Below are 144179 nucleotides of genomic sequence, written 5' to 3' on the forward strand. Positions count from 1 at the left end.
AAATTAAAATGTGCCCATAAATGTAGGAATTACTTAAACCTCCATACTTACCTTATAGGCTCATCTCTATTTCTCATCTTAGGAAATTATCAAGACTTAGTGCTTCAGTGATTACCTTCATCATTGCTGTATCATAGCTCTGTATAGTTAGCCTCACCTCTTATCTAAATTTTAGCCTTACATTTTGATTTGGGGTACCAGGCCCTCAGGGGTTTCCTTGGTGGCTCAGCTAGTAAAGAACCTGCCTGCCAATGTAGGAAATTCAAGTGATGCAGGTTCTATCCCAGGGTCAGCAAGATACCCTGAAGAAAGAAATGGAAACCCACTCCAGTATTCTTGCCTGGAAAACTCCATGGACAGAGAATCTGGTGGGCTACAGTTGGACATGAGTGAGCATGCACGCAAACTCACTCATTTGAAATGCCATGTCCTCAGCTTGACTAGACAGACCTTTGTTGGCAAAGTAATGTCTCTGCTTTTCAATATGGTATCTAAGTTGATCATAACTTTTCTTCCAAGGAGTAAGCTTCTTTTAATTTCATGGCAGCAGTCACCATCTGCAGTGATTTTGGAGCCCAGAAAAATAAAATCTGACACTGTTTCTACTGTTTCCCCATCTATTTCCCATGAAGTGATGGGACCAGATGCCATGATCTTTGTTTTCTGAGTGTTGAGCTTTAAGCCAACTTTTCAACTCTCCTCTTTCACTTTCATCAAGAGGCTTTTTAGTTTCTCTTCACTTTCTGCCATAAGGGTGGTGTCATCTGCATATCTGAGGTTATTGATATTTCTCCCAGCAATATTGATTCCAGCTTGTACTTCTTCCAGGCCAGTGTTTTTCATGATGTACTCTGCATATAAGTTAAATAAGCAGGGCGACAATATACAGCCTTGACACATATGGATGTGAGAGTTGGACTGTGAAGAAAGCTGAGCATCGAAGAATTGATGCTTTTGAACTGTGGTGTTGGAGAAGACTCTTGAGAGTCCCTTGGACTGCAAGGAGATCCAACCAGTCCATTCTGAAGGAGATCAGCCCTGGGTGTTCTTTGGAAGGAATGATGCTAAAGCTGAAACTCCAGTACTTTGGCCACCTCATGTGAAGAATTGACTCATTGGAAAAGACTCTGATGCTGGGAGGGATTAGGGGCAGGAGGAGAAGGAGACGACAAAGGATGAGATGGCTGGATGGCTTCACTGACTCGATGCACGTGAGTCTGAGTGAACTCCGGGAGTTGGTGATGGACCGGGAGGCCTGGCGTGCTGCTATTCATGGTGTTGCAAAGAGTCGGAAACTACTGAGCGACTGAACTGAACTGAACTGAACTGATCCTCAGCTTGAATACATTTTGGTGAGAGACAAAAACCATGTTAAAGGAGATACAGACTCATCCTTGGAAACAGATAAGACTAAAGGTCTTGCAAGACTTAAGTAAGGAAAGGGAACATGAGGTGGTATAACTGAGGGGCTGGGAAGTATGACGGCATCATGGAGGTACTGTAAGAAGAAAGACAACACCAAAAAAGGGAGAAAAAGATGTGTTAATTTAATAGTGGATTGGAAATAAACATCCCTTGGAGGTTGGCCTGGCAACCCACTCCAGTATTTTTGCCTGGAGAATCCCATGGACAGAGGAGCCTAGCAGGCTATGGTCCATAGGGTCACAAAGAGTTGGACGTGACTGAAGCAACTTAGCAAGCACACATGGGAATAAATGTATTAACTAAGCATAAAATTCTATCATTTAAACTTGTCTAATTTTTAAAATATTGTGACATTTTTCATCTTTGGATACCTATCCCTTTCTTCTGTTACTGAAACATCTTAGAGATTATACACTGAGCCTCTAATATCACATTTGCAGCTTACTGTGTCACTCTAAATATGAGGTTTTAAGTTTTCTTTTCAGAAAGAAATTAAGGGGGATGCTTGCAGTATGGGCTTCCCTGGTGGCTCAGATGGTAAAGAATCCACCCATAATGTAGGAGACTTGGGTTTGATCCCTGAGTCAGGAAGATCCCCTGGAGAAGGGAATGGCTACCCCTTCCAGTATACTTGCCTGGAGAATTCCATGGACAGAGGAGCATGGTGGGCTACAGCTCATGGGGTCGCAAAGAGTTGGACATGACTGAATGACTATCACATATATTGCAGGGTGTCTGAGAATAAACTATAATTTTAAAATAATAAGTTTACTATAATAGACTTACTACCTCATTACCTAGCTTTGATTTTACTCCATTTATTCCAAAGCAGCTATTCTATATTCACATCAACACATCCTGGACAGAATTGGCTGTTGCATCCTATCTACTTTGTGACTTGAATAAATGTTCAATACATTTGAGGACATCAATAAAGAATGTCTATAAAATATAATAAGATAAAGTACTTTGTAATCTGGGGAATTATTTTGTGCCATGAAGAAAAAAGGCAGGCAAAGTAATGCTTCCAAGGGAGAGGAATCCAGAAATGCAAGTGTTGGAGAACACAAACAGTGCTTGTGAAAAATGATCTCAGATCTTAGATTGAGTCATTTAAACAGCAAAATTGCCATGGTAAAAAAGGACAGCAGACCACTGAGGCTTTGTAAAAATTGACATTGAGATGACACAAATTTCTTAGCCCTAATTCCAAATTCACAAGCATGGCTGGAAACTATGAGATGGATTGTGGCATACAAATGAGGGGTGCTCGTTTTCTGCAGATAACGTTGGCCCCACTGGTAAATTAATAGGTTGGCTCTGTGGTTTAGTACATTAACCTTCTATTATATTGGATAATACATCTTCACATTCATTGTTGGTAAGAGCTGGAGTTTTAAAAAAAAGAAGCTAAATCCAATCTTCTCTCCCCTCTAACAGATTTATTTTCTGGACATTATTCTGGATAAAAAAGCATTTTGATTATATAATTTACCCTAAAATTTTATCTTCAGAAAAGTTTGAGTTTATGGATTTGGCACATTAATTTATCAGTCAACATACAATATAAAGCATTAGCCAAAAGCATTCTATTAAAAATATTCTTACTTTAGAACAGCTAAAAATTATTGCTTCAAAATTACTGTTGCAAAAGAGTAATATCCACATTTATGGAAACTATTCCTTTAATAAATAATGTTGTACTTTGTAATTTAAGACATAATTCCAAACATAAAAAATAAAAACTTTCACTAATATTGCATAGTATTTTAAAATACTATGCAATCTATAATGTGCAGGTCATAAAAGTGAAAAAGATTAATTTTTAATCTGGGAAAAGAGAATATTGAATCTGTTACTGAACATAAAGTGATGTATCTTTCCTTGCTAAATATAGTTACAATGTTTTCTTGTATTCCTATTCTCCTTTGTGTAGTAGAATCCATTTTTAAGGAGGTCAGAAAAAGATAAATAATATTTTCTAAAATTATTATATACTTAATGTGTCTTTTTCAATTTTAGTTATCTTTTAATATAAAGGTATTTTATGGAAAAATGACTTTGAAAAAAAGATTCTAAATAAATAGGGATACTTCTGCCCTTTTATGAATGTGACTAAACAAACACCAAAGAAATGATGACAGATACATTACTCATGTCTTTTCCTTAGACAGAGATTGTAGAAAAATCTGTTTTGGACCTCAGCTATCAAATATGTAACTGAATTGTCAATTAAATATATTTGTACTTGATACTAAAGTTTAAATAAATGTTTTTCCAAGTGGAATTTAGCTAATTTGTTGTATCAAATTCATCTCCAATTTCTTTGCCTCCTGTTTTACTTTAACCTCCACCCTACCCAAAATTGGTGGAAAGTTTTTTAAAATATAAATCTTTTGTCTATTAGAGCATCAAATCATATTTCTATACTTTTATTAATAAGTGGGATACTGTAGGTCATGACTCACCTCCAACTTCTTACCAGTGTGATTGCATCATTGTCATTATTGATGAAGTGCCAACCAGTGCTCCAAACCCATGGGCACTGGCTATTGCAGTCAGCCACAGTTATCCTGATATCCAGCCATTTTTCTTAAATGTAACAGAAAAAGGGGTCTTGCCCTGTGCTCTTGCCTGGTGTCACTCTTAGGAACTGTGCCAGAAACATCTGCTCTGTTTCTAGAAATTTGAATTCCAAAATTCTGAATTTTCGTTTAGGCCCTTTAATCCTAAAGCTAAGAGTATTTTTGTAAGAAGCCTCAAAAGTTGTGGTTGTCTTCATTCTGCAGCTGTCATTGCCTACTGTAGCATTTTCAGGAAGCATTGCTACAGCCTTGAGCGTACATGCATTCTAAGTGACTTCAGTCCGTGTCTGACTTCGTGACTCCACGGACCATAACCCACCAGGCTCCTCTATCCATGGCATTCTCCAGCAAAGAATACTGGAGTGGGTTGCCATGCCCTCTTCCAAGGGATCTTCCTGACCAGGGCATGGAAACTGCGTCTCCTACATCTCCTGTACTGCAGGCAGATTCTTTACCACTGAGCCACTGGGGAAACCCCAGTCTTCCTTGCAGGAGAAATATGGGCTGAGGATGAATCATAGAGTGCCATAAGCATGAAGATGGGTAAAATCTCCAAGAAAAGCATGTAGGGAAAAAAAAAAAAAAACTCAATAATGAGCAGTAAGGAATTCAAGCATTTTGAAGCAAAAAGAAAAAGAAGAGAAACAGAGAAAAAGGGAGTAGGCACTGAGTTGAGGAAAACCAGGAAAGCATTGTTGGGAAAGTTCAAAGAGGGCAATATTTCAAGAAGGAAGGAGTGGTTGACTCTGGTGAAGATTGCTGAAAGTCTAAGAAATATAAATCAGAAAGTGGTCTATTACAGTAGGTCACTCAGTGTTATTGTGATCTTGATAAAGGCAGTTTCAGAGGAATTATTGGGTAAAAAAATCACTCTGTAGTGGGAGGTTAAGATATGTAAACAACTGTTGTATACAGCTTTTAAGCTTAACTTTGAAGGGGTCCAGAGAAATGGAATGATAGGTGAGGAAAAAGGATGCATTTTTATTTATGATGGAAGATTCTAGGCTGTGTTTATATGCTGATGGGAATGATCTAGTAGAAAGGAGAGAAAACTAAATAAGCTAGAGTCATGAATACTGTGAGAAGAGGGACTGAGGTCCAGAGGAAGAGCTTTCATTTGATGATGGGGGGACAGGGAGCGATCACCCTCAACTGAAATAAGAGGGAAACAAAAGAAGGTAGATTTCAGCACAGTTGGGATTTTAGAGATGGTGGGGAAAACATGAAGCATTTCCTATCAAATGCCTTCTGTTTTCTCAATAAAATATGAAATGAATTCATCAGGTTGTAATGAGTAGAATAGGGGTGAGGAATGTTTGAAGAGAGGAGAGAATGTATAGTCTTTTTAGGGTGTAGGAAAAGTATGCCTTCTATAGAAACATGATAAGATGACTGGATGTTATTGCATGTCACTTTGATCTTTGAGTTTTAAAGTGAAACCAGCCAGCTTTGACAGGGTGGTTTTTTCTAGCAATGTATCACTTCAGTTCAGTCGCTCAGTCATGTCTGACTCTTTGTGACCCCATGGACTGCAGCATGCCAGGCCTCCCTGTCCATCACGAACTCTGGAGCTTACTCAAACTCCTGTCCATAGAGTCGGTAATGCCATCCAACCATCTCATCCTCTGTCGTCCCCTTCTCCTCCTGCCTTCAATCTTTCCCAGCATCAGAGTCTTTTCCAATGAGTCAGTTCTTTGTATCAAGTGGCCAAGGTATTGGAATATCAGCTTCAGCATCAGTCCTTCCAAAGAATATTCCAGACTGATTTCCTTTAGGATTGACTGGTTTGATCTCCTTGCAATGTATAGCAATGTATAACTGCTCCCATGAAGACATACAGAAGGTTGATGGTAGGTTTTTTTCAAAATTGAGGCTTTGCAAGACAAGAACAATCAAAGGAGAGAAATCAGGAAGTAGAGGGTATTTTCAAGGTTATGTTAGAATGAAAAGTCTTAGATTTTAGGCTAAATAGGGGTGAATATGGAATGGGGAAAAGCAGAGACTAGTGAGAAAGCATTGGGAGGATCATGAGGTAAAGGGACAGTTATAGTGAAAGTGCTTGAGCAAATGGGCTAGAAATTGAATTTTTGAAACACAGATTTTGGAAGTTAAGTATCTATTTATGGCGAAGTTCAAGATACAAATGTGAGAACTACTTAGGCAGAATGAAGCAAAAGATAGAGAAGATGAGGCTGAGGAACTGGACCTCTAAACTATTGTTGTATTCATCTCTGTGGATTTTCAAGTCACCAAGAACAATAGCAGATTTTTGGGAATAGTATTAGACAGTGAATGTATTAGGTGCTCAGTTGTGTCTGACTCTGCAACCCATGGACAGTAGCCTGCAAGGCTCCTGCGTCCATGGAATTCTCCAGGCAAAAATATGGGACTAGGTTGCCATTCCCTTCTCCAATTAGACAGTGAGGTGAAAGATAAAATATGTAATGGATAATTAAGTGTGCCCAAGATTATAGTAGGGAAGAAGGGGGTATGGACATAGATAGGGTAGTTGTCACATATTTGGCAAAACTAATACAATTATGTAAAGTTTAAAGATAAAATAAAATTAAAAAAAATAATAATAAATGCAATAAGAATAAACACTAAAAAAAAAAAGAACTCAAGCAGAAATAGTAATGGTAGTAACAGTCTGGAAGTCACTAGAACAACAAAGAGACCATACACTCCAATGTTTTGTCCTTGATCTACATATGAAATAAGAGCAAAAACAATCTTGCCTTAAGAGAACAGCAGGGAAAGACATGCCTCCTCACAAAGCAAAATGTCAGTGAAGGTAGAATGTTTTCCAACATTCAGATTATTTGTTCTCCCTAAAAATGAGAAAGAAACAAGCTCATAATGTAATTGTAATAGAAGTCATTAAAGTGTGTTTTAATGCATTTTAATATGTTTTTATGTGTTTAAAATACTTGTTCAAAGCCTACACTTATTATGATGAAATGGAGGCTGATTGAGTTAAGGAAGATTGGTGTATTAGTCATCTGCTGCTGAGTAACAAATTATTACAAATTCAGTGCCTTAAACTAACATCTCTTTGGCTCACAATTTTATAGATTAGTGGCATGGAATCACTAGGTTTTCCAGAGGGGTTGAGTTTTCATCTGGAGGCCCTGATAAATAATGTACCTAAAGCCAATCCTGGTTATTGGCCAAATTCAGTTCCTCATTATTTGGGACTAAAGTTTCTATTTCTTTACTGTCTGTCAACTAGAGATTGCTCTAAAATTCTAGACCAACTGCATTCTTTGGCACACAGCCCCATACATTTTCAAGCCAGAAATGAAATGTCAAATCCTTCTTAAGTTTAAACTTTCTAACTTCCTCTTCTGTTTCCAACAAGGGAAAATTCAGCTTTTAAAGTGCTCATGTAATCAGGTTAGGCCCATTTAAATAATCTATCTTAATGTTAACTGTGCCATATAACATAACCTAATCACCAGAGACAGTTCTTCAAGGATTAAGGCAGGAAATCTGGGGGATCATCTTAGAACTCTTGGTAAGCAGTAAGAAAGAACATTATGAAGGGCATCTATCCCAGAATACTTCCACTTCCCCAATTATTTCATAAGCTCAGAACAGTCAGCAAAATAACACATTTGAAAAGTCACCTTTGAATTCCTTAGGACAAAATGCTTAGTAATTTTTATTAAGACATGCAAATATATTCTGAAAGAACTCATCTTCTTTTCAATTAAATGGTTAAATTTTAGTTGGGCTTTAAGGATTGGCTTAAAAGGGCTAATGGCTTAAATGCTGAATGCTGTGGTCTTACATGACTTGATACTTCCAGAAAGGAGCTTGCTAGTAAAATGGATGTTTTGATATCTTAGGTAAGAAGTATAATGAAATAAAGTAGTTACTCCAGGTTATGAAGCCAGACAAATTGACTTTGCATCCCAGATTTCCACTAAGTGTATGATCACGGTCAAGGAAACTCTGCTTCAGTTTCCTCATCTAGAAGTAGTGGTAAATGACCACAACACTGATGGTTGTGGAATTGAAGATAATATCTTAAAAATATCTGGAACAGTATAGGTGCTTAATAATGTAAATAATGAGTAAGTCTGTGAATGAGAAAATAATGCTATTAATCCAGATTTCTGATATATACACCTCAGCTTCTTTTTGTGTAAAATGAAGAGACTGAGCTGAGGAATCTATATGCTGTGCTTAATCACTCAGTCACGTCCGACTCTTTGCAACCCCATGGACTGTAGCCTGCCAGGCTCCTCTGTCCATGGGATTCTCCAGGCAAGAATACTGGAGAGGTTTGTCATTTCCTTCTCCAGGGTATCTTCCCAACCAAGGGACTGAACTCAGGTCTCACTCATTGCAAGTGGATTCTGTACTATCTGAGCCACCAGGGAAGCCCTGAAGCATCTATTATGCTTCTTTAATCTTTATTATCTAAATGCTGTAGCATTTAGAACTGTGTTCATCAATATAGAGTGCACAGAACTTTAGAAGACACGATGACTTCCTAGAGAACTCTAAAATTTAAAGAATATGATAAGGCTCAGTTTCATCAAAATGAATTATAAGATATTATGCTGGTCAGAAGATGCACAGTAATAATAGAGTAAGAGTAGTAAGAATAAATATATAGCAATTGAAAGAGGCACCTGTACCCCAATGTTCATCGCAGCACTGTTTATAATAGCCAGGACATGGAAGCAACCTAGATGTCCATCAGCAGATGAATGGATAAGAAAGCTGTGGTACATATACACAATGGAGTATTACTCAGCCATTAAAAAGAATACATTTGAATCAGTTCTAATGAGGTGGATGAAACTGGAGCCTATTATACAGAGTGAAGTAAGCAAGAAAGAAAAACACCAATATAGTATACTAATGCATATATATGGAGTTTAGAAAGATGGTAACGACAGCCATGTATGTGAGACAGCAAAAGAGACACTGATGTATAGAACAGTCTTTGGGACTCTGTGGGAGAGGGAGGGGGGGGAATGATTTGGGAGAATGGCATTGAAACATGTATAATATCATATAAGAAATGAATTGTCACTCCAGGTTCGATGCAGGATACAGGAAGCTTGGGGCTGGTGCACTGGGATGACCCAGAGGGATGGTATGGGGAGAGAGGTGAGAGGGGGGTTCAGGATGGGGAACACATGTATACCCATGGGAGATGCATGTTGATGTATGGCAAAACCAATACAATATTGTAAAGTAAAAAAAAATTAATTAATTAAAAAATAATAAATATAAATAAAGTATTTTTATAAAAAATAATAAATGTATAGCAATCTTAGTCTAATTATATAGATGCTAGAACAAAGAAGTCTAAAGTTCTACATAAATATACACAAAGAGTTTGTAAAGAAGCCAACATATAAATTTATTTGTGGAAGCAGGAATAAAGAGAGAAATAGTAAACATATCAACAAAGATGAAATAATCAGCTTTGGTCCAGAAAACAATTTGAGCAAAGTGAATCCTAATCTTAGCTTGGTGGTAGAAATGAGAAAAGTGCACATAAAAGATTGTGGTTTGTTCATTTCTTTCAAATGTACAAGGAGATTCTTCAAAAGTGCAGCTGGAAGAGAATGTCAGGAATTTGATTTTTTCCAGTCAAAGTTGAGAATTTGGCAAGATGGTAGGTTTGTGTTAGACCATAAGTAGAATATGTCACTTAAGAGAGATAGCCAGATCGACTTGGTAAAATTGAGTACCATCTGCAAGGAAATGGAATCTAAAACTAGAAAATGATTTCAGTCACAAAGAAGTAGAAGCTGTGATTATTCATTATTCAATATGGACAAGACCTTCAGGAAGACAAGAGTCAGTTATATTGAAGTTGGAAAGTGTATTGGCTTTTTTCATTCATCTTATTGAATGTTTTAATATATTAATGTACAGGTATTTGGAGAGTCTGCATACTGGCTGGATGAGTGGGCTCTGGAGACTCTAAGCCTTAGTGTAAAACACTTAAATTCTTGGAATCTCAGTTTCCGTATCTGTAAGATAAAAACAGAAATAATACGTATTTCATAGGGCCATGAGAAAAGTTAAGGAGATGAAACAGGAAGTACTTAGAAGAATACTTCGGCTCCAAGATCCCTGCTACCTTCTGTTTGTATCGTTAGCCATGCGGTCATGATGTAGTTTGCAAGCTGAATGAATTTGAGGGGCATTCTGAGAGTTTTCACATTTATTTCAGAAACACTCCTTTACCTGAGACTCTTAGAAATGAGTGAAATGAGTTTTAGAGTAACCAAGTCCCATACCTACCATCACAGACGATTTAGAGGTGAGCCAGGGTTCCTGCAAGTACAGTTGGTGGCCAAGAGTGGGGAGAACTAGAGTAAGAGAAAGATGAACAGGGATTCCTAGGGCAGATACATAACAGAATAATAAGTAGGAAAAAATTAGCTGATCAGATCAAGGGCTAAACAGAAAGACAAGAAGGTCAATCAGCATTATTCTTAAAAAATGTGTTACTGCATCGGAAAACAGAAATGAAATACTCACTGAAAGAAAAAGCAGAAGTAGATAAACAAAAAGTGAAAACTTGCTTCCTTCTTCAACTTTTATTTTCACCTTTGAACTCGATCTCAATAAATGCATTATGTAGGTTTGCAAATATGACTCTTCTCTCAAAAGATTTCTTTAATGCAAAATTTCACCAATATTTTATGTAAGTTCCTCCTGCAAACAAAGACTGTTGTTCTTTAGTCGCTCTGTCGTGTCCAACTCTGTGACCCCGTGGACTGCAGCATGCCAAGCTTCCCTGGAGCTGTCCTGGAGCTTGCTTAAACTCATGTCCATTGAGTCGGTGATGCCATCCAACCATCTCATCCTCTGCTCTCCCCTTCTCCTCCTGCCTTCAATCTTTCCCAGCATCAGGGTCTTTTATAATGCATCAGCTCTTCACATCAGGGGGCCAAATTATTGGAGCTTCAGCTTCAGCATCAGTCCTTTCAAAGAATATTCAGGGTTGATTTCCTTTAGGATTGACCGGTTTGATCACCCTGCAGTCCAAGGAACTCTCAAGATCTTCTCCAACACCATAGTTCAAAAGCATCAATTCTTTAGTGCTCAGCTTTCTTTTAGGTTCAACTCTTACATTCATACATGACTATTGGAAAAACCATAGCTTTGACTAGATGGACCTTTGTCAGCAAAGTAATGTCTCTGCTTTTTAATATGCTGTCTAGGTTTGTCACAGCTTTTCTTCCAACAAGCAAGCATCTTTTAATTTCATGGCTGCAGTCACCATCTTCAGTGATTTTGGAGCCCAAGAAAATAAAGTCTCTCACTGTTTCCATTGTTTCCCCATTTATTTGCCATGAAGTGATGGGACCAGATGTCATGATCTTCACAGTCTGAATGCTGAGTTTTAAACCAGCTCTTTCACTCTCCTGTTTCACCTTAATCGAGAGGCTCTTTAGTTCCTCTTGCTTTCAGCCATAAGGATCGTGTCATCTGCATATCTGAGGTTATTGATATTTCTCCCAGCAATCTTGATTCCAGCTTGTGCTTCTTCCAGCCCAGTGTTGTGTATGATGTACTCTGCATAGAAGTAAAACAAGCAGTATGACAATATATAGCCTTGATGTACTCATTTTCCAATTTGGAACCAGTCCATTGATCCATGTCTGATTCTAACTGTTGCTTCTTGACCTGCATACAGATTTCTCAGGAGGCAAGTACAGTGGTTTGATATTCTCATCTCTTTAAGAATTGCCTGCAGTTTGTTGTGATCCACACAGTCAAAGGCTTTGGCATAGTTGGTGAAGCAGAAGTAGATGTTTTTCTGGAATTCTTTTGCTTTTTCTATGATCCAGTGGATGTTGGCAATTTAATCTCTGGTTCCTTTGCCTTTTCTAAGTCCAGCTTGAACATCTGGAATTTTGTGGTTCACATACTGTTGAAGCCTATCTTGGAGAATTTTGAGCATTCATTTGTTAGCGTGTGAGATGAATGCAATTGTGCGACAGTTTGAACATTCTTTGGCATTGCTTTTCTTTGGGGTTGGAATGAAAACTGACCTTTTCCAGTCTTGTAGCCACTGCTGAGTTTTCCAAATTTTCTGGCATATTGAGTACAGCAATTTCACAGCATTATCTTTTAGGATTTGAAATAGCTCAGGTGGAATCCCATCACCTCCACTAGCTTTATTCATATAGATGCTTCCTAAGGCCCACTTGACTTTGCATTCCAGGATGTCTGGCTCTAGGTGAGTGATCACACCATCATAGTTATCTAGGTCATTAAGATCTTTTTTGTGTAGTTCTTCTGTGTATTCTTGCCACCTCTTCTTAATATCTTCTGCTTCTATTAGATCCATACCATTTCTTTCCTTCATTGTGCCCATCTTTGAATGAAATATTCCCTTGGTATCTCTAATTTTCTTGAAGATAAATAGTAAAGAAAATAAGAAACAAAATACCACACAGAATTTAGACTCACTACTGTTTTAACTTAGATCACATTCCAAGTTTTTTTTTTTAACCCAGTTGAATTTCTGGTTATATGGAAAATACACATTTCTCATTTGTAGACATCCTCATTTTTACTTACTTATCCTAAATTTCCTGTTGAAATTCAATCAGATTGGCTGTTATTTTCCTGGAAATAATAATAGTCTGTGCAAGATATATGAGTTATTGCTACAAGCCCTAATCAAATGTTTCCCTGGACCTAATTAATAACAAGCCAGGCAAGGAGTATCCATATATACTTGGCTTGGTGTTGGCATAACTTAGTGAGAGATCACATGAAGAGCTGACTCTTCTAAACATTCGTTGAAATAACATATTGATTCTTTTTTAAAGTAACTTGGTAAAGAAAAGGAAATTGTTCATGATTATTCAGTCTCTAGTTGAAAATAACATAAAATAGCCTCAATAGGTCAAAACAAATTTTAATTTACACTATTTGATAAATAACCTTGTAATAATTTTGAATGATACAATTGACTTTGCAGACCTAAGAAGCCAATTCCTTTGAAGAGCAGTTTAAATTATTGAAGACATTTTTATCCTTTCTCTACTTGGATATTGATTCATTTCTATATAACAGGGGGAGAAAGAAAATTGTAATTATAGTAGCGCTGTTTGTTCTATTATAAGCAGAGGACTACCAACATTTCTATTATTAACCCCTATTGTCACTGGTTTATGATCTCAGCGGTAAACTTGGCATGGATGATACCTCCTTAGGAGTATGTTTTTTTCATCGCATTTCATAAGCCATTTGTCTATTTATGAATTATACAATTGCCAGAAATGATGTGCACTCGAATAGGCTTTTGATTTCCAATCATTCTGAATAAAGGTTTCTGTTTTAAAATGAAAGCACTGGCTTCAAAATATTCTAGATTCCTTGTGGCATTTTCGGCTTGCCCTTTTAATTCCCCAATCTGTCTAAGGCTAAATTTTAATATAAATTAATAAAACCTGGTCTCAAGCAATTGGCTCACTTCGCTCGCGGTAACAATTGGCACAGATTGCTAGGTGGAAAAGTCAGCTGCGATGATTGGTATCAATTGCCAGGCTGACTGAAATAATGCTGTTAGCTTTGTGACGGTTCACTTAGCCCATCAGGTGAAGGCAGAGTCAGGGAGAATTCACACACATTTTGAAACTTCTGATTCACATGTGGACCAACTAACACAGGACTTCCCATAGATAAAAGTGTTTCATCATTAAGAAAATTATGAACCTTATAACACATATATAAAGATATGTATATAATGTAAAGAGATGTTAATTATATATTATATATACATTATATATAATATGTGTGTATAGTGTACTCTTGCCTGGAAAATCCCACGGGTGGAGGAGCCTGGTAGGCTGCAGTCCATGGGGTCGCTAAGAGTCGGACACGACTGAGCAACTTCCCTTTCACTTTTCACTTTCATGCATTGGAGAAGGAAATGGCAACCCGCTCCAGTGTTCTTGCCTGGAGAATCCTAGGGACAGGGGAGCCTGGTGGGCTGCCGTCTATGGGGTCGCATAGAGTCAGACATGACTGAAGTGACTTAGCAGCAGCAGTATAGTGTATAGATAAAGAAAAATAAATGCCATGATTCCATCACCAGTTAAAAGTAAATGTAACCAAAATCTTTATATTCCCTAGAAACCTCTCCATATGGAATCTCCCCCCTTCCTCCAAGAGGCACATGCTCAATCGCCTTAGACTCTCTGCGACCCGCTGGACCGGTCTCCTGCATTTCCTGCATTGGCAGTCAGAGTCTTTACCACTGAGCCACTTGGGAAGCCCTCCAAGAGGTAAACAGTAGCTAATTTAAAAAAAAATAATTGCCTTACTTTTCCTCATATATTCATCTGTAAATAACCTTTGCTATTTTCTTATATCAGATGTTTAAAAAACTGGAATGATGCTGAGTTTATTTTTTAATCATTCTTATAAATTTCATTCAGTTATATATTTGAGGGATTCATTCAGTTTTTTACAAGTAATATTAGCTCATTTTCAGTGCTTATGGCATCCTATTTTTTAGGACTTTGAGTTGGCTCCAGTTTTTTCTGCTGCTGCTGCCTCTAAGTCGCTTCAGTCATGTCTGACTCTGTGCGACCCCATAGATGGCAGCCCACCAGGCTCCTCCGTCCATGGGATTCTCCAGGCAAGAGTACCGGAGTGGGGTGCCATTGCCTTCTCCTCAAGTTTTTTCTACACATGTTTATTTCACTAGTATATTCCCAGAGCCCTGTTAGGAGCTAAACATTATTTAAGATAATTGTATGAATATGAAAATTCACACCAGTTTGGCAATAGATACTTGAAAATAATCTTTGTCTGAATTACCTTACCCTAATAATATTAGTTGGGGTAGTGGTGACCTCCTAGGCAGTGGGCTTCTGTATTACAAAACCTAACAGATTTGCAATACAAATTAAGGCATTAATATTCTTGTTATAAAGATTTTTTTTTAATCAAGACAAATATCTCTAGCATATGTCATGTGTGCGTGTAGCTTCTCTCTAATTTTTGTGCTGGCTAGGGGATCATGCCAATATTGCCTGATAGTTTTCCTTGAGAAACTCAATTGTAGCCTCCATGCCCACAGATTGTTCCTAGAGGCAGGGCTACCATGGAAATGCTTATTTGTAGCCAGGTTCCACTAAGGATTCAGTTTTGGTTTTTAATCTTCCTCTTCCACTGCTGCTGCTTGCTCCTTCATTTAAGCCCCAACTCATGTTGTCTGTCTTGTCTGAACAATCCCCCTGTCTCATCATCTCTCTGGTCTGGTCATCACTGAATCCTGTTTAAACAACAACTCCCATTCCAGTCCTGATCTGTATTTCTCTCCTGCACGAATACCTTTTGCATTTTGTCATAAGTATTGCCCTATATACAGTGCTGTCCTCTAAGTGTTTCTACTTAGTAATCACTTTGATATTTATTGTCTTATTTGTAAAGTGCTTTCCCTTGTGTATGTTTTTATTCATCAATAAAATGAGAGCTATTGATGGCTTGGTGCCATTGCTGTTGTTTCTCTTGTATTTACGGCATGGCTTTGTGAGTACTAGGGACTTCCCTGGTGGTTCAGAGGGTAAAGCATCTGCCTACAATGCAGGAGACCTGGGTTCAATCCCTGGGTCGGGAAGATCCCCTGGAGAAGGAAATGGCAACCCACTTCAGTACTCTTGCCTGAAAAATCCCATGGACAGAGAAGCCTGGTAGGCTATTTGCGAGTACTATTACTATTTTTGGCTTCTCAGGATTCCTGAATATTTTTCTTCTCCTTGGTCTTCCCCCCACTCTATATTTCAGAACTTCTTTGATGCCTAGATTTTGGGTCTTTAAAATGTCACTGACTCATTCATTCATTCATTTAACAAGCAAGCCCTGCATTCCTAATATGGATCAAGGACTATGCTAGACACTGAGTAGACAGAACAAAGGAAAACATGGCCCTTGCTCTCAAGCAGTTCCTAATAGGAGTAAAGGAGTCACAAAAAGATTATTACAATCCAGTATGCAATTGCAGTGGCAAAGAAGCACTGGGCAGTATAGGAGCTTATGAAATTGATATGCATTTATTGGGCAGGGGAAATACATCTCAGAAGGTTTCATGGATAAAAGTATTACAGAATGAAGGGATATCAGGCAAGTGAAGGAGTAGAGGTGACCTCCTAAGCAGTAGGCATAGCAATACGTGGTAAACACTGGAAGAGATTAGCTACTATTATGAATGCAACAAGAGCAAAGACATGCACACAAAACATCTCTGATGTCTGTGGTAGGAACTATAGGAAACAGCTAGACAACACAGGACAGAGAGGCTGAAACAATGAGGCTAGAAACAAAGGCAGTGGCAAGGTCTCAGAAGGTCAGTATGTTATGGAAAGGAGCGGAGGCTTTTTCTTAAAGGTGACAAAACACTGAAAAATTTAAGGTGGAAATTGAAAAGATCTTACTACTGTTCTAGACAGACTAAACATCCAACAGGGCTTCCCTGGTGGCTCAGCTGGTAAAGAATTCACCTGCAATGGGAGAGACGTGGGTTCGATCCCTGGGTCGGGAAGATCCCCTGGAGGAGGGCATGGCAACCCACTCCAGTATTCTTGCCTGGAGAATCTCATTGACAGAGGAGCCTGGTGGGTTACCATCCCTGGGGTCTCAAAGAGTCAGACACGACTGAGCAACTAAGCACAGCACAGGGCAGACATGATGAAGAAGACTTGCTGCTGTCCTCTGGGAGAGAATAGGGAACTCTGAATCAAGGGAGGATGAGAATGGATGAAGTTCTACAGCATTCTGTGTCTTTTCTTGCTTATTTTTCTTCACAGTACTTCTCTCCACTGAACAGCTGGCACACCTATTTGTCTATTTCGTCTTCTCCTACTAGAATGCAAGCTCTGTGAAAATAGACACAATGTCTATTTTGATCACTGCTCCAAACCCATTACCTGGGACAGTGCCTGGTGGGTCCAATGAATGAATCATGTAAGAGGTGAAAACTGGGTGTGATGGGGATGATTTCCAGGTTTCTACCTTGAAAAGCTCTGACAGGGCTGACTCTAGCTGAGAGACTATAAAAGATAAAGCACATTTAGGAAGGAATATGGTAAGTCGAGTCACAAAATCAGTATTTTGTGAGCCTGATTAGGTGAATAATTTTCTAATCGCATGAGGTAATTGAAATGTTACTGTCATAAGATGATATTTGAGTGAGACCAACATGTCAAAGAAGCTAGTGATTATTTTTCTGTTTTTATTTTTAAACAACCAGGAAGCACCAAAAAGAAACAGTTATTTTGAGACCTATTTAATCATTCCTAATGACAGTGTAGCTCCTCCTCCACAAATAGGTTACTCATTTGTTTCATTCATTCATTTATTACTTTTTTATGCTTGCTATGAACATGGCTCTCGTGTAGTATAAAAAGGAGAGCATTCTGACTCATCTTCACTAGGAAATTACATGACCCTGAATGCCAAGATCAGCTGCCAAGGTGAATGTGCTTAAGGCAGCCTTCTGATCTTCAAGAGTCTAAGACTGTCTGGTTGATGGAAATCAACTTACTGACTCCATGCGTCAAGAAAATTACCTAAAGGAAAATTATTAATAAAATATACAACAAACATTAAAAATCATTTCAATTATCATTTTAAATCTTTATCCCCAATATGGCATCTTGCAATCGAACTTGATTACTGTGATACATGATGAATACTTTAATCCACTTTCATATGATTCTCACAAGACAAGACCAAAAGTTTGCATGAGTTTCTCTTTTTCAAGATTTAAGTTAAATTGATATGTTTAAGAGTAGTACTGGGGAAAAAAATTGTGTTACCTCATTACTAACAGGTATGGATCAGTGGATAAAGAACCTGCCTTCAATGAAGAAGACGCAGGAGATATGGGTTCAATTCCTGGGTCAGGAAGATCCCTCGGAAGAGAGCACTGCAACCCATTCTAATATTCTTGCCTAAAGAATCCCACGGACAGAGGAGCCTGGGGGGTTACAGTCCATAGGTAGCAAAAAGTCGTTCATGACTGAAGCAACTGAACACACACACATACCAAACTTTACCTAAAGATAGTCAATTTGATTTAATAGAGCCTAAAGATGTTCTGGTAGTCATGTATGGATGTGAGAGTTGGATCATAAAGAAAGCTGAGTGCTGAAGAATTGATGCTTTTGGACTGTGATGTTGGAGAAGACCCTTGAGAATCCTTTGGACTGCAAGGAGATCAAACCAGTCCATCCTAAAGGAAATCAGTCCTGAATACTCGTTGGAAGAACTGATACTGAAGCTGAAACTCCGATACTTTGGCCACCGTATGCGAAGAACTGACTCATTGGAAAAATTGATGCTGGGAAAAATTGAAGGCAGGAGGAAAAGGCGATGACAGAGGATGAGATGGTTGGATGGCATTACCGACTCAACAGACAGGAGTTTGAGTAAGCTCCAGAAGTTGGTGATGGACAGGGAAGCCTGGCATGCTTCAGTCCATGGGGTTGCAAATAGTCAGACCGAACTGAGTGACTGAACTGAACTGACTGAAAGAGGAGGGCCTGGCAACCCACTCCAGCATTCTTGCTTGGAGAATCCCCATGGGCAGAGAAGCCTGGTGGGCTACAGTCCATGGGGTTGCAAAGACGACTGATCAAGCTCAAAGATGTTACACACTATAAAGTCTTTAATAATTTGATAAAATATAAAGATGTATCCAAAAATCTCAACAGGTGCTTTATTTCTGTTAAAAAAAAAAATGGACTGTGTAGTTTAAACCACAGATAGCAGGAGAAAAAAAAAGTTATAGTAACTTTAGTTTCTTTTCAACACACTTTTTGACAGCTTTGCTTCAGTTGAGGTTCCTGAATATATCTTTTGTGCCTCTTGCCTTTTATTTGGTATTTTAAAGTGCACCTGGGAATTTGCATAAATATTTGCAAAAAATGGTAAGGTTCAGAAGAATAAACATTTATGTTACACATAAAAATTTACTTAGAAAGGCATTGCCCCCACTCCCACATAACACATAGTGGAGAAAAAAAATGTTAGTATACATTCCCTTGAAGTGTTGTTATATGTTATTAAGAGCAATTCTATCTAAGTTCATATGTCAGAGCTTCAGCCACTTAATTCAGGGGTCTAAAATAAGCTTCCACTACCATACTACTCTGGCTCCCTTATTAAAATCTTAGTAGAAGCCCAAATTGTTTACACCAAAATTAAGCATTTTTTTTTTCACTGATTTTCAAGTGTTACCTATTGTCATCTTAAACTTACTTTAGTTCAGAAAGATAAAGATGAGTTCAGGGTTTAGCTTCCTCCATTTTCCAACGCTTCATCAAAATGATAGCAAGAACTTCACAGAAGAATATGCCCAGAAAAAAAGAGAAATGGGGTAGGAGCCTTTGTTAGGAGAAGTGCCGGCAAGTTTACTCTAGAAAAATCCAGTGTATGAGAACAACTTATTAAATAAAAGAAGCTGGAGGAATCTGAAGTCTAGAATATGCAAAAAATTTGTCTTGTCCCATCACCTGGAAATACATCTTTCCAACAGGATCACAGAAGATCCACAGTATTCCTCAGCAAGTAATGGAAATCGTGAATGGGTAGTGGGCAGAAGGCAGTGATTCATTGAAAGACTAGTTTCAGAGCATCTGCTCTGGTCAGCTCCCTATCCTTTCTTCCACCTCCTTTGACCCAAACCAACTGGCTGCCCTGTGTATACCCCCAGGCAGGAACTGGACAACTGTTTTCTAAAGAAATTCAACCATCTGTCTGGGAAAAGCTGGTACTTATGATGAGGGTGTTAGAACCCAGAGAAGAAACTCATTCTAGCATTAAAAGGACTTTCTCTGTGTCAGCACTCCCTAAACATAGGCTTATGAAGTGACATTGTTTGTTCACACACAGAGCTCCCAGGTGGCCACTTCCCTTTAGAGAACAGCCTGGTGAAAACAGAGCTACATATATAGTAGAGAAGAGAGTGTAAACCATTTACCTTTATGAATTAGCCTATGTCTCCATTCTATATAGGACAGATAACTAAAAGTCACTGAACAGAAGTCCCTAACAAAAAAGAGAGCTAAGATGAACAAAATTTGAGGAAAATCAACGTTGTAAAAACGTAAGTTCAAAATAAATAGAGTGATTAATCCCAAAGATAACAGATAATTTAGGAAAGATATTTTCAAGCTCTAATTAATATATGCAGAGAGATTCCAGATACTATAGCCATAAAACAAGAAGAGAATATTATTTAAAAAAAAATCAACATCAGAAACAATATAAGATCTTGGGAAATGAAAACATGTTTGACCATATAATAAGCTCAATAAAGAGTTTGAATACAAAGTTGAAGGAATTTACCAGAATTTACCAGTAATTAGAGCTAAATAGTTGAGGGTAAATATAACACAAAAATTGAATCGCTGCATAAAGTAAAATATTAAGCTAACTGAAATTTTAGGGAAAAATAAAGACAATGAGAGGCAAAAATGTTATAAAAGCAATGATAGAAGAGTTAGCATCAAGAAATCTCACAGTCTCTCTGAATGTTAGTTTCTTCCTCTATAAAATGTAAAGAGTGATACTTTTCACACAGTTCTATGGTTGAGTTTTAAATGAAATGTGTATAACAATATCTACTACAATGGCTGCTTAATAAATGCTAGCTCATTTATATTAATAAATGAACATAATCTAAGTCTCATTTGTCTCATTGGTGAAAATGGAGACAATAATTCCTCTTAAGGTTGCTGTTAGAATTAAGTGATGTCTCTATCATCTGTCTAAAACACACTTGACATAAATCAGATTCTTAGGAGAAAGTAGTATTCTTCCCTCTATCCCTACATCTATCTCCAAAACTTTAGTTTTTTTTTTTGCTTCTCCATGGTAGAACATTTGAATCTCAGTATGTGCTGTAAAAGCAAACATGTCCATTTAATAGTAGAATGAGTCTTAGTTGTTTCATTAAACAAGGGAAAAACCCAAATGAACTTTTGGCAATATATAACCTAAAGGAAAGGGCTTCCCGGTTGAAGCCACTGGTAAAGAACCCATCTGCCAATGCAAGAGATGTAAGTGATGCGAATTTGATCTGTGAGTCCAGAAGATTCCCTGGAAAAAGGCATGACCACCCACTCCAGTATTCTTGCCTGGAGAATCTCGTGGACAGAAGAGCCTGGCGGTCTCCTGTCCACAGGGTTGCAAAGAGTCAGACACAATTGAAGCAACTTAGCACAGCACAACCTAAAGGAAATGACTCCCTTTGAATCTCAAGTATTTTTGCTGTTAAATGGGGATAACAACACCTGGCTTTATTTATATAACAGAGTTCTGCCTGTCAAGTCAGCTTCCTTTATAAGCAATGACACCTGCTGGGAAGAAAGCAGCTTATCCCTTGGATGTGGAGAAAGAGAGAGTTGCAGCTGACACTGCAGAAGTTAAGGCAGGGTGATCTTGAGGTGGATGGCAAGGGGGAAGAGTGGGAGAACAAGTGCATCAAGAAATGGCATAGGCTTTATCCATCTGCCAGTCAATGAATGAGAAAACAAACCATTCAGCAGCAGACATCAATGCTCAAGAAAGGAAATGGGCCGTTTGAAGCTGCTAAAAATGGAACATGTTCCTCCATCTGATCCCTCAGAGATGTCTATTACCAGTGTTTTGGGCACACTCTTTCTCTTACATAGATCCCTCTCTGATCCCACAAGACTTCTCCACTGAAGGCCATTGCTGCCTGGGAGCTCTGTGGGGTTGTCTAACTCTCCCAGTAATTGATTTGGAAAGACTTATGGTACTTATAACTCTCTAACTTGTTTTACTGCTATGTTTGGAAGATTTTTCTCAAATATTTGTACTTAAAGATGCTTATCAGATCAAAATCTCTAAAAGACAAAGTCCATACCTGATTTATCTTTGCATTCCTTTTAGTCCTTAGCACCATGTCTTTAAGTAGTATGTGGTTGAAGGCAGTTGATTAAAATTATGAGTGAAAGGACAAATACAATGAAACATGTAGCGTTAATAAAGATATATTTTTAAAGGAGAGAAGAAGGATGAATAAAACCTAGGATTGCTAGTATAAAACTTTAATTTAAAAAATTCTGAATGGGTCTTATTGAAAGAGTCAAAGGATATCAACAGCTATAATCCAAAATGCTAACATGCAGAAAAAGGAGTATAAAACAAGCACTTCATGATAGACTGAAAAGAAATCTTGAGATATTGACACATCTCATCAAAGGTGAGGGTGTTCATTATATGTTCATAAAGAAAAGGCTTTTGATTGGCCAACTGCAATTTTTATTTTAGGTATGATCAACAGACACACCAATCTTAATATATTTAAATAAAAATAATCTGAAATCACAGGGTCATAGTATAAGCAAAAACAGAGTGGGATCCGTGTTTTCAGACATACATCTGTGAAGAGCCTTTCCCCAAATAAGGTCACATTCCCAAGTCCCAAGAAGTAGAATGCAGATGTATCCTCTGAGGAATGCCCCTGGTTAGACTCATTGCACATTCCAGGTACCATTTCCTGGCATACTGTACTATTCCCTAGCTTTTGTTGTTACTGCTATTATTATTTTTTTCAACATTATTTTTAAGTCTAAGTTTTTGTATATTTCACACCTGAGGAGTGGACAGGACCTACTGTTAATCATCTCTTTTCTTACTTTTTCTCCAAAAATGAGATCTTTTGCCTTTTCCTTCCTTCCTCTACTCTTTCCCCACTTTATGTTCCATTCAGGCCCTTTACATAGGGAATAATTTGAAAAGTAAGATATTTGTAGGCAGCGATCATGTTAAATGTTTTTTCTGGATCTCAAGTGGCAGGGGTTAGGACAATGTTAAGGACCCTGCAGAGGCTTAAGAAAATACTTGGCTGACATGTTGATTGACTGATAAGCCCATTTCAATCCTTTAAGTCTGATAGACCAGCTTTCTCAGGGTCAAAAGACCACAGTCTACTTCTAGCTTTTCACTAACTGGTTTGGGTGACTTGAACCTAATCACTTAACCTAGAAAATGCACCTTTCTTTAAAAAAAAAAAAAAAAAAACCCAAGAACTCAATGACTTCTGGATTTGGACTTACAAATCACCACCTCACAGACTTGTTTTAAGGATCAAGTAAGATGATTTAAATGCTTAGAAAAGAATAATCATAATATAAATATTAGGCTGTACCATAATGAATGTAGCACATGAAGAAGTCATCAATGTAAACAGTGCAGTGAGGTATGACATGTATTCTTTTAACAAATGATTTCTAAATCTCTTGTCTTAATATACAAATTCAGTGATATCAAGAGTAGTCTTGCTAAAGGGAAAGATCACTGTTGTCATCTAACTTTCAAAGGTTAAGAATAAGGAAGATGCCATACTTTCCTCTCTAACATCTAATTAGAGACTGCTGATTATAGCTGGCTTGGCAATTATTTCACCATTCCCCCCATTTTTTTAAGATAGAGAGGAATCACAGACATAAGATAAGCTAGGTTTAAAATAGATTTATGGATATACCAATTCCAACAAATTCTCCCTTTTATTCCAAACATCCCATGGAGTTTTCCATTAGTGACAGGTAACTGGCATAGCGCTACTCCTTGTGGTTATAAAAGTCATCATAGGCAGAGTAATATTTAACAACTTCCTTCCTCACTAAGAACAGAACAGGGAAACAATAGCTTAAGTAAATGTACAGGCCGAGATTCTTGGTAAAAAGTAACAGCAATGATCTCTGGCTGATTTAAGCAGTTAAGAAATTTCTTGGGGAAAAAAAAGGAAGTTTTCTATCAATGGAAAGGCTGAAGAACCGGAAGTCAGAGAGAAGAGAAAGAAAGGAACAGTCAGTGGTAGAGCCAAACCATACCACAAAAATGGCACCACGAGGACACAGCTGCTCCAGTTGCTGCCCAGGAACACACAGTGTGCTCTGCCAGCATCACTGGCTACCACACTAACCAACCGCTCACCAGGGGATATTTCCACTGCTGCTTCTAGGAAAAGGATATTACTGCTGCCACTACTACCAACCCCTATCGCTAGATCAAATTCTCATCTCTTCTTTGCTTCTTTCAGTCCCTAATTCTTGACTCAAAATCTGCAGCAGAGGCATCATCCTGGTTGCATTTGTGTTGCAAACCTGAGCCCTCACTACAGAGGAGGCCGGAAAAATGAGGATGGACACCGGCAGCTGGTATAGTGGAAGGTGAGCAAGTGATTCTGGTGCAAAACAGGAAGCATGGAAGTCATTAGAAAAGCACAAAGGAGGAGGGGACTTTGGAGGGGAAAACTTCATGTCAAAGTGAGGATTGGGGTAGATGTATTAGAAGACCTGTTATTCGAGCTTCATGGGATCTATTTCAATAGATGGAGGGGGGAAGAGAGCATCCCACAGTGGTGGAGACTGGAACACAGGTGTAGGGCAATAGAAAAGAGGACTGATAATTGATTTTGTGCTTCCATCCTGTGCAGCCTCTCATAGCTGAGTTGGTAAATCATCTGCCTGCAATACAGGAGACCTGGGTTCGATTCCTGGGTTGGGAAGATCCCCTGGAGAAGGAATTGGCAACCCACTCCAGTATTCTTGCCTGGAGAATCCCATGGACAGAGGAGCCTGACAGGTCCACGGGATCGCAAGAGTCAGACATGACTTAGCGACTAAACCACCACCCTGTGCAGCTAGCTCCTGTTATTTATCTCTGTCACTTTTAAGAAATATGGGAAATACATCCTTAGAAAACGAATCCTGAGATGTCCAGGGTCTTCTGGTGCCAATCTATTTCAAACATTATTTATCAAATTTCTTAGGCGTTGCTTATTCTGACATTGAAGAAGGGAGTCACTTTAGTTAATGTGTCTGGATGCCTCCTCTTGGGCCCATTCATTCAAAGATGAAGTATGGGCACCTTCCCCATGTGGACATACTACTGTAAATCACTTTGTAAGATAATGCATTTAGCTGTATAACACATCACTTGGTATTGTTATTAACTCTGTGTGTTTAAATATTCTGTCTCTCTGATTAGACTGAGAGTTGTTAAGGGCAAGTCTCCATGTTATACAGATTTTTTAATTTGCCAGCTTCACATAGTCCTACTTATCCTTGTCAATCCTTGTCAATTCCTAAGAAATAGCACAGCAATAAAACTCTCCCTTAGGGTATGGAACTGAGGTTATTTATCAAATTTGACTGTCTCATATTCCTTAAGGTCAATAAAGAGGCTATATGACCCTGGGAAAATTATTTAGTTTCACTGTGCCTCAGTGTTATCATCTGTAATATGGGTAAAAGAATACTATTTATCAGAGGGAGCAATTATGAAAGTCAAGTGACACAGAACCAAATTAGTTCAGTGCCTGGATACAGTAAATGCTCAATAACTGTTTGTGATTAATATCAATACCATTATTATTGATTTCATTGCACGTGACCATCTGAATTTTTCCCATCCTTGCCTGTGCCTACATTCGTGCTAAGTCGCTTCAGTCATATCCAACTGTTTGCAACCCTATGAACTATAGCCCATCAGGCTCCTCCAATCATGGGATTATCCAGGGAAGAATAATGGAATGACTTGCCGTGCCCTCCTCCACGGGATCTTCCCAACCCTGGAATCAAACCTGTGTTTCTTAAGTCTCCTGCACTGGCAAGTGGGTTCTTTACCTCTAGTGCTACCCGGGAACCCCACCTGCTGCTGCTGCTAAGTCGCTTCAGTCATGTCCAACTCTGTGCAACCCCATAGACGGCAGCCCACCAGACTCCTCTGTCCCTGGGATTTTCCAGGCAAGAATACTGGAGTGGATTGCCATTTCCTTCTCCAAACCCACCTATAATTATCACTATTTTCAATGAATAGAAACAATACTGGGGCCTGGGTTTGTGAGGCATATTCCAGAAAGTTCTAAAGAGCTTTTTTACTAGCACCCCCTTAGACATCAGCAGGTAGATGGATCCAGTCTGGCCTTTGGCCATTGCCAAAGCTACAGGCATGGCATGTATCAGAGAATCCCAGAGAAGTAAGTCCTCTAAAGAGAGACTACAGTGCATTTCTCCAGGGATTAGCAGCTTCATGACACAAATCATGTGAGACTGGGTCAAGTCACCTTGAAACTGGGTTAAAAATCACTGAACTGCAGATGTGTCCATGGAGTAGCATCCACAAAGGTCAGCATCAGAATGACTTAATAAAGAGCATCCGAGGCCTCACGAGCACTCTCTGGTTACCACAGTGTAGGAATACTGTGCCTCCCCTGAACCTAGCAGCTTATGGGGGAAAGGATGGTAGGACATTGTTGTCCAGTGGTCCTCAACCTCCTGGATCTACTGTTTGATGCTCTGAGGTGGAGCTGATGTAATAATAATAGAAATAAAATGTACAATAAATGTAATGCACTTGAATAATCCCCAAACCACTCCCCATCCCAGCCCCAATTCATGGAAGAATAGTCTTCCACAAAAGCAGCCCCTGGTGCCAAAAATGTTGGGGACCACTCATGCAGAGCATCTCTAGGATCTTCCCATGTTGTTTGCAGGGCCTGCCTTCTTTTCACCCCTGCACTCTGAACTCGGTGCTTGCGGGAGTATGTCCGACAAATCTCTCTCCAGGGCTATAATGATATCTTGTGCCTTCAGCAAAGATTTGTTGAGTAAATGTGTTAATAAACAAACAAAAAAGATAGTGTTTATTCACTGGGATATAAAATGCTCATTTACGGTCTTGCATGATGAAGCCTGTAAGCATATGGTACCTGCCACGTTTGCCTGCAGGTAAAACAGAAGCAGGTAATTCTGGTCTTGCCATTTTGCCCTTCTCTCCGTCTGCTCTTTTATATCTCAGGGGTGTAAAGCTTTGTTCTCTACACTAGTTTTCCCTGTTAAAATGTTAGTTGTTGTTAGGTGAATTATATTTCCATATGGCTTGCAATTGCAATTATCTTTTTAAAAAAAATCTGGCTATTGATTGTGAAAACTGGTAAACATCTTTTACTATTGAAAAAAAAAAAAAGATACAGTTGACATACCCTTAAAATCCACCGTTTTTAAAGTAAAAAAAGAAGTTAACTGTTAATAGTGCCAGTTTATCAAATATTGGGGGTACGCAGACCAGATTTTCATACTGAAGAAAAAAGATTTAAACCTTAATATTTTCAGGAGATTTTTCTCTCTTCGCAGACACTAGGCATTGAAATGAGCACTGGAATTAGGAGAAATAAGTGAGATTACCATGGATTAAAAAAAAAACTTATTTATAATTTATTTTTGTCTGTGCTGGGTCTTCACTGCTGTGTGGAGGCTCCCCCCAGTTGTTGTAAGCGGGGCTACTCTCTAGTTGGGGTGCACGGGCCTCTCACTGTGGTGGCCTCTCTTGTTGGGGAGCATGGGCTCCAGGGCTCAAAGGATTCAGTAGTTGTGGCTCATGGGTTTCAGAGCAGGGGCCCAGCAGCCATGGTGCATGGGCTCAGTTGCCCCTCAGCAGGTGGCATTTTCCCAGGCACTGAACCCATGTCCCCCACACTAGCAGGTGGATTCCTAACCACTGGACCACTAGGGAGGCCTTACCGTGGAGTCTTCATGTATTTCTTTAGGGCTTGAATTTGGGGCACTTTTGTACCAGTTAGGGTATTTTCATCCTCAAGCCATAAACTGACTGAAATAGCTGGAACAAGAGAATGCATTATCTCATGTGTACTAAGATGCTTCAGTTGTGTCCAACTCTTTGGGACCCCATGGACTGTAGCCCACCAGGCTCCTCTGTCCAGGGGATTCTGCAGGTAAGAATACAGGAGTGGGTTGCGATGCCCTCCTCCAGGGAATCCTTCTGACCTGGGATTGAACCCACATTTCTTACGTCTCCTACACTGGCAGGCAGGTTCTTTACCACGAGCACCACCTGGGAAGCCCATGCATTATCTCATATGAAGAGTACATCCAAAGTTGGGCTGATGGTTGAACCAGTAGCTTGAGGATGTCACCCAAGAGCAGGTATTTTCCATCTCTGCTCCCTGCTGTCTTTGGTTTTGCTTTTATCGTTAGGCAGAGGAATGATACAGGGATAAGATACACTTATGCATAAATCCCGTGGAAGAAGAGAGACATCCCCTGGCCTTCTTTTCCTGAAGTGACTCTTCTCATATATTCCTTTGTGGAGTCTCCCTCCATCTCACCAGAATATGCTCACATTCTCATTTGTAAGCCAGTGTTAGCATGAGGCATGTGTGTGTGATAAATCGCTTCAGTCATGTCCAACTCTTTGCAACCCCATGAACTGTGGCCCACCAGGCTCTTCTGTCCATGGAATTTTCATGGAATACTGGGAGTGGGTTGCCATGCCCTCCTCCCGGGGATCTTCCCAGACTAGGGATCAAACCTCCGTCTCTTATGTATCCTGCATTGGAAGGCAGGTTCTTTACCACTAGTGCCACGTGGGAAGCCCAGTAGCAGAATAGCTAACCCTAAAACCTATGAGGCCTGCCTCTGCTCTGAGAGCTGGAGACATGGGACTTTGGAAGAGAGGAGTAAGAACTTGAAAAAAATATCAGATTCTTTTTTACGAAGGAGGAAGAATGAAAGGTAATCTGGAGACAACTGAGAGAGTTTTCTATATACTTTATATGATCTTCTTATTCAGAAGAAAGCAACAATGATATTTTAAAATAAATACCGGGAGAAAAAATTCTGGGAGATTTGATTCCCAAAAATGAGAGACAAATTTTGTAAAATAGCACAGGGGGAGAAATAGTTAGGCGGTAGAATGAATATTTATCTAGACTGGGAAGGTGGCCCAAGGAAAAGAAGAAAAACAAAAAGTCATATATTCCTTCATCCTCCTGAGTCAGGCTTAACATGTAACCATGGTGATCGTTCCATTTGAACCTACTGTCCACTGTAAAACATCCTGCGAAAGGCTGTGGAGTTTGATTGAGCTAAGATTCACGGTAGAAGATGGAGGAGCACATTGCCGTAAGCCTTGGGTACTATAAAGTGACTGAAGAGCAAGATGTTACAGGTCTGTAGTCAGGTGGTTCATTATGTTTAGTTTCTGGAAACAGTTTTTCATTGAGAAAGTCTAACCCTTAAAAAAAAAAAAAAAACTACACCAGACATAAACTAAGTAATTTTTTTCCTACAGCAAGTCATATGTTTTTCACCTAGACAAAATAAGCACCATAGGGCACATGTATCAAAGAAAAGGGAAATCCAAAAGAATTACATTTTTAAACAGCCTTAATCCTATTTGGTCAGGAGCAAAGTTTCCTAAAAACGAAAGTGCTCGCTTCTGGTGCCTATCATCAAATTACTACAGAATATTCTACCGTGCCTTGACTTCTCCTGTAAGTAGAATCCAAGGATGATGAAGTCTTAGTGGAGATGGTATCTAGGAACTTTAAAAACACCACCAACAGAAGAGTTGCCAAGTTGCTAAGAGAGTAAATCACAGTAGTTCTCCTCACACACACACACACACAAAATGTTTTTAACTGTGTATGGTGATGTGTGTTCACTAGATTTATTATGGTGATCATTTTTCAATGCATATAAATGCTGAATTATTATATTTATACCTAAAATGTATATAATGTTATATTTCAGTTATATTTCAATTAAAAAATTACAAAGCAAAACAAAACACACAAAAACCTAGTGTGGGTGTATTTTCCTTCAGCAAATGTTTTTATAAACCAAAGAAAAGCAAGAAACCAGAGAATATTCCTTGGTGAGAAGACATCAATAGATTCTAGAGAAATATAGCCTACACATTTAGGTGAAATTTAGTGTGATTGACAAGAAAAGAAAAAGCAGGACATAACAACTGATTATATCATGAGTGTACGCCTCCTACCATCTTGTTGTAGTTTCTTATTTATGTCTTCAGTGTGGATATCTTTCTTGATAGGTTCTTGTCTTTTTTTATCCATGGTTGTTCAGCAGTTAAGTTGTGATTTTGCTGTGCTTATGAGAGAAGCTTAAAGTCCTTCTACTCTGCCATCTTGTCCAAATTCCAGACATAGCAACTGAAAGAGTAAAGTTAGATTCAGCAGGAAGAGGTGGAGAGGCTGCATTATGGAAATAACTTAGGGAGAGAGGGAGAGAAAGAATTATGACAACTAGAGTATTCAGCTTGTTTCCTCAGATGTGTTTTGCTCACATTTTTCATCTTTCTCAGACATCATGCCTACAAAAGAACAAGACCAGTGAGCAAATATTTTGGATGACTACACTATGTAATACAAAATAAGGAATGACTTGAGAAAGATACATTTAGTATTAATTAGAACCACAGTCCATAGGGTCACAAATAGTTGGACATGACTGAAGCGACTTAACATGCACAACATAAGTTAGAATGTTCTATAAGAAAGGGAAAGAATAATGCTATCTGTGGTGTCTTTAAAGGCTTCAGAAAGGAGTTAATAAATGAACTGAATTTTGAAAATGGGTAGGACATTGACAGTTGATTATGTGGATACAGAGCACTGCAAGCAAGAGGAAGGGGTATTTCAGAAACAGGAAGCATTCTATAGGGGCTATGCCTTAGAGTATTAGATCTACAGCAGGACATTCACATAAGAAGGATGGGTAATAAAGTAGGGTGGGATTAAATGACAAGGAGCTATGACAAATTCATTTTTGTCACAAGATTAGTCATTGAAGGTTTTTAAGTAGGAAAATAATAAAATTACGTAAGATCAGTAAAATAGTCTTATTGTCAGTGTGGAAGGCAGAAAAAACAACCATTGGGAGACTGTTGAAATACTCATAATCTCTGGTAAGGAGAACATGAACAAAAGCAGAATTGGCAGGATAGAGATGCAGAGAAAGAATAAAGGATATGGAAGACGTGTGAATAGGACTTGCTCACTTGACAGGAAAGAAAGAAAGCGAGAAGAATTGATGATGACTCAAATATTTGGAGTCTGAGCAATGAGAATATATTGTTTCTGGTTTTGGATGATGGCTTTGCTTAGAGATGGATTAGATTGTGCAGCATGTGCTTAAAAACTTGAGTCTGAATTTTTAGAAACATGGATGTGCAAGGGACTTGAATCAAAGTTATATTTAGAATCGAAAGAGTGTGTAGTCCAAAGAAGAACAGGAACTAAATCATAAGGCTAAAGGGAAGCAAACAGAGGCAGGTGATAGGGAAGCTACCTCTTCAGATATGTATTTTTTAATAATGTTTTCCATACCCTTCTCAGCAAAACTTCAGTTTTGAAATTTTGAAATGTCAGTCAGTTAAATGTTGTACTTTGAAGCTCTTCCAGGGCACTGTGAATATTAGTTGACCTCACAGGTATTCACCAATGAATCACAAGAAGTGCTTTGTACACCACAGTGGTGCTCTATTATTCGATGTTGTGTTCAAGAAAACTGCAAACTCTATGTAGACTATGTGAGTCTAAAGGCTGTAAGGAATGTAAGTTGTAAGGAATAAGGCTGTTGATCTAAGTAGAAAAACATTTTTCTCTAGGTGATGAATACCAGATTCTAAAACAGAAATCAGCCCTAATATACTCATGTACTTATTGATGTGCTGCTTGAGGATGGGAAATATTTGTTGAAAAAATTTACCAAGTATTTTCTGACACAGTCATAAATACAAATTTCATGGTAATTAACAAGGAGGTGGAACATGAATAAACCCACCAAAATAATTCAGGCCTCTATTCTTAGCCAATACTTCCTTTTTTCCTGCTTTCCCAACTCTCTCTCTCTCTCTCTTTCTCTCAAATGCAGTGAAGCTAGGTGAAGGCATGGGCCATGCAGGTACTGAGTCTGGGAGTCAAGAGCTAAGGCCTGTCCTATAGGCTAGACTTGGAGACCCAAGACAGTGCACTTCACACATGCATCTGTCTGTGTGAAATGAAGAGACTGATCTCAGTGTGCATCTGATTTTGCCCCTCCTCTTCATAATAAAAACACATTAGTCAGAATTGCCTGCCATCTTCCTAAGGAGAAATTTCAGTAGAGTTTATTATGCTTTGCTTTATCCAGAAATAACCTCAGATATGCAGGTGACACCACACTTATGGCAGAAAGTGAAGAGGAACTAAAAAGCCTCTTGATGAAAGTGAAAGAGGAGAGTGAAAAAGTTGGCTTAAAGCTCAACATTCAGAAAATGAAGATCATGGCATCTGGTCCCGTCACTTTATGGGAAATAGACGGGGAAACAGTGGAAACAGTGTCAGACTTTATTTTTGGGGGCTCCAAAATCACTGCACATGGTGACTGCAGCCATGAAATTAAAAGATGCTTACTCCTTGGATGGAAAGTTATGACCAACCTAGATAGCATATTCAAAAGCAGAGACATTACTTTGCCAACAAAAGTCCGTCTAGTCAAGGCTATGGTTTTTCCAGTGGTCATGTATGGATGTGAGAGTTGGACTATGAAGAAAGCTGAGCGCTGAAGAACTGATGCTTTTGAACTGTGGTGTTGGAGAACACTCCTGAAGAGTCCCTTGGACTGCAAGGAGATCCAACCAGTCCATTATAAAGGAGATCGGTCCTGGGTGTTCTTTGGAAGGAATGATGCTAAAGCTGAAAGTCCAGTACTTTGGCCAACTTATGCGAAGAGTTGACTCATTGGAAAAGACTCTGATGCTGGGAGGAATTGGGGGCAAGAGGAGAAGGGGACGACAGAGGATGAGACGCCTGGATGGTGTCACGGACTCAATGGACGTGAGTTTGAGTGAACTCCAGGAGTTGGTGATGGACAGGGAGGCCTGGCATGCTGCAATTCATGGGGTCGCAAAGAGTTGGATACGACTAAGTGACTGAACTGAACTGAACTTATCCAGAAATATTCTCTAACATCTTCATAGTCTCTGAAGAACTCCTTCCCAGAAGAATGAGAAGCCTGCAAGAGAAAGAACTCAGTTTCTCTTAGGACATCTTCTCAGTAGAATCCTCTCCAGCTCTTTGTTTTCCAACTCTTTGGCTCTTCCTTATGTCTCCATGGTGTATGGCAAGACACAATGCTGTCACACTTAATCATCCTGCGATACTCCCAGCCAAGACCACCAAGCACGCTCACTTATCTGCCTGCCCCACAGATCCCAATCAGACCTAATCATATCCCTGGCTAGGCTAACCCACCATGTGCCTCCACCACTGTTCACCATGGCATCTGAGACTTAAATCCTCCACTAGCTTTCACTCAGCTGGCTCATGGAAATAGTTGCCTATCTTTTTTGCTTAATCAGTAGGGTTTTACTCCAGTGAATGTTACTTCAGCCAAACCAGACTTCCCTAGTTTAAAGACTAGAAGAGTTCCAGAAGCATTTTCATGGTTTTTCCTTTCTTATTTCTGAAGGACTCACAGAAGCTAATAGTTAGAGTAGTAATGAATTTGGGCATAGCATTAAACATTGAACTTATTCTTTTACTACATTATCCCAGTTCTCAAAATCATGAAGTTAGCAGTCATTCTAGAGGCATCTCTTCCCCATTTCTAATCAACTTGCTAAAGATATTTTGAAGGGAAAAGATCCAAAATACTGGGTCAAGTAAATATGAAACCATCATGCAGAAATCATTAGCAAATAGTCTATAAGCCTTGCATTTTGTGTCACTTTTTCTTAATTGCTCTTTTGCTTGGCTTTCTTTCCCCAGCAGTGATAATTTGTTCTTATGGAATGTTTTTCATTCTTAGAAATTGTGTTATTTCATAGTAATTATTTGAACACAAGCTTGAAAATCTCTGAAGGTCTTATTGTGTCAAATTAGTCTCACTCAGTCTTTTTGTGAATGATGTAGTTATCTACCTTAATATTTCAATGTTTTAATTATGATTAAAAATATAGAATAAAAGGAGATCATTTGTAAAGAGCTACACAGATGACTGCCTGAGTGATATTTTTCTCTGCTTTTACTTGTTTGCCACTGTTGAGAATCTTGGCGAAATGAAGACTTCAGGAGGCAGATGATATTGCAAAAAGCAAAAGGAGGTTTTATCCAGATAAACATTGGATAAATTGTTACTAAGTAATCAGGAATTAGCTTTGCAAGAACTTTGGTATTCACATTAATGCTGTGAATAAAGAAATAGTTCCCATATTTAACACATGTATTCTTTAAAATCTCTTTTCAGATTATAATGATTTCTTTTTAAGAAAATGATGTTTATATAATACTCAAGTTTTATACAGATATTTTCTTCAGTCTAGAGAATATCTCACTCAAGACTTCAAACTTGTATCTAAATAAGAGGAAATACCTCAAAAACTATGTGCAAATAAAGATTTGTACAGATGGAAGAAAAGTGACAAGTGTAACTTAAAAACCTGTTTTAGAAAAAACAGAAAGATGATCTTCTCCAGTGTAAATCAGTCCATTACACAGAAGTCATTGGGTTTCTGTGCATCATGGTGAGTTTTGTCCAACAAGTTGTAGAGAACAAATTTGGATATCCAGACCCACGATACTCTCCTGCTTGGGTAAATGACTCCTTTCCTATGAGCTCAACTTCGATCTACACTCAGTTACATGAAGTCCTCATGGGTGATATGTGAATTTGCAGGCTGAAAGCTGTAGGAACAAAAAGGAGAAAGATTTGCAAAGGATTATTTTTTTAAGAGAAAAGTGTTCATGTACAAAGCTTAAGCTAGGCTGGACTCCAGGTTTTCCTATCACTGAAGACCTAAGACTATAAGAGTGTGACGTGTGTGTGTGTGTGCTGTCACGCCCGACTCTTTGAGACCCTGTGGACTATAGCCCACCAGGCTCTTCTGTCCGTGTGACTTTTCAGGCAAGAATACTGGAGAGGGTTCCCGTTTCCTCCTCCAGGGGATCTTCCCAACCCAGGGAAAGAACCCACCTCTCCTGCGTTGCAGGTGGTTTCTTCACCTGCTGAGCCTTCGGGGAAGCCCAAGATCATGACAGTGTATAAGAAAAAAATCTAATCCAATAACAAGTAATAATTAGCACTGGAGAGAACCATTAAAAAAAAAATCTCTCAGGTGTAAAGTATTGGGGAGTGAGGCGGACTGGGAAGGGGGACAAACAAACCAGAAACAAAACTACAGAGATCTTTGTTCATTGTGTGGAGAATTTCTCACTGGGCTTCTCTGGTACTGCTCTGATGGTAAAGAATCCACTCGCAATGCCAGAGACCGGGGTTTGACTAAACAACTAACACTAACACTTTTGGGTCACAGATATTTTAAAATTTTCTTTATACTCTTGTGTGTTGTCCAACTGTTCTCCTTCAGGTAATTTGGACTCCAACATCTAAAGTTTTGCTTCATCTGAAAGAGAATCTCATCATCTTAATTAGTTGGTAGAGCAGTTACAGTCTCAATGTGCATGTGTGTGTGTGTGTCTGTGTGTACATCAAACTGGTAAAGTCAAATTCTAGAAAGACTACTAGATTTGTGTGATTTGTTTGAACAGGAAGCCACAGACATCCAACCCCTCTCCCAGTTTTTCCTAATTAGTCCATTTGTAAGAACTGTGTATATTCCTGAAACAAAAAATGCAGGAGATTTTAAAGCTTATATCTTGCAGATAGAGCTTTCTATGAAAACCATTTTTCATATCTTCATCTGTCTCTTAACTAATTATCTAAATGGAAATAACAATGAAGATATCATTTGTATCTATATTTTTATCTTCCCCAATGTCTGTACAGCTTAGATAATATAAAAGAAATTATATTAAACAAGTTCTTTGAAATGTAAATACTATATATACCAGAATTGTACTGCCCTACTATTGTAGACTTCACAAAGGAATTTATACAATTAATGTCATTACAACTGTGATTTATTTCATATCATCCAACTCTGTGCCCTATACATATATAGAAGGCCATGAATCAGTTTGCCCTGATATTAACACTGATACATCAAAAGAACACAAACTGCCCTCAAGCTGGGGTGATTTTGGAGACTATTTGACTTTCTAGTAATGTTTCATTGAAAAAAAAAATGAGCGAGGATTTGGAATTATATTGGATAATTTTGCCAACGTGTTGCTAGAAAGGATTAACCAAAGTAGTATAATGTCTGAATTGAGTCTATAGAGTGGTTTCATTTGAGAGAACAAGGCTTCTGTGCTGGAAGGTGATGAAGTACCACATAGGTGGCATACATACTCCCTGGAAAACACTAGAAATCAACTGAGCACCTGTTTTAAGGGGGAGATTTTTTTTGCCGTTAAATTGTTTTCTAAGCCTGGGAACTCCTCTTTTTGGACCTAACTTTTATTTAGTCTGATGTTTTCACATACTAAGCTCCAAGAAACATTTTCAAGTATTTTTTTGTGTGTTCTGTGGCTGCAAAAAAAAGTGAGGCAGCTGATACAATTTCACCAAAGTTCATTTTGATCACAAGTTTCTTATTTGCTGGATAAAGAGTGAATGACGACATATCATTTAGGTGAATTGGTATTTATAACATACATAATTGTGCTTTCAAGATAAAATAAAGTGATATTTTAGCAGATGCATGTCAGATACACTTAGATTAAACTTCACGGAGGACCAACACCTACGCTAAACATTTAAGTATTTTTGTTCAAAAAACAAACATCTAGAGAGGTCATATTATGCATGTTGCAAATTAAATATAAAATTGGGATTCTTCGTACCATGAGTAAGTGTGGAATATTAGAGTATTTGTACCCAAAATGCATGATATTAAAAAGCTAAGACTTTGTTATGATAGAGATTGGTAAAGGGAAACGGTATTTTATTAATAATTTTATTTTGCTCCCTCTAACTACTTGAAGTTTACTTCCTAATAGTATTAACCTCAGAAATGTAACAAAACGGTCAATATCCTCTACTTAGGAGCCCTGTTTAAAATAGCTAATAAGCAATCTGAAACATACAACACCCTGGAGTTAGATGTTTTGCTCTAACAAGCTGCAGAATTTGAAAGCTGGCAATATCCAGGTGTGAACCTCTACGAAAACTGATCTGATGCAATTAAACTGTATTGACTACTATATACAGTTTTTGAGATGTCTCATTATTTTCCACTTTTTTTCTTTTTCAGCAAAAAGAAGGATCATGTTTTTGAGAAGCATTTGAATTTCCTCCCCAGCTGCATTTCTGTTTTATGCTTTTATTAGGCATTCCAGCATGCTCTCAGCGGTCTTTGTGTGTGTACGTGTGTGTGTGCACATGCACTCATGCACATGTGTGTGCAAGGATGACTTTTCCAACATTATGTTTTTAAATCTGACAAGGTCATATAAGCTGGTAAAAAAAAAAAAAGCAAAGGGTCATCAAAAGGGGAAAAATAACAGAACTACAGTGAAATGGCTCTCTGTCGGCCTTGGTATTGATTCAGAGTGTGTCAAAAGGGTCTTTTGTCATGCCCCTACCACAGCATACTAATTTGCTAGATCAAGTCTGTCAGAATATCGACTGGAAGTAAAGAACTACAGTGGCAGCTTTTGTGTTTCCTACAGCAGGGAGCCTGTGTGTGAAACAGGATTATCAGGGGGTCATGAAGAGAGTCAAAGGATGTCCATCACTTCCCTTCTGGTAATGTAATGGGGCGGGCGCCTGGGTGTGATTAAGATGTAGGAGACGGGAGGCATAGCGGTGAACAAATCAGAAACACACACATGCAAATCAGGTTGGCTGCTGTTAACCACATATTTTTAATGAAAAATTCAATAGCCGACCCAACACATATCTAAACAGCTGCATTCAGCTAACCTATCAAATGGCCTATTCAACATCTTTTCTTGAAAAGCAAATATACAAAACATGGAAATGCTTATCAGGTCTGCATTTTTCTTTAAATATCACTTTGCAATCTACAAGTGTTTCTTCGGCATTCTGTGTGCTCCTGGCACAACTATCAGACTATTAAATATCAATTTGGATTTTTTTTGTAAAATAATATATAGTATTTACCATGTCACAGCTCAGCCTTACCATCATCGTTGGTATTATAGAGTTTTGGCTTGTTTCTTTTCACTGGCTTTGTTGCATTAGCAAAATAGGTTCCTTGAGTGGAAAAAGATGTATGACGGAAAATTCATAGTTTTGTAAAAATACTGATGCTCAGGAAGATGCTTTGCAATTATAATAGTATTATAAATGTATTGATACTTTGCATAGGACATAGATAAAACATCATTTTATCTATGTAAAGAATTTTCATATTAGAAGTTAAGGTTTTCTTCTGTCATCTTTATTTCTATTTCCTTAGCACTCAGCATTGGCTATTTATTTTTTTTACTCATTCAAGAAATTCTGTTTTAAGTTTCCACTCTCTGCCAGATGCAGGCTACATTGCTAGAGCTACGGAAAAGAGTAAAGCAAGTACTCTGGCTTGAAAGCTAAGCGATACTATGGAGGCATAAAGTATTTATATTTGTAATGCTGCTGATGTCTGTATCACAGTGTAGACTAACATCATTAAAAGAGCCAGTATGCCACTGAATAGTTTTTGGAAGTTTGTTGATTGGCCCTGCCTTAAATAAGCTTGTAGAGATGAAGCATGGAGTCGAAAGGTTTCTAGACTGTGTTTCCAGCTAGTCCAGCTCACATTATGATAGAGGAATAAGGCCTATTGGTTACAAAGACTTTTCTCCCACCCAAAACACCTGAATGCAAGGGCCACACACCTGAAGATCTCTGGTTCCTATCTTAACATTACCATTGTGGTCGCCACTTAACGGGAGTCCTTGTTATCTGAAACAACCTGTTATTTGCCTTGCTAACGCCTGCTGAGAAAAGCTGCTGTCTCAGCTCACCTTAACGAACCCTGTGGATATGACTATGGAGAAGAGATGTTTATCTAGTCAGTACTGGATAATGCAGGAAGAGAGACATGATCTTATGTGCCTTCAGAGAGTAGTTATTTTTTTGTTTGTTTGTTTTGCTTTGTTTTTCACCTCTTAATCCATCTCATCTTGGTTTTCTACCAAGTCATTCATTCTGAGCTTTCTCTGCTAGAATGTGTTCCCTCTTAATGTCAGTCTTGCAAAGGTGGAAGTCATGGATTTCTTTCCTTGTCTCTGTCTCAACCCTATCTCCATACAATCTTCTTCATGGCTTTGAGTTAAAGCCCTTTATAAATGCAGTACATCCAATTGCACATCTCTGGTCCAGGGCCCTTGCTTCACACCTCATTGGGACCTTGACCTCTTGGATCCGAAACTCATTTCTCTCCCATCGTTCCTCATCTCAATAAATGTATCACCAAATATTCTGTTGTAAAAACAAACAAAAATTTAAAGAGGGAAGGGAGATGCCTGCTTAATTCTTAATTCTTTGAATTTCCTCACCCTTACCAGGCAGAAGCAATCCATCAACAGATGCTGAAGGGCCTACTTACCTCTAAGGTGGATCTTCAACCTGTCTATTTTCCTCTAACTCCATTACCACGACTCTAGTTGAAAAACCAACTCTCATCTGTGTTATTACAACAGCCTCCGATCTGGTTTCCCAGTATTCACTCTTGCCCCTCTACAATTCATTTTTCAATTATCTTTTCAAAATATAAATCTAAAAACCTTTTGGATCTAATATCATTTTGCTACCACCAATCTATTTGGCTCCCTCAGTGAGATTTTTACCTCTAGGTTTTCCACCATTGTAAACTCAGATTTGACCTACCCAATATGGTACTTTGTAGCAATCAAATTTCTTATATAGTTTTCTCCGATTATTTTATAGGCTAAATTCACAATTGTAGATCCTAATAATAGTAATAATAAGGCATTGAACTCTTACTATGTGTTGGGGATAGTTGTAAGTGCTTTTCATGCATGAAATCACTTTATCAAAGAGTCGTATTATTTTTTTCTGCTTTGAGGACACTAGGTCATAGAGAAGATAAATAATAAGCTTTGAGGTCAGAAAACTGGTAGATGATTTGTGATGAATATGTATGATAATTTTGTACCACACAAAATAGATTATTAATTAATACAGAATAAAATTGCAATAGAAGTAAGGGTAATTCAAAGCTTTATTTGAATTTATTTGATTATTATTATATAAAATAAAATATATTATATTATATATTATATACAACATATTATTATATATTATTATTATTGAATTTATTTATTTTATTATTCAAAGAACTTTCCGTTCATAGACATTCTTCAGGTGTTCCCCAAAGAAAAACTGTTAAAAAGAAAAAAAAATCAGTCAGATGAAAGATGTTTCACCAACATCTTTCTATTTAGTTCACAAAACATTTTTACTTTCTTATCTAAGAATTCTTAAAATACTTCAAGAGTATTATTCAGTTTAGTTTTGAAGTCTTCCACCAGTCTCTGAACTTGCTATTTTTTTAAAAAAATTATATTTTATCATACTCAATTCTGTCTTAACTATAGAAATAATGAAAAATGAATTAAAAATTGAAATAATCATTTGAAACTAGGATAGATGTGTATAAAAATAGGCAGAATAGCTTTGAAATTCCCCCTGGCAAAATTGAAACTGGGGACCTTTGAGGCAAACAACCTCTAGGTTCAGCTAGGATATAAAGGGAAATGGATGAATATTATAAGACCAAGAGAAGAGAGTAATTTTCATGATTCTTTGCAACTCTAGAGGAAGAAATGCAACTCAGTCTTGTGGCATGAGTCAGGCTCTGCCAGCTCAGACACCTGTGACTCCTGCCTTCCATGGCGTAGCCACTTCCAGCAAATTAGAAGAGTCATAGTGACTATACCTGTGGAGAAAAAATTTATACACACAAATGTAAGAGAAAGTTAAAATTGTTGGGAAAATAAGATAATATATGATGCTCTATTAAATAAAACTCACTCGGTGTCTGTAAAATATGATCAATTTAGACCAAATAGCATTAGTCAGCATTAGACTGGTTTCATGTCATTTATGGCTTACTCCTTGGAAGGAAAGTTATGACCAACCTAGACAGTATATTGAAAAGCAGAGCTATTACCTTGCCAACAAAGGTCCATCTAGTCAAGGCTATAGTTTTTCCAGTGGTCACGTATGGATGTGAGAGTTGGACTGTGAAGAAGGCTGAACACTGAAGAATTGATGCTTTTGAACTGTGGTGTTGGAGAAGACTCTTGAGAGTCCCTTGGATTCCAAGGAGATCCAACCAGTCCATCCTAAAGGAGACCAGTTCGCTGGAAGGATTGATGCTGAGGATGAAACTCCAATACTTTGGCCACCTCATGCAAAGTGTTGACTCATTGGAAAAGACCCTGATGCTGGGAGGGATTGGGGGCAGGAGGAGAAGGGGACGACAGAGGATGAGATGGCTGGATGGCATCACCGACTCGATGGACATGAGTTTGAGTGAACTCTGGGAGTTGGTGATGGACAGGGAGACCTGTCATGCTGCAATTCATGGGGTCGCAAAGAGTCGGACACAACTGAGCAACTGAACTGAACTGAACTGAACAGATGGCTTCCCTGGTGGTTCACATGGTGAAGAATCTGCCTGCAATTCAGGAGACCTGGGTTTAGTCTCTGGATCGGGAAGATCCCCTGAAAGAGAGAATGGCTACCCACTCTAGTATTTTTCCCTACAGAATCCCATGGATGGAAGAGCCTGGCAGGCTACAGTCCATGGCATCACAAAGAGTCAGACATAACTGAGTGACTAAGAAACACACATGTCATTTATAACCAGTATTTCAAGGTGAGCTAAAGTCCAAAGAGGTGTTTCCTTTGAAGTTCTTTTTTTATAATTTTTTTTTCTATAGCACTGAATAAGATTTGAAGGAAATTTCTTATACATGTCTATGCTTCATGACTTCCTATGATCATGAATCCTAACTATATTGGAATGTTCACAAAAATATGATCCATGATTTCTCAATGAGAACAGTTTCTAAAAGTTAACTACCAATTTAAAAGGCCCTCTGAGCAGATTTGTGATTATCATTAACATTTTTACTTATTAATTTTTAAATATGAAGTTCCTTTGGTCATGCCACATTCCTAAACTGGGTTTCCAAATGTTCATCCATGTTCCCAGGAGTTAATGGAAAATATTAGTGGAGAGAAGGAAAATTCAGGCACACACTGAACTTCCATTTGTGAGAGCAAGTTAGGTCCCCAGAATCCAATCCCTTTTGAAAGGAGATCAAAGCCACACAACTCGACACGTGTTTGTGATATCTAATTTATATCAGGACTGGATGAATCCAGATGCTCATTGGGTCCAACATCTTGAACTATTTCCCAAATGTTAGAGACTTAATAAAATCTAAACTCCACCTGGCACCTTTAGGTTAATTTTAAAGCAATCATTATTCCCCAGGAAACTGAAAACATGTGTTTCTGATTTGTTCACACTTAAGTCATCAAAATATTATTTTGCAAAGTGATTTGATATCCAAGAAACCTGTTGGATGCTTTTTTCCTAGAAAATAAGAAATTTGGTTTTGCCTAAGGAATTTGGGTAATTCTTCTGTTCTAATACATTTCCAGGGTCATCATGAGGCAGATAGATGCTTTAAATGACACCTAACCAGTAGCCTGGCTCGTGGCAGGCTGGGTAGCCTTCTGCATCAAACTACCACCACCACTGCTACCACACACACACACACACACACACACATACACACACACTCACAGTCACACCCCCAGACTCCTCAGATCAAGAAACCCAAATATTCCATCTTCCTCAGTATGCAGTGTCATCCATAAGGGAAGATCTCCAAGTGCTAGTGGAGAGACACGAGCTTAGCTACAGTCTGCATTTATCCACTTAGTAGCTCTGAGCTTTTTGAGAAGACTTTTAACCTCTTGGGTCTTGTCTAGCTCATCTGCAAAATTCTGGTGAGAAATACTATCACTTAGTGCAGGAATTAGGCTAAAGACTTTCCCAGCAACTTTTTTTCCTAGAAAACATTTATTAAAAAACTCAGACTGCTCTAAAGCACAATTCCAGATGTGGTAGGATGCAACAGAAGTGACAGTGGATATGCCTGTTTTTAATTAAAATAAGACTATCAAAACAGAGAAAAACTTATTTTTAAGAACTTCCAGTAAATCAACCAGAAAACTGACAGAGCATTTACAGTACAGATTCCAAGGGATTCTGAGTCCTAAAATATTATTGGATAATAGTCTCCCTAACCTTGGGTCCATCCTTTCCCTGATCCTTCTGTAGTCTATTTTCCAGACAGAAACCTATTTAAAAAAAAAAAAGAAATCGCATTATGTTACTCCCATATGTAAATATCTCAATGGCTTCTTATTATACCCAGAAAAAATTGATGTTTTTAACCACCACCTAGAGGAAGATCCTACTAGATCAGGGTCCTGGCCACCTGCCCAACCTCTTCTCATGCCACTGTGTCCTCTGCACTTGATGCATGAGCTTCCTGGTCCCAAACACACTTAGGGTCTTTGTTTTTGCTTCTCCTTTTGTCTGCAATATGCTCCTTCAGCTAGCCATGACCCCACCACTAACTCCTTCCTTTCATTCAATTCTATGCTCAAATTATACCTACCCCAGCGGGGAACTCCCTAACTTTCATATGTTAGAGAGCATCTCAAGGTACTACCTATTTGCTTATTCTATTTTTACTTTTCTTCAAACATTTCTGACCCTTTCCATGATTTTCTATCTCTTTGATAGTTTATAGTATGTTTTTCTTTTATCCCAAGTACCACAAACAATGCCAGATGGTTACGAAATATTTGTTGAATAAAAAAATAAAAAGGTTCACTTTATTTTTTTTATTTTATTTTATTTTTAAACTTTACAAATAGTATTAATTCATTTTAAAAATCCATGTTAACAAATCACTTCTAGTAAATTCTATCAGTTTATACATCCTTCCCCTTCTATTTGTCATGAAGTGATGATACCAAATGCCATGATCTTAATTTTCTGAATGTTGAGTTTTAAGCCAGTTTTTTTCACTCTCCTCTTTCACTTTTTCATAGAAGGGGAAAAAAGTGGAAACAGTGACTGGAAATAGTGACAGATTTTCTTTTCTTGGGCTCCAAAATCACTACAGACGGTGACTGCAGCCATGAAATTTAAAAAATGCTTGCTTCTTGGAAGGAAAATTATGACAAACCTAGACAGCATATTAAAAAGCAGACACATCACTTTGGGGACAAATGTCCATATAGTCAAAGCTATGGTTTTTCCAGTAGTCAGTACAGATGTGAGAGTTGGACCATAAAGAAGGCTGAGTGCTGAAGAATTGTTCCTTTTGAATTGTGGTGGTAGGCAAGACTCTTGAGAGTCCCTTGGACTGCAAGGAGATCAAAGCAGTCAATCCTATTGGAAATCAACCCTGAATATTCATTGGAAGGACTGCTGCTGAAGCTGAAGCTCCAGTACACTGGCCACCTGATGGGAAGTGCTGACTCAGAGGAAAAGACCTCTGTGTTGGGAATGATTGAGAGCAGGAGAAGAGGGCAACAGAGGATGAAATTGTTGGATAGCATCACCAACTCAATGGACATGGGTTTCAGCAAAATCTGGGAGATACTGAACGACAGGGATATCTGGCATACTGCATCCATAGGATCACAAAGAGTTGGACATGGCTTAGCATCAGAACAACAAGAACAACATACATCCTTCATTGGCACAGATAATAATCATTTTTACTGTACCCTCAGCAATACTAGGTTATTAATATATGTATAATATGACAAGAAGATTTGTATATAATTTTTGATAGAAAGCAAGTGTTCATGTTTGTCTAAATGAGTATCTTTTGGACATTACTCCTTTTATTCGACCTATTCTCATGTCATCAACCCAATTTTACATAGGGGTGTACATCTTCTAAGAATTAATTTGTAGTAACTTTTTTACAAAAGAAATTGTGATTACATATTTGACTATTTAACTGTCATATATATTGCATTATTTTTCATTTATTTGTGGATACACAAATATGCTGTTTTAAAATTTATTTGTTGACATTTAGCAATTTCATTCTTGTGACCCTTCCTTTTTTAGTAGATGAATGTTCTTCTCATTCTGTATAGCTTCATTCAAAGGCAAATATTTTAAAGCAACATATTTTTTTCTAGTTTGATTTTGCAGCAGAATAATAATAGATAATTCTGAGTACCAGAAATGACAATGGTAGATAGTTATGCAGTGACTTAAGAGTAAATTTTTCTAAAATAATGGGTTTTTCTCAAAGGCTATTTTAACAAAGAAGAGTGTATTTTTCAAGCCTTGCAATATATTCTACTCCAGAGATTCTGAAAATGTTTCTACCTTTCTAGCTCAATCATCTTTAGATTACAGGAGATTATTTTGACATTCTTAAATTTATATTTAATGTTTACATGCATTCACCTTCTTTTACAAAGGATTAACAACTCAGTGTAGGATCTATTTAGTTCATATTTTATATAGGTATTATAGCTTCAGATAATACATTTATGTTAATATTAATTCCTTTTATTTTTCCTAAATTTAGTTTGGTAATTTTCTACTATCTTTTACATTCTAAGGTTTCCTTTTTCTATGTGTTTAGTCACTTATGCAGTGGACATTTATGGGAAAATCTGCCACACGCAAAGCACTGTGCCAAGCCCTCTGTGTGTGAGTTTAGTTGCTCAGTCATGTCCGACTCTTTTGTGACCCCATGGACTGTGGTCCGGCAGGTTCCTCTGTCTATGGGATTTTTCAGGCAAGAATACTGGAGTGGGATGCCATTTCCTTCTCAGGGGATCCTGACCCAGGGATCTAAGTTGTCTCCTGTGTCTCCTGCATTGTAAGCAGAGTCTTTACCCACTGAGCCATCAGGGAAGCCCTGCTGGGCACACTAGAGGATTCGAAAAGGAACTGGATGCTGCTTTTATCCACACAAAGTTTACAGTAGGTATTATTTTTTTTCATCCTGACAACATTATGAGATAGGTACCATTATTATCTCCATTCCACAGATGAGAAAATGAAAGCACAGAAAGATTAAGCAATTTTCCCAAGTTTCCTCAGCTACTAAGTGGTGGAGCTAGAATTCATATCCAGGGAAGCTGGCTTCAAAGACCACATCTTTTATAATTATACTAAAACTGCCTCAATGGTGGTGGATAATAAGTGAAGAAAGCATCAAAAACTGGGAGAATAAGAAATTCATTCAAAAGTACTATTTAGGAAAGTTTAAAGGGGAGGAAGAGATTAAAGCATAGATACCAGTTCAAAGGCTTTTCAAGTAGTAGGGGGGAAAGGTCATAAAGACCTCAACTTAGATCATGGCCAAAGAAAGAACTGAGAGCAGCTTAGAAACTGTTTAAAGAGTGAAATTGATGTTAGCAAACTGCTGGATGTGGGAGCATGGGAAAGGATAGAGTCAAAATGACAATAAGTTTTTTTAAGTGATAGAAAAAGATGAATTTTCTTTACCAAAAAGAAGAACCCAGATGGAAGTGAAGAAAGAAGAATTATGCTTTGTGGAAGCTTGATGTCCATCTCAACTGAAAATGTCACAAGTCATTTGAAAATGTAGGACGAGGACTATGGAAATCACAAGATGGGCTATAAAGGTTTGGGAGTACTCCTCAAAGCCTTGAAAGCTCAAGCCTTGAGTTGAATGCTCTTGCCAATGGATAAAATATAAAAGGAAAAACAAAATCATCAAAGAAGTACATGGACTTGTGCATTTAGAGGAAGGTTAAATGAGTTAAAGAGGCTCATTTGAAAGGTATTGAGAAAACTGTCAAGAAAACCAAGGGAAGAAATGAAAGATCAGCAGGAATGCTTGAAATGCAGTCAAAAGCTTGCACAGTGCTAAGGAATTGTCATTTTATTTAATGACTACATTGAGCTTTTAGCAAGTGTTTATGGAACAGTTCTAGCAGAATAATGCAGATAAAAGCTATATGGTGAAGGATAGAGGGCAGTGTGGTAGTTAAAGGAAGTAGCAACACAGAAGGCAACCTAGACTCAAGGAGGGAACATGAGAGAATAATAAATGGAGAGCATGGCAAGGTCATGATGTGGCTTTAATGATGGGGAGCTTGAAGAACTATAGGAGGGGGAGAGGAAAAATAGAATAGAATGGTCTGAATATGGGGATAATAATCACCTCTAATGAGCACTTGGCTTTCACAGGTGGCACAGTGGTAAAAAATCTACCTGCCAAAGCAGAAGACACAAGAGATGCAAGCTCAATCCCTGAGTTGGGAAGGTCCCCTGGATTAGGAAATGGCAACCTGCTCCAATATTCTTGTCTGGAAAACCCCATGGTCAGAGGAGCCTGGTGGGCTGCAGTCAATAGAGTCGCAAAGAGTTGGACACAGCTTATTGACTGAGAACACACAATGAGCACTTACTATGTCCCAGATATTTCTGTGATATGCCTGGATTTTCCCTTTTCCATGACAACATTAATAGGTTCCATGAAGCATAAGAGAACACAGAGGCACCATGAATTTTTAGGTAAGTTGGCCAGAGTCACATGGACAGTAAGGTACAGGGTTACAGTGACTCCATAGCCAGAGCTCCTACCTGCCATGAATCCCTCTCCTTAGGGCCAGTGGGAAGTCCAGGCAAGAACCAGGAGATGTGCCCTGGAAGAAAGGTCACCAAAATATTAACATTGAGTGCTCCTAGGTAATAGCATATAGACACACAGGGGAGAAAGAAGGCAGCCTTTCAATATTGCTGTTATTTTTATTTTACACAATGATCAGAGTTATAAACAACATCAAGAATAAAAGTGACAACCTGAATTTAAATGATGAGGTTTTTGTTTTAGTTCAAACTCTATCCCATCAATTATATAAATAAACTTAATTATGAAAGTAACAGCAAAAAATTTAAACCATAATACTAAGATATAGACTGAAAAATGTAAAATATTTTGGCACCTCCAGTTTGACTTCTAAAAAGTAATTCCTGAAAATAATTTTTATGTGTTGTATAGAAATGCATTATAAGTGATATATGTGTATGTTTGTACATATCTCCTACACTGATTTTAAAAAGTAAACAAAACTACAAATATTTTGGACAGTGATATTTTCCACATCACCACTTACTTTTCTGAGCAGCTTCATCCTAGTTTCTGTATGACAGTAATATATTTAATGAATGCCTTACTACTGTACATTTACTTTTTGATATTTTTTACATATTACCTTTGCAAACCATGACAATGAACTCTTCACAAACTTTTTTTGTTATTATAAACCATGACAATGAAATCAATGCTATATATTTTTGTGTAAAACTCCTAGACTAATAATTACATTTTAAATTTGTATGAAAGTGAAAATCACTCAATTGTATTCAACTCTTTGTGATCCCATGGACTATAGAGTCCATGGAATTCTCCAGGCCAGAATACTGGAGTGGGTAGCCTTTCCCTTCTCCAGGGGATCTTCCCAACCCAGGGATCGAACCCAGGTCCCAATTATTGCAGGCGGATTCTTTACCAGCTAAGCCACAAGGGAAGCCCAAGAATACTGGATTGGGTAGCCTATCACTTCTTCAGTGAATCTCCTCACCCAGGAATCGAACTGGGGTATCCTGCATTGAAGGCAGATTCTTTACCAACTGATCTATCAGGGAAATTTGTATAGAGAGTACCAAATTCCTATTCACAGAGGTTGCTCCATTTTCACCATGAAACGGCCTGTTGAACCATCCCTTATTGAATTTGTGTTGCCAAATTTTTTAAGTTTTGATGATCTGCTTTGCATAAACTTTGCATCATTTTACTTTGTGCTTATATTTGTTGTTGTTCTCCAGTCTCTCAGTCATGTCCCACTCTTTATGACCACATGGACTGCAGCATGCCAGGCTTCCCTGTCCTTCACCATCTCCCAGAGCACTCTCAGACTCATGTCCATTGAGTCAGTGATGCCATCCAATCATCTCATCCTCTGTCTTCCCCTTCTCCTCGTGGCTTCAACCCTTCCCAGAATCAGGGATTTTTCCAATGAGTCGACTCTTCACATCAGGTGCCCAAAGTATTGGAGTTCCAACTTCAGCATCAGTCCTTCCAATGAATTTTCAGGATTGATTTCCTTTAGAATTGACTGGTTTGATCTCCTCACAGTCCGAGGGACTCTCAAGAGTCTTCTCCAACACCACAATTCAAAAATATCAGTTCTTTGGTGCTCAGTCTTCTTTATGGTCCAACTCTCACATTCATACATGATTACTGGAAAAACCATAGCTTTGACTAGATGGACCTTTGTTGGCAAAGTAATGTCTGCTTTTTAATACACCCTCTAGGTTGGTCATAACTATTCTTCCAAGGAGCAAGCACCTTTTATTTCATGGCTGCAGTGACCATCTGATTTTGGATCCCAAGAAAATAAAATCTATCACTGTTTCCATTGTTTCCCCATCTATTTGTCATGAAGTGATGGGACTGGATGCCCTGATCTTTGTTTTCTGAATGTTGAGCTTTAAGCCAACTTTTTCACTCTCCTCTTTCACTTTCATCAAAAGGCTCTTCAGTTCCTGTTTGCTTTCTGCCATAAAGGTGATGTCATTTGCATATTTGAGGTTATTGATATTTCTCCCGGCAATCTTGTTTCCAGCTTGTGCTTCATCAGCCCAGCATTTCACATGATGTGCTCTGCATATAAGTTAAATAAGCAAGGTGACAATATACAGCCTTGACATATTCCTTTCTCAATTTGGAACCAGTCTGTTGTTCCATGTCTAGTTCTAACTGTTGCTCCTTGACCTGCAAACAGATTTCTCAGGAGGCAGGTAAGGTGGTCTGGTATTCCCATCTCTTGAAGACTTTTCCAGTTTGTTGTGATCCACACTAGCAAAGGCTTAATGTAGTCAAGAAGAAGAGAAGTCGTCTATGGGATCACACAGAGTTGGACACGACTGAAGTGACTTAGCAGCAGCAATGTAGTCAATGAAGCAGAAGTAGATGTTTTTCTGGATTCTCTTGCTTTTTCTATGATAGTAATCGATCTCTGGTTCCTTTGCCTTTTCTAAATCCAGCTTGTACATCAGGAAGTTCTCGGTTCACATATTCTTGAAACCCAGCTTGGAGAATTTTGAGCATGACCTTGCCATCATGTGAGATGAGTGCAATCACGTGGTAGTTTCAACATTCTTTGGTATTGCCCTTGTTTGGCATTGGAATGAATTCTTACCTTTTCCAGGCCTGTCGCCACTGCTGAGTTTTCCAAATTTGCTGGCACACTGAGTGCAGCACTTTAATCTTTTAGGATCTGAAATAGTTCAGCTAGAATTCTATCACCTCCACCAGCTTTGTTTGTAGTGATGCTTTCTAAGGCCCACTTGACTTCACACTCCAGTATGTCTGGCTCTAGGTGAGTGATCACACCATCATGTACTTATATGGAATTTAAGGAAGAAATGATACAAGTGAATTTATATAATAAAAAAGAAACAGATCTACAGCTATAGAAAACAAACGTGTGGTTACCAAAGGGAAAGGATGGAAGGGGTAATTTAGGAGTTTGAGATTAACAGATACACAACACTATGTATAAATAGATAACCAACAAGGACCTACAGTATAGCACAGAGAACTCTACTCAATTTTTTGTAAGAACCTTAAGAGCTTGTCTGGTGGCTCAGACAGTAAAGAATCTACCTGCAATGCAGGAGACCTGGATTCTATCCCCAGTTTGGGAAGATGCCCTGGAGGAAGGCATGGTGACCCACTCCAGTATGCTTGCCTGGAGAATCCCCATGGAAAGAGGAGCCTGGTGGGCTACAGTTCATGGGGTTGCAAAGAGCCAAACCTAACTGAGTGGCTGAGCAAAGCACATAAGGGAAAAGAATCTGAAAAAAAAATTGTATATATAACTGAGTCATTTTGCTGTACACCTGAAACTAACACAACATTGTAAATCAGCTACACTTCAATACAAATAAATAAAGCTTTAAAAATACAACTATGGGAATAGTTGAACATTTTTCATTCCTTTCCAGGAGTTATTGGGCGTCTCAGGTGGAGCTAGAGGTAAAAAACCCACCTGCCAATGCAGGAGACATAAGAAACGGAGGCTCAGTCCCTGGGTTGGAAGAATCCCATGGAGGAGGAAATAGCAAACCACTCCAGTATTCTTGCCTGGAGAATTCCCATGGACAGGGAAGCCTGGGAGGCTACAGTCCATAAGGTTGCAAAGAGTCAGACATGACTGAAGCAACCACACACAGAGGAGCTATTGAATTTTATTTTTAATTTTAGCACCAAAGGTATAAATATACTGGACAAAAAAAGAGAGAGGGAGAATAATTTTTATGAGTTAAAAAAATCTGATATAAAAGAGTGGCAGAAGAAATGACAGATGTCAATGAACACAAGCATATTGAGGTAGAAATAGAGGGACTAGCTTCAGCAAAGAAAAGCATTTATTTTTCTGAGATGAGAGGAAGGCATGAGAAAGCTGGACAAAATAAAAAGGTGGTTGTCAAGTGCCAAAGTACCAAAATTGAGTTAAGTTTAGAAAGGGGATTTTCTTTTTTCCTGACTCTTAACTTTCATGGCAAACATTCTCATATAACTTTAAAACTATTTTATAGAGTCAAATTCTTCTTACCCATTTCCTTTTCATTCCCTTAAAGACTGGGCCATATATCTGAGTTGAATCTTTGTCTATCTGAAAAATAAAGATACCTCTTCTCTGTTAATGAATTTTTAGACACTAAAGGGTATGGATGCCTATGTGAACATGTGTTTGGAATGGAATGGAAATTTCTGCTTAAACATTAGCCCTTTTAATTAATTTTTTTCCCAGATATTGCAAAAGCCTGTGGGGCATGTAGTCAATGGACTGTTCTGAGAATGATTGCACTGTCATGTCTGTTTTGTAATTTGATAACCTTTATTCTCATATGAGGAGTGAAAATATTTCTAGCAACGTATCATATCCTTAACTCAAGAAACATGGGTACAGTATGCTGCTGCTGCTAAGTCACTTCAGTCGTGTTCAACTCTGTGCGACCCCATAGACAGCAGCCCACCAGGCTCCCCCATCCCTGGGATTCTCCAGGCAAGAACACTGGAGTGGGTTGCCATTTCCTTCTCCAATGCATGAAAGTGAAGAGTGAAAGTGAAGTTGCTCAGTTGTGTCTGACTCTTAGCGACCCCATGGACTGCAGCCTACCAGTACAGTTTACCTCTATTTTTGTACTGCAGACTCCAGACTTACCATGCTCCGTCCACTCTGCAGATCACTGGGAATTCAGCAGGGAATGAATTCAGCACAAGTCGACTCTCTTGTGCTGTGTCCTCTGCTTAGTTGCAGTCATATCTGACTCTTTGGGACCCCTCGGACTGTAGCCCACCAGGCTCCTCTGTCCATGGGGATTCTCCAGGCAAGAATGCTGGTGTGGGTTGTCATGCTTTCCTCCAGCGGATCTTTCCAACCCAGGGATTGAATCCAGGTCTCCCATATCCCAAGGGAGGATTCTTTACCATCTGAGCCACCAGGGAAGCCCATGGACAGAAGCAAGTGAATGCTTACTTAACACTGTGAATTGTAAGATGAGATGTTTATAAGAACACATAGAATGGGTGATTCTCCCAGTATCAGGAAAAGGAAAAGTTTCCTATAGAATTTGTAGTTGAACTACAGCTAAAGGATAATAAACCATTTGCTTTTTAAGCACTAAAAACCCCATTCTCTTCTAATGTAAATCATAGACTGTGATAGCTACAACAAACTTACTCTTGTACCAGGTACAAGATCTGAAGTTCATTACTGGTCACAAGATCTGTAAATTTTCTCTGAGATTCTTCAAAATACTGAAACTGAAAAAGGGGGTAGGGAATGTATAGAAAATCTGTTCAATGTAAATGTTATATTCTTCCTATCTACATTATGTTTCATCAGTAATTTGTATTAATCTCATCAGCTTCATTTCTGAAATTCTAAATTCAAGTGTCATGTAATATCACTGATGAATACGGATTGTGTTATTGTTTTTGTTTTTATTGTGTAAGCTCATTTATCTTGTCACATGGTAGGTAACATTAGAAGATATAATCTATTTTCATGTTCCCTCCCCCAGCCATTCTTAAGATTTACTTTGAATCACAGACATCTCCCTGATAAAGGAATACGTATTATCACTCCATGTTTGTAATAACTTGCAGAGTGTGCATTTGATCAAAGCCATTTTTTAAATACCAGGCCTCAAAGTCAAGTTTGAAAGGGAAAATTTTAGTGATAATATAACCATTACAAAAATGCACAGAAAACAGTAAATCTGGTTAATGAGGATGCAATTGAAGATAATGACCTTTATTTTTAGTGATCACGGAAATAGCTGATGGATACATCCTTGTGGAAAATACCAGAACAAGGGAAGGGTGTCTACAGGCACCACACATTTTGTTTATGGTTTCTTTTGCTCTGCAAAAACTTAAAGTTTGATTAGGTCCCATTTGTTTATTTTTGCTTTTATTTCTATTGCCTCAGGTGATTGACCTAAGAAAGCATTGCTGTGATTTACTCCACACAGAATTACCAGGATCCATGTAGGGTGGTGAATTACTATTATGGCACAGTTCTTAGCCTACCATGTGCTCTGTTGATTTGCGCACTTGTCTTTTAATCACCTCGAGGGCAGTGTTTATGTCTCACGCATTATTGCAGTCTTTCTAGCGCATACCTTAGTGGCTTTCATGAATTAGATATAGAATAAAAAGTCACTGATTTGAAATGAGGTGACTAACATGTTTACATGGGGTCCACAGTGTCCCTATCTTTTCACCAAATTTTTCAATGTAACCAATATTTTTGTGATAAAACTCTGTTATATCTAGATGAAGGAATCACTAGAAACCAAAAATAAAGAGAAGAATCTTTTAGTAATTCAGTAACTGAAATAACTCAGAAGGAAACCTTTAGAAAAAATAGAGTTCTAAATTTTTCTGAACTGTAAAGAAGAAAAGTGCTGATTTCCTAAGCACTGTCTTGGCAAATCCTTGTTCTTCGAAGACTCCATTAAGTTTGCAGAACAGGAATTGGGCAGAAGAGGTTTTGCCACAGAACCACAGCCTGCAAGGGTTTCTTCACCATTAGCAGGGGATCTGCTGGCGCTGCTTTGCTCTAGTGTTCAAATCTCCAATGACTTGACTCCTGTTTGTGTAATTCTTTTTCCTCTGAGTCACTGAACTTTGTCCAGTTGCCATAAGTAGGAAGTTTGTACACTGATACTTCTGATCTATGGAGGAAAAAAAAAAAAATAGGTTCTCGCTTTGAGATAATCCAAACATGTCATACAGCTAGCACAGATCAAAGAGTGGGTTGAGTGCCCATGTTAATGCAAACTTTGGCTCCCAGCACATCGCACTGATAATAGTTTGGAAGCAGCTGTTCTCACTTTTCAGATTGGAGAATCTCTCAACTCACAGAAACTGGTTTCCACCTATTTTATTCAGGCCAATGACACTGCCATTCCCTTAATTTCTAAACCCTACTTATTAGAGGAAATGAAATAGCAAGCACAAATTTGAAACCTCACTTTCTCATGCATCCATAACCTACATCATAAAATGGAAACAGTGAGGCTAGCCTATGCTTCCTAGAGTCAATGTATTCACATACTATTAGAATTCATAGAGCTACAAGATGATCTAGTTATCTTAGTCCAGTCTCACAAACTTCCATTTAAAGAATATAGTATTAAGTAGCTCTCAAAGATCATACAAATAATGTATCCTGAATCCCAGTATAGTATTCTCTGTAGTATAATATACTATCTCTTTATTTCAAGAATTCAGAAATAGTTTGATTAAATTACATTCTCAAAATATAATTCCATATAGTAAAAGTTATTAGTAAAATAGTCCTAAATATTAGGGGCAAACATAATGATTAATATATGATTTTTACACAATGAACTTAATTTTACTATAACATTATATCTCAGATTATAATAAACTGTTTCTGATATACTAATACCATATTTCATTGAAGCTGATGCTATAAATGTAAAGATACACTGTTGCTTTACTTATCACTAAGGAAAATCTGCTTATTAAACTATGCCTTTCAATTTCAGAGGCATATTTTTTATTTTTTTTAATATGTTATTAATATTTTTATTTTTTATTAATTTATTTTTTATTGAAGATAAATGCTTTATAGAATTTTGCTGTTTTCTGTCAGAGGTTTTAATGTTAAAAAAAGTTTATCTTAAAATCAATTTATTGTATTTTATATGTATTATATATGTGTATATAAATTCATAAACTATTCTATCTTTGAAATAGAACAATTGGTAAAAGAATAGTCAATGAAAATTTTAAAAAGTGGTAGAGTTCTGGGCAGATTTGTAATATGTACATATTAATTTTATTGCTTTACCAGTCAGAAGTGAAAGAACTTAATTCTTAGGGTCATACAATTAGTTTTAAAGTTCTGCATTTGAATATGTGCTTAACTAGTCACTCATATCAGAAAATGCACAAGGCAGAGATTTAAAAAGCAGAGATTTAGAACCATCTGGTAATAGGAAAAACAAAATAAAAGCCACCTTTGTCAACATTTTGGTCAAGGTATTTACAGGATAATAATATAGAATAAAAAGCACAAATTAGAACCTATGGGCTATATAGCCAACATTGTCCTTAGAGTAAATTCATGATCTTAAAACTGTAAGAGAAAAAAATGAAGATAACAGTTAAGTATTCAATAAATAGCAAGAAAAGATAAAAACTGAGAGAATTAACAGAAATAAAACCAAGATCAATTAATATGCAAAAAAGGAACCCAATAGCCAGTTGTTGGCATGAAAATAGAATGTAATAGATAAACTTATAGCTACCTTATACAAGAAACATGAGGAAACTATAAAGCTAAAAGTATTGACCAGGAAGATAGCAAGTTAAAAACTAGATGTATAAAAAACAAACTAAAATTGAAAGCAAGGAAACTAACTGACAGAAGTAAAATAAGAATATACAGAATATATAAATTTTATTCTTTGCAAGATGAATGATTTTCTATGAAAATATAAATGAAAAAGTAACAACAAATTAAGTAAATCAATTAATACAGAAGAAAACCACAGTCACACTCACATCACCAAAAACGCATGCCTCAATTTCACACATCAATTCTTTCAAACCTACAAACAACATCTTGGTGACCTGAACAGTTTTAGATCACACATAGAAAGGGAAAATTTCAAGTCTTCCAAAGTCAGTGCTAAAACCTGAGTACAGCAAAGAAAAACTATAGGACATTGGTAAATTCTATTCGTGGATATTGTTGCTAAAATCCTAAATATAATATTGGATGTATAAAAATAGTGAAAGATAATAAAGTTGTGTCCATCCCAGGAGCACAAAGGCAGTTTGATCATAGAAATTCTGTTAATAAGTCAAAGGCGAAAAAGAAAATGATCATCCTAGCAATAGATGATCTTTGCTTGTTACTCTTCTGTATCTAGTTAGGTTCAGGGGTTGGGGAATTCCGGGAAGAGAATAGGAGGAAACAGCAGAGTAGGGTAGTCATTGAACTTTCTCAAACATTGCAACTTCTCCCAAAGCAGCCCTCTCTATCTATAGCTCCTTTGTTGTTGTTATTCATTTGCTGTCATATCCAACTCTTTGGGACCCCATGGAGTGCAGCATGCCAGGCTTCCCTGTCCTTCACTATCCCTGAGTCAAACTCACGTCCATTGAGTCAGTGATGCCATCCAACCATCTCATTCTCTGTCATACCCTTCTCTTCTTACCTTCAATCTTTCCCAACATTACGGTCTTTTCCAATGAGTCAGTTCTTTGCATCAGGTAGCCAAAGTATTAAGTTTCAGCTTCAGCACCAATCCTTCCAATGAATATTCAGGATTGATTTCCTTTAGGACTGACTGGTTTGATCTCCTTGCAGTCCAAGGGACTCTCAAGAGTCTTCTCCACCACCGTTCAAAAGCATGAATTCATCGGTGGTCAAACTTCTTTATAGTCCAACTCTCACATCTGTACGTGACATCTGGAAAACCATAGCTTTGACTATGTGAACCTTTGTCAGCAAAGTGATGCCTCTGCTTTTTAATATACTGTCTACCTTGTAGCTCAGTCAGTAAAGAATCTGCCTGCAGTGCAGGAGACCCGGGTTCAATCCCTGGGTTAGGAAGATCCCTTGGAAAAGCAAATGGCAACCCAGTCTGGTATCCTTGCCTGGAAATTCTCATAGAGGATCCTGGTGGGCTGCAGTCCATGGGGTTACAAAGAGTCGAGCACAACTGAGCAATTAACACTTCACTTACTTAGGTTTGTCATAGCTTTTCTTCCCAAGGAGCAAGCGTCTTAATTTCATGGCTGCAGTCAACATTTGCAGTGATTTTGAAGCCCCCCAAAATGAAATATGACACTGTTTCTACTTTATCCCCATCTATTTGCAATGAAGTGATGAGACCAGATGCCATGATCTTATTTTTTTGAATGTTGAGCTTTAAGCCAGCTTTTTTACTGCTCCTCTTTCACCTTCATAAAGAGGCCCTTTAGTTCCTCTTTACTTTATGCCATTAGAGTGGTATCATCATTACCAATAATTGATGTCTATATATAAATTATTGGTAATATCATTACCAATAATTGATGCCATATATAAAAAGGACAAACCTAGATCCACATATAAAGATTAATGCAAAATGAATTGCAAGTGTAAATTTAAAAACTAAACCTTATACAATAAAACAGGAAAAATAATATTTGTGACTTTGATTAGGCAAATATTTCTTACCTAGAACTGATCTGTAAACAAATGGACACCCTGGACTTCATTAAAATTAAGAAAAACAGACTGAGAAAATATTTTCAGAGCATATATTTGATAAAGATTTATATTTATATACATAGTGAGCTCACAAAACTCAATAAGAAAATATCCTAATAAACATATGCCAAAGATTTGGGTTGACATTTTACCAAAGTTAAGCAGAACGCAAAGAAGCACATGAAAACTGCTCGATGCCATTGGTCATTCGGGAAATGCACACTGCAACCACAATGAGATGCTTCTACACACCTGTTCTAATGGCAATTTTTTTTTAAACAAAAGGTACCAGGTAAGGGTGAGGATGTAGACAGCTGGAACTGTCATCCTTTGCTGATATAACAGCTAGCACAACCTCACCAGATAATTGTCTGCCAGTAACCTGCCAAAATTAAACATCCACTGATCACACTAACTACTTGCCTCATTCCTAGGAGTTTAATCATGATAAATGAAAGCATATGTCCATGTAAAAGTGTGTACACAAATAATCAGTGTAACTTTGTTATAGCTAGTAAGTTGGAAAGCTCAAATGCCCATCTGTAGGTAAAAGGATAAACCAATTGTTCTATATCCACACAATGGAATACTGTTCAACAATAAAAGAGGAGTAAGTTCTTGATACACACTACCACATGAATGGATTGCAATATAATTGAGAAAAAAAAGCCAGCCAAAAAGTATATACTGATGATTATATTTCTACAAAATTCTAGAAAATACAAACCAATCTAAAGTGATAGAAATTGGGTTAGCGACTGTCTGGGGTGGTGTGGGTGGGACTGGGCAGTGGGAGTAACCAAAAAAGACAACGAGAAACTGTTCAGAGTGATGAATAGATCCACCATATTGATTAGGGTGATGATTTAAAAATTATATACATATCTCAGCTTACTGAGTTGAACACTTTAAATATGTACAGTTTATGGTATGCCCATCATTCATCAATAAATGTTAAAATGATTTCATATGAGTCAAATATGTAAACAAAAAAATCATAAAATCACTAAGTGCAATTATGAAGAAATTTCTGTATATTTTTAGACTGTGAAAGCAAGCCCAGAATTCATAAAGCAAAAAAATATATAAACTTAATCACATAGATAATTTCAATTTCCTTTATAGCAAAACATCAAACCAAGTAAAAATATAAGTTGCAAATTAAAACAATGTTCCCGATACATATGGCAAAGACAAAATCCATTAATACCTTCTGACTCATTTTGAATCAACAAGAAAAAGAAAAACAATCCAAAGAAATGAGGCCAATCACAGGGAAATAGCAAGATTCATTGACATTACGTTATACATATCTTTTACTCCACTCAGCTGCTCTATGAATCAACACTATCATCCCCATTTACAGATGGGATACAGGCTCGGAGAAGTATCCACTCAAGACCACCCTGTATATAAGGAACAGAATGGGATTTGAACTAGATCTCTCAGGACCAAAAGGCTTGACTTTCCCTCCTGCCCCCAGAGCTTTCTGCCTTGTGGAGCCATTTTGCATCATCCCTCATCTTTGATCGCTCAGTGCTTCCGACAATGAAGTAAACCTTTATTGGCAAAGGGCAGGACAGACACTGGGAGGAAGAGGCCCCAGATAAGGGAGAGAATGGTAGGGGTGGCCTAGTCACTTGAGAAGAGCCTGTTGTCCAGGGCCACGGAGAGTGCCACCCCAGTACTCTGTGTCTTTGCAAAGTGATGGGAATAGGGTGGCCACGTGTCTGCTTCATCTGGACAGTTCCAGTCCACACCTGCGGTCCTGGGGTAATTATTAACAGTTGATTTTTTCACGCTCAAAGTGTCTCTGTTTGGATGATCAATTATATGGTCATTTCGAGGCTGGGAGCAGTGCAAAAGAGTGTGAGGGGTGGACAGAGTCCAAAACTGGAAGTGTTGGGGGAGAGAAGAGCTTTCTGCTTATGAGCTTTGTGTCTGTGGATTTTGAGAGAACTGAGTGGGATTCTCAGGCAGGACTGGGAGCATGAAGGGAGAGACGGGCTGTCACCAGAAGGCCATGTGGGTCTCCTCAGAGCTGGCAGAATGCACCATTTCTCTGAAGGGGCAACCAGCATGGAGTCCAAGGACAGATGGGAATCAATAGCCTGGGTTCAAGTCACAGCCTCTGCGACCTTGGGCTACTTACTAAATGCACAGAGGCTGAGTTTCCTCCTGTGGGAGTGTGGCTAATGAGGGTACCTTCTTCACTAGGTTGTTATGAAGACCAGAATGAGTCAATATTTGTAAAGGGCTCAAAGCAGTGCCTGGCACAGGGTCGGTACTCTCTGAGCAAATTTGTCAAATAAAATAAAATGTAGTCACTGCTCTGGTTGTAAGTGGGAGCAAATCACACATACAGAGTAAGACATCCAGGCATCTGAATGACCAGCAGGTGCGAGGGTGACTGCAGTGGAAAGGCTGCTTCCTCCTCTGGGGTCACTTCACCACGCTCATGATTTGGAGAGACAAAAGCTATGAAAGGTGTGTCAAGTTCGTGGGACGAGAATACACTATTATATATAAAATATATAACTAATAAGAATCTACTGTATAGCACAGGGAACTCTACTTAATGCTCTATGCATGCATGCCAAGTCGCTTCAGTAGTGTCTGACTCTTTGTGACCCCATGGACTGTCTCCTGCCAAGCTCCTCTGTCCATGGGGATTCTCCAGGCAAGAATACTGGAGTGGATTGCCATGCCCCCTCCAACTTAAGGCTCTATGGTGACCTAGATGGGAAGAGAATCTAAAAAAAATGTGGATATATGTATAATTGATTCATTTTGCTGTACAGCAGAAACTAACACATAGTAAAGCAATTATACTCCAGTAAAAAATTAATTTAAAAAACATAAGGAAAAATGTACATTCTTTCTTATATTTAAAGGAACATACTCTAAATAAGCTATGGTTTATCTCTTATCCTTTTGACAAAATAGTGAAGCATTCTAATATCCAGTGTTGGCAAAAGGGTACTGTAGTGATGAGGGAATGTGACTATATACACATAATGCATATTTGGCACCACCAGTTTATACTGGAAATGTATATGACTTTGATCCAGAATTTCTGTTTCAGGAACTTATTCAAGATAAACCAGAGCAAGAGAAAGATATTCCTACAAGGATATTATAGCATTGCTAGCAACAATATTAAAATGTTTAAAGCTATATATTCATTCATGTGTGCTTAGTTTCTCAATTATGTTCAACTCTTTGTGACTCCATGGACTGTAGCCCACCAGGGTCCTCGGTCCATGGAATTCTCTAGGCAAGAATACTGGAATGGGTAGCCATTCCCTTCTCCAGGGGATCTTCCTGACCCAGGGATCAAAACCGTATCTCCCGCAGCTCCTGCATTGGCAGGTGGGTTCTTTACCACTGAACCACCTAGTAAGCCACATAGATTCATTCATATTATTGCAAAAATTATGCCACAGCTGTGTGATGGAAAACTAAGTAGCTGAAAGAAAGTTACATCATTTCTGGTGCCAACCTGGGAAAGTTTCAAACACATATTGTTGAACAAAACAAAAGCCAAGTTGCAGAAGAATATGAGTAATGGAATCCCTGTTTGGGCTACCCAGGTGGCATAGTAGTGAAGAATACACCTGCCAATGCAAGAGATGTGGGTTCAATCCCTGGGTTGGGAAGATCCCCTGGAGAATGAAATGGTAACCCACTCCAGTATTCTTGCCTGGGATAGAAAGAGGAGCCTGGTGGACTATAGTCCATGGGCTGGCAAAGAGTTGGACATGACTAAGCACACATTAGCATGCACAAAGTGCAGTTTTATATGCACTATGCATAATATTTTATATTCACTATGCACAATATTTTATATGCATTATGCACAATATTTAATATAAAATATTAAAGTATTTTACATAAATATAGAAATTATTAATAATTATTACCTCTACAAATAATAATTATTACCTCTAAGACATAGGACTTAGTGCTTAGATGCTGGCAAGAATCATATGTATGTATATATGTGTATTTTTTTTACTGTTAAACATTTATATATATATTATATATTTTATAATATTGTATATTTTACTGTTTTTTAAATTTTACTGGTAAATATTTTTAACCATATACAGGCATTTTTTTAAATTAAAACATTGGTTAAATGCATTAGTAAAGTAGGGCTGTGGAGTCATTCTTTTTTTGTGGGCCTTCTGTGCACTTATTGTGTGAATCACAGCTCTCAGTTTGGGGCGTTAATATGTGCTTTTGTATTGTAGTTATGCAGCTAACATTATCTTGGTCTTGCACCTAGAGGTACTCACTAATTGTTTGTATATTGCATGTGTAAAGAAAAATAAAGGAATGAAGCCAAAATAGCCTGTAAAAACATTCCTGCCCTTTTCTTTAGGGTTTTAATTCCTGCACTAATATTAGAGGACCAAGGAAATGTAGTTTTTTTTTTTTTCTCTCCCTTTTCAATGAGTCATTTTTAAAACGAAGTGAAACATTATCCCTAATTATAACAGCAATCTGCTCCTCTGAGGTTTTTAAGCCCCCGTTTGAACATCAAATTGGATTCTTCCAATGACTGTATTCCTTTATCCAGCCCTCTGATTTTTATTTCAAGGCCATCAAATCACTAGGTAATTGAGTCCATTTTTAAATCCATCATCTCCCGTCACTCTTTTTCAATGCTTGCCTCTGAGACTTATAACATCTGTGGAAGTCTTTCCATTACTTTGTATATTCAGTTTTGAACTATTTGCCCACTGAAACAAACCTCACCCACCGTGTTTAAATTTTCCTTTTACATCTTGAAGCTCAGCCTTATCTCCTGCCTTGCCCTTTAACCATTGAATAGATATACGTAAGTGATACAGGTATAGGTATTGATATAGATATGGGTACACTTACATGTGGATTTTGGTCTAAAGGGTGATTTGCCTTATGGACTCCCTATACTAATGCGTCCAATTCCTTGCAAAGTAGTAAATGGCCGCACCAAATACGCATTTCTTTATGGCAGTGGGACCCCGTAGGCAGTGTACCCTTGGTGTTGATGGGAAAAACCATGAGGCTCAGAGAAAAGGCTACTCGGATTACTCCACTGTCACAAAAGCCCCCAAATAAAACATCCTGATGGTGGGAATGTGTTTCAGTCCATGCTTATTCATTTTGCTTCACATTTATCCCATTGCAATATTTTCCCCTTCACTTCAGTAACTAAAATCATGTCTGATTCTTTGTGACCTCATGGATTGCCAGGCTCCTCTGTCCACGGCATTCTGCAGGCAAGAATACTGGAGCTGGTTGCCATGCCCTTCTCCAGGGGATTTTCCGGACACAGGGATCTAACCTGTGTCTCTTATGTCTCCTGCATTGGCAGGCAGATTCTTAACCACTGTCACCGCCTGGGAAGCCTGTAATCAACTTGAGTTCTTATGACATGGTTGGTCCTCATTCCTCGAGAGTTTGGATCGCTGCTCTCAGTTTAGAGGTAGAGTTTCATAGATGTGCACTCCAGAGACTGTGAACTTTTACATTATCTCACTGATATATACAGACAAGATTTAGCAATTAACAGTAATAAGTTTTTCCTCCTATTGATCTATATATTTTACATTAACATAGTGTTATTTAGTGCTCAAAATCATTTATACTCATATGTTCATTACATAATTTCATTTGTACCCACTTGATCATCACAACAATTCTTCTATTAAGGTAAAGTGAAGTCGCTCAGTCATGTCCAACTCTTTGTGACCCCATGGACTGTAGCCTGCCAGGCTTCTCTATCCATGGAATTTTCCAGGCATGAATACTGGAGTGGGTTGCCATTTCCTTCTCCAGGGGCTCTTCCCGACCCAGGGATTGAACCCGGGTCTCCCACATTGCAGGGAGACGCTTTACCATCTGAGCCACAAGGTAAGTCAGGTGTAATTGTTCCTTTTTTGGAGCAATAGAAGTCATTAATTAGCCAAGTGACTAGTTAAAGGTCTTGTGGCTTTAAAGGGCACAACACATACTAAAATTCAGATGATCTGACTTTATATAATACATGAGTTCATTCATATTAATAATCCAAATGATTAAAAAATTTCCTACAAATATAAGATTTACTTTTATAGAATGTAGGCTTTTAGAGAGTTAGAAGTATTGTTTGCTCTGAATGTGTTTTTGTAATATCAGCTAGCTCATACGTGATCATAAACAGGAAATAGGAAATGATGTCAGTGTGATGTAGACACTGTTAGTTCATACAGAGTATTGCATTTATCTCTGTAAATCAGGTACTTTAAGCTTTATTTATATTTCCATGTAAGCTACATTCCTCCTTTTAAGGTAAAATAAATCTTATATTTACTCGAATCCTTTTTTAATAGGAAATTTAACATGTCTGTTTAACCGTGCTAGTATTTTTATTAGAACTGTTACTGGTGTATTATGCTATAGTTACAAGCTTAATAGTATCCAAGTGATTGATGATGGTTTAGTCTAAGGTGATGCAAGGAGAGGAAAGGATGAATGAATGCAGATGTATTGTTAACACCACTCAATGGGACTTGATGATGGGTTAAATAGATGGGGCTAAGACTGAAGTGCAGAGGTCATCAAAGATGATGTCCACTTTTCAAAGAAGCCATCCAAAATGCAGATTAAAGTTGTGTGGAAGTTTTGATAGTGGCATATAATTTAGGGCAAGGGAGTAGGCAGCTAAGAGGACGAGGACATAGAGAGGGAAAACTCAAGCAAGTGGAGGTACTAAAGTCAAGGAGAATGAAGATGGGGTAGAGACAGACAAGAAGGCTGAGTCAGGAGCTTTAAGTCTGTAGTTGTCTCATGTTGGAAAAGGAGCCAAAATCTCCTAACCTGATTGAAGGTCTCTAGGAGTCAGCCAGCTGGGACTATTTAGGAGACACATAGATCTTGTTTTTCCCTTTTCTTGGCATGGAGTTATATTACCAAAGCTTTAAAACTGTAAATGTACTATCAACATGTGAGTACTTGGAACCGTTGCTATGATTGAAAAGGTTTGTTCCAGACTCTCCTCTAATTTGGGGGACAGTGGAGCTCCAACTTGGAATCAGGTGTCTGACCTCAATAACACCAACACAGCAAAGGATTTCCTTAGAGAGGTTTCACATTTATTTTTCCATTGGTCCATAGGCCAGTTGTGACATGATTTTTTTCTAATAGCTACTGATACTATATAGTATATCCTTAGTTCCATAATGGAAATAGGCTTCTAATCTCTGCCTTCCTGAAATATCTATTCCATCACTTGAGCATACACAGCCTTGTGTTGTTCTCCAGATGTTTTACGTAGAAGGAACTAGTCTGATCTGGGCAGAGAGAAGTGTTCTACCCCTGGGTCTCCCACAGCACTTGTTCCTGCTTTGTTATATCACTTGTCACATTGTATCATATTCATCTCATCTTTCTACATGTAAATCTCTCTCCGGGCTGTTAGCTTGTCAGTGCGATGGTCTAGTTCTTGTTTGCTTGTTTCCCTAGTCTGCAGAGTGCCTATCATATAATAACTTCTCAATAAATGTTTGAGGAAGAGAGATAGGCAGGGAGGGACTATGTCCTGCTTTTCAGTATATCTCTCAAAACAGCAAACACAGTGTTATTCATTTACTTAAAGCTAGACAACCAGAGACAATGGTAAGCAAAGACCGGCCCAACCTCTGCTCCCATAAAACTTATTATGTTGTGTCAGTTTTATTATGTGTTTAAAAATAGGTTTCATTCACTCAAGTGCTTAGTAAATACAAATTAATTGATTTAGATACCATCACCTAAAGTTGTCTGAAAAAGTCCCATCCTTTCTTTATCACGTAATTCCATTTGACCTTGTTTGCATATGGGGATCTTCAGAACCTCCACTTCATTTGTTGTAGGTAGAGCCACTAGGCCTTCGCTGATGCCCACATGTGTGCTCCTGTAGTTCAGTACCGCCTCTTGACAGTGACAGGGGTAAGAGTGAACATATATATAATTTGTTGCCATTTACATGGTGCTCACAGAAATACCACTGCATTTCATGCTCATAGAAAGTGTGTAAAGTAAGGAGGACAGGGACTACTGTTTCTCTAATATCACAGATGAGGAAGCTAAAGCAGAGAGAATGAATAAATGATGTGCTGTTTTAAAAAAAATGTACTTTTTTTCTTTGTTCTATAAAACTGTAAGGCATTGCCTAGATTCACTTAGAGCCTGAACCCAAGACTTCTTTCTGTGTAATAGTACTTTTCATCTCAATATGTGGCTTATATATAATATACAATAATTAGTGCTTATTTCTAGAAACTGTTTAGAGAGCACATAAGTGCCAAGCACTATGCTAGTTACTTAACATATATCATCAATCACTTATATCTACCCTATAAGGAAGATCTTTTCTGTAGGAAAGAAAATCTTTTTAAAAAATGAAAATTGAACAATAAAGGATTAATTTACGTGTGGTCTCACCACTGCAATGATGTACTTACTTCTAGACCTTACACCTTCAGTTGCTGATGTGCTGCAAATATGAGCTGTAATGTTATATTCTCTTCATTCGTGATATTCATTGTGCTTCAATGTATGTATCACACCATAGTGGTTCTGCTGAGTGTGCCCTGTGACAGAAAACAGCATTATTCACAAATGCATATGGCTGTGTATTGAACTTGACTCCTCAGCCCTCTGGCAGAGAGCACCTTTTAACCCTGTGTAGCCTTTTGCTGCCAGCAGAGCTTAGCCAGGACCACACCGGGTACCAAACACATTGCCCTAACTTTGAATCTTGGGATGGTCAATGTCTTATTTCAGTTTCTTCTTTCCCATAAGCCTCAACTAATCCCACTCCCACACTGCAGTTCTGGAAATTAAAGTGATAAGCAGTATTACTAAACTGCAGAAACTACAAAAATAAAATATGTCTTCACACCCTTTCGGAAGAACAAGGGCAACTTACATTAAACCTACATTTACATAACTGATGGAGGTGAATTAAGTGGCTCTTAACAGAACAGAAACTAGCCCTAGTTAACTTTATGGATCTTGGTGGACTCTTCAAATCATGTTATGATTTTAAAACATATTATACTAGATAATCATTACCCCCATTGTATATTAAAATCGCCCAAGACCCTGCCTCTTACTCCACTTATCCAGGAGTTGCTATCTGTTCACACCCTTCACATCTTCCAGAGTTGAGGGCATGGCCTCAGTCAAAACCCTGGAGGCTCAGACAGTAAGGAAATGCCTGCAATGCCAGAGACCCAGGTTCAATCCTTAGGTCAGGAAGATCCCCTGGAGTGGGTTCTGAATGGCAACCTACTCCAATATTCATGCCTGGAGAATTCCATGGACAGAGTAGCCTGGTGGGCTATAGTCCTTGGGGTCACAAGGAGTCTGACATGACTGAGCGACTAACACTTTCAGTCAAAACTGATATGGGAATATTGAGTTTCACCAGACTAATATAGCTGAAATAACACGCTGATGCTGGGAGGAAATCTAATTTTTTTCATAACCATTTCTCCATTTTTGCTAAAGCAAGCCATATATATGTCCTTGATTTGCACACACCCTTGACATTTTGCAATATCTGTGTGTGTGTATATAGGTGTTTTTTTTTTTTTTTTAATCCATCAGAAGGGTTTTCGTTTTGAAAGTCTAAGTGAACAGCTGCTGTCAGCTGAGACATATTTAACTTTCTGACAGGTACAAGGATTCTGATCCCCAGAGACCAGCACTTTTCTTTTCAAAGCCATCTCCTATCTTTGTGACTCTCTGGGAGAAACAGGCAATATTCATGCATTTGTTATGGATAAAGTAACCTAGAAGCATCTACTCATTTGCTTCTTAATAGAGTGGGGATAAGCTGGTAATGAATGAAATCTGCTTCTCTGTCTTCAGAACTAAAGAATCTCAGTAAGGGATCTGAGAGGTATCCCACCTATCCCTTACAAAGAAGAGATAAAGGACTTAATAAGTAGTCATAAGAGAAAAATACATTTCTTCTCTTTCTTTATTTGCCATATAAAGGATATTTTCTTTTTTTTTTCTAATTTTATTTTTAAACTTTACATAATTGTATTAGTTTTCTTTTAAACAACTGTTAAAAATAATTTTAAAGTATGTGCCCATTCTTAATCCCTAAAAGAAAATAAAGTAATAGAAAATTAACTGTTCAATTTATGGGCTTTCCAGGTGGCTCAGTGGTAAAGAATCCACCTGCTAATGCAAAAGATGTGGGTTCCATCCCTGGGTCAGAAAGTAACCTGGAGAAGGAAATGGCAACTCACTCCAGTATTATTGCCTGGGAAATCACATGAACAGAGGAGCCTGGTGGGCTATGTAGGGTCCATGGGGTCACAAAAGAATCAGACATGACAACAACTAACCAACAACAATTCAGTTTATGGAAGATATTACAGCATAGCCTCATGAACGCAATCCATATCTTTTCAATATTATTTAAAACAGCAGTATGACATGTTACAGTATTTGAGTTAGTAAGCCTTTTCTTAATTACAGTGCTTTTGCAGATAGAAGAATTCTGTTTAAAATTAAACTTCTTGGTATTGTGCTTCTTCTGTGATCTTAACATCCCTAATAATAAAGAAAACTAGCTTGGTTGCTTCTATAAGTTTTGGAGGACAAAAATAAATTTTTATTTTTAGTAACTACACTATATTGTGATATTTAATTTCATTTTTTTAAGTTCAAAATTCAACTGGAAATCTGGTAGACTTGTAATTACCTAGATAAATTGATTTTGATAATATTCTTCCTAATGCATGAAGGAAATATTTAAATAAAATATTAGTATATTTTGAGGCTTAAATAATATTCCTGACCCTCTTTCCTTAGGGCATGAGTTTTGGAGTTTTCCTCTTGGTCTTCAAGGGAAGTTCATGGTATGAGATTCCACTCATATCAACTTGCTCCTGCCCTCAAGGCTTAAATCAATTAGATTAATTCAACTATAGACACAATAAATTCATCAAAAATTTTAATATCCACATGCTCCACAAAGAAATAATGTATTAAATAGTCTTATTTAAAAGTGACAGTTTAGTTGAATGTTGCACTTTTAATTTGTGGGACACCTTTACATTAATTCTCAGTTAATAAATTAAAGTAGAATTTTTTAATGGGTAATATTTAAGTTAATTAAGCTACAAGCAAAATCAATTCACAAAAAAGAATTATTACTGATATAATTTTTTATGATTTTTCTCTAAAATAAATACTGTGATATGCCATACCATTACTGAAGAGTGAAAAGTGTTAGTCACTGTCATGTCCAACTCTTTGCCACCCCATGGACTATTGCCTTCCAAGATCTTCTGTCCATGGAATTCTCCAGGCAAGAATGCTGGAGTGGGTAGCCATTCAGTTCTCCAGGGGATCTTTCCAACCAAGGAATCAAACTTGGGTCTCCGTCATTGCAGGCAGATTCTTTACCATCTGAGTCACCATAGATACATGTAAAACTGTATTGATCTCTATATAGATATAGATTGTTTATAATTGCTTCCAGGTCATTTGTAGTTGCTTTTATGTTTTTACCTAATTTTTATTCTGTCTATTCTAACATTTTGGTAACTGGGATACAGTTTTTGTTATTCTATACTTTTGTTATACTCTATGTTTTCTATACTCTTTTTCTTAAGGTATACAAAATTAATTTAAACAGTTAAACCTAGAAGCAAAATTAATCAATTGTATCTAGTATGAGCTTAATAAAAATGGAATTTTTAAAATAATGAATGCTTACATCTCTTTCTTCCTTCCTCAATATCTATATGTTAATATTCCCATCTCTCCATTTCTTGGTTGATGTATAATCATATTAGACTTTTAATTTACTAGGCTAGTAATTTTAATAGATGTTATATTGTTTATTAGTCACAATATTATATGTGCTACACAAGCAAAGATACAGTAATGCTTTTTAAAATATGACTAATGCGTACTAAGCACACAGAAGTATATGAATCATCAACCACACAATCATTTTTAATAATAATCATAATCTGTGAGCATATAAAAAGGCAGCAGAATTGTTAAATTTACAGTTAATCCTCTGTACTTGAGAAAGTAAAAATAGAGAAGGAAAGAGAGAGAGGGGGAAATAGAGTGAGAAGGACAGACGGGGTAACATTTATGCACCCATAAATGCATATAAATTGTTTAAAATAATACATACCAGAAAAATGTGATAAACTTTCTCTGTAAGTTATTATATACTAAAATTTCATTATTTTGATGAAATACACTATGTTAATTCTAATAATATAATCCTAAGTAACACGAGTATATGAACCATACTTGTCAAAGTAAATGAACAAAATATTATATTGATGTAGGGCCCTTGAACTCCTTTATGGCATGGGTTTTCTTTACATTATAGTTTTAAAACTTAAGTAATTTACATAGTTCCCTAGTGTGAATTAACAAGTAGCTCTCAATCAATGTTTCACATTTTCTTCAGCAAGACCATGGAGGAAAGAAAGTGCCTGTTTTTCTTCTTGGGGTATAAAATTATTGTATAGTGTAACTCCATGCTTCGCTATGAAGAACATACTTTTATAATGTGTACTCTACCACCACTGTGGAAGTTTTTAAAGTGTATTTAACAAGAAAAAGCAAAACTACAAGCAGAATAATTTAATAACCATGAGCCACAGATTAGTATTTTCTAATACATAAATCCTAAATCTTTCCTTGGAGGCTATTTCATATTCTCCTCAGTCAGTTACTGATGTAGTCAAGTGAACAAACTGAAGTCATTTCAATGGGCTGCCTGAAGTTCCCTTTTCTTCTCACCAGAAAACAATGCTCATTTCCCAGAAGTTTTCATCCTCACATTTGACAAATCTAAAATCTGTTCTTTTTCTTTGAAGGTTCATTCTTTCACAATATAAGTAAGACTTGCCTAATGATTTCAGTAAATAAAAGCAAGAGAATGAAGAACAGAATCCATAAAGAGTCAAGAATCCATAAAGGCAATCTCTCTACATACAAAAGAAAGCATACAAGTTTTAAAAAGAAGCAGTCATTTCAAAGACAAGAGGGTCATGGGTGTCATTATTTACTGGAAAAGCCAAATATGTATCAATGTAGCATTTCATTGGTTCCTAGGACTAGAGAGAATTTGAGGATACACTGAGAGAGTAATCAGTAAAATATGTGAGAGTAGGAGGGCGGACACCTGTTGCCATAGATTTAAAAAGTCATGTCTTCAAAGACGCCCTACAAAGAACAAACATAAAAATACTTATCTATTGCTCTATTCTCAAAGCCATGGGAGAGAAGCTAGAACTAACAGGAATGATGATCCTGAACTAATTGGATTTTAAATCAAGATCAAAATGCAGTATGCATTATCCAGAAATGGAACAGTCTAATTTAGTAATTACGGGATTCACTGCAGTTGACTCCATCACAGCGTTCACTGTCTCGGGCATCAGGTCCACCCCCGCTTCCCCTGGGATAGCATAGCCTTCTCGTTTTTTGCTGTTAGGAAACTTCCATCAATGCTCTGTTTCAATTTCTCATTCTCTCTTATCTCCTTTGTATGATTCCCTTTGCTGAGTAGAGTTTCCAATCAATAGAATAAAATGGTATCCGTAAATACAATTTAGAAATTATTACACGTATCCTTGTTTCTGGTAAATTCTACTTTGAGCCTGGGAACTTTAACCCTTTTACTCTTTCCCACAAATCAAATCACAGTAAAAAATAAAGTAAAAGGAAAAGAATTCATAATTCATCACAATATGTGTAGAGAAATAGACAGAATAGAGGTAAACTACCTCTGAACTTCCAATATTAAATGGCGCTAATGATCTCACTATAATGTATGGAAGTGGAATTTATTGTTGCTACATTTTGAATAACACAGCATAAGAGATACTGTTTTTTAACATTTCAAACCTAGTAGTTTTAGGCAAATGTAGTATCATGTGTACCAATGGCAAAAAAATTAAGATTAGAAAGAAAAAGAAAATTAATATATTAGCTATATGTTTAGATTTCAATTCCATACTATCTGTATTCTTAGAGGATGTTACTTTAGAAGATGGTGTAGCAAAATGTTAGAGAACAAACAGGCTTTGGAGGTAACCAGAGTTCAGGTCTACCGACTAGCTCTGTGACCTCAGGTCACTCTGCCTCGTTTTTCTCTTCCGCACAAATGAGACTGATAATAAGACCTACCTCATAGGGCTTCAGTAAGATAAAGAATGGGAAGATTTTAGGATGGTGTTTGGTTCATGATGCATGTTCCATCCATGTTAATCGTATGGTTATATTTCTGAATATCCATGCAAATCTTCAAAACTGTATGACTTCACAGACAATGAAATAATAATCATTTTCTCTTTGGCCACAACAGTAGGGGGAACAGAAGTAAAAGAATATTTTGCAGTTTAAGCCAGCACAGATCTTCATCAACTTACAAGGGGGTTACATGCTGATAAACTTGTGTCGGTTGAAAACATCATAAGTTGAAAATGCACTTAATACACCTAATCTAGCAAACAACATGGGCTTCCCAGGCGGTTCGGTGGTAAATAATCTGCCTGCAATACAGGAGACACGAATTCAGTCTCTGAGTTGGGAAGATCCTCTGGAGAAGGAAATGGCAATCTACTCCAATATTCCTGCCTGGGAAATCCCACGGACAGAGGAGCCTGGCAGGCTACAGTGCACGGGGTCGCAAAAGAGTCAGACATGCCTGAGAAAATAAATAACAGCAGCCAAACAACATAACTTTGCCCAGTCTACCTTCAAGACGCTCAGATTTACACTGGCTACAGGAGGGCAAAATCCTTTAATACACAGCCTGTTTTAGAGTGTTCAATACTGTGTAATTTATTGAACATGAATGGTCCCCGACTTACAATTTTTTGATTTTGTGATGGTGCAAAAGCAATACACATTCTGTAGAAAGCATAGTGTGAATTTTGAATTTTTCCCAGCCTAGGGTTATATAATACAGTACTGTCCCACAAGGCTAGCCAAGGGCGGCTCCCAGTCAGCCACAGCCCAGCCAGTTGTAAACAACTGATGCACTTACAACTGTTCTGTACCCAGACAGCCATTTCTTTTTTTTCTTTTCCTTTTAGTACAGTATTCAATAAGTTACATGAGATATTCAGTGCTTTATTATCAAATAGGCTTTTTGTTAGATGGTTTTGCCCAACTGTAAGTTAGTGTAAATGTTCTGAGCACGTTTAAGGTAGGTGAGGCTAAACTAGGTTAGGTGCATTAAATGTATTTTCAACTTGGTGTATTTTCAAACTTAAAATGGGTTTGTATGGTTTATAGGGAGATAACTCCCTTGTAAATCGAGGAAGATATGAATATCACTCCTGGAGGGAAAGTCAGTTTTTCAAGGCAGAATTTCCAGGTTGCTAGGATGAACTGGGCGAGAAGGCAATGGCAACCCACTCCAGTACTCTTGCCTGGAAAATTCCATGGACGGAGGAGCCTGGTAGGCTGCAGTCCATGTGGTCGCTAGGAGTCCGACACAACTGAGCGACTTCACTTTCACTTTTCACTTTCATGCACTGGAGAAGGAAATGGCAACCCACTCCAGTGTTCTTCCCTGGAGAATCCCAGGGACGGGGAAGCCTGGTGGGCTGCTGTCTATAGGGTCGCACAGAGTCAGAAGCAACTGAAGTGACACAGCAGAAGCAGGATGAACTAGAGATTCCATTGTCAATTTACTAGAGTTCATTGTTTTGAATAGTAAAGATTAAAAGTGACTAAGTTTTTTAGACTTTATCTAAAGCAGGAAATAAGAATTTAATTTCTATTGAGATACTGCTTATAACCCCATTCAGTATCTTCACAACATAGTAGCAAACTACATGAAAGAAAAATTGTAATGAGAAAGTTGCTTAGTGTGCATAACTAGGACATACAGGATTTCATTTTTAATGTTTTAAACATAGAAGGTCTGAGGTATACACCTCTACAATAGAAAGTGACACCTACCGCTGAGAGCAGCAGCTTGAACTTTTGGTAAGAACTTCTCTTACCGAATTTAGTTTTTACTGCTTTCATTCATTACCAGCATCTTCCCATTCAGGTATTTCTTCTTTCTTAAAGGATATGTTAATACATCCAATCAGCCTGACAAGCATTGCTGGCTTGCAATCTTTTGCAGATGATTTTCGTACTTTTTCAATGATCAGTTTGTTGTTAGTTTTATAAATTAACTCTAAAAGGGATTTTCCCCACTTTCAGTGTCTGTAGGCTCCTCTATGCTTGGTCCAATGTACACATTGGGCCCTGGAGCCAGACTATACATTTACAACCTGATTCTAGCACAGCCACCGACTAGCTGTGTTGCCGTGCTCACGGTTTGGTGTACTTACCTATGGGACTTCCCCGGTGGCTCAGTGGTGAAGAATCTGCCTGCCAAGGCAGGAGCTGCAGATTTGATCCCTGGGTGGGAAAGATCCCCTGAAGGAGGAAATGGCAATCCATTCCAGTATTCTTGCCTGGAAAATCCCATGGACAGAGAAACTTGGAGGGGTACAGTCCGTGGGGTCAAAAGAGTCAGACATGCCTTAGCAACTAAACAGCAACATACTTACCTGTATTATTACATGTTATATATCCATATGATCTAGGTATGTCACAATGCTCAGGGTACTTATCAGCTCTATGTTTACCTTATTTATACTTACCATCTGTGTTTCCACAACTATAAAATGGGATAATAATATCCACCTCATGGTGTTACAGTAAAGGATTGATGAGGTACATATAAAAAGTGCAATATAATTTATGAATGGTGCATAAGAAGTGTACCATGAATAATATACTATTCATCATTATTCATTTTATTATAACATCATCATTGTACTATTTTATTATTGTTCTTATTATTATCTCTAGAATTCTTGTGAGAAGCCTATCAGTCCAGCTGTATGTTGTTAAAAATCAGCTTTCCACTGTGGACATTTTCAGAACTCAGTACCTCTGGGAAGTAAAGAGTAACACCTGCCTTCTAAGAAAAGATCTTTACCATATCACAATAAGCTCATCCTTTCATATCTATTAAGCAGCCTATAATGTGCCTAGACTCTTATAAGCACCAGGATGCAGCAGCTCCAAGAACTACCATATAGATTTCAGCCCTTCAATGACAATTTCTTAGGTCATTATTGTCATAATTAAGTACAAGGAAATGCCTAATCTTTCAAAGTAAAAACCATGAAATATCATATGTAATAAAAGTAGTACTATTTTTCTAGATTAGCTTCACAGTACTTCCTTGATAATGTAGTTTAATTTCTACATGATTTCAGTATAATATTTATAGGATCTGGAATATTTTCACCATGCCTTAATGCTTCAGAGACAAATAAGTTACTTGCCTTAGAAATCGTTCTCTTTGTTTACATAGCTTGACAATTTCCTCAGTCTGTATATGCTTTTCCTACTGGTTCCAAGAGTTAAATTTCAGGAAAGTGGAAGTATCATATTGGAGTTTATCATGTTTATAGCTTTCTGTTCTCCCAGGAAAAAAAACAAGAAATCCATTTTGCTGACCTTCAAGACATGGTGCTCTGCCATGCTGAAAAACAAAGTGTTTATAAAACAAGAGCTAAATTTAGATTTAGGAGACATGAGTTTCTACCCATAAGGGAGTACAGGCTTTTGAATTAACCTTCTGCCATAAACAACTAGAAAACTGGACAAAATATAGGCAATAAATACTCTCATACTTTCAACAACAGACAGCACAACACTGATCTCTAAGAGAAAGGAAACAAAAAAGTGAGATCTACAGTTATCCAAGCTTTCTGACTGGAAAAAATTTCGAAACTATAGCATGATGAGGGGGTCTCAGAGTCTGGAGGCCTCCCTGAGTGAAGAAGCAGCTAGAATTGGCAGGAGGGAATTAGGTGGCAAAAGTTTCAGCAAAAATATGCAGAGGCATCTTCAATCTTGAAGATCAACCTGTTTATTGAAAGAATGAAATCCCAAGAAGGCAAGAACAGCTTCTAAGGAAAAAAAAATTTCTGGAGAGCTAGACCAGTGATTAGTTTTCAGAGTCCACACATGGCCAGGAATTGTGAAACTCCTACTAGCCAGAGTAGACTTCTCTACCCTGAACTTCTCTTCTCTACTCTGAAAATACTCAGAACATTCAATAGAGGCCATTTAAGGGTCATACCTTAAAAGTGGGGATAAATTGGCACTATAAAAAAGAAAAGCAACTCTAAAGCTATTTTAAAAGAACTTGAAAATAAGCCTCAAAAGGATAAAATTCATTCGTGAGTGAGTAATCATTGTTGTTGCTTGATTGGTAAGTCAGGTCTGACTCTTTGTGACCCCATTAACTGCCGTATGCCAAGCTTCCCTGTCCTTCCCTATCTCCTGGAGTTTGCTCAAACTCATGTCCATTGTCAGTGATGCTAGCCAACCATCTCATTCTCTGTCACCCTCTTCTCATCTTGCTCCCAATCTTTCCAAGCATCAGGATCTGTTCCAATGAGTCAACTCTTCATACTGTCTGCCAGAATAAAATATAATGCTCCTTATTGGAATACAACAAAACCCAGCACAAAACAACATAAAAGCCCCCATCCACTAAAGTTACTTTAAGCATAAAATTACTTCAAGAGGTAAATATGGAGTCATTAATGCTTTTACCAAATGCCTGTACTCTTCTTGAGCACACGTCAAATGCATACTTCCCATTGTACCTTAAAGTTTGGTCATGCTCAGGTCTCTTTCCTAATACAGTGACTATGATGTTCTAGGTTGTGAAAATTCTACCCAGTTTGAACTTCAGTAAAAACATGGAGCAGAGTTTAGAGCCAGTTTTCATGGGACATGCCCCTTGAGTAAGAAATAAAGTTTTTTTCTTAAGTCTCTTAAGACTTAACAGTGGTTGTTAACCTCAGTATAATTCAGCCTATCTTTATTGGCAGAAATGAAATAACTTAAGAAAAAAGAACAATTATACAATTTCTAAACTGCATTTATGTCAAAACAACTCATCCCACCTTCCCCATCCCCCTTATGTGTCCACACATTTGTTCTCTATGACTGTGCACTGGAACTAGGCTCATCTGTACTAGTTTTCTAGATTCCATGTATGTGCATTAATATATATTTGACTTTTTCTTTCTGGTTTACTTCACTCCTTATGAAAGACTCTAGGTCCATCCAGATCTTTACAAATGACCCAACTCCATTCCTCTTTATGGCTGAGTATATATTGTATACTCGATGTATATATGCACCACATTTACTTTATCCATTCATCTGTTAATGGACGCTTAGGTTATTTCCATGACCTGGCTATTGTAAGTGGCATTGCACATAAATAACTACCACTTGCAAAATCAAGGGCTAGTGGGAATCAGCTGTATAGTGCAGGAAGCTCAGCTTCATGTTCTGTGATGACCTAGATGAGTGAGAGAGAGGCTGGAAGAAGAAGTCCCAGAGGGAGGGGATATATGCATACATAGAGCAGATTCACTTCATTGTATAGCAGAAACTAGCACACCATAAAGCCATTATACTCCAACACAAAAATTCTCAACTGTAGGAAAATGATCATTTATGATTTATATCAGCTTCTTCCAGGTCTGTTCCAGAATGTTCAGGAAACTTGGAGTTAAATGAAGTTTACTATTAAGTGGGTTCCTTATAGTCAATACTTCCCCAGATTCTTTGTTTACTTTCAAACTCCCCAATTAAAATCCATGTGATAAATAGTGTTTCCAAATGTAATTTCCCCGAAGTCTCCTTTTTCCCAAAAGTGTCTCTAGCACTAGTGCTCTGAGGAACATCATTTTGGAAATGCTAAAGTAGTCCAATGCGCTCGTTCTTTAAGTAAAGTGAAACCTCTAGATTCAGGTTCATAGATGATGTATAAATGGCACACATAGAACCCAAATTTCTTACTTCTCCACTTTGTGCTTTCTGCTACACACTGCATTTTTCCTCATGAGGTAACTTTTCATAAAGAGATCACAATTGTAAATATTTAAGAATGTTAAATCACTCTCGAGCTTAGATTTGCCGTCTTTCTTAGAAAAGATGTAGAAAAATAGAGAATAACTATTTTTTGTAATATGTACTTTGTGAGAGTTAATCTGCATTGGTAGAGGTAAAGAATCAAATGAAATTCAGATAAGTCGCATTGACAGTTGAGTTCATATAAGATTATTTAAAAGCTGAAGGCTTCTTTTAAATGCTGTATACAAATTTCCCCTAAACTCCTTCAAGTATGGCATAAATGACACATTCTCAGAAAGACTTCTTTGAATTTCCCAGATGAAATGGCATATTTCCACCCCCTCTACCTGCTTGGGAAACTCTCGATCCTTTCTTCCTTTTTTATCTTCTTTCATAAACTTATGATCTTCTGACACACTACATATTTTTCCGCGTTTGTTTTCTTATTGACTATTACCTTCCCCAGTGGAACATGAGCTCCTTGAGGTCAGGGGTAGTTATCCTGTTCTCTAAGGTATTCCCCAGCACCGGCAGGTGTGTTCAGCATATTGTCATCACTCAGTAAATATTGGTTGAATTTCTGGATAAATTTTTATTTCTCTCATATAGTTCATATAAATTTGGGTATAATTGTGTTTTTTCGTCTCCATTAGCTTCTTTGTATTTTACTTTTTTTAAGTTGATCTTTATTGGAGTAGAGTTGCTTTACAAGGTTGTGTTGATTTCCACTGTACAGTAAAATGAATCAGCCATATATATACATGTATCCCCTCCCTTTTGGACTTCCTTCCTGTCAGGTCACCAAAGTGTATTAAGTAGAGTTTCCTGTGCTATACAAATATGTTCTCATTGGTCCTCACAAGTACATCAAGAATACATCTACAAATAGGGCAATTCTTGGGTATAAACGTTCAAAGGGGCACAGCTCTTTGATATTACTAGTGAAGCATTTCATAAAGTGATAGGTAGGTTCAGCTTGCTAAATTTAACCAAATTCAAAGTATTCAGAGAAGATGCAATAAAAATTGACTATTAAACAAAGTTTTCCAGAGCATAAGCTTGGAAAAGATACAAAGTAAGTAAAAATTACCTCTAAGCTCTCTCTTCAGTAAAATATTTCCAGTGTCCTCCTCCCCACTCCTGGTTGCCCAAATATCTTTATTTCTGAAAAATCACAATTATTTGGAAATACTCCAGTTTCTAGCACATTCCAATACTCCAATCTTCTCTATATTTTATTTGATTGGTTTTGGTCCTGGCCCTTTTTATACTTCTTTTCTTGTAACTAGAACTAGAAAGTCTCATCACCCTGATCCTGTAGGCTGTGGGATTATGACCTCACTTTCCTCTAGTAAACTAGTGAGGATGTATTTATGGAGAAGGAGTGATATCATTACCCTTAAAACCACTTCAGTGGGGGAGAACATATGCCAAAGCAAGGCTTTTCTCCAACTCTAATTCAATTCAATGCTTAGGAAAGGTTGGAAAAGAAGAAAGGAATAGAGGAAGGTGACTTCATTAGAAGATTGGGAAAAGTACCTCTGCCTAAGATCATTTTATATCCCTAAGTCTGCTTTCTATTCAAATGGAAAGCTGATGATCCAAAAGCAGCTGGTCAGGAAATATTTCCTGTTTGAAGTCAACTCAAAAAGTCATTGTTTACCCTCACTGGTTGTAACACATTTTCAGTAACAATCTCTCTAGGTCCAAGGAGTTATTGCTCAGTCACTTAGTTGTGTCTGACTCTTTGACCCTCAGTCCCCATGGACTGCAGCACACCAGGCTTCCCTGTCCTTCACCATCTCCCAGAGCTTGCTCAAACTCACGTCCATCAAGCTGGTGATGCCATCCAACCATTTTGTCCTCTGTCATCCCCTTCTCCTGCATTCAATCTTTCCCAGCATCAGGGTCTGTTCTAATGAGTCAGCTCTTTGCATAGGGTGGCCAAAGTATTGGAGCTTCAGCTTCAACATTAGTCCAGCCAATGAATATTCAGGATTGATTTCCTTTAGGATTGACCGATTTGATCTCCTTGCAGTCCAAGAGACTCTCAAGAATCTTCTCCAACACCACAGTTTGAAAGCAAAAATTCTTCAGCGTTCAGCCTCCTTTATGGTCCAACTCTCACATCTATACATGACTACTGGAAAAACCATAGCTTTGACTAAACAGGGAGCAGTACACATACTAAATATAGATCTTGGGAATTTGAAAATGAAAGAAAAACAGAAGACAAGGTGTAGCACCTTCAGAATCTGCATTTCTCCAGTGGATTCCATCACTATGTGAGCTAACTACTGGAAATGTAGCTGTGGTGAGATGTCAAAAAGTCATGATTTCCCTGCTGAATGCCTTTTTAAGATTTTCTCTTCTCTAGAGAACCTCTTGTCTTGAATTAGAGGAATTCTTTATTTGATATAAAAGTGTTTCCACTATCAAACTTGATGAGGTTTAATTAATTCATTTGGCTGACTGCACTCTTCTCAAGAAGATCATTTCCTTTTTGAATGCAAGCAGCAACCAAAAAGATGACACATTTTGTCTTATTTCTACACCCAAATGTAAATAATTATGATAACCTCTTACTATGTGGGAGGAGGCTGTCTAGTGTGATCATTAAATTACAGCTCCTGTATTGTGTTCTCTTTGGTTAATGTTCATCCTAATTCGATAGACTAAATTGTATGTGAGGCAGAAAATTCCTATTTGTACTTATAAAATATAGTTTAGCAAATTGCTCTATGACACCATTCATTTTATTTCATGAACATTTATAGTGGAAAATGAATACAGTTCTTTTTATTAGTTGTGTTGAGTTTGTCCTTTTAAAGAAACCAAAACCTTTAAATAGGTTTATAAAACCTATTAAAACTACAACCAAGGGAAATAGTAAGAGTTAGTTCACCCACTTCATTATGAAGAAATTGATACATAAATGTTGATCACTTCCTTCAACATCACACATTATATTAAGGACAGAATCAGAGGCAGAAATGTGTGTGTACTCAGTTGTGTCTGACTCTTTGCAACCCCTTGGACTGTAACCTGCCAGGCTCCTCTGTCCATGGGATTCTCCAGGCAAGAATACTGGAGTGCCTTCTCCAAGAGACAGAAATGGCCGCCTGCAATTCCTTGACCTCCATTTGCTGGATTACGCCAGATACAGCTACAATTCTTCCAAATGATAGTTTTTTGAGCCAGAAAGACTCTGAGACATGTATAGTTTTTCAATGCCCTTCCCCCCATTTTCCCTCAACGTCTTCTCAGTCCTTGGTTAGTACATGCCTTTCCCAGCCCTTCAGTGAACAGGACAGTTGTTAGCATCCCACACGGCGACGAGCACATTCCAACAATGCTCTAATCCTGGGAACCGTGATTCACACTTTATTGCCTCCTTACTGGGTTGCTTTTATGACTGCTTTTATTGCCCGGGTCTATTTAGTCAGAAGGTGTCATTTTGAAAATATAAACCAAAAGATGAGCAAGCCATTGAGAAAAAATAGAATGTATTCTTCCTTGGAATAAGTTTAATAAACTGTTCATTTCAGAATAGTACCACTCTTCCAAGTGTATTTCTCTGGATGCCTCTCCAGGAAACAAAGATGTGTAAATAGAAGCAGAGACCATCAGAGCTAGAAGGAATCTTAGAATTAACCTGTCAAAGACATTCACAGTACAGGTGCGATACCAAGGCAGGTGCAAAAGTGATTTTTCCAAAGTCAGATGGCCAGTTCAGTGTAAAGAAAAGCCAGCAAACATGTTGGAGAGGGTGTAGAGAAAATGGCACCCTCCTATACCGTTGGCGGGAATGTGAACTGGTACAACCACTATGGAGAACAGTATGGAGGTTCCGAAAAATCTAATAATAGAGCTACCATATGACATAGTAATCTCACTCCTGGGCAAATACCCGGAAAAAAAAAACACATAATTCAAAAAGACACATATGTATCCCAGTGTTCCTTGCAGCACTATTTACTATAGCCAAGACATGGAAGCGAACTAAATGTCCATCAATATAGTAATAAAGAAGATGTGGTATATAGGCACAATAAAATATTATTCAGTCATAAAAAAAAATAACGCCATTTGCAGCAACATGGATGGGCCTACAGATTGTCATACTGAGTGAAGTAAGTTGGACAGAGGAAGACAGTTATCATGATATCTCTTATATGTGGAATCTAAAAAAACTGGTGCAAATGAACTTACTTACAAAACAGAAATAGAGTCACAGATGTAGAAAACAATCTTATGGTTACCACGGGGTAAAGAGGGATAAATTGGTAGACAGGGATTGACATATAATACACACTACCCTCTCCAGTATTCATGGGCTTCCCTGGTGGCTCAGAGGGTAAAAAATCCATCAGCAATGCAGGAGACCTGGGCTTGATCCCTGGGCTGGGAAGATCCCCTGGAGGAAGGCATGGCAACCCACTGCAGTATTCTTGCCTGGAGAATCCCCATGGACAGAGGAGCCTGGTGGGCTACAGTCCACGGGGTCTCAAAGAGTCAGACGTGACTGAGCGACTAATTGCAGTGCATATATAAAATAAATACCTAGTACTGTATAGCACAGGGAACCCTACTCAATATGCTGTGATGGCCTATATGGGAAAAGAATCTAAAAAAGTGGATATCTATATATACATACAACTGATTCACTTTGTTGTACACCTGAAACTGACACAACACTGTAAATCAACTACACTCCAACACTTTTAAAAAAAAAAAGAGAGAGAAAAGCCAGTTTTTCCTCCTCTCACCCTCTCCATCCATCCCTACTTTGCCCATAATTCTATGTCTTTCAGAACAGGTTCTCAGTAAATCCTTAGTGGCTGATAACAAACCCATTTACCCTTTGTACTACACTGATCAGGGTGGCGTGGGGACAGCGCAGGGGACTTCTGAGGAAAGAAAAGTTATTTGTACTTGAAAAGAGGTTTGTTAGGCTTGACTCCTGGAAAGCTGGAAAAAGCCACAAGAGCTCATGAAAATTAGGAGGTGTTTGTTCTGTTTTCTTAGATGCTATGGTAAGTATCTCACAGGAGATAAGAATCTTGGTTAATAGTAATCATTCTATCTATACATCATGAAGTATTTATGAAATATATGATTTAAGCACTATATTCCAGAAAAGTGAGATGTGCCAAGTAAATCCGTGCTTGAAATGCATGGTTTTATTTTAGTATTTTCATTCACCATCATGGACCCAGGCTTCTTGTCTAGAATGTGTGAAAACCTCGCAGCATGGTTGGAAGAATCAAAGATAAAATTGAGATTATGTAAATTAAGTAACTGTCAAGCTGTAATTGCTATATAATATGTTTTTATTTTTTAAAATCTTTTAACTTAAAAATAAATGTATATTTATAAAAGTGCAAATTGTGGAATATATAAGGCAAATTATATATAAGGCAAAACCCTGAATATTATTTTATGTGCTCCTTGTTGAGACTCCTTACTTGGGTCTGGACTACCTTAGGAAGTGAATTTGTCCATGACACTTCTAAGAGAGACCTCACAATATTGTAAACAACTCATCTTCCTGTCAGAAATTTACCTCTGAAATTGTCATATCACACCTATCTCTCATGTCCTATTAAACTTACTGAAAATGAATTTTTTCTTTAGTTAAATATGATCATTTTTGTTCATTGACCTTGACTTTTTTAATTTCATGATGCTTACTGCAGGAATTACTGACATGTAGTTTTCAGACTGGAGAAGGAAATGGCAACCCACTCCAGTGTTCTTGCCTGGAGAATCCCAGGGATGGTGGAGCCTGGTGGGCTGCTGTCAATGGGGTCTCACAGAGTCGGACACGACTGAAATGACTTAGCAGCAGCAGCAGCAGTTTTCAGTCTATCGTGTATTTCCACTTAAGTCAGCCAGTTACCCAATCTAATAACTAGAACATAAGCTTCAAAAAGAACATTGTGGAATTTTTAATAACATACATATTTTTAAATCACTGAGTTAAAAATTAGTGACAATAAAAGACAGATTCTTTCATTTTTCTACTAGAAAACTGCTTTTATAATTACTTGCTATTGAATTTTAAGTCAATATTGTAAAAGTAAATTTATGTCCCATTTTCATCAATTTAAGTTATTTCAATGGAAAGGTAATGGCAACCCACTCCAGTATTCTTACCTGGAAAATTCCATGGACAGAGGAGCCTGGGGCCTGGCAGGCTACAGTCCATGGGTCTCAAAGAGTCGGACACGACTGAGCAACTAACACACACACACGCAAGTGTTTCAAACTTGATGAAAATTTAATATTTTTGGTTTTTCAGTTCAGTTCAGTCGCTCAGTCATGTCTGACTCTTTGCGACCCCATGAACCACAGCATGCCAGGTCTCCCTATCCATTTCCAACTCCCAAAGTTTACTCAAACTCATGTCCATTGAGTTGGTGATGCCATCCAACCATCTCATCCTCTGTCGTCCCCTTCTCCTCCTGCCTTCAATCTTTCCTAGCATCAGGGTCTTTTCAAATGAGTCAGCCCTTCGCATCAGATGACCAAACTACTGGAGTTTCAGCTTCAACATCAATCCTTCCAATGAACACCCAGGACTAACCTCCTTTAGGATGGACTGGTTGGATGTCCTTGCAGTCCAAGGGACTCACAAGAGTCTTCTCCAACACCACGGTTCAAAGTATCAATTCTTCGGTGCTCAGTTTCTTTATAGTCCAACTTGACATCCATACATGACCACTGAAAAACCATAGCCTTGACAAGATAGACCTTTGTTGGCAAAGTAATGTCTCTGATTTTGAATATGCTATCTAGGTTGGTCATAACTTTCCTTCCAGGGAGTAACAAACCCATTTTGACTATGCCAAAGCCTTTGTGTGGATCACAATAAACTGTGGAAAATTCTGAAAGAGATGGGAATACCAGACCACCTGATCTGCCTCTTGAGAAATTTGTATGCAGGTCAGGAAGCAACAGGTAGAACTGGACATGGAACAACAGACTGGTTCCAAATAGGAAAAGGAGTACATCAAGGCTGTATATTGTCACCCTGCTTATTTAACTTATATGCAGAGTACATCATGAGAAATGCTGGACTGGAAGAAACACAAGCTGGAATCAAGATTGCCGGGAGAAATATCAATAACCTCAGATATGCAGATGACACCACCCTTATGGCAGAAAGTGAAGAGGAACTCAAAAGCCTCTTGATGAAAGTGAAAGTGGAGATTGAAAAAGTTGGCTTAAAGCTCAACATTCAGAAAACGAAGATCATGGCATCCGGTCCCACCACTTCATGGGAAATAGATGGGGAAACAGTGGAAACAGTGTCAGACTTTATTTTTTGGGGCCCCAAAATCACTGCAGATGGTGACTGCAGCCATGAAATTAAAAGATGTTTACTCCTTGGAAGAAAAGTTATGACCAACCTAGATAGCATATTGAAAAGCAGAGACATTACTTTGCCAACAAAGGTTCGTCTAGTCAAGGCTGTGGTTTTTCCTGTGGTCATGTATGGATGTGAGAGTTGGACTGATGCTTTTGAACTGTGGTGTTGGAGAAGACTCTTGAGAGTCCCCTGGACTGCAAGGAGATCCAACCAGTCCATTCTGAAGGAGATCAGCCCTGGGATTTCTTTGGAAGGAATGATGCTAAAGCTGAAACTCCAGTACTCTGGCCAACTCATGCGAAGAGTTGACTCATTGGAAAAGACTCTGATGCTGGAAGGGATTGGGGGCAAGAGGAGAGGGGGATGACAGAGGATGAGATGGCTGGATGGCATCACCGACTCGATGGGCGTGAGTCTGAGTGAACTCTGGGAGCTGGTGATGGACAGGGAGGCCTGGCGTGCTGCGATTCATGGGGTCACCAAGAGTCGGACACGACTGAGCGACTGATCTGATCTGATCTAGGTTGGTCATAACTTTCCTTCCAGGGAGTAAGCATCTTACCATCTGCAGTGATTTTGGAGCCCAAGAAAATAAAGTCAGCCAGTCTTTCCACTGTTTCCCCACCTATTTGCCATGAAGTAATGGGACCAGATACCATGATCTTAGTTTTCTGACTGTTGAGCTTTAAGCCAACTTTCTCACTCTCCTCTTTCACTTTCATCAAGAGGCTCTTTAGTTCTTCTTCACTTTCTGCCATAAGGGTGGTGTCATCTGCATATCTGAGGTTATTGATATTTCTCCCAGCAATCTTGATTCCAGCTTATGCTTCCTCCAGCCCAGCATTTCTCATGATGTACTCTGCATATAAGTTAAATAAGCAGGGTGACAATACACTGCTTTGATGTACTCCTTTTCCTATTTGGAACCAGTCTGTTGTTCCAGGTCCAGTTCTAACTGTTGCTTTCTGACTTGCATACAGGTTTCTCAAGAGGCAGGTCAGGTGGTCTGGTATTCCCATCTCTTTCAGAATTTTCCACAGTTTATTGTGATCCACACAAAGGCTTTGGCATAGTCAATAAAGCAGAAATAGATGTTTTTTTCTGGAACTCTCTTGCTTTTTCGATGATCCAGCACATATTTGCAATTTGATCTCTGGTTCTTCTGCCTTTTCTAAAACCATCTGGAAGTTCACGGTTCACATATTGCTGAAGCCTGGCTTGGAGAATTTTGAGCATTACTTTACTAGCATGTGAGATGAATGCAATTGTGGTTTTTAGTTTTTAAAAATACATAGTTTTAACTTTAAATTTAATATAAAATGTCTTATATTCAAAATTATTTTCTGATTTTAAATATTGTCCATTAAGCCCATTTACCAGATTATAGATGTCACATAAAGAGTATGTATATAGTGTATATATATTTAATATTTTATGCTGAATTAAAAAAAGTTTCATATATTGCATATATATATGTAATACATAGCACATTTATATTAGCATATACATAAACTTAATACACATTTATGAACACACTTGTAGAGAACCCTCACAGGACAATCTCTGAAGCCACAGAATGGATTACAGAACACAGCATGCAAGGTTCTCAGATAAAATGTTAGTGAAGTCAGTGTTCAACCTACAATTGTTATTCGATCAGATTTTATTACCAAAAATGCATTAAACAATAATGTATATGAAATACATAATATTTTTAGCTCTTGTTTGTTCAGTTTGGGATTCTTAAGGACTTTGTTTATTCCATTTCATTTGATTCAACAATAGGTATCTGGTTCCTATTACCTAGGGCAAATCCCAATATAGCTCATGACTAACCAACTCATGGAAATTTATTTGAGTGTTTTTATTACATCTGTTTTACATGCATGCATACACACATACACACACTGGCTTTTTACTCTTTAATTTTGCAGCTGTGTCTCTTTACACCTGCTCGAGCTCTGCTTGGTTTGGGTATTTGCTCTCTTCCAATCTTTCTCTGATGTTTCTGCCTCTCACACCCCGGATGCCATGCTCTGCTTTCAGAACAGTTCTCTGAACTGTAACTGAGTGGGAATTGATTGGGAATACATCTGTAGCTTGGCACACAATGGGAAGCACTGCCCACCAAGTCATCAGTATATGCTCCCACACAGCACGCCCCTCATAAGACCACTCTAAGATTCCCTATTAGAAACATCCATGAAAATGCACACTTAGAAGTCGGGACTCTTCCTCCCCGTATTTTATGTATTTTATTTATTTTTCTTTACCTCTCCTTGTCCTGAGAACAAGCCTCATAGAAAATACATCTGAGATATAAGCAAAAAGACTAGAAAAATTAAACCAAGCTCTATCATCACTAGTTGATGTGCCTATAAAAATTTCGAGCAATTACTCTGTTAATGACTTCACTGAGGGTAAGCTTCCCAGACACTCTGGTCAGAGGATCACAATGGCTGCAGCTGCGTGAGGCTGGGTGGTTTCAACTTTCAGGCAACTCTTTGAACATTTTTATTTCAGTTTATATCTCCTGAGTTTTCATATGAATAAATTCTAAGATTCAAAGCAAACCTCAGGACACTGCGAGTTAGGAATGATTCCATCTGAACCAGAAATCTCCCAGAATGAGAGTAGAAGGTGACCCGGGTTCATGGAGAGACATTCAGACCTCTCAAAGCCATTTAATGAAACTAAGCTTCATATTGAATGATGTTTTTTTTAGAAAAAGTGGTGAATTTTGTCTCACTTAGGGTTTCACTGGTATGGTTGTGCACAGTTGTAACTATGACTATGGATTCTATTCAGGGAATATGTTTACTCTTCACCAATTTTGATCATATCCACCTTAGGATTGAATTTAAGGGAATGAAAAGCCATCATGTTAAAAATCTTGGGAGCAAAATCTATATGTGTTAAGAAAAAGCAGTCTGGTGGCCTTTGCCACAAATAAATTCTAGGGAAATCATGCTCAAAAACTGAAAACAAGTCATGTAGGCTGGATTTGTATTTCTGCCCATGAAATATTAGAAATCACAAATAGAAACTGAGCTCTAAATTTCCTCACAATTTTAGTTCCTATTTATTTAGATACATAAAGAAACAAGATGAAAGGTCAAATTATAAGTGTATTACTAGCAGCCTCTTAATAGGATTATAAAAGTTAAATTTGAAGGAAAGAAAGAGAAAGTTTTACTATTTAAACATAGTGACCTGGGCTTTGTATTGTGGTTGTTGCTTTATTGGTGTTGGTGTCACTGATTTCCAAAGTCCATATTTGAAGCCTGGACGTGTAACCTAAGTCTTTCAAAAGTCAGCATTTATCCAAGGGCTTCATAAGAGAAGATTTTATGAATCTTGTTTTGTTCTAAGTCTCCGAATATTTTAATTTCTTCATGTTCTATCAAATAATAAGTAGGTTAGCAAATAACCACTATGATCAATTAGTTTAGCTCTATGCAATAAGAACAATTATTAAAATATGAAATGGAAATTTATCTCATTTAAAATTTGAAATGATTTTAAGAAAAAGATTATTGAATCCCACACAAGTCTTTCCAAAGTACATTTGTTCTTGAATTTTGAAATGCATGATTTAGTTTCAAATATAACACTGCGGCATTAAATAAAGAATATGGAATCACTAAATTAAAAATGATCGCTGATGCTTAAGCACTCTAGAAAGTCATGACTAAGGGGGAAAATCTGAGTATTTTAGAGGATATTTATAGTCAATCTTACAAAACCCTATATCAACTGAGAGAATTTGATAGAACTAAACATTTTGCCTTTGGACATAAACACGTTTTGAAAATTTTAAGTAGCTTATATGGAGGACAAACAGATTGATTTGGATTTGTGTAGGGATTATGTTTGCAGTAAGACTAAACAGTACACTGAAGGATGAAGGTAATTCATAAGGAAACACTTTAGAATATAAATACTATATCCAGTTTTAAAACATGCATAATGCACTGTACTTGTGATTCCGTGATAATCACATTCACTTGCAGCTCTGATTCTTTCTTCACCTCCCATTCTCCTAATCACAGTACCATAGAATGAGAAGAACACAGCCTAACCCCTTCACTTCACAGACGAGAAAATAGAGCTAAAATAAAATTTAAAATACAATAGGGCAATCCAGTGGGAAAATTCACTAAGCAGTTAAGAATAATATGCTTAACATGGAGACCCTGATTTCTGTCATTCTCCTTTGTGATAAAAGTAACAATGCCATGCTGGAGATAAATCTGAAAGGACACCCTGAAAAGTACAAAGACAAGGAAATAAATAAGGAATTGTACATAGAAAGGCAATGCAAAACATGTTCAACTGGTTTCTGCTTGCATTAATTTAGATTAGTACAAAATTAAAGAGCAACAAGTTTGGTGTGAGGAAACAGACATTCCAGCCCTGGTTCTATCCATCATATATCTTAATGATTGACTAATTTGTGATCTCTTGGTCTCTGTTTCCTTACCTCTGAAGTGGGACATGTTAAGACCTACCTGCCCATGTTACAGGGCCTTTGCAGAGATCCATTGAGACAATGGATTTGAAAGGCTTTGTAAATTCCAAAGCACTACAAAATGATTGTGCTATTAGTGCTGGTGCCACTTATAAATCTGTATTACTTTAAGTCAGACTTCTTGCCAAATGACACCAAATTGAGATTCTGGAGGACAGCCAGTTGATAAACATTGAAACTAAGGTATGCTTTCAATAAGTCACACCTGTAGCCATTTCTCACTGTTCAGCTGACAACTGGGGCCTGCTGCACATTAGTTGGCAAGGTTCACTTCTTCAAAACCCTTTCCGGAACGATGTAAGGCTATCAATGCCACCGTGCATCCTCAGCATGAATACCCATCCTCTACCTACCTCTCTGTTTTTAGAAGCTCTTTGCTTTCTTATTTATATATTATTTTTTTAATTGCATCTTAGCCTTGCAACCTGGCACTACTCTGCTCTCTGCTTTTCAAACAAAACAATCACAATATAAAAGAGTAAAGGCAACAAATTCTACACCAAAAGAGCTACCAAGGTTGGTGTAAAGACTAAAGTCTGCAAAAAAAAAAAAAAAAGGCAGATAACCAATGCCTGTCAGAATGACAGCGAGGAGACACTAATATAACCGGACTCTTGGCTAACAAAGGAGTTAAAAATGAAACAGCGCCAGCTTAAAATCAATATGAAATTCTATAGGCAGGCTTTACAAAGAAATCAAGGCAAGCATAATATGATCTTGGTAGCTCACTCTCAGGAAAAAACGATCACTCCATCGTGTAGCTCTCACTAAATGCAAAAGCCAAGTTCTTCTGAAAGCCCCCCTAAAATGGAATTACTGCAATCAGGCACTGTGGTCAGGAGGGCATGGGTGAGATTGATGAGGTTATCAAGAGACAAATAAGGAGTGAGCCTATACAAATTGCTGGGCAGAAAAGAAAAACATGTTCACATAGCATATCATTCACAGTTTTCTTTCGAAGGATAGAATTGGTTTCTACTTATTTCTATCAATGGGCTTCCGAATATGGAGGTTCAATTAAACAAGAGCAGGAAGGGGCACACCATCCCACTAAGAACATCTCCCATCAGCCTGGGTCTGTTTTTTGAGTGATGGTTGCAAGCTGCTCCTCCTTGCTGACTTTAGGCCACTCCTATGGCTTCTCACAGCTCTGCTGGGCTGTTCTGAATATAAAAAAGCAAAGAAAGAAAATATCCACTTCACTTGGCTGCATGCAGGTGTTTTTTTTTTTTTTAAGCCTTGAAGTAAATCAGAGACATCAAGAAGCAAAAGAATTGACATTTTGGAAAGTTTTTATCAGTTTCCTTGTTGTAGACACTTTTTGAATGGTTGCAACTGATCCTTTGGACAAAGCCTTTCAAGCAGAGATTTTACTACTAGGAAAAGCCTCCCAAAGTACTCCAACTTCGATTCCTCTTTTCATAGTGAGGGAATTGAGGACCCCTGAAGCTGTGTACCTGATTTTAAAAAGTTAACACTAGAATCCAGCCAGGAACCCATCTCTCCTAATTTGATTAACTCTCAGCCCAAAGTTTTCCTCTCTTGCCTCTTGTAGAGAGTTAGCATATTTCTAGACTCACCAAGGCAAGAAACAATGACCACAAAGGCTTCAGGTAATTAAAACATCTCTAGATGATATTTATAGACATGATTGTCCAGAACCATATTTCTTTACCAGTAAAACTTGTGAAATGACAGCAAAAAAATTTTAAGGGAGAAAGTAGAAAGTTTCCCATGTTACAGTTCAGCTCCAGTTAGAAATGATTTTAAATTTATTTCAGAGGAGGCCCAAGTTTTATTTTATTATTAAAAACATAAGCTCTTTTCAAACTTTGACATGTTATAAAATATTCTTTGCAAATGAACTTGGGATTCCAAGACTAGACTGCCAATTATATCCCCTTCATATATGTTTATCAACCCTGACATCAAGAGGACCTAGAGAAGTAACTTTAGTTGAAGCCTGAGTTAAGAATGAAGGGAGGTAGGAGAGAGGCTTGGGGATACGTGTATATGTATAGCAGATTCACTTCACTATACAACAGAAACTAACACAGCATTGTAAGCAATTATACGCCAATAATAAAAAAGGTTAAAAAAAAAAAAAGAGTGTATTTCTTCCTTTTGGATACTTACCAGAGAGGAATGGCATCACAAGAGAAATACTGAAAGTCAAACGTCATAACCCATTGCTTTGATAAGCCAGTCAGGATCAGTATTCCTGGAAACCCTTGACTTCTGGGAAACGGGAGAAAAAAGTAGTCAATGCAATTTTTTGTCTCTGTTCTTACAGTAGAAGAGCATCTTTCTTCTAAGTCCCTTTCTATGGCAGCTGAGGCCTCCTTGAAAAACAGGATGGGGAAATCTGTTGTGAAGAGGAGAGAATGTGTATATGGTGAAAACACATTAGCTCGCAGTGAAAATGAAAACCGGGAGAAAGTAATCAGCAACGTACTGAATAAGATATTTCCCAAATTGGATATTGCGGATTCATTATAGAGGGCTTGCTATGCCCTTTCTTACTTTATTTCATTTCCACTGCTTTAAAACCTCATTTTCACCCATTCCACAATTTTCGGGTATGACATCTCTACTCCTTTGGAAGTAACATATATTTTAATACATTAATGGAGTAAAATAAAAAATCAAATTAACTTAAACTGGAAAGCAAACAATAACCATTTTTACACATTTTCTAGAACTGAAGAACACATTTATCTTAAGTCTTTATTCTAAAAGCTGTTTATATCATAGTTAATATTTGTGATATATGACTTGAGAGAGACAAGTGTGTTTTTTTTTAATTGCAGCTTCATTTTTTCCTGTAAAGATAATTTTGATAAGTGATCTTCTTTGAAAGTTGGGAACATAGGGGAAGATTAATCTAGCCCAGTAGAAGAACTAAAGTGGCAAAAATTGATTAAGGCATTAAAATATCTACAGTATGTCTAGAAAATATGAGCTGTCTCTAAATGGTCCCAGTAAATCACAGAACAAACTTGAAGGAAGCAGTTAAGAAGAGCTTCCCTGAGTAATAGAAAAGTTTTCAGGGTAAAGTATTTTGAAAGTGTCATTTTATTTTTATATGCTGTGTAATCAGAAAGAAATATTTATGTAGCTACAGCCCAATCATTTCTCTCTAGCTTTTCAGGAAAAAATACCAAATTCACAAGGAATATTTATTATATAGATAATCATTTAGATATTGTATATATATACATATATATATGACAAATATATTTTATATTCTGTGCAGTTCAGTTCAGTCACTCGGTCGTGTCCGGCTCTTTGCGACCCCATGAACTGCAGCACACCAGGCCTCCCTGTCCATCACCAGCTCCCAGAGTTCACTCGGACTCACATCCATTAAGTCAGTGATGCCATCCAGCCATCTCATCCTCTGTTGTCCCCTTCTCCTCTTGCCCCCAATCCCTCCCAGCATCAGAGTCTTTTCCAATGAGTCAACTCTTCGCATGAGGTGGCCAAAGTACTGGAGTTTCAGCTTTAGCCTCAGTCCTTCCAAAGAACACCCAGGGCTGATCTCCTTTAGAATGGACTGGTTGGATCTCCTTGCAGTCCAAGGGACTGTCAGGAGTCTTCTCCAACACCACAGTTCAAAAGCATCAATTCTTCAGTGCTCAGCTTTCTTCACAGTCCAACTCTCACATCCACACATGACCACTGGAAAAACAATAGCCTTGACTAGATGGACATTTGTTGGCAAAGGAATGTCTCTGCTTTTGAATATGCTATCTAGGTTGGTCATAACTTTTCTTCCAAGGAGTAAGCATCTTTTAATTTCATGGCTGCAGTCACCATCTGCAGTGATTTTGGAGCCCCCAAAAATAAAGTCTGACACTGTTTCCACTGTTTCCCCACTTATTTCCCATGAAGTGATGGGACCAGATGCCATGATCTTCATTTTCTGAATGTTGAGCTTTAAGCCAACTTTCTCACTCTCCTCTTTCACTTTCATCAAGAGGCCTTTTAGTTCCTCTTCACTTTCTGCCATAAGGGTGGTGTCATCTGCATATCTGAGGTGATTGATATTTCTCCCGGCAATCTTGATTCCAGCTTGTGTTTCTTCCAGCCCAGCGTTTCTCATGATGTACTCTGTGTATATGTTAAATAAGCAGGGAGACAATATACAGCCTTGACATACTCCTTTTCCTATTGGAACCAGTCTGTTGTTCCATGTCCAGTTCTAACTGTTGCTTCCTGACCTGCACATAGGTTTCTCAAGAGGCAGGTCAGGTGGTCTGGTATTCCCATCTCTTTCAGAATTTTCCACAGTTTATTGTGATCCACACAGTCAAAGGCTTTGGCATAGTCAATAAAGCAGAAGTAGATGTTTTTCTGGAACTCTCTTGCTTTTTCCATGATCCAGCGGATGTTGGCAATTTGATCTCTGGTTCCTCTGCCTTTTCTAAAACCAGCTTGAACATCTGCAAGTTCACAGTTCGCATATTGCTGAAGCCTGACTTGAAGAATTTTGGGCATTACTTTACTAGCACGTGAGATATTTTATATTACTTGTGGTCAATTATTCGATGTTGTGTGATATAAGGAATCCAAAATCCACTGCCCACATTGGGTGCTTGTCCAACCCCCCAGCCTGCTTGAGACTTCCTGAATTTTTTATTTCTCCTCTAGAATTTAGAAATATATTCTGAATTATCTTACTGGTAAACAATGTTACTTAGGGAAGAATGACAGCTGAAAAACCTTGTAGGGATGGGCAAAGCAACTAGAATACCTTTCTGTATTTGCACATTTACCAAATTCATTTGATACAAAAGAAACAAATGAAACTTGTTTTTAGAGGTGGGAAATGTTTGAAACACAATTTTTCCCCCCATGAGGCAAAGGGGCAATGTATGACCTCACAGTGGCAGTCCAGAGAGAAAGCAAAAAAGTTGTGAGCATTTGGGAAATTTCAAAGTAGGTCAAAGCAGCCTAAAAATAGCATTGAAATCAGAGTTTTCTCACTCAAACTGGGTTCACGGTGGCTTTCTCAAATCTTTTGATTTAACTCTTCCTTGGGCTCATATAAATGGTCTCACTTATTGCTCACAAAAGCAATTCTAAACATCTTGGCTCTCCTCAATCTTCAATACACCCATCCTCTCACTCTAAACAGATAAGTTAATTATTTATTTTCCTTAGAAAAACAAAAACCATCGCAGTGGATTCTCCCTTTAGACTCAGGACAGCCCCCCTTCCAGAGCCTCCCTTGTTTGTTTGTAATGATGGGAGACACGACCTGTTAGTTACCACCTAGCTCTTCCTCATGGTGAAACTCTCCCCTCTTTTTCCACCGCCTGCAATACCATACTTGGGAAAATTTTTTTCTATTACTCAATCCTGATGTTCTTTTTGTTTCCACCATTTTACCCTCTCCTTTCTTTGCTCGACTTTTAAAATAGTTGTCTCTACTGTCTCTACCTTCTGTCCAATTTTTTCATTGTGGTTCTGACATCTCCTATACCCACTCATTAGTCCAAGAAAACAAAATATCTTTGATCCACTGGCCAGTTTTATTGAATATTAATAACTACCTTTTGTATACATGAACTTCTTCATAAAATGAATATGCTAGAATTTCCTGATTAAGTTTGATCTGTAACACTGATATTCCCAAGTCTAAACATTTAGCTGGAATAAGAAGCTCAGAGATTTTGTTAGGCTGAAATGAAATGAAGTTTTTCTTTAATACCATGAGTAATCTTGCATTATGGTGCTAAGAATTCAGAGCACTCTCCTCCAACTGTCTTCTGAAAGAAGTTTGCCACCTAACCACTGATCTAGGCAAGTCCAAACACACCTATGAATATTCCATTTTTTCGTAGCTGAGATAGAAAGTTGGTCTTCTCACCCCATGCCATCAGCTGCCAAGAAGCCAGAAATACTATGATAAAAGTAGGCCAAATCCAGTGTTCTGTGATAACCTAGATGGATGGGATGGGGTGGGAGGAGAGAGAGGGAGGATCAAGAGAAAGGAGGTGTATGTATGAAAACTGTGAATGTGTTAGTTGCTCAGTCATGTCCGACTCTGCAACCCCATGGACTGTAGCCCACCAGGCTCCTCTGTCCATGGAATTCTCCAGGCAAGAATACTAGAGTGGGGCCATTCCCTTCTTCAGGGTATCTTCCTGACCCAAAGATATAACTCTGGGTCTCCTACACTGAAGGTGGATTTTTACCATCTGAACCACCAAGGAACCCCCATATATATGTATACCTATGGCTGATTCATGTTGATATATGGCAGAAATCAACACAGTATAGTAAAGCAATTATTCTCTAATTAAAAATATATTTTTTAAGTATTCAGAGTATACTCTCAAACAGACTCAGTTTTATGAAACCTCTGTGTTGTGTTGTTTTGTGTCTGCCACGGGGTGTCCTCTGGGCCAGATGTGGCACAGTTAAATGCAATTATCATCTCATGAAATGCAGATGCAGATAAAACGTCTTTAGTGCTGCAACATTTTACCTAACTTTTTGTATGTTTCTGACTGTGCATTGTTTTCCAAAGCTGTTCCTACCTCACCATGAGGCTTTATGGATTGTTATGTATTATAAATGTTCTTTATGAGACAGACTACTGTGTTTCTTCTCATTTATTAAGAGTTAAGTAGAAAAATAAACTAATTTTAATTTCTAAAAAAAAACGATGTATCACACATACAATTTATACACACACATGTGTGTAAATTTTCTACACAATTTATTTTTTTAATGAATCCAAAAAAAAAAAAAACTTCAGTGAGAAGTCCTGGGATTCAAAAATTATTTACCACAGCAATGAAATTTGGGGGCTTTAATTGCCAAAGAATAATTTTAGTAAGAAGGCAAATTTTACTAAATGACTGAGTGACTTATTTCTCCTGAATCCATAGCCATTTGACAATCTCTATATGCTCTCAAGATGAAAGAATGATCCCTGACTAGAATTAGGGAGGCACATGATGGCCTATATATACACGGCTTCCCTTGTGACTCATCTGATAAAGAAACCAACTGCAATGCGGGAGACCTGGGTTCGATCCCACGGTTGGGAATATCCCCTGGAGAAGGGAATGGCTACCCACTCCAGTATTCTGGCCTGGAGAATTCCATGGACCTTGTAGTCCATGGGGTTGTAAAGAGTCGGACACGACTGAACGACTTTCACTTCACTTCATATGTATATATATATATATATAAAGATGCCTCCCCCCCAAAAAAAACTTTTGCTTCTTGAACTATTTAAATTCTCTTCTGAGTGATGGATTTTTAGGTTAACAAAAAGGAAATTTGTATTCCCAGCTGCATACATAAGGGCTCACTGGATTCAGTGTCAAACTCTTTATCAACTTTCTTCTCATTAGCTAGCTGTTCTGAGCTCTCAGTCTCATCTCCTGTGTGGACCACAGGCAAGCTTCAGGGACAACTAATTTACTGATCAGAATCCTTTAAAAAATAATTATAATATTTATTTGACTGCATCAGAGGCACACGATGCACAGGCTTAATTGCTCTGTGGTATGTGGGACCTTAGTTCCCTAACCAGGGATTGAATCCAAGTGCCTTACATTGCAAGACAAACTCCTAACCACTGGACCACAGAGAAGCCCAGTCTTCTCTTTTAGCTCACTGAGAAAATGTGTGCGTGTGTGTGTGTGTGTGTGCGTGTGTGTGTAGGTGTGTGTATGTGTATGTATGTGTGTGCGTATGTGCTGTCATTTCAATCATATCCAACTCTTTGTGACTCTATGGACTGTGCCAGCCAGGCCCCTCTGTCCATGGGATTCTCTGGGCAAGAATACTGGAGTGGGTCACCATGCCTTCCTCTAGGGAATCTTCCCAGCCCAGGGATCAAATCTGCTTCTCTCCAGCATTGGAAGGTGGGTTCTTTTCCACTAGCACCACCTGGAAAGCTTCACTGAGAAAATAACTCAGATCATTTGCAATATTTATTTCTTTATCAATCTTTGTTTCTTTTTCTAAATCTACAGATGAGCCAAAATATTGATAAAATTCCCATTCTATTAATTTTCTTGAAAAATTTGTATCATAATACCAGGTTTGTAATTAAAATAGAAGTTGGTTATCATCCATATGTCAAATTCTCTCAAATTACCTAATCCGAATGTTCATTATTATCCTTATACTTGAACTTTTCTGTGAATAATATCACATCTCTTAATAATTAGGTACAAACATTCCTATCATAACAAATGTAAAGATAAATATTCTCTCTGTCCTGATAATAGTATAGAGGTGTATATTTCATGGTCTACTTCCATTACTTCAGAATCTTATTAAGAAGTTAGTTCACTTGGCTATTTATAGTTAAAAATAAATTTTCAGTATCAATGATGCCAAAATTGAGCTAACTTTATCTTCTTCCAATTTACATCTTTTATGAGAGCCACCATTATCATCATCACCTTATTTTTGTTTTTCATGACAGTCTGTCCAGAACACACTTATTTTGGTATTTTGACTATGTCTACATTTCCGGTTTGAGTCATTTTTACCAAATTGATTCATGACTAGCTCAGTAAAAATAGCCAAAGCAGATGTGTTTTCAAAACCAGTTAAGAGCACACATCTTATTTTAGATATTGCGTATTTTAAAATCTGTTGTGAGATCAATTATTTTGTTATATTTCTTAATTATCCTAAAGATAGAGAGGCTAAACTTCTAATAGCATATTCTATAAAAATAAAATATTTTATAAAATCATCAGTTCTAAACTCTCAACTGGCCCTCATTTTTTTATAAGAGAACACCTAATGATCCTCCATTGTCATATAACTCCAGTAAGGATGTAAGAGGAAGTAGCCAAAGCCACTTTATTGGTTGTACTCTGAATCAATCACCTTTACAAAAATGACCTAATTATTTTATTACATGTACTGTTTCATCTATTGTTTTATGATATGAGCTCTAACTTAAATGTCTTGACTTTTTAAATAGTATTTTCTGTATCTCTTCAAAGACCTTTTAGACCAAAGGATATAACTAAATCACATATAAATTATACTCTTACAGACGTATTGAAAAATATATCACAAGCCAGTTCTAGAAGTTTACAGTTCTTTGAAAATAACTGAATACCTGATTTAGGAGTAGATATTTCTATAATAAATGTGAAGGATATATATTTGCTTTCATAGATAATGCACATATCTGCAGAACATATACATGCTGTTCATTAGTGAACACTAAAATTTACCATGGCAAGTTCTAATTTGCTTGATTATAATACAAATTCTTTATTTCCATGAGCTAATTTGATGTTATCATAAGTGCATTTTAATGTTGGCACACTGCAGGAAAAAAATAAGTTTTGTTGAAGATAAAATTGAAGGAATGTACATTGTGAAAGCAATACATCTGAGAAACCTTTAAAACACATTGGACAAGCCTACCAATGTCTCATGGAAATATTTTCTTTCTCTTTCTGGTATATTTTGTTTATTTTCCAAGCAGGTGTTCTATTACCCTTGTGGGGGATGGGTCTTGGATGGAACCCCATCAGAGGCCAAAAGAATCAGCTGCATCACAATCAATTCTTGGAAAAAGATGTTTTTTTTTTTTTTTTTTTTCTCTTCTAAAAGACCATCTGGGAGCCTAAGAGAAAATATTTAACTGGAGCTTTATATTTCCTATTAAATGTGTACCCCATGTGGACGCAGGCAGAGGGTGTTGCCTCATAGGAAGTGCTACTGTTACAGTTGGTCATTTCTCTACCCTTTTTCTGAGATGGCTCTAGAAGTGAATGGTCATATGTCACCATATGTAGAGTGTATCATATGTCATCAAAACAACTGCAAGTCCTGGTTGATGAAAGAAAAATACTTAATTTGGGTGCTGAGTCCTTTTCATCTTTTTTTTTTTGAGTTTGGACTGGCCTACACTGAACCCTACCCCTTGTGGCATAAGACTTTTGACTATACTTTTGTAAGAAGTTATTTGGGTTTGGCCTTTCTCACAGCCAAGGTCTCTCCCTTTTTGGGAATCTCTGCAAACAACTAATTTTATTGAAAAACACATTAGGACAAAATGTGTGGAAAAAAATTTAAAGACACCGATTTGTAATTTTTTGATGTTCAATTGATAAGTCAAACACCAATTTTGACTTATCAGGTTTGATGATAAAAATGAACGATGTATCTGAATCTCCTATTTTCTTCCTATTCCCTATCACTCTCCCAAAGTGAATGTAAGAGATCATCTGTTTTAGAATGTGTAGTTCATTATTTAGTTGAATAATGAGGAAGCCTTATAAAGAGGATTTTTGGTTTATTTGGTTTTTGGTTAGTTGTTTTGTTTGGGGGTTTTTTGTTTTGTTTTGTTTTCTGCTTCTGCCACTGAACTGCCTACACTGTAAACAATTTTAGCACAGAGGTTGAAAAAAATACACTAAAGCCTGAAGAGTGAAAATTGCCCAGATGCCTTACGAAACGTTTAGTCTGGTAATGACAAGAAGACACAAACCAATTGTTTATTTTTTCCTGCCTCCAGCAATATTTTTAGCTTACCACATATCTTTTTTCATATGGATGTGATTTTTCCCCAATGAAAAATATATGCTAAGAAGAAGAATGTCTGCAATTAACTAAAATAAAAGAGCAAACTCCAGCATGTGCTTCATGGTGCCATAAAGGCAAAAGAGCTCTTTGTGAAGAGACATTGCTCCAGGAAAATTCCTTTCTCTAACTGTGATGCATTTGCTTCTATTCTGCATCATGAACCTCCTGAAAATAGAAACTTTATGTTTAATTGATTTATTTGTAATGAATCTGGCTCGGGGTAAAGACTCTTTGAAGCTGATTGATTACTGCAACAAGCTTAAGATTTCATACCACAACAAACCTTTTTGTACTAATAAACAGTGGGACAATAAAGCTCTGGGGCATGGTGTTTCCCTTCACATTAAAGTGAGGATTTGCAACTTAAGTATGTGAGGGACATAGTTTATGTGCTCCCAAGAAGCAGACATAATGAACTATTTCTTTTAATGGCAGATTATCCCTGTTTCTATTTCCTGGAGTGAAGACCTCGCAAATTGATGTATCTGTCCTCTGAGGTTTTCAGAGAGGCATTATGGCATTTTAAAATATTAATATGAGAGTACATTTAGCTGAAAGTAGCTAGTCTAGGAGTCTCATGTGGCTGCAATGCAGGTCACCAGAGACCTCCTGTCTCTCAAGGCAAATGATTTACTCTAAGTGTGTCATTAAGATACACTTTTTGGGAATTTATGATGGTGCTTTTTCACCAAGTTATACCTTTTCCATAAAAATTTAAGTATTTCATGCTATTTTCCCTCACTCTTATTCCTTAAAACCTGGTCAGTGTCACGGGCAAATTGTAAGTGCCACCTCCTTCACGGCCACTGTGGGTTTGGGCTGAACACTGATTAACCGGGACTGGATGTCACATCTTATTACAACTTTGCAGAGCAGAAGACTATCCTAGGAGATCTGAAAAGAACAGCAATTATTCCTCCAATAAGGGAAGTGGGAAGGAGGTGGAAAGAAATCCAGATTTGATGCTTGAGTTGAATGATGGAAAAATAAGAATCCAATATATGGATGCCAAAGAAAGTCTTTAGGAAACTTCCTGTGACTATTAATTGTTAGAATAATCTCCAAATACTTTTAAAGTTCCCTTTATAATAACAGGTCACTTGGATCAGCCCCAGGCTTTTCAGATTTTAAGAAATCTGCAGGAAACTAAGCAGCGTATGTGGGGTAGAAAGAGAAAGACACTCACTCCCAGGTTCTCCTACATTGTTTATGAGTCCCAGTGACCATTAGATATTAAGGCTTTCCAACCTGATTGATACCAGAAAGTAAACTTTTCTCCGTCGTGGTCAGACAGGTTGGGGCTGTGTAATTTTTAATTATGGTTGTAATTATATAATTTCTAATTATGTCTCTATAATTTAGTCACTCCTTAAGTAATCTTTTTAGTTATCAAAATGATTCAAGCAAATATGATACTCTTTATTGTGTGTGTCTGTGAGAGGCTATCCGCAAGCATACCTCATTTTCTGCCCTCAATTCGATTCTAAAGTTGCTTCAGCATAAAGATCCCCTCATCTTGTTCTCCCAGGCATTGTGCTATTGTCATGACAGGCTAGAACAGAAGTGTCTGCGGTGCATTCGTCTTTGTCTGATCATGGAGTTTAATTTTAAGATTTCTACCTGTAAAGATATGATTTGATTTAAAGACTAGACCCAAAAGGAGAAATCTTTTTAAAATTGTAATGACGACTTCAACTTACAAAGTCTTAATTTTCTTTTCTGACAAGGGACAAGCCATTTCATTAATTTATTTAAATGAGAAATCCACCGTCAATTGGAATGAAACTCATATAACATCACAGCAGTACATATGAAACTCCTTAAGTGTGACTCTGCAGGGCTCCCTGTGAAGAGATGATCATTTTACTAATAAAAACTATCAACAGTGAAGGAACTAGTAAAAGCAGCCAAACATTACTCTTCAGGCGACATTTCTTTAAAGTAGTCTGCCTTGGTTCTATCAGCAGTGTCTCTCCTGTTTTCAAAGGAGTATTGCAAAATCCCTTGTGAAGGGAGATTATGACTACTGTATATGCATTCTGAAAATGTATTTCAGCTTATCTTCAAATTGATGCAAGATCATGGAAATGATGAATGAAAAAGAAAATAATCTTGCTAAATAACTAAACAAGCAGCAGTTGACTCTTTCTATTGGATATATACAAGTGTCAAGAAAAAAATACAAAAAAAAAGTTGAGGGATGCTGTTGTATTAAATGGCAATAACCATGAATTTTTACAGGAATTGGCTTTTTCTTATAACATGAAGTTTGTATTTTTTAAAATAGGATTGTTACATATAAGCTCACTCTGGATAGAATATTCAAAGGATTCCTATTAAAATTTTACTTAAGACTAGTACAATCTTAGAAAAACAAAGATTTATATTCCACAGTCTAAACCAGTGAGACCCAATCACAGCCTTGTTTGCAAAGAGCTGTTCACATCTACTTCGCTAACCAAATTTTATTACTTTCTGTCTAGACCAGATTCACCTAATACTTTATTGATAAAAACATTTTGTATTTAGATATTAATTCCCTTTTAGAGAACTTATAAAGCTTCGCAGACATTACCTCATTCAAACGTTCACAGTAACTTTATGAGGCAGAGAGGTGACAAGATTATAAATGTTAATGATGATAATAATACCAATATTTATAAAGCAACCTTTTCTTCATGAAGTTCAGAGAATTTCTGTTGTATATATGACTTTATTCCTAACGAAACCAGAATGAATATTGTATATACTAAAAGCAAGAATTATTGAGTCTAAAGAAGATGTGATTTTCTTCATATGTGCTACTTTCTAAATATGGCAGGGTGTTAGGAAACACACTGAGCCTATGGAATTGACAATATTAATATTTGGTTTGATTTATTTTGATAATACTTGTAGGCATCTCTAGGAATATGTCCTTATTTTTTGCACTCCTGGCAATAATTATGTCCTTACTGATACCTCTTTGCCTGAGTGAGCCTGCTTCCCTGGGTGCCTATGATTCTCCTGACCCAGAACTTTACGTTATTGGAGTCAGAGGACTTGGGAGTGAGGTCCTGCTAGGTGTCACCTGAGGTTTTACCTTAGTGAAATCACAGAACTTTCCTTACCCTGTTTGCAAACATTAAAATGGGAACTACATATTTGCCTTAGTTCCTAGGAAGGTTGTTTTGGGCATCAACCAGACAGTATATGAGAAAGCAAGTTGTGCATTTTAAAACACTTTTCCAGTGATAGTTACATATATATATATAACTTTGTAATATTATCCAATACAAAAAAAGTCTTGCTTCTGCAGGTAATAAACCTGTAATTAATTTCACTTCTATCATTTCTATCATCACTGTTGCTAGATTGAATTGGACTCATTGGAAATAAATAATAAATAAACCTTTAACAATATTTTCATATTAAGATATAGCAATAATAACCTATTGAAAGACCTCAATAGATTATTCCAAGAAGCAACTAGTACAAAACACAAAAAAGAAATCTGTATTTGTAACTGCAGTTGTTATTTTAGTAGTAATTACATTAATTTGTTTGACTTAAATCTTTCTTAAAACACAATAAATGTTTTTCCACAGTGAAGAAAATCATATCAAAACTTGTCTGGTTTTGTATTTCATAACCAAAGTTAACTTAGTCAAAGTTCACTAATGAGAAGGGCAAAGTTCAGGAAATTTAGGAATATTGGTTGTGTATTGCTCAATGCTCATCATTATGATAGAAAATTAAAGATAGCAAAAAAAATGGTTTGTTAAAATTAGTTTTCCCTTATTTCCTTAGGAAACTCTATGAGAACCTAATGTAAATCAAATGCAACTGAAAAAAAAAGTCTAAGTAAAAGTACCTTTCATAATTTATTTTGTCCAAATTTTTGAAACATGCAACTAAATGCAATATTTTGAAGTCGCTAAAAATGTCCTTTCCATTATATTTTCCCATGTTTTTCTAATAGGATATAGGAAATAGTTTGAAATCTCTGATTGCAGTGCAGTGTTTTAAATCAGAAGTAGACACTGTGATGTTATTAATTGGGTTGGGAAGATCCCTTGGAGGAAGGCATAGCAACCCACTCCAGTATTATTTCCTGGAGAATCCCCTGAATAGAGGAGCCTGGCAGGCTGCAGTCCATACAGTCCACAGGGACACGACTGAGCGACTACGCACAGCATATAGTTAATTCTCCTGTTTTTCTTCTTCTGTTGTAAATGCAATAAACCTTAAACTTATGGTTTTTAATAAACTACATTTGGTCACTGGGTGGATGAGTCATCTAATCTTTCCCTACAGTTTCCTTTTGCAAAATAAAAAATAATGATCTCAAGGGTAGTTTCACTTATGTCTATGTCATTCAGTTATGAATAGAATTACACTTTATAAAATCTAATAGACTATCCAAATATAAACAGTGTATGCATACAAAGAACTATGAAATCATTTTAAATAATATGTTTTTAGAACTAATGAAAATCAGTGTTTCCTAATTCACTTTCAATCACCTACATATAAAATGTTTGCTTAATTACATTTTTTTGGTATTTCAAAGAACAGTTGCTTAATCACTGTAAAAATTATTAAATTGCCTAGTTTTTTGTAGGTAATCTATATATTATTAATTAGTATATCTTATCAGGGTTTTAAAAGCAGTGAATTAGGAGAATCTCAATATTGAATCAAAAAGGTGAAGTGTTACAATTGCAGAAAGGGTGAAAATTTCTGTCTTGACTTTTACTTTAGCATATTAATTTTTCAGTAATACGGTTTGTGGAAAATTAGTCCATAAATAGAATTCTAGTGTTCTTTATAATGAGTCTGTACCCATTAAGCCAAACTTTGCCTGCACAGCTCCTACTGGGGGATTTAGAGATTGTATTGTTTATATTTGAAAGCTAAATCTATTACCTGTTCTCTTGACCAAGAATCTACATGATTCATATCCCTTTTAGAGAGCCACCTAAAAGTAAAACAACAAAAAAAAAAGCAATTATAATCATTATTGGTAAATGGGTCCTGATGAATTATACCTGAACTTCCTGGTATTAAATTGTTAAACAAGAATGATTTAAGATAATTCCCAATCAAATGAGAAAAATGGTGGGTTCAACTGATGAATTTCTTACCAGACTGCCACACCTAATAGCTTCTCTGGATGCAGATCACATTTGAGTCATTTTTTTTTTTTCATATTGGACAGAGATTTCAGGTAAAAAAAGGGTTAGTAGTCTCTGTGTAGTTCTGTGCCAGTTAAATCAATGTTATCCAAAAGGGAATACTGGCCATGACAATCTGTCATCTTTGCTTTAAAAAGAACAGCAAAGACAAATGTGCAAGTGGACAAAAATACCTTCTTCATTCATAAGAAAGGGATGGGGGTGGGGCAAAGCAGGCACAGATCAAAGTGGAGTTGACATCTAGAGCTTATTAATAAATCTTATAACTTTGCAAAGAGAAATATTTCCTCACAAGAACTCCAGACACTAATTCAAGAATCATTACATGATAGATAAAGACCCTTGGAAGTACCAAGTGGCCAGAGAATAAATATAGAAGGAAGGGTGACAATACCTAAGCCACGTATTCATGAGAAATTCTAAAATACCATTGGAAAAAGAGATCTTGTGTTACTAATTCTCCAATATCTACCCTTGGGCAAGTTGACTTGAGAGCACTCTAACTAGGTCACATTTTACTATTTATTTTAACAAATGGATAGGATTGCATTAGCATGGGACAAGTATAAATATTGATTTGAGAACCTAGAGCATACAATAAAACAGCAACCTTTCTAACCCTTTTAAAGAACTCCAGTCATAAATAAAGTTCTTCTCCACTGTATTTTTTTTCAGAAAAACAACTGATACATAATTCATCCATAAAGTATCTTCATCATTATCTTTACTGATCACTACCCAAATGTTCTAGTCATTATAGCATATAGATTGCATTTGTCTCCCCTTCTGAAAGGGTATGTTTTACCATATACGGCAGCCTTGTTTTATTTATGGCACAATCTATAAGGGCAACTTTTAATAGTTCCACATGAGCTGAGTGCTAAAAGACAGAGATGACAAATGTTAGTATTATTCTAACCATGATAAAAATAAAATCAATAATTGTGCTTTTGGAATCAGGAAAAATAACATTGAACTATTCCAGGTCATGTCTTGTTCATTTATCTCCTGCATTTCTGTACCAAAAAATAATCAAGCTGAGAATATTAATGTTCTACAACTATAAATAATTATGAAATTTTTTGATTAAGTAATCTTTATATAAGTGAATAAAATCCATCACAGTATTTGTAGTGGCCACACTGCAAACACATATGAGTATTGAACTATCTTAGGCACTTGCTTTGAGGGCCTACTATGTACCAGACATTCAGCAAGGTCCAGAAGCCTTAAGAGAAATAAGATATGATCTCTACTCTCTAGGAACATACAGTCTCATTCCTGGACATGATGCTTAAACAAATATTTACACTACTACTCTGATAGGTAACCTATGATCCTCCCTGACTTGTTTCTCTCTTACAAGCCACATCCAATTAATCAACAAACTCTGTTATCTCTACCTTCAAAATGTATTCATCCATTCACCATTAAAGTGGTGACTTTAAATTCTACCATCTTGATTCAAACCACTGTCAAGTCTTACCTGTATTATTGTAATAGTCTGTGTGGTAAGGCATATCTAATATCAGGTTGTATGCGTACGTGCTAAGTCATTTCAATTGTGTCTGACTCTTTGCAACCCTATGGATGGTAGCCAACCAGGCTCCTCCATGGGGATTCTCCAAGCAAGAATATTGAAGTGGGTTGCCATGCCCTCCTCCAGGGGATTTTCCCAGTCCAAGGATTGAACTCACATCTCCTGCATTGGCAGGCAGATTCTTTACCACTGAGCCATCTGAGAAGCCCTTAATCCTTAAAAGTGTCACTAATCTCTACCATTCTCCCTGGGATGTGATATTATTTTTGATGTACTATATTGGCTAGAGGAGAGGTATGTTTGTATGTAAGTGAAAGAAATAACAGCTATGGTAAAAGACACAGGAAAAATAAATTTTTATTATTTTGTTACTATTATAAGGTACTCACACTATCCATGAAATAGCATAATGTAAGTTGAAAGTGGACTGGGATTAGTTTTAAATGAATATTGGAAACCTAAGGCAAACACTTAAAAAAGTTTTAATATATATATAACTATATTCAAAGAAAAGAGAGAAAATGGAGTTATTTGAACTGCTCAATTAAAACCACAAAAGGTATTTTTAAAAAGTGGAAGACACAATGGAAACAAAGAATGAGCGCCAAATAGAAAGCAGTAATGAATTTGGTAGATATTAATTCAACTATCTCAGTAATCACTTTGAATGTCAGTAGCCTAGATTCACTAATTAAGAGACAGAGATGGTGAAAGTGGATCTAAAAAAACATGACCCATCTATATATTGTCTACAAGAAGTCTACTTTAAATATAAAGATACAGATAGATTAAACTCAGTGAATGGAGAAAAATATACCATACAAACATTAACTGAAAGAAAGCAGAAGTAGCTATATTGATTTCAGAAGGAGCGGATTTCAAAGTAAGGAGAATTATCAGGAACACAGGGCATTATATAATGATAAAATGTCAAGTCTTCAAGAAGATAAACAATTCTTATTGTGCGTCTGTGTGCCAAACAATAGAGCATCAAACTACATGAGATAAAAACTAATAGAACTGCAAGGAGGAATAGATGAATCCTCTTCATCTCTTCAATACCCTTCTGTCAAAAATGGACCGATCCAATGGGCAGAAAATCTGTACAGACAGAGCTGAACTCAACAAAACCATCCATCAACTGGATATAATGATATAATGATAGACTGCTTCATCCAACAGCAGCAGGATATGCGTTCTTCATGAGCTCCCATGGAATATTCAACAAGACAGACTACATTCTGGTTCATAAAATACACCCTAACATATTGAAAAAAAAAGAAATAAATAAATCATACAGGGTCTTCCTCCCCCATTTGCAAAGAATGTTTACAACAGTTCTAACGCCTTATGTAGGTGTCCCTCTTCAGTAACTGCCCTAGGCTCTTACTCCCAAAAGCGTGCCCTTCCCAGAGGACAGCTCTCATCCAATGACTGGTTGAGGTGAGGATGCCAGCAGGGGACATCACTGAAGGGCCACGCAAACTCCTTAGCTCCCTTTGTGATTGTATGAGACTTCGGTGGCTAGCCCATTGCAGTTCAGCCCTTCCCCATGACCAATGATTCTTTCTTCTCTTTCTTGTAGGTGTTCACAAGACTGCTCCTTTGTAGTCTTCTGGCAGGACAAACCTCTGTCTCAGATTGTTTACTCGGGAACCCAACCTAAGACATTCATTCAGTCAATAAAATACTATAGAGTCAAGGAAAGTGATGCTCTACTTCATATTAACTGACAAAGATAGTCATGACCTACTGATTCCTAAAAAAAGCAGTGGACAATGAGTCATTAATTTACCTCTATATAAAATGTAAATGTGTGTGTTCATGGATTTAAAATACAAGGACATACTCACATATAGCCGTATTCACAGAGAGATATCTAGAGAGATGTTAGCCTGAATGTTATATAGTGTTGTTCTCATAATAGCAACTACTGGGCTAATTTTGTTCATTGCTCTAGTGAAGCGCCAACTCAGTAGAACTGACCATAATGCCTTGGGTATAATCAGCGCTCAATAGATATTTATTGAATCAAAAGTACAATTAATTAATTAACATCAAGAAAACAGAATTTCAGATCAAGACTACAGAATTTCAGGGTTACTTTGTCTTCATATTTCCCAGAATTGTTTCAAGTTGTTGCAGTGATTATGTAACAAAAAATCCATAAACATTAAAAAAAAAAAAATATATATATATATATAGGAGGGGGAAACGTACCAGAGGGCAACCCAATCCAGTATTCTTTCCTGGAAACTTCCATAAACAGAGGATCCTGGAAGGCTAGAGACCATAGGGTCACAGAGTCAGACATGACTGTGTGAATAAGCCTACATGTATATACATGCTAAGTTCCTTCAGTCGTGTCCGACTCTTTGGGATCCCATGGACCATAGCCCACCAGGCTCCTCTGTCCATGGGATTCTCCAAGCAAGAATACTAGAGTGTGTTGCCATGCCCTCCTCCAGGGGATCTTCCCAACTCAGGGATTGAGCCCACATCTCTTGCATCTACCATAATGGCAGGCAGGTTCTTTACCACTAACATTACCTCAGAAACATCAGATCAGATCAGATCAGTCGCTCAGTCGTGTCCGACTCTTTGCGACCCCATGAATCGCAGCATGCCAGGCCTCCCTGTCCATCACCAACTCCCAGAGTTCACTCAGACTCATGTCCATCGAGTCAGTGATGCCATCCAGCCATCTCATCCTCTGTGGTCCCCTTCTCCTCCTGCCCCCAATCCCTCCCAGCATCAGAGTCTTTTCCAATGAGTCAACTCTTCACATGAGGTGGCCAAAGTATTGGAGTTTCAGCTTTAGCATCATTCCTTCCAAAGAAATCCCAGGGCTGATCTCCTTCACAATGGACTGGTTGGATCTCCTTGCAGTCCAAGGGATTCTCAAGAGTCTTCTCCAACACCACAGTTCAAAAGCATCAATTCTTCAGCGCTCAGCCTTTTTCACAGTCCAACTCTCACATCCCTACATAACCACAGGAAAAACCATAGCCTTGACTAGATGAACCTTTGTTGGCAAAGTAATGTCTCTGCTTTTGAATATGCTATCTATGTTGGCCATAACTTTTCTTCCAAGGAGTAAGCGTCTTTTAATTTCATGGCTGCAGTCACCATCTGTAGTGATTTTGGAACCCAGAAAAATAAAGTCTGACACTGTTTCCACTGTTTCCCCATCTATTTCCCATATATATATATATATATATATATATATATATATATATATATAAGTATGTATATATACACATACATATTTCAGTTCAAACAGTTTAGCCCTCCTAATCAAAAAGAAATTGCCTTGAGGAAGAAGAGAATGACAAAGGATCATTTACTGACAAAGCTTTTTATTATTAAATGATCAGTTGAAGCCACATACTGTCATATTCAATATTCGTCCAATGATGAAAGAAGATAGTCAAAGTATATGTGAAGAATCAGATATTTTGGAGAATATGTTACATTTTATAATGGAAAATGACATCAGTTATTTTCCTCTAACTCAGGAATTTATCTCTTCTGCAATAGACCTTCATAATACTCTACCTCCCCATCTCTACCTCCTGCTGGAACAGGTAGTGGTCGATGCTTAAAGGAGAGCAATCTGCTGTCAGTAACTTGGGGTCAAATTTTATTATCAGAGGCATTTTAATCATTTTATGGCTGCATATTGTTGTATTCACAATGGGCCTAGTGTTCCCTATAAAGCAATGCATTTTAATAAGATTGTGTTTCTTGGGAATGCTTACCCTTCACATCTCAATGGGAGCTTGCATTGAGAACTTTATGATACAGTTATTTACATAATAAAAAATAATGAAATGAGGAGGAATAGTCAAGGCAATATGAAAAGGGTGTCGACAATTTACCATTTTGAAGGAGTTCTTTTGTAATGATATAAAAATAGCTGGGGAAAAAAGCTGTTACAAGATTATAAATAATCTTGGTACTCTGAACAGAAATAGAAACTGAATCATCATGAAATAACTTCAAAACCATTAAAAAAAGATTCCCAACCTTCCAGTCTCCCTATAAAGAGATCATTGCAAAAATTATCTAATAAGAAAATGATTTGAATTTCAGCTCAAGCCACATTCTGCATTATTTAGGCAAGTTTATTTTCATTAGGCGTGTCCTTCACTGGCTTTCATTGCACTGACCTGATCCCTGGGCTGGTGCTTCTCTGAGGGCCAGGTCATCTGGCAAGTAGCCATTATGCTCAACACAATAAAGGACATTTATGGAAAACCTCCGTGTCTTGGTTGTCCTATTTTCCAGTAAAGATAAGAAACATCTATAATTTACCCTTAATAATGACCTTGAATCTATTTTCCATTGCTTTAGTCAAAGTCTCTAGACTTTGATTCATACAAATTAACCCAATCAAAATTCAGCAGGATAATACTTATGAAAAGCCGACTCTGATCTGTCACTTTGTGAATCGAGAAGGGCAACTAACTTGTTCAACCTTAGAAATCTTTTAAATTCAATATCTCACATGTATCCTTTTCTCTTTCTCTCTCTTCTAAAAACAGAGGTGTCTCTCTTCTTTCAAATGTTAATTCCTTTTCCCAGATCTAGATCTTCTGGGTCCCTTTTACAACTCCATCTGTCAATTACCCCTTTGTCTCCCGTATCTTCTAATTCCCCTTCTCTGTAGTTCCTTGCCTCAGTTCAGTTCAGGTGCTCATTTGTCTCCGACTCTTTGTGACCCCATGAATCGCAGCACGCCAGGCCTCCCTGTCCATCACCAACTCCCGGAGTTCACCCAGACTCACATCCATTGAGTCAGTGATGCCATCCAGCCATCTCATCCTCTGTCGTCTCCTTCTCCTCCTGCCCCCAGTCCCTCCTAGCATCAGAGTCTTTTCCAATGAGTCAACTCTTCACATGAGGTGGCCAAAGTACTGGAGTTTCAGCTTTAGCATCAGTCCTTCCAAAGAAATCCCAGGGCTGATCTCCTTCACAATGGACTGGTTGGATCTCCTTGCAGTCCAAGGGACTCTCAAGAGTCTTCTCCAACACCACAGTTCAAAAGCATCAATTATTCGGCACTCAGCTTTCTTCACAGTCCAACTCTCACATCCATACATGACCACTGGAAAAACCATAGCTTTAACTAAACGGACCTTTGTTGGCAAAGTAATGTCTCTGCTTTTCAACATGCTATCTAGGTTGGTCATATCTTTTCTTCCAAGGAGTAAGCGTGTTTTAATTTCATGGCTGCAGTCACCATCTGCAGTGTTCCTTGCCTAGTCGTGCTTAAATCTCCTCCATCTTTGGCAGCAAAAAATTCACTAAACTGTTTCATCTCTAATACTTAACCTGCTTCCCTTCCCAGGACACCAATTATACTCACTCTTTCCGATCTTTCAATTCCCATTCACTTCTCAGGCCACCAGGGTTGTTATTTTATCTCCATTGTGACATTAAATCTGTTAGTAAAATATTTGCATTCCTTAGCATATAGCTTGAGCTTCCCAGGTGGCACCTGTGGTAAAGAACCTACCTGCCAATACAGGAGACATAAGGGATACAGGTTCAATCCCTGGTTCCGGAAGATCACCTGGAAGAGGGCATGGCAACCTGCTCCAGTATTCTTCCCTAGAGGATCCCATGAACAGAGGAGGCTGGTGGACTACAGTCTACTCTCACGAGGAGTCAGACACAGCTAAAGCAACTGAGCATATAGTTTGCCTAACTTTTTTACTATTATTCATGGCTATTCTATACAGCTATTTCAATGGATGCACCTTTTCTTAGATTATCTCACACTCTAGAGAAAGAGAACTGGATTCTTAAACTTTCTTATGGGAACCAATATGAGGTTGATTGTAAAAGATTCATGAACTGAGATGCCAGACCAATTCTGCTGTTGGTGTATAAGCAGGTAAGAGTTTCTCCTCTTGAGTTCACTTTCCTGCACCTCTTGTCAACATTAGATCTTTCAGAGCCAGAGAATTAATATCAGGATTTGGGCATGAGGGTCAGAGGCACCCTCCTTGCTAGGATCTAGCCTAGAATTTATTTCTTTAAGAATATTTTATTTTATTTTAAGTTGTGGTAAAAATCACATAATATAAAATATACCATCTCAACCATTCTCAAATGTATAGTTCAGTAGTGTTACCTGTATTCACATTGTTATACAATGGATCAGGCTTCCCTGGTGGCTCAGCTGGTAAAGAATCAGCCTGTAATGCAGGAGACCTGGGTTTGATCCTTGAGTTGGGAAGATCCCCTGGAGAAGGGAACAGCTATCCACTGCAGTATTCTGGACTGGAGAATTCCAAGGACTGTACAGTCCATGGGGTGGCAGAGTCACACACGACTGAGTGACTTTCACTTTCATACAATGATGTCCAGAACTTTTTCATCTCACAAACTAAATTCTATACCTACTGAACAGCAACTCTTATTTTTGACTTCCTTCAGTCCCCAGAAACCACCATTCTAGTTTCTGTTTCTCGGATTTTTTACTACTTTAGATTCTCATACAAGTGGAATCACATAGCATTTGTCTTTTTGTGACAGGCTTATTTCACTTAGCACAAAGTCCTCAAGTTTCATCCATATGATAGGATGGGATAGGATTTCCTTCTTCATTCGACACTGAGTAGTATGTCTTTATCTGAACATTCATCCATTTATGTTCTTGTTGTTTTCACCTCCTGCTCATTGTAAATAATGCTGAAATGAGCATAGGTGTTCTATCTAGCCTAATTCTTGATCCCTAATGGATAGTTTCTGTCTTTCAAGTGGTCCAATCAATTACCCCAAATGGAACTGGGCTTGAGGATTTAATCATAAAAATATTAATTCATCTGGAATTGTTTTTCTGTCTCCCCAGCACCACTATCACTAACCCACTTTGTGGGGGAAGGACTGAGATTTACAGGATAATGAAGGAAATCAGTCTACTTGCTTATAGAGATATGATAATATGCAGCATCCAACTTTATCTTGCCTTACTTGTTTCCTAATCAAAATAAATGCACAGTTTTACTAATTACTGTTTATTAAAGTTGTGAAGGACCCAAGCTCATTGACCACATGGTAAAAATAAATCCTGGATTTTGCTATTTTGGGGTACATTATTTCACTCAACATGCATGATCTGATTATCTAGCCTATGCTTAACACTAGAAATGCAAAGAAGACTAAGACATTGTTCTACCCTCAAGACACTCAAAATTCAGTAGAAAAGCTGAGATATTAACAAATAAACATAATTCAACATGCTAGTACGTGAACAGACAACACACTGAATATTGCAGAAAAACCTAAGATAGGTACTTTTCCTGTCAGAGGATAGAGAGAAGGTAAAGCACAATGATTGCCTGAAGAAAATGGCACCTGAGTCAAGGATTACAGGAATAATAAGAAAGGGTGATGTGTAGGGGAACACCAGTAAAACAAATGCATTAGACACTCCTAGGAATTTAAAGACTAAAGAACAGATATTGAAAGAGTGGTCATCTTAGGAAGCACTAACTCTTAAGCATGAAAGTGAGACAGAAATATGACTTTGAGAATTAAACTGGAGGAAAGTTAAGTGGAGACAAGTAGCAGAAATTATCTGAAAGCCAGATTAAAAATTTTTTTTTTAGTATACACAAGCTGGGTCAAAACTGTATCAGTGAGATAACCGAAGAGTCTAATATTGATGGAGAATAATCCTGTCAATGACAAGAACCCGCTACTCAAGATAAATTAGGTAATAGCATATTCACATCAACAAGCCCCCCCACCCAGTTACTCACTATTGCAGCGTCAACCTCAAAATATTTTTATTATAGATTACTCATACTAACATGTCTTTACTGAGGCACTGCCATTTAAAAGGTTGGGGGGGACGGGGTTGGGGGGCAGGCTCTTCCTGATTGGAGTGAGACAGAATAAAATTGACCAGACTATTTTAAGTGCTTCCTCAGAGACTGTGAGAGAACAGGGAGAAAGTGAGACAGAATAAAGAGCTGGAGCCATGTGGCTAAAGGTATTTAGAAGCCTGGTGGATAAAACACGCAGGAATATGTAAATGAAACTAATCTTGTACTGACTGGGGACGGTTTGATAACCTAGGAGGTCCTTCTGTTTAGCAGTTCACAGAGCAGCAGTTCTCACCGCGGAGCTGAGGTGTGTGATCGTTCCATGGATGGGAAAGAGGATAACGTCATCCAACACCCTGACCACTAAGTGATCATTTCCAGTCGTTTTGAGTGTTGCAAAATTGTAACCGATGATTCTTTCCATGTCATCTCAAGAAGTCATCTCAGGAAGACGACTGAAAGAGAAGACAGAATTATTCATGAAACGTGCTTGTCGTGTGGCTGCAAACCCTGCATTAAACATGGAGTGTTACTGCTATTTTCAGAATTTAAAAACAATATCCAGGGTCAATAAATAAAACTTAATGAATAATAAGTCAGTAATAGAGCTGAGAAGTTAGGCACGTGAATATGACCAAGAACCTTTCTGCAGACATCACAACAGAACCTTCTTTACATGTTTCTTTAACATATGTTAATTCAGAAAAAGAGATGCAATGACTATTTTTAGTGGCATTAAATAAAAGTGCTCTTGTGGCTTTTAAAAAATTTTTAAATGTGTTTATGCCAATGAAGTAAAATTAAACTATTTGTTTCTTTTTTTTTTTTTTCCACCCTCCATATTTGCACATGGTTGACACACATTCAGGTTGATGATTTTAATGCCAGGCCTTTTTAATCTCTCACAACCTTGTTCATTTTCTCACCTTTGAGGAATTTCACACTTGCCTCACAGATTTCTTCTCCAGTTCACCCATAGCTAATTTCAACTTTATACCTGATAACTTTTTCAACATCCAAGACCTTCATTTCCTCTACTTTTTCTGGTTTTCTTTATTCTGCTCTGGAAACCCACATGTTGGAAGCCAAGCATTACATCCTATCATCACTTGAACCTTTTTCTTTTTTTGACCAGCAGGCTCACAGATGCCGAAGCTGGCTATTCCACTCTAAAAGTAATGCCCAGATCCTTCTTACACTGACTAACCCAGTTCCTTGTCCTTTAGACCCTCGGTGTGTCTCTAAAGCCTTCCCTCCTCTCTGTCCTCCCCTGGTTCTCAGTCAGCATCTGGCTTTAGTTGGTTCACTTTTTTGTCTGCTTCTTCTGAACACCATGGTGATGCATTTCTCCTTTCTCCTCCCTCACTGGTAACCAGGAATCCTTTAACCCAATTCAAGCTTCCTCTGCAGCTGTCCTGCCAATCCTCAGGGTTGGACAAATCCAGCCATTTGTTTTCTCTGCTTTTGTTATCCCACTGCCAAGTAATACTGGAAAAGGTCAAGAAATGCCGGTTGGCTCCACTACAAATTTATGATATCTAATCTCAGTTGGCCCCTTCAGATTGTCAAGAAATCCTTTTATTCACAGTGAACTCTCCAAATTCTTCCAAACATCCTCCAATTTCCTCAAGCCTTTAAGTCCACTCCTTTCCCCCATGGTTGGCAAATGATCTAAGCTCTTACTTCCCTTAGGACCTTGAGGTCAGTCAACATACACTTTCTAAACTCTCTTCACGGATTATTTCTATTTGATCACTTTCCCTTAATGCTGAGTAGAAGACTAGATCAAGCTACTATGACCCACCAGGGAAGGGGGAGGGGAGGAGAGTAGTTCTTTCACCAGGTTAGGGAGCATAGACACCAATACTGGAGGGCAAACCCACGCTGAGTCTCATTATGAGGGAATCAGTGGACCAAGAACACTGAGAAAGATGATGAGTTTCACCAATGGAAGGTGGTCTGGGTGAATCCCATTAATAAGGTAGCAAAGACCTGAGACAGATTTTTAATATTACAGTGCGCTTGTCTGACTACTCTGAAATTAGAGTTCATTTCAAAGGATTAAACACTATCCTACAACTTCTCAGTCCCTGATATTTCATAGGAAGCTGTGTTCATCCTTCTTTTAAAAACCAGTACTTTTCATCTGTACATAAGAGCCAATCTCCACTCATCCATCCCTTAAAAAATTTTATTCTGTTTTTCACACTGTCTTTCTGTTGTCTGCTCATCTAGTTCATTGTTTGCTGCTCCTTGTTGGCTTACTATATTATTTGTCTTCAATACACTGAAAAGAAAAACAAAAGTAACCCCCCCCCCTTACCTCCTGACCCTCCTCAGCTCCTTTACTTCTTTCTATTCAATGGGTATAAAGTTGCATTTGTTCAAGATGAAAATATTCTAAGGAATTGCTTGGCAGTCAAGTGATTAGGACTCAGCTCTTTCCCTGGTTGGGGAACTAAGATCCCACAAGCCACACAACACAGCCAGAAAAAAATAAAAAAGATGAAAAAATTCTAAAGGTCTGCTGTACAACTTTGTGCCTATAGTTAAAAACACTGTACTATACACTAAAACATTTAATAGAATGCATCTCATTTTCTACTACAATTTTTATGTGTTTTCTATTACAATATTTTGAAAATGCAAAGACTGTTTACCACCCCTCCCCCAGCCACAGTGTCTAACCCAGCCTATGGGCTACTAGTTTCTCTCTGTAACACTCATGGAAAACTGCCTTCTCAAAAGATATGAATTCATTCTCAAAGGGCACATCTCCTGGCCATGTATCAGTCCTTGCCCATCTTGGTCTCAGTGCTGGTGAAAACATCTTCCTTATTGGCAGGATCTGCTCCCTTGAGTTCTGTGGCACACACTCACCTTCCTTTCCACCACACCTCTGATCACACCTGAGTCTTGCCTTGATTCACATACCACTTCCAAACACTATTAAGTGATGAGGAACATTTTGTAAGTTGCTCCAACAAGGAGCAGCAAACAATGAACTAGATGAGCAGACAACAGAAAGACAGTGTGAAAAACAGAATAGATTCTTTAGGGGGTGGATGAGAGGAGACTGGCTCTTATGTACAGATGAAAAGTACTGGTTTTTAAAAGAAGGATGAACACAGCTTCCTATGAAATATCAGGGATTGAGAAGTTGTAGGATAGTGTCTAATCCTTTGAAATGAATTCTAATTTCAGAGTAGTCAGACAAGTGCACTGTAATATTAAATGATGAGGAACATTTTGTAAGTTTCAATCTTCTGTCCTCTTCCTCTGCCATTGAACTTTCACTCCACCCATTACTCACATTACTGATTCTCATTTCCACTTCTTTACCTAGGACCTCTCTCCCACCCTATTGAATTCTAACTCTACCAATACAGAAAATTCCATGAGTCCCAAATCACATGCAAGGGTAGGCAATATAGTTAAGAATGCATTTTGTTTAATACATTCTCTGAATTTGAATTCTGATTCTGCTTCTTAGTAGCTGTGCAACCTCGGGCAAGTTGCTTAAGTTCTCTCTGTCTTAATGTCTTCATCTGTAAAATGGAGATAATGAGAGTACCTATGCCCTTACTTTATTGTGAGGGTTAAAGAGTTAATTCACACAAAGTGCTAGAACAAGCCTGGTATAAATGCTCATTAAATATTAGCTGTCATTATTATCACTTACCCTTTCTAGCATAAATCCTGTTTTTCGGGGGCTGGATCTTCCTTCTCAGTTGATGGCAGCAGCTCAATTATCCATACTGAAATTCTCAGTCACTTTCTAACCTCTTTCTACACTCAACTTGCTTTATATCCAGTCTCCACCAACTCCATAAACGTTTAATCTTCCATTTTCTTTCCCTCTGCTGATGCCCAAGTCCAGAGCTTCATCCTCTGTCTCCTGAATTATTGCAGCAGCTCCTTTCTGAACGGCCTGCCTTCCATCCTTACCCCCAGTTCATCTTCAGCTCAATGCTACTTTTCTAAATACAGACCTCCAGTTAGGCCTTTTCTGTTTTGTTATCACCTTCAGAAGAAACTGCAATGTTGAGCACAATGTAGGTAATTTTATTTTTTACCTCTGACCAGGTACCTCTGCTGGCTTCTCTAGCTGCTCAGGAACCCACAAAACACACCATGTACTATAACTCATCCATGTGCTTGCAAAAGCTCTTCCCTGGGCCTCAATATCCCATTTACCCCATTTTATTTATCAAATTTCTATCTTTTAAGCATCAGTTTAATAGTGTGATAGTAAGGCATTACTTTTATATCTCCATTTCCAGAAAAAAATGATTGATAGATCAAGATGTAAATATAGATAATTAAGTTTCGTGGTATTTATTCATTTATATTTCTATTCTTGATTAGATTGTGAACTTTTTTAGTTTGGGACTATGATATCTATTTTTCTATTTCCAGCCCTCAAAAGAGCTCTGATAGATATTGTGTCCTATGAAATGCTATTGAATAAATCAGTATGTCTCCCAAATTCCCAACACCTACCTCTGTCTTTTTCTAAGCTTACAGAATCTATTGCAAAAATGCTTTTCTTGTTAGCCTTCCCTTTCTAATCTTACTACTTTTCCTAGTTCATGATTTCATCACCATTGGCATAGATTATTACAAGAGCCCCTCCTTTGATCACCAGCTTGAGTTTTTCCTGCTTTTAAAGCCATTCGTGATATATTGCTTCCAGAGATATCTTCATTAACAACAGATTTTATGGTGTTATTTTTTTCATGGTTCAGACTCTTTGAAAGTCTCCTGCTGAGTGGAGAGCAAAGTCCAAAATCTTTAGCCCTGCTTCTCCATCTCTCCAGCCTCATTTCCAGTGTTTTCTCCTCTATACCAACCACACACACAAGCTACAGTCCAACATCCTGAACCATTAGCTATTCCTTTAACCCTTGATACCCATACTCCAATATGCTGGTATTTATCCATTGCTCAAAACCCAACTGGAATGGCATCTCTTCCATAAAGCCTTTTACAAACACCCAATCAGACAAAAAAAAAAAAACATTTTTCTCATTTTGTCTTCTGAAAGCTTATGTAAAGGCATTCATTTTAGCATGTCAGTCTCCCTTCTATACCAGGATGTGTACTTTATAGAATTACAGATACTGTTTCAATAAATTGCAAGTCACAAGTCTTTTTGTAGGCAGAAATTTTACATATTATAATTGAATTTTCCACAATGCCTCATAAAGAATGGATATTTAAAAAAATAGTTGCTAGTTGAATCAAGAGGGTATATTAAAGATAGTGGAGTTAGAACATACAGAGGGCAGAAAGGAAAAGGCATCTAAGAGATGAGGCCATGTGAATGTGTCTGGGCCTGAGGACTACTGTCAAGAAGCAATAAGAAGTAGAAGAAGATAAATCTGCAAAGTTGTTTGTGGAGACCTTGAATGTCAAGCTAAGAAGTTCAGAAATTATCTTATTGTTACTTTGGATACATTACAGACTTTTGAGCAGGAGCATTATGTGTTAAATGCACTGTTGTAAGATTTATCCGATAGTTGATTTCAGATTAAATTGAAAGGAAAAGAGCCTGAGGACAGAGATGCCAGTCAGAAATCTTTTGCATTGATCCAGGTTGAAGTGCCCTCAACTAGGGCAATGAAGTAGGAAGAAAAAGATCCTAAAGACATAGCAAAGGCAGAAACTATAAGACTTGGTAAATAAATAAATTCTAGAAATAAAGAGAAAGGGATTGAGTCATTCATACCTTTTTTAGACATCTCCTTCAACTAGAAGACTATCTGTGTTAGTTGCCCAGTCCTCTCCAACTCTGCAACCCCATGGACTGTAGCCCATTAGGCTCCTCTATCAATGAGATTCTCCAGGCAAGAATACTGGAGTGGGTTGCCATTCCTTTCTCCAGGGGATCTTCCTGACCCAGGGATCGAACCCAGATCTCCTGCATTGCAGGCAGGTTCTCTACCATTTGAGCCACCAGGAAGCCCAAGAAGACTAGCTATTTCTTAATGTTTCTTGGTGACAATTTAATATCTCAAAGTGTAGAAGAGGTGGTAGAAGATGCTTCCACCACTCTGACTTCAGGATGCAATGGCTTGTCTAAAAAAAGAAGATAAGAAAATAACAATGAGATCACTGAGGAGACAAAGTTTTGAAGCCAGAGTCAAGGATTGAGGTTGGTGGCACAGCACAGGAGAAATAAGCAGGAGAAAATAAATATCTTCCAATGAGATTGAAGATAAAGATGAGAAAATAGAAAGAGATAATAATTCTTAGCCCCCAGGAAGTATCAGGCAACTGCATTGGCCTAATTAAACCTACTTCACAAATAAGGGCATTGAGTTACATTAGGGTAGACAACCATTATTGTTTTTAATATACATCTCAGAGTCCACATTAAAATGAAAAAAAAAAAAAAAAGCAGAGGAATCTCATGATGGGAGATTGAATGAAATGATGAGAAAAAAAATTTCAGGAAGCCTAATACTTATTATGATTGTGAAAGTAACTGTACTCAATTTATAAACCATTTAATCTGTTTGTGATTCCCTGGAGAAGGAAATGGCAACCCACTCCAGTACTCTGGCCTGGAGAATTCCATGGACAGAGGAGCCTGGCAGGCTACAGTCCATGGGGTCACAAAGAGTTAGATATGACTGGGTGACTAACTTTCACTTTCAATTTTTCACAATCTGTTTGTGTATTAGAATTACCTAGAAATGCTTATTGAAGATAGAGATTCTTGGTCTCCCCACCTGGAAATTCTGATTCAATATATCTGAAATCTATATTTTTATCAAAGCCTTAAGGCAGTTTAATACTCACGAGTTTTGTGGATTTAATAATCTTAAATCACTGCTTTACTTTCAGCATATCATTCCTTACTTACTAAACTAGCGATGCTTCACTCTTCACCCTCCATTATGTATATATGTAAAATTCTCCACTTACCCTAAAGACTTTTCATAGTATTTGATCACGTGACCTAGCTAAATTCATTACACAGAACTTACCAACGCACACAGAACTGCTTGTAGTCAGGAGGTCTCTTCAGCATCCAAATTGAGTTACTGTTATCAAGAGCTAAGGGGAATAGTGACCAGGAAAGAAATTTATATATATGTCTCCAGATTTGAGCTACAGTGTTGACATAGGAAATGCAAACTTGGAAGCTTATAAAGAAGTAACTCATTCAAAAGAGAGCAGATAAGAATCCAAAAAAAAAAAAGAGAGAGAGAGAGAGAGAAATGTACAATTGTACAGTTTTACAAAACTTGAATTAGAAACCACAAGTACTTGATGAATAGTGTGGTAAAGAAACAGTTCTTAGACATATGCCTCAGGTTATATTCAGTAAAGGGGGCATTTATTTAAGGCAAATTTAGGAGGATGAATATGAGGAAGCTACTGAAATTGGATAGAATTGCTGGAATCTCACTCCAGGGGAAAAAAAAAAAAAATTATCCCCAGAGAGATAACTAGAGAGTCTCCACTGGCCACACAGGGACATTATGGGCAGCAGGACTTGGAACACTGAGTTGAGTATAAAAAGCCTGATGCATACATCCAATGGGATTTACAACATAAAATATAGCTTAACCAGGCAAATTGAACTTTTTCAGCTGGAATGACTTGGTAACAAAATCTCAATGATGTTTAAACTTTTTTGAAACATATGCTATCACTGGCCTCCCCAGTGGCTCAGGGGTAAAGAATTCACCTCCAATGAAGGAGACACAGGAGATGTAGTTTCCATCACTGGGTTGGGAAGATCCCTTGGAGAAGGGAATGGCAGCCCACTCCAGTATTCTTGCCTGGAGAATTCCATGGGCAAAGGAGCCTGGTGGGCAATAGTCCATAGGATAGTACAGAGTCAGACACAACTGAAGTGACTTAACATGCATGCACGCTATCTAAAAAGAAAGCCATATCACCTTATATAAATCAGTTCAGTTCAGTTCAGTCGCTCAGTCATGTTCGACCTATTGCAAGCCGATGAATCACAGCACACCAGGCCTCCCTGTCCATCACCAACTCCCAGAGTTCACGCGAACTAATGTGCATTGAGTCGGTGATGCCATCCATCCATCTCATCCTCTGTTGTCCCCTTCTCCTCCTGCCCCCAATCCCTCCCAGCATCAGGGTCTTTTCCAATGAGTCAGCTCTTCATTTGAGGTGGCCAAAGTATTGGAGTTTCAAGTTCAGCATCAATCCTTCCAATGAACAGCCAGGACTGGTCTCCTTTATGATGGACTGGTTGGATCTCCTTGCAGTCCAAGGGTTCTCCAACACCACAGTTCAAAACCATCAATTCTTCAGTGCTCAGCTTTCTTCACAGTCCAACTCTCACTCTATACATGACTACTGGAAAAACCATAGCCTTGACTAGACGGACCTTTGTTGGCAAAGTAATGTCTCTGCTTTTCAATATGCTATCTAGGTTGGTCATAACTTTCCTTTCAAGGAGTAAGTGTCTTTGAATTTCATGACTGCAATCACCATCTTCAGTGATTTTGGAGCCCCCAAAAATAAAGTCTGACACTGTTTCCAGTGTTTCCCATCTATTTCCCATGAAGTGATGGGACCAGATGCCATGATCCTAGTTTTCTGAATGTTGAGCTTTAAGCCAACTTTTTCACTCTTCACTTTCACTTTCATCAAGAGGCTTTTTAGTTCCTCTTCACTTTCTGCCAAAAGGGTGATGTCATCTGTATAATCTAAGGTTATTCATATTTCTCCCGGAAATCTTGATTCCAGCTTGTGCTTCTTCTAGCCCAGCGTTTCTCATGATGTACTCTGCATATAAGTTAAATAAGCAGGGTGACAGTATACAGCCTTGACATACTCCTTTTCCTATTTGGAATCAGTCTGTTGTTCCATGTACAGTTCTAACTGTTGTTTCCTGACCTGCATACAGATTTCTCAAGAGGCAGGTCAGGTAGTCTGGTATTCCCATCTTTTTCAGAATTTTCCACAGTTTATTGTGATCCACACAATCAAAGGCTTTGGCATAGTCAATAAAGCAGAAATAGATGCTTTTCTGGAACTCTCTTGCTTTTTTGATGATCCAGCGGATGTTGGCAATTTGATCTCTTGTTCCTCTGTCTTTTCTAAAACCAGCTTGAATATCTGGAAGTTCATAGTTCGCATATTGCTGAAGCCTGGCTTGGCGAATTTTGAGCATTACTTTACTAGCATGTGAGATGAGTGCAATTGTGCGGTAGTTTGAGCATTTTTGGCATTGCCTTTCTTTGGGATTGGAATGAAAACTGACCTTTTCCAGTCCTGTGGCCACTGCTGAGTTTTCCAAATTTGCTGGCGTATTGAGTACAGCACTTTCACAGCATCATCTTTCAGGATTTGAAATAGCTCCACTGGAATTCCATCACCTCCACTAGTTTTGTTCGTAGTGATGCTTTCTAAGGCCCACTTGACTTCACATTCCAGGATGTCTGGCTCTAGGTGAGTGATCACACCATCGTGATTATCTGGGTTGTAAAGCTCTTTTTTGTACAGTTCTTCTGTGTATTCTTGCCATGTCTTCTTAATATCTTCTGCTTCTGTTAGGTCCATACCATTTCTGCCTTTATGGAGCCCAGCTTTGCATGAAATGTTCCCTTGGTAGTTCAAATTTTATTGAAGAGATCTCTAGTCTTTCCCATTCTGTTGTTTTCCTCTATTTCTTTGCATTGATCACTGAGGAAGGCTTTCTTATCTCTCCTTGCTATTCTTTGCAACTCTGCATTCAGATGCTTATATCTTTCCTTTTCTCTTGCTTTTCGCATCTCTTCTTTTCACAGCTCTTTGTAAGGCCTCCTCAGACAGCCATTTTGCTGTTTTGCATTTCTTTTCCATGGGGATGATCTTGATCCCTGTCTCCTGTACAATGTCACGAACCTCATTCCATAGTTCATCAGGCACTCTATCTATCAGATCTAGGCCCTTGAGTATATTTCTCACTTCCACTGTACAATCATAAGGGATTTGATTTAGGTCATACCTGAATGGTCTAGTGGTTTTCCCCACTTTCTTTAAGTCTGAATTTAGCAATAAGGAGTTCATGATCTGAGCCACAGTCAGCTTCTGGTCTTGTTTTTGCTGACTGTATAGAGCTTCTACATCTTTGGCTGCAAAGAATATAATCAGTCTGATTTTTGTGTTGACCATCTGGTGATGTCCATGTGTAGAGTCTTCTCTTGTGTTGTGAAAAGGGTGTTTGTTATGACCAGTGCATTTTCTTGGCAAAACTCTATTAGTCTTTGCCCTGCTTCATTCCGTATTCCAAGGCCAAATTTGCCTTTACTCCTGGTGTTTTCTGACTTCCTACTTTTGCATTCCAGAAGGTAATGGCACCCCACTCCCATACTCTTGCCTGGAAAACCCCATGGATGGAGGAGCCTGGTGGGCTCCAGGTGGGTCCATGGGGTCGCTAAGAGTCGGACACGACTGAGCGACTTCACTTTCACTTTTCACTTTCATGCATTGGAGAAGGAAATGGCAACCCACTCCAGTATTCTTGCCTGGAGAATCTCAGGGATGGGGGAGCCTGGTAGGCTGCAGTCTATGGGGTCTCACAGAGTCAGACACAACTGAAGTGACTTAGCAGTAGCAGCCCCTATAATGAAAAGAACATCTTTTTTGGGTGTTAGTTCTAAAAGGTCTTGTAGGTCTTGATAGAGCCGTTCAACTTCAGCTTCTTCAGCATTACTGGTTGGGGCATAGACTTGGATTACCGTGATATTGAATGGCTTGCCTTGGAAACGAACAGAGATCATTCTGTCATTTTTGAGACTGCATCCAAGTACTGCATTTCAGACTCTTTTGTTGACTATGATGGCTACTCCATTAGTAGATATAATGGTCATCTGAGTTAAATTCACCCATTCCAGTCCATTTCAGTTCGCTGATTCCTAGAATGTTGACGTTCACTCTTGCCATCTCCTGTTTGACCACTTCCAATTTGCCTTGATTCATGGACTTGACATTCCAGGTTCCTATACAATATTGCTCTTTACAGCAGCAGACCTTGCTTCTATCACCAGTCGCATCCACAATTGGGTATTGTTTTTACTTTGGCTCCATCCCTTCATTCTTTCTGAAGTTATTTCTCCACTGATCTCCAGTAGCATATTGGGCACCTACAGACCCGGGGAGTTCCCCTTTCAGTATCCTATCATTTTGCCTTTTCATACTCTTCATGGGGTCCTCAAGGCAAGAATACCGAAGTGCTTTGCCATTCTCTTCTCCAGTGGAATATAATCATGTCCAAATCCTGAAAAGGCAAAGCCATAGAAGCCTGCATGTGTATCACATCCTGACTTGGAGCAGTCAGCTTTATACACTGGAAACTGCCTTTAAGTGAGGGTACAGTTGAGTTCATTCTACAAAGCCTTTATGAAGCTCATTAATGGTTCCAGAGCCACACCCGATGAAATTTTTACATTTCCTCCTTTAGCTTGGTTGTAGCAAAGAGAAGGTCCATTAAAGTTTTATTTTTATTTATATTTGTGTGCGATAAAAAGACTTAATGTAAGATCTACCCTCTTAGCAAAATGTTAAGTATATAATAGAGTATTGTTAACTATAGGTATCCTGCTATATGGTAGATCTTTAGGACTTCTTCATTTTGCATGCCTGAAACTTTGTGCCTTTGACTAAAACTTCCTGGTTTCCCCCTCCCTCCAGGCTTTGGCAACCACCATTTACTCTCTGCTTCCATGAGTTTCACTATTTCAGATTCCTCGTACACTTGGGATCATGTAGTATTTGTTCTTCTGTGTTGGGCTTATTTCATTTGGCAAATGTTCTCTAGGTCCACCCATATTGTTGAAAATAGCAGGATTTCATTCCTTTTTAAGGCTATATAATATTCAATTATATATAAACACCACATTCTTTATCCATGCCTCTATAAATGGACATTTAGGTTGTTTTTCATGTGTACAGTATCTTGGCTATTATAAGTGTTGAATCCTAGATGCTTTCATTGTTTTTCCATTCCATTCTATATTGGCTTTTATTCATTTTTTCATATTCAGAATCTTCTGATCCAGTGAAATTGAAGAGATCACACTTAAAGCAATAGAGAAAAGTGCTTTGCAGGTTTGTTTAAGGAGGAGAAGGCAGTATGTCCTCAGAGCATCCGCCTGACAGCACAGCCAGGTACCTATGTCATTTGAGTGGGAAATCCTTGCTGTGTCTCTTTTGGGGCATCATGGACTTTCCTGGGGGTAGTGCAATCTGACTATGAAGGATAATGGACAGGTACAGAAGAGAAGCTAAGAAAGCTGGGAACAAACCCCTCCAGATTTCTTCCTGGTAGGCAGCTCTGATGCTGAAAGCATGCATTTCTAAGAAAACCTCTGTCTCTCAATATGACTCTTACAGTCTTAAAATGGTTGTGTGTCATAGATTTTCTGAGATAATCTTCTTTTCAAATATTACATTATGTTTCTGAATCTGAAGTTCAGATACACACATATATGACATCTTATGCACAAATAAGAGGAGTAAAAGGAAGACAAAAAAAGGGTTGTTTCCTCTTTTCTACAGTTTCAGAGGACATCTGGAGGTATGTTCTGGAGCCAGAGAGGAGAAAACAGGGCAGATATATTATGTCCAGTCCCTCTTATAGATCATAGTATGAAAATTGGAACTTCTCAGTGAACCTTGAAGAGTCGGGGGCAGGGGAAATCTCTTATTTATACATATATGAGCTCAAATGGCTTGGCAGTATATATGTAGTCTCACTTTGATAGTAGAATAACCTTTCAAGAATTCTGAAATATAAATAAGAAATCAAATAAAAATGATATAGCTCCCATTAAATAAAAGCAAAGTGTGCAGCCATGTAACACAAAGCTTTGCTTCTAAGGATCTGGGTAACAAATCACTTCAGCCTTGCTCTGAAGAATTATCTCAGATCTGGAGCTCCAAACTGGAATTATACATTAAATCGCACATTTATTTATCAGTTAGGATAATGTGGGGTTGATCTCTCTGAAACAGCTGTCCATTTTGTGCCATCCTATTTTCAGGCATCTTCAGGCCACAGCCAACCAACCAGCTTAAATCTTCTATGGGCAGGCCAGCATCATAACTTACTTTAACATTTCCTCCAGTGATTTTTTCTCTACATTTGATGTGCATGTCAAATAAAGTCTGTCAAAGCTCTTTCTCATAACATAAATTCCAGATGTTTTTGGCTTTCCCTAAAGGAAGATGTAATAGGTTTGCTTTTACTAATACGCTGAGATAATGAAAATAGAAGTATGGCTATAAAGTCCTTTTATTTGCTTTTCATGTTGAAGTATGTAAGCCATAATATGTGTTCCTGTTCTTCCTAAATGAGGTCTATATGCAGGGGGGGAGAAAAAGATTTAAAGTGGGAAGAAAATGGAGTTGGTATTAAGCCAAGCTAAAACATAGCTACTTGTGATGAAGAGAAATCAAAAGGATAAAATATACTGTAACTTTATGCTTTACATGGTCTTCATTCATTCTATATTCAGGACTCATTTATTAGGAATCTATTGTGCATTCAGCACTATGTGTTAAGTGGAAGGCAGGGCAACTATCCTATAGAAGGAGCCAGGGCTTTTATCACAGACAAAAAGAGAGTGAAATAGTCAAGGCAACATATGAGCAAGTATAAGATAGGCATCACTAACTAAACACCTAAGCAATAAATATATATATATCAGCTGAAAGGAATAATCCTTGTTTGGGGTTCATCTAGGAAAACATCGCTTAGTCGTGTCCAACTCTTTGCAACCCCGTGGACTGTAGCCCATCAGGCTCCTCCATCCATGGGATTCTCCAGGCAAGAATACTGGAGTTGGTTGCCATTTCCTTCTCCAGGGGATCTTCCTGACCCAGGGATCGAACCTAGGTCTCCCGCAGTGCAGGCAGACGCTTTAACCTCTGAGCCACCAGGGAAGCCCAGGAAAGCATCAGGGCAGATACAGTGCAACATGTGGACCTCAGATCAGCCCAGCAGCAGCATCACATGGGAACTTGTCAGAAATGAATATTATCAGAGCCACCCAGATCTACAGAGTCAACCTCTAGGGTTGGAGCCAAGAAATGTGTATTTTAGCAAGTCCTCCAGGTGACTCTGAAGCCCACTCTTCGGCTGGAGAACCATGGAGGGTAAAGCTCCACCGGAGGGCTCTCACTGGACCCTTGGCTGCCATGAGCCACATTTTTGTGTCTAGTGTGAGGAAAACACAAGGTCTTCACCCAAATTATCCCCAGAATAGCCCCAGTACCAAAGTCTTTTTACTTAAATATCTTTACCTTGAGCACAGCTATGAGGAAACCCCAACGTCAGGCAAGGTCTGCACAGAATTGTTTTTTCCTCTCCCCAGAAAGTCAAGAAGCTGACGCCATGTTGCTCCTGCTGCTCTTGGATTCTAATCAGTGAGTGATGTGAGTATAAATTGACCCAAGTGTAGCTTTTAGTCTCTCTGGGACAATTTTCAAGACTGCTCATGATGTGTTTACTAAATTGATATGAAAGTGAAAGTGTTAGTCTCTCAGTCGTGTCTGACTCTTTGGGGACTCCATGGACTGTAGCCCACCAGGCTCCTCTGTCCATGGGATTCTCCAAGCAAGGATACTGGAGTGGGTTGCCATTTCCTTCTCCAGGGGATCTTCCCAACCCAAGGAATGAACCTGGGTCTCCTGCATTACTGGTAGATTCTTTACTGTCTGAGCCACCAGGGAAGCCAAATTGATATAGGCACTTTCAAAATGTGTCACATTTAAATCATGTGGTCTTTGACTTAAAGGGGGAATCTCTCTCTCTCTTTCTCTCAAACCCATTTGCACCATACTTGCATTTCTTCTTTGAGTCTCAAAATATTTAAAACTCAAATTTATTTTCACCCTAAAATTCTGAAGTTTTACTTACTCTAACAGTCTGTTTTATTTATAACGGAGTCTGGCTATCACAAACTTAACTTTTGGCCTGGAGATTTTTTTTCAATTTACCTGAACATTTGCTGATACATGCTATGAAATATAAAAAGTTTTTCTACTTTTATCTCTGTTCTTTGGATGTCCTCACTATATGCTCTATCTTTGGTTTAAGCCACGGGTTCTCAAAGAGGTACAATTTTTGATCCCCAGGGACATTTGGTAATGTCTGGAAACATTTTAAGTTATTCACAACTCACAGGTGGTACCACAGGCATCTAGTAGGTAGAGACCAGGATGCTGCTAAACCTTACAATACCCAGGGCACACAAGCAGTTTTCTGCCCAAAATGTCAGTTGTGTGGAGGTAGAGAAACTGGTGTATTTGAATTCCACTCTGTATAAAAGAGAAAACTGAACAATCAAAAAAACAAAAAGAAAAAGGGCAAATGGTAGGATTTAGTAATGTGAATGCCCCTGAATTTGATTTTGTTAGTAACCTCCCTTTTAAAGTGGAAATCTTCTCTCTTATTTAAAAATAAATAGGGTGAAGAAGGAGAGAATTATTGCTGGCCAGTTGTAGAAGAACTTCTTAGTCATAAGGCCACTGGATCACAAATCATAAACTCCTCAGAGCTTTTGTAATCCATCCCCACCACCACTATCATTCTATAGACTGAGAACAGAGTGAGACATCCGGTTAAACTCACCTGTCTGCTCTGGTGGTGAGTCCTTTAGGTCTTTCCATTGTCTCTGTGTTCCTCTCCGTTTGCCATTATACTTGTCCCTTAGTATCCTTTGGGGATTGAGGATACCAACTGCTTCACCATGTCTGGTGGATACCAAAATTCTAGGATGCTCAAGTCCCTTATTCAGCCCTCCATATCCACGATGTGGAATCATGGATGCAGAGTGTGGTCTGTACACTCTTATTATTTCCTCTCTATCTTGCTTGAGTGGTCTCCTTTCCCATTTCTTTCCTCTCTCTTGTCTCTTGCCTATGCCCATATTCCAACACACTCTCAACCTTTATCTTTTCTTCTCATCTTCTTACTCTTAAAACCATGCACCTTTGTACATGGGCAGATACCTGGACTTGCAGAATGGAAAAAAGAGTTCCTCTTTCATGTAGAGTTGCATCTAACTTGTAATCACTCAGAAATTACAATTACTTTAATGCAGTTCTGGCTTTGGAAAAGTCTCTATTTGCTTTCTTGCTCCAAGTTGACTACAATCCTGGACTTTGTACATGGGAAAAAATAAATCTGAGCCTAGCATGAAAATAACCTTGTATACCTTTTTATGAAGAAACTCATAAAGTAGATAAGTGCTTCTCAGGATGCTCCCCTCATTCTAACGCCCATGGCAAGAAAAAAAAATTTTAGATCAAAAGGAAATTAGCTGTTCATTTGTTCTGTTATTTGTCAGAAGCCGAGAGGAGGAAGTTTTCATGTGCTAGGCATCTAATGATAGCAATTAGCTGAATGTTTAATGAAATAACTGACTTCCATTTTTTTGTCTGTTTTCTTCTTTGGGGCTTCCCTGGTGGCTCAGAGAGTAAAGAATCTGCCTGCAATGCAGGAGGACTGGGTTCAATCCCTGGGTTGACAAGATCCTCTGAAGAAGGGAATGGCTACCTACTCCAGTATTCTGGCCTGGAGAATTCCATGGACAGAGGATCTTGGTGGGCTACAGTCTATGTGATCACAAACAGTCAGACATGACTGACCAAAAATTTCATCCAGGTGATTTTCTTTTTTCTTTTTTGGTCTACTGTGCTGAGTGGGTATTTAAGATTATGCAGAGCCCAACACTGATTAAGATCGGTAATTATTTAATTAGAATTATAACAAACTACATGGTATATATCATGCTTGCACTGAGTTCTACATTTTGACACACTGTATCTTTTATATTTTCCATTGTTATAGAGCATGCTGCTCACAGTGACCAGGAATAATCTGCCATCTTCTTAATATTAATATTGATGATACTGACTTGTATTTGCTTGGGTCATGAAGATTTAATAATTTAACAATAGGTCATTGGAGTTCTGTTGTGTCATCAAATAATTATAGAATTTATGTTTTATCAGTGGCAAACCCACCGTAGTACCCTAAATTCTACTTATTATCCTTTAGCTTAATGCTTATTGTTACCCCATTCTCGACATGTTTTCCCATCATGAAAATTAACCCACTCTATATCTTTCTGGAAAGAAAATAAACTGCTCTCTTGCCAAGCTGTTCATTATGCTGCTTCTCTCCTTCATGAATTGTGATCTAACAGTAACCCAGCAAAAAGCCCAAGCCTTTGAAGTGTTGTGCTAATTTGATTAATACATAGTTACATCCTGTTATGATGCACTTTGCCTTATGCATTTTAAATGGAAAATGCAGAGTGGATTACATTTGTGTTAAAAACACAGCATACCTAATGAACAGTACTGAAAGCAGTCTATAATAACAAGCTCTGTAACCACTTTAGACATGCAGAAGGTTATTGTTTGTAGGTTAATGATAATTATATGAAAATACATGTTTTTACAACAATTAAGATGTCAATAAAAATACTGGTGAGGTTAATACAGCTGCACTGAAAAAATACTTATTCTACCAGTAATTTAAAAGTAATTCTATAAATATCCTAATATAATTGTCTAAATTATGCGTGTATACACCTATACATGTATATAAGCCATTCATAAATATTTTGGAAGAAAAATTGCCAAGTCCTAAAATACTTATAAGATCAAAAGGTAAGAGACTACTTTCCTAGAAAAAGTTTCATGTTTTCATTCTTATTACTGAAAAGAAACTAACAAATTGCCAGGGTTGCTAGAAATGATAGAATTACTTTTGTGTGGATCTTACTAAGATGCAGTGGTTCAGGGTGGGTTGATTCAAGGAAGAGAATGAATCCAGATTTGTCCAAAGTTCTTCATTTTGTCTCAGCCTGGTTTTCATCTCTACAGGGATTTTTAAAGCATCAAGTCCCTGCATTCTTAATATACACTTAAAGCGGATGCTAATGATTTTAAGGATGCATACAAATGTGTCTTCATAATATGGTAAAAAGTTGACTATCTTAGATTCCCATTTTTGAAGAAACATGTTGAACCATTTTTCCATTTGGAACATATATTTTTATGGTTGCAGAACACTTTTTTCTCTTCCATTTAACTTGTTACAATGACTAATAGTGGTTTACATTAGTTTACAATGGCTTAAAATGACTTACTCTCAAGTACTTCCATTCAGACTTTTTTCAGCTTCCATACCAACCTTACTGAATCCTGCTCCCAAATCACTTGAACAAACCCTTTGGCAGTTGGTTAAAATTCATTATTGCGCTCTCCACTGGATCCAATAATCCTAAAGAGCTGAGAAAAGCAGCAAATGCTTTCATGGTATCGCATCAAATTTGCTGTCTGGTAATCCCTGTCTTTCCACTTGTTTTTATCACCAAGAATCAGCTCAGAAGAGACAAAATCAGCAGCCACCCTTTTTTTCAGTATGAAAATAGTTGCTGTTACTTAAACCTAATATATGACTAGAAGAAATTTTTCTATCAATATTCTGTTCAGGCCACTCAGTTACATTCGACTCTTTGAGACCCCATGGATTGTAACTCACCAGGCTCCTCTGTCTACGAGATTTCCCAGGCAAGAATACTGGAGTGAGTTGCCATTTCCTTCTGTCAGTGTACTTCCCTCTTACTTGTCTCATCTGCAAACTCATGTGCAAGAGAATCTGTGAGGTCCTAAGCTCTTCAATGACTTTTGAATGTGTGTGTGTGTCTGTGTGTGTTCACTGGCCTAATGATGTCTAATGCACAGTCCATTTCCACCTTCCTGCCAACGGACTCTGCGAATGTACTGTATCTGATGGATTCTGTATTTGCTCGCTTTTGCTATGAATGGCATTACACTCTATCAACTCTCTTTGGGCTCAGGCTGGGTTTCCTGTTTTTCTATTTAGAATTTATCTGTCTTGGCATTTTTTTAAATGTATTTATTTTTGGTTGCGCTGGGTCTTTGTCGCTGCTTACAGGCTGTCTCTGGTTGAGGTGAGTGGGGACTACTCCTTGTTGTGGTGTGAGGGCTTCTCACTGCAGTGACTTCTCTTGTGGACCACGGGCTGTAGGGCGCACAGGCTTCAGTAGCTGTGAGTCCCAGGCTCTAGAGCACAGGCTCTGTAGTTGTGGCGCACAGGCTTAGTTGCTCCGTGGGCTGTGAAATCTTCCCAGACCAGGAATCAAACCGGTGTCTCCTGTGTTGGTAGGTGGATTCGTATTCACTATGCCACCAGGGAAGTCCTGTATTAGCATTTTAACTAGCTTGTCAAGGCTGACAATTATGATCTCTGTTCACAGTATATGATTTCTTTGTATAGTATTTCTAGATTATATTGTATCTTTTAAATACTCCTTTTAAAATGTCAAAAGAAAAGTTGCTATAGATATTGAAAGTTGTTTATGTCATGGAAAAATTGTTTCACTTAAGAGTCTAAAGAGAAATAAGTGACCTACCTATGATATCTTAGGAATTTAGTATTTGGTAACCACAGATCAATATGAGTCTAATTTCATCATCACATTCTTCCCCCCAAAAAGCAAGTATACAGTATATTTGTTTCAACTATTGACAATTCATTTATTCTAAGCAGTAAGATTTGACACAAGGTTAGCTTGATACTTGGCCCACCTAAGCCCAAGAAGGAAAATAGCTAACACTGTCAGTAATATATCAATAGGTAGAGAATAGAAAAGAAAAGAAATAATTCTGAGAATTGATTTGAAAATGTCAATATGGTAAGAGCAAACTGGGTGCAGATGTGGGGCATTTAGTGCGCCCGACTCATAAAGACACATCTTCTGTGTGTGACATGTTCTTGACATTGCCCCACCTGTTTGTTTGGACATACTGGGTCTAATAGACTCAATATCTTCATTGTCTCCTATTTGCCATCTCCCCTCTAAGCTATGACAGGGCCTCCCTGATAACTCAGCTGGTAAATAATCTGCCTGCAATGCAGGAGACCCTGGTTTGATTCCTGGGTTGGGAAGATCCCCAGGAGAAGGGATCATCTACCCACTCCAGTATTCTTAGGCTTCCCACATGGTCCCGCTGGTAAAGAATCTGCCTGCAATGCAGGAGACCTGAGTTCGATCCCTGGGTTGGGAAGATCCCCTGGAGAAGGGAATGGCTACCCACCCAGAATTCTGGCCTGGAGAATTCCACGGGCTATATCACCCATGGGTTCACAAAGAGTCGGACATGACTGAATGAGTGACTTTCACTTTCTCTAAGATATGTACTCTTTTCAGCATGGAGCATCACCATGCTTTGCACATAATCAGTGTTCAATTACTCATTATTTAAACATGATTTACCTCTTGAATACGTCCTCAAAGAATAAACGCCATTATTTTAGCACAAGCAAAACCATTTCCAAAATATTTTTTTGAAATAGTGAAAGTCACCCTAAGACTATGAAAGCTTATACATTTTCTGGATAGTCTTGTGTAAAGAGGAAAAAATGTATTCAAACCAAATTACCTATAATTTAATATTTCTGCTATTTTCTGTCCCAGCTTGCACAACCCAAATCATAGCTGCCTCCTAAATTGTAGCTTAGGTCTATGAGTTTCCTACTTAATTGTAAATTAGCTTTGTAATTAAGTTAGGGTGAGAGTAAATTCTGACCTAGACTTTTACGATCTGAAAAGGCTGCTTAGTTCTTTTAGATAAGTGCTCTCCAATAGAAATATAGCATAAGCCTCATGTATATTTTTAATTTTCTAGTAGTTCCATTTTTGAAAACCAAAAAGTTATAGTTGAAATTAATTTATTATTGTTTCTACCCAATACATCCAAAATATTATGGTTTCAACATATGCAATTATATATAATCAATGTAAAATTATTAGTCAGTGGTTTTACATTCAAAATGCAGTGTGCACAGCTCAAATTGGATTAGCCACATTCAGAATACTCAGTCGTCCTGTATCAGTGGTGAATAGCTATCTTTTGGACAGTGAAGTACTGGGCCATTCTACTTGATGACTTTGGGGGTGAACCAGGGTTGATCTCCTTGGTTAGAGGTAACATTTAAAATTTTCAAAGTTTAAAAACAAACTTTGGGTTAGTTATTGCAAGACAGAGAGCCTTGTCAATATTAAGAGATTATGTCTTCTCACTGCCACACTCACATCCTTTTCAAATTTCACATTGATTACTTCCCCAGAATGAAAGAGGCAGGAAGCAGGAATATCCTTTCATGGATGTGGTTCCCTTCTTGACTGGTGTGGTTAGCACTAAATCCATTAGCATTAATGTGCCTCATAAGAAGCTTTGGATAAATAGCTTTAAAACTCTGGATAATCAACAAAGAAATAGATTTTCTTGGGGGAGAGTGAAATTGTTAGAAGAGAAGACAGGAAGGAGGCAGAGGTGCTGAGTCACAGTACACAAAATTGATCCTGAAAAAAATAGAAAGATGCAAGGATAATTGCAGTAATTTCTAGCCCTATCTGCCTATCGGCCCCATTTTCTTTCTTCTACCTTCCCTGCCTCTCAGACCCATTCAGCATGTGAACAACCCTGGGACGATTGATGGGCTGGGTCGGAGCCAGGTCCAGTAAATGTGTCCAAAGTCAGTTAGAGTCTTCCTTTTTTAAAAAATTAGAGTTTTAACTTGCGAAGGTGGTCTCCTAAGTTGAAATCAGCATGGATCCTTAGAGCAGTACATCTCAACCTTCAGTTCGCAGAGGAGTCATCTGGGAATTTTTGTTAAGATTCAGATTCTGATTCTGGAAGTTTCGGATTTGGCTGGAGATTCAGCCTCCCACATGATGCCTGTGATATTGACCCTGAGCCCAAACTCTGAGTAATGAAGTCCTGTATCAGTGGTTCTTAAGCCTCTCTGCACCTTAAAATTACCTATAAAACTTTTTTAAAAACAAGTACTCTTTCCCAGATCAAATAAATCAGAATGAGGGAGAGGGATATAGTGAGTGAAGCAAGTTTGTTAAACCTCCCTACTGATTAAAATGTGTATCTATGTTACAGACCCACTAATCTATATCCTAATGCTAGGGAAATCAAATTGCCCTCATTTATCTCCCCCATTCCACCAGCTGCCAAGTCTTCATAACAAGCTACTAAGTCCCTCTTCCCCCTCTTTGGTGCCTGGTCAACTCAACACCCAGGTTCTTACTCTCTATTACATCACTCCTCTCTTTCTACTCATTTTCAATTCAATTCAGCCACCTAAGTATTGATTAGTTGCCTGACACACACCATGGAGGAAATAAGAGAACCAAAAGCCCTACATGCTAGGAGAGTGGATCTTATTGCAAGAACTTAGAAAATTATTGAAAAGTGCTGCAACTTTCCATACTCAAATCCTACCCAGAATAGTGTTGTTGATTTTAGTTTGTTAGGAAAGCTTTTTCAATCTGATGGTTCAGTTCAGTTCAGTCACAGTCATGTCCAACTCTTTGCGACCCCATGAATTGCAGCACGTCAGGCCTCCCTGTCCATCACCAACACCCAGAGTTCACTCAAACTCACATCCATCAAGTCGGTGATGCCATCCAGCCATCTCATCCTCTGTTGTTCCCTTCTCCTCCTGCCCTCAATCCTTCCCAGCATCAGAGTCTTTTCCAATGCGTCAACTCTTCATATGAGGTGGCCAAAGCTCTGGAGTTTCAGCTTTAGCATCATTCCTTCCAAAGAACATCCAGAACTGATCTCTAGAATGGACTGGTTGGATCTCCTTGCAGTCCAAGGGACTCTCAAGAGTCTTCTCCAACACGTACTTGAGGTCAAAATGTACCTTTAAGTCTCGCTCTCGCTAGTGCATGCACAACCAAACTGACTTAGGAAAGCTCAACAATTGCAGGGCTTTTAAGATCGGGTCTGGGAGCTTGAAGCTCCTAGGACACTTGGAACACTGTTAGTAGTAGGGGAAAGAAAAAAGAATTCTTAAAAGATGTCAAGTACAAACTGGTGCTTGCCAAGGGCATTTGCCATCTGCCTCTGCGAAGGCTGATCGCTGCAGCTGTTGGTCCCTGACATGCCCTTAAGGCAGTTCAGGGTAGAGAGTGAGGCACTTTGTGCTCCAGGGAAACTAGTGGAACAGGTCCTTAGATAATTAGATATTTTCAGGAGTTGGTTTCATGATCCCAATCCTTGTATCTCCTCATATATAGAAGAGTGTTAAATCCCTTCTTGGTGACATCAGCTCTTCTTCATGACTAGTAGAAAACCTTTTGTATAATAAGCATTTGATTGCATTGAACTCCCTATTCAACAAAATCATATATATCGACTTTTCCCCACTGCCACTTTGGAGCAGTCTCTCAGACCTATCTGAGGTGATGTTTCCCTGGCTGCAGTCCTCATTTTGCCCCCAATAAAACTTAACTCACAACTCTCGTGTTGTGCATCTTTTTAGTTGACAGAGATATGAGGAGGGATTTTAGAAAATGGTTCTGGATACTTCTGATGGCTTCAGATGGTGACAGTGATTGTCAAAGATAAGTGCATACACACACATTGAAAAGAACTGTACTCAGGGGCCTCCAAGGTAAGTCTGGGAGGCTTGAAGGGACTGCAAAGAGTAGATAGTTTTTGGAATAGGGCAAGAAAGCATATGGGTTATTTCTGGATGTGAAATCTGAATTCTGATCAGCAATTGGAATAATGCGGGCAGGGCTCAGGAGGGAGAGTGATATGGTTGGAGCCAAAGAAAACTAACGTAAGACCCAAGGAGCCAAACTGGAAAGATCTTTGAAAACTAGACTGTCAAAACCAGAGCTAATCACAAGTATATTATTTCAACTATTGAATGTAAAAATATTTCTTTACATTAATTGTATGTTTAAATGCACAGTAGTGACTGAATTATCTGAAAAAGGTGGCCAGTGACAAAAGAAAATTTGAATATTTAAATCCAGGTAAGGTAGAAATAACAGGAAGATGCTGGGGTGAAGGCAGATTGAAAAGATGGAGAGGAGAAGTAAATGTTGATGTGAGTTATTGGGAACTTCTCCATGACTTAAACAACTAGTAACAATCCACAAAGGGAAAGGAAGGTTGACTTGGGGTAGAAACAAAGTTGAGTTCTGATTTGAATATGCTAGCTTTGAAATGACTTCCAAGAGGAAATAACCTGAAGATTTTGGAATAAATGAGATGGGATGGAAGATATCTGGGAGAAGATAAAGGATGCTCTGATCCAAATAACTCCAAGTGGGAAATGTGTTTTAGAAACTTAGGGACAATGGGGACTATTCCAAAGCAGGAGGCAGAATCCTTGAATCTTTTGTCTTTCTCCTTTACCAAGATGAATTGATAAATGAATTCAGTTCATTGACTCCTCTACCATTCTCAAAACTAAAGCTAAAAGGATCCTGTGCTAATTTCTTCTTGGCCTCTCTTAGACATCAGTACTGGTACATCTGGTCAGTGTAGACTAGCAGCATTCACTCTACAAGACTTTGCAGCCATGCAAGGGTGTCTGGTGGCCTCAATTGTTTTAATTAAGTAAATTCAGCCTTGTAATTCCCATTTTTCAGCTCATGGTTCTACACTCCATTATCTTAAACTAAATGACCACGATCCAGCATGGCATTTCACTCTGGATAAATGTAGCCAGCAGGGTTTTTCAATGCCCACACTTGTATAATTATTAATATATTCATTCTCCCTTTCACTTGACAGATTTAAATGTTTTGGACTAACATTCATCAATTTCCCTTTTTCTTTTCTTTCCCTGGTGAATAGGAAGATTAATAACCAAGAAATATCTTGAGTAGAGAGAAGAGGTATTTGGTAGATCCCAACGTATAATCAAACTGTTTCTCCTCCTCAATCTCGAGCTGAGTTATCTCCTTTTATTTTTCTTAGGATCCACTGTAGCACTTATCCATTACTATTTACAGGAATAATCTGGCCCAAAACCAGAAATTGTTTGCTAGAGAAGGGAAATAAGATATTTCTTTCTAGACAATCTGGTTTTATGGCCCCATTAATATAGCTACATAGTAATAGTAGTGTTTAACAGGGTCAGATAATAGCTAAAATTTCAAATAATCCTAATTTTCAGTCACTATTGATTCTCACTGCTTTTGAAGCTCTATCCAGCAGCACTCTGTGTTAAAGAAATCAATGTATCCCAAGTATTTCAATTTTTATGTTCCATAGTAGAATTGTTTGCTCTTCAAATAAGATAAACGTAATTTAGAAAATAAAATTGTTAAACATTGAAAAATACAGAAAATTAATGTAGGTAAAACACCTTTAAGTCTATGATAACAGCTGATACTGAATTTTTGCCAATGACGTAAAACGGCAGAAATTACACCAAGCCCTGTGGTGGAAGCACACCGTTAATCAAATATGTCAATGGATCTTCGTGGCTGATAGCTAACAAGTAAGTACTGACCTAAATTTTACTGGAGAGCATTTTAAAAGCATTAAGCATATGCTGTTTACTTAGTAGATGCAATAAATATAAACATGCTTCACGTTCACAGTAAATCCAAAGTCCAGACCTTAAATAATTCTAACATGTTAAATCAAATTGATTAATCACTAAAATACATTAGAAGAAACCGTTTCAGCAAATTTTTTGTGAAAAAGCTCTTTTAGTCAAATTCAGTTCCTCCATTTCTATCCACTGCATGTGTAATTCATGAACCTTTAAACAGTATGAGATTATAGATAGCTAAACTGACATTTGTACTTTCACTTAGCAGCCTGAATAATCGGCACACTCTAAGCTTTTTAAATGTTAAAGCAATCATTGCTTTGAATTCATCTTGTGATGTCATTGCCACTAACAACTGATATAATAAATCTGAAGTATATGAAAGCTTGGAAAGAATATTAGAAATATGTCTCATTTTAAATACATAACAATTAAATGATATACAACAAGAAGTGTGTTTTCATCCATCTATTAATGAAATGCTCTTTCAAAGTGTGATGTATCACTGCTATTTTTGTATATCTGACCTCGCAAAGATTTTCATTTAAATGTATTGTGCTTTTTATTCAGTCAGAAAGAGTGATGTTATTTACTCTATGCATGATAAGAATGTGTATACAAGTGTAAATGAACTTGTGTTAATGGATGTGTATACAAATGATAACTATATTTGCAACCCATAGAAGGAACACCAAAGGCATACACAATGTTTGTATTATGCTAGGCCCCAAAATATAGATCTCATATTCACAAATTAAAAGGGATAATAGTCATTAACTATTCCATGATGACTAGTTAACCATGGACTTTTTGCTCTTAAAAGTTGTGTGAGTGTGTGTACACATGCACTTAATTTAGAAGGTGAGCATATTCATGGATAAGATTCTTTGCACCAGTTACATGGGGCCACCCATGTAGTCAGTCAGGGTTCTTCAAGTGAATCCATTTGTCTCTGCTATGAAGATGGGCAATAACCAGCCATTTAGAAGAGAAATATAATAGTCCCCTTTCCATTATCATCAGAGGTGTTTGGCAGACACAGCATGGTTTACTTACTTCTTCCCCACCCACATGGGCCCAAGTAAAGCATGTTTGCACAGTATTTACTCTACTGGTCCAAGTTCCCATTAATACATAAGACCACCAGACATCTTATCTATGTTTTTGTCTATCATAGGAACTAGGATATTGAGGGGGTCAGGAATAGCAGTCTAAAGAAAAATTTAAAGATATTCTTGTATGATGAGAAAATTAATCTCTGGCAAGTTTTATTATCTCACATTCCAAATATCATAAGCCAACTGGTAAAAGCATATAAACAACTGAGCCAAGATAGCCATACAGGATTATAGAATTTTCTATAAGAAAAACTGAACAGCTTTTCAGAGTTAAGCCTGTAGAAACGTAGTCCTTTATTGTCTGAATTCTTACTCCAGAAGTGATATTTCAGATCTTATACCAACTCTAAATTGAGAAGATATTATTTTATAACCCAGGGATTTTCTCCACTCTACCACCCCAATCATCATGCAGTTTGATTTTCCAAATTTTTTACATAAAATTTGAAACAAAGTGGAATTAGAACCTTTTTATTGAAGTATAAATTGATTTACTATATTAGCCTCAGGTGTACAACATAGTGATTCAATATTTTATAGATTATATTCCATTTAAAGTTATTACAAAATATTGTCTATATTCTGTGTGCTGTACAATATATCTTTGTAGCTTATTTACTTTATACATAGTAGTTTTTGCCTGTTAATCTCCTACTTCTTTCATGCACCTTCCCGTTCCTTCTCCTCACTGGTAACCACTAGTTTGTTGTCTGTTATCCGTGAGTCTGTTTTGTTATATGGATTTATTTGTTTTAGTTTTCAGACTCCACATGTAAGTGGTAACATACAGTATTTGTCTTTCTCTGTCTGACCTATTTCACTAAGCATAACACCCTTCAGGTCCATTCATGTTGTTACAAATGGCAGAATTTCATTCTTTTTTAAGGCTGAGTAATATTCCATTGTATGTATATAATATAGGAAAAGGAGTTCGTCAAGGCTGTATATTGTCACCCTGTTTATTTAACTTATATGCAGAGTACATCATGAGAAATGCTGGACTGGAAGAAACACAAGCTGGAATCAAGATTGTTGGGAGAAATATCAATAACCTCAGATATGCAGATGACACCACCCTTATGGCAGAAAGTGAAGAGGAACTCAAAAGCCTCTTGATGAAACTGAAAGTGAAGAGTGAAAAAGTTGGCTTAAAGCTCAACATTCAGAAAACGAAGATCATGGCATCCGGTCCCATCACTTCATGGGAAATAGAGGGGGAAACAGTGGAAACAGTGTCAGACTTTATTTTTCTGGGCTCCAAAATCACTACAGATGGTGACTGCAGCCATGAAATTAAAAGACACTTACTCCTTGGAAGGAAACTTATGACCAACCTAGATAGCATATTCAAAAGCAGAGACATTACTTGGCCAACAAAGGTTCGTCTAGTCAAGGCTATGGTTTTTCCAGTGGTCATGTATGGATGTGAGAGTTGGACTGTGAAGAAGGCTAAGCGCTAAAGAATTGATGCTTTTGAACTGTGGTGTTGGAGAAGACTTGAGAGTCCCTTGGACTGCAAGGAGATCCAACCAGTCCATTCTAAAGGAGATCGGTCCTGGGTGTTCTTTGGAAGGAATGATGCTAAAGCTGAAACTCCAGTACTTTGGCCACCTCATGCGAAGAGTTGACTCATTGGAGAAGACTCTGATGCTGGGAGGGATTGGGGGCAAGAGGAGAAGGGGACAACAGAGGATGAGATGGCTGGATGGCATCACTGACTTGATGGACGTGAGTCTCAGTGAACTCCAGGAGTTGGTGATGGACAGGGTGGCCTGGCGTGCTGCGATTCATGAGGTCACAAAGAGTCAGACACGACTGAGTGACTGATCTGATCTGATCTGATACATTAATCTGTTAGTGGACACTTAATTTGCTTTTATATATCAGCTGTTGCAAATAATGCTGTTATGAACATTAAGATGCATGTATTTTTTTTAGTGTTTTCTTTTTCTTATATACCCAGGAGTATATACCTGGGAATATATACTTATATACCCAACAGTGTATACTTATATACCCAGATATATACCCAGGAGTAGAATTACTGGTAGTTCTACTTTGTTTTTTGAATAACCACATTTTTTTTCATTATGGCTCTACCAATTTACATTTCCATTAAAAGTGTCCTAAGGGCTTCCCAGGTGGCTCAGTGGTAAAGAATCCACTTGCCAATGCAGGAGACCGAGGAGGCGTGACCTTGGTCCCTGGTTCAGGAAAGTTCCCCTGGAGTAAGAAATGGCAACCCACTCCAGTATCCTTGCCTAAAAAATTCCATGGACAGAAGAGGCTGGAGGACTACAGTCCATGGGGTTGCAAAGAGTCAGATGTGGCTAAGTGACTGAATACACAGAATAATGTACCAGAGTTCCCAAATCTCCATGTCTTCTCCAACACTTGTTATTTATGGTCTTAGTGGTTATAACCATTCTGACAGGTCTGAGGTGATATCTCATTGTGATTTTGATTTGCATTTCTCTGATAATTAGTAATTTTGATCATCTTTTCATGTGCCTGTTGGCATTCTGTATATCTTCTTTGAAAACATTCCGTCAAGTCGTATGTCCATCTTTTAGTCAGATTGTTTGGCTTTTGGACACTGAACTGTATAAACTGTTTATATCTTTTGAATTTTATTCCCTTATTGGTCATATTATTTAGAAATTATTTCTCCCATTCTGTAGGTTTTCTTTTTATTGTGTTGATTGGAGGGTTTCCTTACCTGTGCAAAAGCTTTTAAGTTTAATTAGGTCTCATCTGTTTATTTTTGCTTTTGCTTCCTTTGCCTTATGAAGTAGATAGAAAAAATATTGCTGTGATTTATGTCAAAAAGTGTTCTACCTATGTTTCTTTGTAAAAGTTCTGTGGTTTCCAGTTTTACATTTTGGTCTTTTATTTTTGTGTATGGGCTTCCCTGGTGGCTCAGATGGTAAAGAATCTGCCTGCAATGCAGGAGACCTGGGTTTGATCCCGGGGTTAGGAAGATCTTGGAGAAGG

Source organism: Bos indicus x Bos taurus, chromosome 20 (assembly GCF_003369695.1).
Source record: "Bos indicus x Bos taurus breed Angus x Brahman F1 hybrid chromosome 20, Bos_hybrid_MaternalHap_v2.0, whole genome shotgun sequence".
Taxonomy (NCBI): domain Eukaryota; kingdom Metazoa; phylum Chordata; class Mammalia; order Artiodactyla; family Bovidae; genus Bos; species Bos indicus x Bos taurus.